This window comes from Pipistrellus kuhlii, unplaced genomic scaffold, assembly GCF_014108245.1.
Source record: "Pipistrellus kuhlii isolate mPipKuh1 unplaced genomic scaffold, mPipKuh1.p scaffold_m20_p_21, whole genome shotgun sequence".
Classification (NCBI taxonomy): domain Eukaryota; kingdom Metazoa; phylum Chordata; class Mammalia; order Chiroptera; family Vespertilionidae; genus Pipistrellus; species Pipistrellus kuhlii.
This window is the reverse complement of record NW_023425520.1, coordinates 6,309,105-6,453,283: the sequence shown is the minus strand read 5'-3', so window position 1 is coordinate 6,453,283 and position 144,179 is coordinate 6,309,105. Positions and strand designations below refer to the sequence as shown.

Genomic DNA, 144,179 nt, shown 5'->3' with positions numbered 1-144,179 from the left:
CCTCTAAGTCTCTCTGACATGGAAGCAGAGAAATAAAGATGGAGAGGAGAGGAATTCGTAGGTGTGTGAGATCTTCTGTTCTTAAAGTCAATCTTCTTTCCTTTCTCCCTCCTTCCCTCTTCTTTCCTTTGCTTCCTAACCTCATGGTCATTTTATTTGGTTTTTCAAGAGAGCATTTCAGGGAATAAAGAGACCCTTCCCAATTCATGCCCTCATCCAGGCAAACATTTAGAGTGTCTGCGAGTGCCAGCGTTTTGTTAGGCACTGTAATTACAATGGCCACCAGCGGGATCCGGGAAATGTTTGCTCACCTTGGTTTGTGAATGGTGGTTCCTCAGGGAACAAAGGAGCTGATGCACACTGTGGTCACCTGCCTCGAGGAGAAGGGCCTGGACCAGGCACCCGGCCTACCTTAAAAGTGGCAGTTGCCGCCGAAACCGGTTTGGCTCAGTGGTAGAGTGTCGGTCTGCGGACTGAAAGGTCCCAGGTTCGATTCCCGTTAAGGGCACATTGGTTGTGGGCACATCCCCAGTAGGGGGTGTGCAAGAGGCAGCTGGTCAATGTTTCTCTCTCATCGACATTTCTAACTATCTCTCTCCCTTCCTCTCTGTAAAAAATCAATAAAATATATTTAAAAAAAAAAAAAAAAAGTGGCAGTTGCCAGAGTGCCCTGTAAGGAAGCCTTCCGGTTAGACATGATCCCCATGGCCTTCAAAGACAGTCTGCAGGTGCCAGCTCTGCATGTGTTGAAGGCATCTGGCCCTCCTGCGTGAGAAAAGCTCCAAAGGGCTTGAGGAATAGCTAGACCAGCCCTGCCCAATAGAACTTTGTGCAATTATGGAAATGTCCTCTATCTGCGCTGTTTCATATGGAGGCCAATGGCAACCTGGCTACTGAGCACTGGAAATGTCACCAGTGCGACTGAGGAACTGTGCTTGTAGTTTTATCCTATGTTAATTATTTAAATTTAAATAGTCACATGGGGCTAGTGGTTACCACACGGGGCAGTGCAGATCGAGTAAACACTACAGATTAAGCAATAGCACTCCTAGGTAGTCTACATCAATTTACATAAGATGGAAGTCAGGTACATGGTATAAGACGATGAGATGTGGAGGGTGATCAAGTCCTGAATCATGAGGGGGAAATGCCAAAACAAGGAAAAGGGAAGGATCTTACTCTTAGTGTTAGATGACCCTGGCTTGTAGTAGCTCTCCAAAACTTCATTGGATGGATGTATGGTTGCTTCTGGCATGGCTAGGCTACTTGTTCATCATGAAGAACAGAGACTCACCCACATTAGCTTAAGCAATGGTGGCAGTAGTTGTGGAGAAGCTGTACTTGTTCTAGACAGGGCTGAGGATCCTTCGGACCTCCAAAACCAACAGCTAAATAGAGCTAAATCTCATTGTGGTTAGATGGATCTGGGATAAATTTAAACAATTGTTTAAAAAATAATATGTCAGATACTAGTACAAACTGCATAAGCACTTTTCTGGATTTTAGCCATAGATACCAAAAATACCAAAGATAAAATTATTAATAAAGGGCTTTTAAAGAGTATATCAAGGGCAAAAAGTCGAAGGTCATCTTCATGCTTGGGGCAGAAGTTGATGTTAATTGATTACAGATAGAAAAAGGACTATTTGGCTCCAGTTATTTTGTTTCCTCTTGTTTTATCTTAAGAAGATCAATTTCCAAAAGATAAAAGATCATGCAAACACTATAAGAGACAATCTAAAGCCATTTATAATACACAAATTTTGTGCATGGGTTGGGGGAGGGGTCCCTCAGCCCAGCCTGCATCCTCTCCAATCCAGGGCCCCGAAGGGCAGTGATTCTCAACCTTTCTAATCCCTCAGCCCCTTTAATACAGTTCCTCATGTTGTGGTGATCCCCAACCATAAAATTATTTTCATTGCTACTTCATAACTGTAATTTTGCTACTGTTAATCATAATGTAAATGTCTGTGTTTTCTGATGGTCTTAGGCAATCCTGCCAGCAGTTCTCAACCTGTAAGTCACGACCCACGGGTTGAGAACCACTACTGTATTGGAAAACACAGATATTTACATTATGATTCATTAACAGTAGCAAAATTACAGCTATGAAATAGCAACAAAAATAATTTTATGGTTGGGGTCACCACAACAAGAGGAACTGTGTTAAAGGGTCGCAGCCTTAGAAAGGTTGAGAACCACTGCCCTAGCTGCTCAACTGCTGGCCTGACCGCCTCCTAACTGTTCCCCTGCTGGTCTAATGGCCCCTAATCACCTCTGTCTCTGCCCCCACCACCATGACTTTGTCCAGAAGAAAGCCAACTATTCGGAAGATGTCTGGTCAACTGGGTCTAATTAGCATATTACCCTTTTATTAGTATAGAGGCTGTTGCTCTCAGCACATTCAAGTCTCCAGGTCTACACAAATTATACCACCAGGGACTTGTAGAAATAATGAAAGCTGAAATGCTATGGATACTCTCTGAACAATTATGGAAAATGAGAGAAGGCCCAGCAGGCTGGAGATGACTAAACATTTTCCCAGTTTTCAAGAAAGGGTATAATAAACATCCTATAAACTAAAGACCAATAGGCTTGATGATAATTTATCAAACAACCAAAGAGGGTTTTAAAGAAAAGGGCTTGTGGACATACTTTGAAAAGAAAGCAGTGATCACCAAGAGTCAGAATGGGTTCACCAAGAATAAATCATGCCAGTCCACCCTTCATCCTGCTTTGGCACAGAGGATGGCAACCTATAAATTACACCACAGCATGGTGTTTAATGGGGCCTCTCGTTAGAGACCATCTTTGTGGACAAGATTTAGTAATTTGAGCCAAATGCTGGTACCATTAGTAAGCATTGGATGGCTTTCCTCAAAGAGCTGTGATTAATAGATTACTGTCAACCTAAAGGGAGGTTTTTATATCGTGCCATAGAACGATTTGTCCTTGGCCTGCTCTGCTAAACATTTACATGACTTAGTTGAGGGCAGTGATGGTATGTTTATTAAATCAGTGGATGACAGGAAACTAGGAGGGATAGATAATAGATTTTAGGTCCCAAATCTTCTCAGTCTGAGACAATAGGCCAATTTTAATAAATTGTCAGTGTGAAGATCTGCCCTCATCCACATTGACAAACACCCCCTTTAGCTCCTTGAGAGACCAGATGGGATGAAGCCAGGAAAGCTTTGCCTGAGTAATTAAAACTCAGCTTCCACCATTCCCATGATCAGATCACTAGAAACAATTTGCCTTCCAGCCTCTTGATCTGTTTTATTTTGTGGTCAATAGAATACGTACAGTATCATATCTCATCCATTAGCTCTTGTTAGGACTGACCTCCAGGATGACTCCTCAGTCTCTTGTCTTGGCGTCCTGCTCCCCAGGAAGAAGTTTCAAGGTTCAGCCCACAGTTACAACCCGCAATGCTTTCTTCTCTTCCTGGTGAGGAAGTCTCAAAACCAATTCTTGCTATTTGCCTTGTGATGGGGCTGAAGAAGGCTTCTGTCCTGCGTGACCATCCTGGGCTTGTGTGGAGTTGCACCATGTTCTGTTCAGCAGGCTCTGCTTGGTCTGTGATGTCATCCAAAAGCCTCAGGCTACAGAGACATAGCAGCATGGAACATACTGATGAATTTCAGAGGCAAGGTGGAGGAGGGGAGTGATTAACCAGGGAATTTATATGCATATATGCATAACTCATGGACACAGACAATAGAGTGGTAAAGGCCTGGGAGGGGCAGGTGTGGGGTGAGGCGGACAATAGGGAGGAAAAACAAAACACAAACAAACAAAGGGGACATCCGTAAGACTTTCAATGATAAAGATAAATTTTTAAAAATATGAAAGATACTCAATGGGTCTGTTTTTCTTAGAAATAAATAATTTTTAAGAAAGAGATGACAGTTGGAATATCTATTGAGGGTAATGACTTCCCCCAAATCACATGCTTACAAGAGCAGTAAAAAATCAAAAGCTTCAGGCAACCCTGCTTTGCCTCTTAACACTTTGGGAGAAGGCCCCTGTGACATGACAGACGATGGAAGTTGGTTCCGTTAAAAAAAAAAAAAAAAAAAAAACAGGAACACAAGCCCTGGGCAGCAGCAGCTTGTGTGCAGTTGATTCTGAACCCAAAAGCCAATGGGATCCTGAGCTCTTCTGTCAGACAGCATGAATCCATCATGAAGTGATTAGGTTGCTCCTCCTTGTGAGGATTACACCATGCTGGAGACCACATGGAGTAACATCAAGTTGACTTGAAGTCAACTAAATAACAGATAAGTTGAAAGCTTGGAATGTTCATCTGGAAAAAAAAAAAGGTAATAGCTGGCCACATATGTTAGGTCTGGCACGTAAAGAAAGATTGGAGTTATTCTACTAGGCAGAGCAAGTATCAATAGGTGAAAACTACAGAAAAATCAAGTTTCTTACAATATCTCTGACATTTAGAACTGTCCAAGTTGGTCCGGGGTTCCCTTTGGATTTTCTGAATCCCATGTTGCTAGAAGAACTCAAAAGAGGCAATGTGTGATCTGTAATATCGCAGTCAGAATGCACAAGCCAGCCTGTAGTCAACTAGAAAGTCTTTAAGGCTCCTTTCACGCTAGGTTTATAATTTTATAACTACGAGTATATGCCGATTTAATGTGGGCTCTTGTTTTCCTAACACTCCTTGTCTACTATTCCAAGAATATATTCTGGAGGAGATATATGGCCTGTCTTTTTAAGTTTTTAAGGCGGCAGAGGAAAATTGGGGAAGCCCAAGATTAATCCTTCTTTGAAGCTACAGCTGGTAAATATCTGCCCGGGTTTCCAACATTTGCATAGCCATTTGTAACAGTTCTTCCCCTTACCCCGACTCCTTTGGGTCTGCTGAGCTATGATTTCAGTCCCGTCCTGTTATCAGACTCTGGACAACACATCAGTTTCCCTCCCAAGCCTTCCTCTTCACAGATGGGATCCACTCCAGGACACTGTAGCCAAGCTTGGTGGAGGGGGCCTTGATTACTCAGTCATTGAAACCCACACAACAACCTGACTGGCTGCTTCTTATTCCAGGATGAGAGGGGAACAGAGAAAGGAGGGAATGATAACAAGGACGATGCTGACTAGGCTCATCCATCTGCGTCAGCCCATGGCCATTCCATTTCTGGGCCTCCTTCCATCCTTGGGCTTGTCTCTCTCGCTATACAGCCCCAAGGTGACTCCCTGCTTCTCTCTCAGGGCTTTGGGTTACCCTTCCCAGAAGAGCATCCTGTTTGCATTATTAGTGATCTCTGTCCAAACCACACATATTTCATCAGTTCAGATAATTGCCTTCAGAGAGGGAAGGTATGATTATTTTAATTGTTCTTGCTTCATTCCTGTTTCCTAAAAACTTACAATGTCAATGCTGGAAGGTACTTCCTGAAACAGATAAGTAATACTGAATAATTTTCTAGTCTCAGAGCATGTTCCAGAGAGAACCTACAATAATGTGGTGTAACCAGGTGACAATAAGGGATCTTTTGAAATCTAAAAATTAAAAGAAAAAAAAAGAAAGTAGAATGGTGGTAGCCAGGGGCTGGAGAAAGGGAGTCATGGGGAGTTCTTTTGTGTTTTTCAATTTTTCATTTTTTTCAATTACAGTTGACATTTAATATTATATTAGTTGCAGGTGGGAAATTATTGTTCAAATTTAGAAGATGAAAGAGTTCTGCAGATAGATGGTGGTGATGGCTGCCCAAGCATGTGAACACACTTACTGCCACTGAACTGTGCACTTAAACATGATTAAGGGAGTAATTTTTTTAAGTTATGTGTATTTTAGCACAATAAAAATTGGGGGAAAAGATCTCAAATTTAGATTTGGACTCTGTGATTTTCAATTAGGACTTCTAATTGAACTTCTAGCTGCTATTTAGACCTACTATGTCATCAGAATGCTTAATAAGCTCACCAGCCTTCGTTAAGGAGACTTCAGCACCCATAGTCCTCAAGTGATGGAAGATGCTTCTTGAGTAATGGATCACCTTTAACTGGACCAGAAATGGGCACCTGCTCCAAGGCTAGTGAATCCCTAGGCTGATCAGTAAGGTGGTCTGGCATGGAACGATCTACCCCACAGGTAATTACCAGGTCAATCTTTCTCTCTCAGAATTTGAAAAGGAAAATATGGAGAAATTCAGCCAGTGTGTTTGAGATATATACCATGTAAGAATACTCTCTGTCCTCAAGGAGCATAAAGAAGAGTGGCTTTGCAGGCAAGAAAATGCTCTTACTGTAACTGCTGTGAACTTGTGTGATATGGGCTGAGATAAGTGAAGAGAGGGTGTGAAGCAGGATTTGAGTCTTGGAAAGGTTGTCAAGGGGACAAGACCTAAGCTGAAACCTAAAATATGAATTGAATGATGAGAAAAGAGGAGAGAAGGCAGAACAACCCATGTGAGGGTTGGACCAACATCAAGAGAGAGCTGTTGAGTCCAATAATGTAAAATTACAATACATCAAATGTGCAGGGGAAATGAGGTCAGAGGGACATGAAAGCTTTATAAACACCATTAAGCAGTCTCATCTTTATACCGAGGGGGAAAGGAACCACTGAAGAAAAGAGATGTAATTAAATCTATTTCTAGAAGGACCATTTAAATTGTAGAATAGAAAACAAATAAGAGAGAAGCAAATATGGAATCAGGAAGCACAGTTTGTGCAGCAATAGGGAAGAGAGATAGTAGTGACTTGAATTAAAGAGATGGCACTGGGCCTGGAAAAAGATTCAATTTTTAAATGGCTGTTTGTCATTTTTTTTTACATTGGGAAAAACAAAATTGTTGGTTAAACTTGCTGTATTAATGCATTTAGCTTTTTTTTAATTAAAATTTAATTTCTGACTCAGTGCACTGCATCAGCACCTAGGCATGTTCTCATTGATCTCATGGTTGGGTAACTGGGGCTCGGTGGCTCCCACTGGATTTAAAACAAGTTATGAAGCCCAGGAGACGTCATCAAGAAATAAAAGTTCCAGACTCAGCAATTAGGTGGGAGGTGATAGCATGCAATGAGGTAAAGACAAGCAGAACACCTAAAAGACTGCCTACCATCACAAACCATGGGGACATGCAAATCAAAAGACAATGAGATAATACCTCACTCTTGTTACAATTGTTATTATCAAGGAGATAAGAAATAACAAGTTTTGCTGAAACTGGTTTGGCTCAGTGAATAGAGCATCGGCCTGCGGACTGAAAGGTTCCAGGTTTGATTCCGGTCAAGGGCATATACCTCAGTTGAGGGCACATACCCAGTGGGAGGTATGCAAGAGGCAGCTGATCGATGATTCTCTCTCATTGATGTTTCTGGCGCTCTATCCTTCTCTCTTTCTCTCTCTAAAAAATCAATTTTTAAAAATTAAAAAAAAACAAACAAGCTTTGACAAGGAAGTGGAAAAAAAGGATCCCTGGTACACTGTTGGTGAGGAAGTAAATCGGTGCAGTCACTATAGAAAACAGTATGGAGATTTCTGGGTATTTATCTGAAAAAAATCCAAAAACACTAACTTGAAAAGATATATGCATCCCCATATTCATTGCAGCATTGTTTACAATAGCCAAGACATGAAAACAACCGATGTGTCCATCGATAGATGAATAAATAAAAATAATGTGATGTGTGTGTATATATGAATATTATCCAATCATAAAAAGAAGGAAGTCCTACCACTTATTACAACATTGATGGATCTGAAGGGCATTATGCTAAGTGAAATGAGACAAAAGCAAATACCATATGATCACACTTATACATGGAATCTTAAAAAGCAAACAAATAACAAAAACAAAAAACTGAACTCATAGATGCAGAAGACAAATAGGTCATTGCCAGAGGCAGAGGTGGGGGTTGGAGGGTTGAGAATTGGTGAAGTGGATGAAGGTGGTCTAAAGGTACCAGCTTCAGTCATAAGTAAATCCTGGGTGTAATATACAGCATGGTGACTATCCTATAAAATAAAACCCTAATATGCAAATTGACCAAATGGCAGAATGATTGGTCACTATGACACACACTGACCACCAGAGGTCAGATGCTCAATGAAGGAGCTGCCCCCTGGTGATCAGTGGGCTCCCACATGGGGAGCACCAATTCGTCAGAAGCCAGATTTATGGTTGGCCAGCAGAGCTGTGGTAGCAGGAGTCTCTCCCACCTCGACTGCAGGTGGGCAGTAAGAAGCGAGGGGTCCCTGACTGCGAGAGCCCTGAACTGCAAGAGGGATGTCTGACTGCCAGCTTAGGCCCAAGGGGGACCAGGCCTAAGTTGTCAGGCAACATCCCCCAAGGGGTTCTGGAATGCCAGAGGGCGCAGGCTGGCTGAGGGACCCCCCCACTCCCCAATGCACGATTTTTGTGCACTGGGCCTCTAGTAGTTAATAATACTGTGTTGTACAATTGAAAGTTGCTAAGAGAATAGATTTTAAAAGTTCTCATCACAATAAAAATATTTGTAACTGTGTGTTAGAAAAATGTTAACTAGACTTATTATGGTGATCATTTTGCAATATATACATATATGGAATTATGTGTACACCAGAAACTAATATAATATCATATGTCAATTAGATTTCAATTAAATTAGGTGGAAGGTGAGACCTTCCCTGACATTCTGTCCAAAGGTTTTAAGTCTCCTGCTTAAAATCTTTCTATAATTCCCTAATGTAAATAGGGGGGGGGGGGGGAAGTCCACACTTACTCCTCTGATCTAAAGGATGCACAAGCCTGGTCAGCCTGGCACAATGTTTGAGTGTTAATCTGTGAACCAGGAGGTCACCTTTCAATTCTCAGTCAGAGCACATGCCCAGGTTGTACGCTTGATCCCCAGTGGGAGTGAGTGCAGGAGGCAGTTGATCCATGATTCTCTCTCATCATGGATGTTTCTATACCTCTCTTCCTCTCTGAAATCAATAAAAATATTTTTTTAAATAAATAAGGGATCTGGTCCTTGCCTGTATCTGATCGTATCCCCTACATCTTTCCCTGCCCTTCCACCCAGGTCTTCTGACAGTTCCTAGGCCTCGTCAGGGCCACCACAGGGCTCCCTTGTCTAGAACATGCTTCCGAACACAACCAGGTGTCTGGCTGCTTGTCACCCAGTGCTGCACAAAACCTTGGAGGAGCCTGAGGAAAATATGTTCCTCTCTCTATGTTTTCTTGTATTTTTAGATGTTTAATATTTTTACAGAACATTAAAGCAGTTGAAGAAATGCTGAAAACTTGTATTTTAGGTTCCTGGTTTCAACAGAAGCAAAGTCAATCAATAACATATTTTAAATCTGCTTCTTTGCTTATCTCATTTTTAGTGGAGAGAATGGTCATATTTGACATCTCTTGAGCAAGTGATAATCTTAAATAATTTTTAATTAGATTCAGCTTATTAATACTTTCTAATTAAAGTTTTGATATTTCGTTCATTTTTTTTTTTTACTTTGCTTTTTAACAATATTGTATTTATTTGGGTTACTGAGATTTTAGTGCCCCCTTAAATTCTGTGCTCAGTTCTGTGCTCATGCCTCACGCAGCCCAGCCCTGCTCAGCTCAAAGGCCTTCTCCTCTAAGAGACCTTCCCTGATGCTCTATCCAAAGCATCCAGGCAGCCTTGTACTTGCCCAGGTACCTTTCCTACTATTCTTCTGAACTCATTTTAGTAGCACAACTATTATTCTACATGATTTTCCTTAACTTTTAGATTTTTTCTTGACTTAGTCTTCAGACCCCAGATAGAACCTCTGTGCTCTTTGCCAATCTTACGCATCGTCCTACCACACCTAGCACAGCAGCGGCACACATTTAAAGGAGTAATACAGCCCTAATAGGTTTGGCTCAGTGGATGGAGCATCAGCCTGCGGACTCAAGGGTCCCAGGTTTGATTTCGGTCAAGGGCATGTACCTTGGTTGCGGGTACATCCCAGTGTGGGGGGAGGGGGGGAAGGCAGCTGATAGATGTTTCTCTCTCATCAATGTTTCTCTCTATCCCTATCCCTTCCTCTCTGGAAAAAAAAAAAAAGAAGAAGAAGAAGTAATACATTTAGGATAGTGAGTTTCTAGATGGTCCTTGAAGCCACAGAGTTAAAGAATGTGTGGTACGAAAAGGAAAGCAGGCCTAGGACAAACTCTGGGAAACAACAACATTGAAGGAGCAAATAAAGAGGAATCTACAATAACTGAAATACAAACGGTGGTGAGAATGTGGAGCTCACAACTAGGAGCCCTCATTCACTGCAGATGGAAATGCAAAATAGAATAGTCACTTGGAAAGAGAGTTTGGAAGTCTCTTACAAAAATATATACTCTCACCATATGACCCAGCAATTGCACTCCTTGGTGTTTACCCAAAGGAGTTAAAACTGTATGTCCACACAAGAATTGCATACAGATATTTGTAGCCAGAACTAGAAGCAATCAAAATGTCCTTGATAAATGAATGGGTAAATAAACTGTGGTACATCCAGACAATAGAATAGTATTCAGTGCTGAAAAGAAATGAGCTATTAAGCTATGAAAATATGTGGAAACTTAACTCATAATACTAGTTAAAGAAGCCAATATGAAAAGACTACATACTGTATTATTCCAGTTAGAGGACATTCTGAAAAATTCAAGAGTGTGGAGTAGTAAAAGGATTAGTGGAGACAGAAAAAGGTTTAGGAGGGATGAATAGGCAGAGCACAAAGGATATTTAGGGCAGAATGAAACTCCTCTGTACAATGTGAATACATTTATCCAAACCCATAGAATGCACAACACTAAAAGTGAACCCTAATATAAATGATGGCCTTTAGATGATAATGATGTGTCAATATAGGTTCATCCGTTGTAACAAATGTACCACTCTGAGGGTATGCTTGTGATGGGGGAGGATGTGTGTGACTGAGAGTAGGAAATATATGGGCACTCCCACTGTACCTTCTGCTTCACTTTGCTGTGCACCTCAAAACTACTGTAAGAAATTAAATCCTATTAAAAAGAAAAAGAGCTGCCCTGGTTGGGTGGCTTAGTTGGTTGCAGTGTTGTTCCATACACCAAAAGGTTGTGGGCACATAACCAGGTTGTGGATTCGATGCCCAATCAGGCATGTACAGGAGGCAACAGATCCATGTTTCTCTTTCTCCATCTCTTCTTTCTTTTTCTAAAATCAGTAAAAATATATCCTCAGGTGAGAATTGTTTTTTTAAAAAAGGCTAACTGATCAAGTACAAAGAAGCAGAGAGAACCTGAAAAGTAGTTCTTGAAAAAAGCAAAGGAAGAGACTTTCACACAGAGGGAGGGTGGGGCAATCATTGCCTAGGGCTGCCAAGAGATCATCTAACAAGGACCACAGAACGCCTCATGAATTTAGCAACAGATGTCATCCTCCACTTCAGCATCAGCAGACTCAGTGAAGAATTGTGGGTGGAAGCCAGATGGCAGGGGGTTGAGAAATGGATGGGTAGTATGGAGGTAGAGATAACAATAATGACTACTCGAGATGTTTGGCAGGGAAGAAGCAACATAAAGAAATGTCTAGAGAAATAAAAGATTCAATAGAATATTGTTGTTTTTAGAGTGGGAGAGACAGTAACATGCTTAAATACTGATAGGAGAAAGCCAAGAAAAAGAGAGAGATAAAGAATGATAATGTGCCCTGGCTAGTTTGGCTCAGTGGATAAAGCATCAGCCTGTGGGCCAAAGGGTCCCGGGTTCAATTCTGGTCAAGGGCACATGCCTGGAATGTGGGCTCAATCCCCAGTAGGGGGCATGCAAGAGGCAGCCAATCCATGAGTCTCTCCTATCATTGATGTTTCTTATCTCTCTCTCTCTGAAAAATATTTTTTTAAAGAATCATAATGTAAGAAAGGGAATAATTTAGCTTTGACATTTCTGAACAGGTGGGAGTGGGTGCAAACCAGAACCCTGGTGGAGGGTTTTACCTTGAACAGGCAGAGAAGACCTAGTCTACTGTGAATAGTAGGAGGGGGGATGGGGTGAAGACAGTAAATAGGTGTGATGGGAAATGGATGGCACCTTCTCTGCTGGTTTTCATCTCTTCTGTGAAATTGGAGGTGAAATCATCTGCTGAGGATGAGCAGTGAAGTGATTGGGCAGAGCATTTTATTTATTCACTTAACAAAGATTTGTTGGGCACCTACTCTGTGCCAGGCACTGCTTTGGGTACTAGAAATCTATTAATGAACAAAACAAGATTCCTGCCATTGTGGAATTAATAATAAACAATGAACATGCTAAATAAATTATACGGTGTGTTAGAAAGTTATATAAGTACTTTGAGAAAAAAGAACAAGGCAAGGAAGATGCAGAGTGTTGTGTAGGGGGAGGCAGAGAGCAGCCTGCAGTGTCTAATAGAGAGATAAAGGAATAACATGTTGCAAATATTTGAACAGGATGAGAGAATCAGATGGATATCTGGGAGAACAGCATTTGAAGAGCAAGGAATAAGCCAGTGCAATAGTTGTAAGGTGGGAGCATATTAGATACTGTATAGGTTTCCTACTGCTGCTGTAACAAGTCACCATAAAACTTACGATTTAAAACAACACCAATGTGCTATCTTACAGTTCTGGAAGCAGAAATTCAAAATCAGTCACAGGGTCAAGGTGTCAGCAGGGCCCATTTCTTCTGGAGTATGTAGGGGCGGATCTATGTCCTTGCCTTCTCTAACTTCTAGAGGCCGCCTGCATTTCTTTCCTTGTGACCTCTTCCATCACTCCAGCCTCTTGTTTCCATCCTCGCACTTCCTACTTCCCCTTCCACAGTCAACTCTCTCAGCCTCTCTCTTATAAGGCTGCTTGTGATGGCAGGTGGTGTCCTCCAGGATAATCCGGAATCATCTCCCTATCTCAGGATCAAGCTCTGGCCAATGACATCTGCAAATCCCTTTTTCTGTAAAAGGTAATAGTCACATATTGCAAGGATTAGGACCTGGATATATTTGGAGTCCATTCTCCAGCTTACCACAGTTCACCCTCTGACCCCCAAAGATTAACATCCATCCAATATGCAAAATACATTCACCTCCAACCCAACATACCTAAAAGCCTCAATCCGTTACAGCATCAATGTAAAGCCACCCAGAGTACCTAAAATAATCTCCCTTAGGCTTTCATCACATCTATAAAACACCTTCATAGCAACATCAAGATTAATAGGGTTTTTTGTTTTGCTTTTTATTCTCACCTAAGGATTTGATTTTTTTAGAGAAAAGGGGGAGGGGGGAGCGGAGAAACACATCAATTGGTTGCCTCCCATATGCACCCCATGCAACCTAAGTGTGTGCCCTGATCAGGAATCAAACCTGTAACCTTTTGGTGTGATTATGTTTCAACCAACTATGTCACCAGGAATGGCCACCTAAATTAATGTTTGATTGACTAACAGGCTACTATAGCTTAGTCAAGCTGACCCATAAACTGACCATCACAGACATGTTCAAGATTCAGCAGGAGGCCATGTGGCTGAACAGATGTGAGTAAGCAAAAAGTAGTAAGAAGTCATGTTAGAGGAAGAATGGAGGGCCTGCAATGTAGGCCATTGAAAAGAACAAAGTTTTGAAACTATTACTTCAGAGAATCAGAGGGCCCAGTTTTAAGGCTGGAAAAACATAATGTAGAGTAGGGGTGTCGAACTCAATCAGAGAAGGGGCCAAAATCTAAAATCCAGCCTAAATCGCGGGCCGAATGGTTTACTGAACAGTCATAAACTGTCATTGTGATGGAAACGCAGCGGAGTGCAGTGATGACAGCGCGGTGCGGGCCACATTGCAAGGCCTGGCGGGACGGATTTGGCCCGCGGGCCTTGTGTTTGACACATGTGATGTAGAGTGTACCAAACTCTATAATAATGTCATTTCCTCTAACAGCCAGCAGTCCAAGTTTAGGCAAGGTGAAGCCAGATACTTGAACTGAACCAGGGATTTAAAAAAAATAGACATAACTGTAAAAGGAAATGGGGGTAAGGAAATTAATTAACAAGAGAAATATGGAAACAACAAGCCATGATATCTAAGCTGGGTTGGAAGTAAGTGAACACTGGATAGGGAGAGGAGTTGGGCTTTGAGGCATCAGAGGACAACAAGGACAATAGTAACAGACCACATGGTCAAGGAGCATTTGGAGTAGGAGTTACTGCATGAGACAGCTGGACACTCAAGAGGCCCTGGCTGACGTCCACACATATCCTTTCAGGACAGAGCAGTGATGGGCTATGACAAGGAGCACCTGTGTTTGTGGACAGGGTGACTGATGAGAAATTGAATAAGTCATGGAGGTGAGCGGGACTTGGAGGGGAAATCTGCAGGATGAGCCTTTTGCCAGTGTCTTCACTGAATGAAGGTGCTTGTCAGGAGATGGGGATATAAGCAGAAGGACCAATCCTAAGGCAGAGGCTGGAAGAAAGTAGAGTTTTTCTTGTATCCTGAGGCATATGTGGAGGGCAAAAGTGAGAACTATCCATTTGAGGGGGAAAAAAAAAAAACAGTACCCTAAGGAGCCAGCCTGGCTACAGTTAAGGCCTGTACGTAGAGGGAATCTCCAGTGAAAAGGTTGAGCATGCAGGGAATTGTTCTCCGTGGGACCTTGGACGGCTGGGAAAGGAGAGCAGTAGGAAGGTAAGCGGGAGAGGGAGCAGAGAACTTTAAAAATGAGAGAAAATTCAAGGATCTTGGACGGTGACCAAGAGTAACAGAGAGAGAAGGCATGATGGATTTACTGGTGGTGAGTTTTCCAAAAGAGTAAGTCCCAGCAGTCTCCTGGTGGCTGAGGAGAGGGACACTTAGACCTTGAGTTATCCTGGCCCTGGATGGATTCCACGAGCAAGGGAGGCCTGCTGCTGGGCAAGTGGATCTGGCCTTACTGCAAGAAGACTGCCATGGGCAGCATTCTACTGTGCTGCCGGGTGGAATTTAAGAAGAGGCGGACCTATCTATATATGACTGATCACTCAAAGGTGAAGGTCAACAGAAAGAAAAGCCCAGCAGACAGTTGGACCATGGGACAAAGAACTGTAGTTATAAATACACACATACATTTTTATACTGCTCTTTCATTGCTATCAATATTAGTGCATAAATGAAAGTTGAAATTGTGGCTATAGAGGAGGAAAAGTGCCATCTAGGGATATCATTGATGATGACAATGATGATGATAATAATCCTATCTAATAAAAGAGTAATATGCAAATTGACCATCACTCCAACATACAAGATGGCCAACCCCATGTGGACAAAAGATGACTAGCAGGGGAGGGCAGTTGGGGATGACCAGGCCTGCAGGGAGGATAATTAGGGGAAACCAGGCTGTCAGGGAAGGGCAGTTAGGGGCAATTGGGCCAGCGGGAGAGCAGTTAGGCATCGATCAGGCTGGCAGGGGAGTGGTTAAGGGGTGATCAGGCTGACAGGCAGAAACAGTTAAGGGCAATTAGGCAGGCAGGCAGGTGAGCAGTTGGGAGCCAACAGTCCTGGATTATGAGAAGGGTCCCAGATTGGAGAGGGTGCAAGCTGGGCTGAGGGATATCCACCTAACCCCGCACCCCCAGGCATGAATTTCATGCACCGGGCCTCTAGTAACTATAACAATAATATTAGCAAACATTTATTGAGCACTTCCCCCACACCAGCCACTACTCTAGCACATGACATGTATTAACTCATTTAATCATCTAAATAACCTTATGAGTGGGTATTAATACTTTTCCTATCCTGCAGATGATGTCACAATACTTACATTAATTACATTAGGATTCAAACTCAGAACCCAAAATCTTAATCCAAATCTTACGAGAGAGAGAGAGAGAGAGAGAGAGAGAGAGAGAGAGAGAGAGAGAACTGAAGACATAAGCCTAGAGAATATCAATAGTTAAGAATGTATTGCAAAGAAAATGGAGAAAGTGTATATGGTTAAGATACTTATGTCATGGATCTTAAATATGATATTAATAGTTGATCTTAAAATAGGTTCTTGGTAATACCTCATTTTCATGCCTTTGACTCTTTTTTTGAATGTGAATATAGAGGGAGAAAATGAATTCAAGTTATTTGGTTTTCAATTAATGAAAGTGTTGTGATATCTGCTTGGTGGCTTAATAAAAGCAACTTTAACACTGAAAATTTTTCCTCCGGCCTTCCTGCATTCCCACAAGAAATTTTTATTTAAAAAATAATAATCACCATCATAATAATAATTTTTCTTGTTTTCCAAAGTGAACGCCTTGGACCCCACTGACTAGAGCAGTTACTGAGGAAGGGTCGGGGTTAATTTCAGTTCTCCTGGGTTATGAACACTGACATGGGACTTAAGAAAAACCTTCATCCAATTTTTTCCAAATTAAATCAAGAGCATTGATAATTAGTTTCTATCAAAGACATCTAGTGGGAAATGAAAGAACTGAAAAAGCCATAAGCTGCCTTTACTTCTTCATTAATATTTGCTCCCAAATGCAGGTCAAATAAACCACACTCGCAATTTGAAATGAGTTGCTTCAAAGTTGATGAATTATTTTTCTCTTTGGATTCATACCACCCGCTGCGGCTAATTATTCCCACTGCATTCCCTTCTCTTGCGTGAGGTTTTAGTCGAACAAAGAAAACAAATCGAGGCTCCCTAGAAATTGAACTCCGTTTTGCCATTTTGCTGTAAAGATTTCTTCCACCTCATAGGCAATCCCACTTTGAAGACCCAGAGAATTGTTCTCACCATCACTCCTCCAGCTCTCACGGATGGTTTGTGAGGTTAGCTGATTTTATGGTTTTCAGAATCCCCTGGGCACAAACAAGATTTGGAACACAGAAGCCTGTAGGAGCTGCAAGTGCCAATCCCACCAGGCCCACCACCGCCACCACTCTAATTTCCCTTGAAGCTTGCTTTCATTCTACTGTATCTATGTTTGCCCATCTGTAAGATGAGGCTAAGAGCAGAGCGATAGACACAGCTGACTGGCCAAGCAGAGCTTCCCCTCCCCTGTACAGTCATTGCTGGGAAGCAATCATTCAGTCAGGAAGTACATTCCCTGCCTCCACTGTATCCAAGTGGAGTACGTGACTGGTTGTCACCAATAGAAAGTCAATGGGCACGGTGTCCCTGGTTCTTAAGAGAGAATCTCCATATCCTTCCTAGTAGATATCCCGAGTAATAGGAGTGTCTTTGTTTTCCATGAGCCTCTTGGAACACACCCGAGTTTGTGCTAAGAGGTGAGATGACGCAGCAAGGAAGCTGTCACCAGAAGAGCAGGAGATAAAGTTCAGTCACGTGGCCAATGGTTCACTCCATCACACCAGGTAATGAACTTCCAGGATAAACTCTGAGGAGCTCAGAGGAGCTTTCCAGCTGATAATACATCAGTATGCCGGGAGGGTGGGTGACAGGAAGTGTCCTGAGTCCATGGGGAGAGGACACTGGAGCCCTGTGTCCAGGGCCCTCCTGGCCCTCATCCCATAAGTGTCTTCACTTGGGTGGTCCTGACTTATATTCTTCATAAAACTGTCTTTATAATTTTTTTAAAAGTTAATGCAGTTGTGTAGGTGGAGGCTTTTAGGAGTGGCATGCACTCCGACTTCTGGCTAAGATAGCGTGCCAGGGAGTAGATTTACCTAAAACACTAGACAATGTATGTAAAGCAATGGCTCTCAAGACGTAAGACATCAGTGTCCCTGAGTGACGGGAAACAAATGAGGTAAGCACCAGTGATTGGCCAAATGTGTTGCCTGAGAAAAGTTTCTTGTCTCTGCACAGGGAGGAGAAGTTGAGGCAGAGCCCTGTAGTGTCCCTGAATTGAGGAGACAGAGCTGAGAGTCAGGGGAAGCAGGCAGGTTGGGTTCACAGGCAAGAGGACAGGTAGGAGAGAGCCAGTACCACACAGAACTCTGAGCTCTGTGGAGGTCTCCATGAAAAATTTAGTTGACTATTACTCAGCACACGTGCGTGAGTAAACGCCCAAGGGCAGCAAAAGAACCACACAAAAGGATTAGAGGGAGCACTGTCCAGAACACACACTGGGCCAGGAACAGTGCCTGCCCAAGTGGCCACCGTGCACAGTCTCAGAGGATATGAGGCATGGGAGCACTAAGGAGTCCTACTTCCCTTCTGGGAAGAGAATGATCTTAGCTTGAACACTGACCTCACCTAAAAAGGCTTAAAAGCAAGATCCAAAAGGATCAAACCACTTTTAAGCAACTTAACTGCATCCCAGTACAAAACTGAAGACTGTTAGTTGGAATACAAACATAACCAGCACCAAATAATGTAAATTCACAATGTCTGGCAAAAATCACCGAGCACATAAAGAAGAAATATACACTTCATGATAAGAAGAAAGTATCAATTGAAACTGACCCAGAAATGACACTGACAATAACATCAGTAGAAAAAAAGCTAACGAGAGGCATAAAAGATACTTAAAAAGAACTGAAACCAAAAAAAAAAAAAAAAAAAGTTGTTAGAACAAATGCAAAACCACTAGCACTAATAAATGCTTTTTGGCAAGGCTACAGGGTGAAAAACTAACATGTAAAAACCAATTGTATATCTATATAGTAGCAAGAAACACTCAGAAAATAAAATTTTAAATGCCATTCATAATAGCAACAGAACATCTGAAATACTTAGGGATTAAGCTAACGAAAGATATAATACTTGCACACTGAAAACAACTCTCAGAGTATGCCCAAAGACCAACCCAATTCACAGAAAACATCTCCCCTGGACAAATTCTCTTTCAACACGCCCATTGCTCCCTGTAGGTCCCACCCCTCCCCATGATCCCGTTCACAAGCCAAAATTGGCTAAAGAGAAGAAGCAACCACCATGAGTTTATATGAAAAAACTTTTGAGCATTCCCAGACCCCAAATCCAATGCATGCATGTCTTTATTTCATTCATGAGAATGAAAATGCCTAATTTTGTACAGTTCCACATTCATTGTAAGACCCTCTTGAGCTCTCTTAGGTCACACATCTTGTTAATGGATGCACAAAGTCAACTGAGATGAAACACAGACGCTCATGGACACCATCCAGAGCTCCGGGACTTGGTGCTGAGATGCTGAGTGTGGTTCCCAGCAAAGGAGCTGGCAGGGCCACTCTCGCTGCCGCTGCCTCTGAAATTGGCTGTTGCCAAACAATGCTGAATGCTGTTTGCCCTTTTCACTTTTTCTTCATAAAGGCTAAATCCTCTTTGGATTTCTTTCTGTTGGCAAAATAGGTGCTTATGTAGGTCTTAATCTTCCCCATGTCCCACCTCTTGTCCCCAGCCTAAAGCCTGCCCTGAGGTCCCACCTCCTTTGGGGTCCTCTCCCACCATCCTACAAAATAAAAATGTAATATGCAATTGGATGTTACACCGTGAAGCATAACGACCGACCATGTAATGACGGGATCACGGATCAGCAGGAGGGTGGGGAAGTGAGCTACCAGCGGGTGGTGGAGAGCTACAGGAGGGGGCAGAGCAGCAAGCTATGAGGGGGGTATAGGGAGGAGAAGGACTGGGGGAGCTCCAGGAGGGTGGGACAGTGGGCAGAGAGCTACTGGAGGGTGGTAGCAAACTACTGCCGAGCTACTGGTGCACAAATTCATGTGCAAGGCTACTAGTTTCCATGAAAAGTCGTGTTTTCAATACCCCAACACCGCCCATTTTCCTTTTCATCCCCTGGGTCTATCCCCATACAGGGTTATTGATATAAGGATTTTCACTTTCAGAGAAAACTCAGCCCCCTGGTTTCAAGGTGATTTATCCTAAATCTCCCATCTGTCAGGGACCAGTAATCTACCACCAGCATACTGCTTGGGGCCATTGTATGTAGCTTGGAAGAACAACCCTGTGTGCCTTCACACATCGAGTTCAAGCCTCAGGTGTAACCTTGCCTCATCTCAGTGGGACCAGGAAGGAATTGTCCCTGCTCTCCTGGCTGAGGAACGGCTTTATCAAGAACCAACAACTATTTTTGGCAAGAGAGCTTGCTAAATCCATATAGAAGGGGAAATTTTCTGAAAAAAATAAAATCTGTGGATTTCAAAGACAACTGTTTACGTTATTCTGCAGAAAAGCTTCTTATTCTTCTTTTCAAAAATGTGTTTATTGATTTCAGAGAAGAAAGGGGAAGAGAGAGAAAAAGAGAGAGAGAAACAGAGAGAGAGAGAGAGAGAGAGAGAGAGAGAGAGAGAGAGAGAGAGAGAGAGAGAGAGAGAGAAACATCAATGGTGAGAATCACTGATTGTCTCCCGCACGCTCTCTACTGGGGATTAAACCTGCAATCAGGCATGTGCCCTGACTGAGAATCAAACCCCGTGACTTCCTGGTTTATAAGTTGACGCTCAACCACTGACCCATAGGTACCAGGCCAGCTTATTCTTCTTAGAGACTCTAGTTTGTTTGAAATCTATCCTTTCCAAAAAGGGAAGTATTTTAAGTTTGCAAAACCAAGGTTCCACTGAGCCGGTCTTTCCGCAACCAATAAGTATTTGTCCTAAAGTTCCTCAAGAACCCATATTTTAAATATATTTTATCCCCCAGATTTCCAAGATCTCGGGACTAACTCTTTGGCAGGGCTCAAGTTCACAGTTGTTGTGCTTGCTTTTGTTCCCAGCTGACACCCCAGCAGTTGATGCAAGAAGAGCATATTTCTAAACCAGCAGCCGGCTGGCCACCCACAGCGGACCCCAGGGACCCCAGGCTGCACTTATTACAGGACACACAGCACACATCTAGTATAATATGATATGCACACATCACAGGTCATATATAACATACCACGACACACGAAGTATCGTGTTTGCTGACCTCCAACAGCCATGCCTACGAATGGCTGCCTCTGCCTGTCTCCTGTCTCTGCAAGCCTTGCCTCCAAGGTCTCTGTTCCCAGCAGTGAGACAGGGTCCTTTTACCCTCTGCCTATACTGGCAGCTACAACGGGAATTTAACAGTTAGAGGGAAGAGGGAACACATGTTGGAATGAAAACGTCTGTGTATCCACCAGCATGCTCATACTAGGGGAGGGCAGTGATTCTCTGCGTCCCACATTGCGAAATAGTTTCTGGAAGAGAACTCGTGCTGTGTTCTACACAAGCAGCCTTTGCCCCTTTATCATGCTTATACATACGACATCATGTAACATCCCCCACAGCATGTTTTCTCTCTGTACTTTTCTGTGAGATAAATAGCAGGCAACTTGCTAGCTCCAGGTTACAGATGGAAGACCTGGAGCCTCGAGAGCACACAAAACCAAACAAATTTGTCTGTGGGCCAGGTCTACTAAGCAAGACTTCTTGCCAGCACAAACCAATCTCCCAGACACATACGTGAAGAAACAGAAAAATAGAGGGAAATAGAAGAGTGAAACTTGCCCAGAAGACAGCATTGTACCACGTTAGCTGAGCGCTGCAGGCCTAGGAGTCTTAGCTTTCAGAAGTCTTCTGCTTTGGCCAATTGCAAACATTCCGTTATTGCACCAAGACAGAGGAATAAAAGAACCCACCGGGACACTTTGACTCTGCTTTGCTTCCATCCATCAGCCAAGAACTTCCTAGGTGGAAATGAAGTATCCACAGCCCTAAATTTTCCTGCCTGGCTCCCAACCCAGCCAGCTCTGAAGGGAGGCCATCGTGTTCTCTAGCCGAGGTCCCTCAGGTGTACTCTCGCTGGCCAGCCTTGAGGTAGAACTCCAAAAGAAAACTGTTACTTTCACTCCGTTCCAGTCCATTCTCTCACAATAATGCATCCCAGGCGTTGCTTTTCGGGCTAGTATTTACGGGCTATACGGGCTATTTCCAGGCCCAGCTATTACCAGCGAACGCGGTGACATTAATATGAGTAAATGCAGGAAAAGGGATGAAATAAAACATATCCTATTGAAGGAAATGAGAGCCCCTTAAGAAAGGAAAACACACATAGGAAAAGACATGGGCATATCGGAATACAAATAGGACACTTGGGAACAGCGGATTCCACAGGCATGAGGTTATTGAAGTATTTGATACTAGAGTAAGCACCTGCAGATATGAATTACATCCTTGTTCAGACCACTAACATCAGAGTACTGACATCTCAGGAAGTGCTTATGTTATATTTCAAATCCCCCTGCCCGCTGCCCACATATCCAATAAATCCATCAGTGATAAAGGACACTGGCTAAACGGCTTAAAATGCTGAACAAGCCACCTCTCCCTCCTCAGAGAGGCCGCCACCCTTAATTTATGGGGGGGCTTCCCTGGTCACTCACACCCCAGCCGTGGGACACAGGGAGAGGGAGATGGGCCTTTAACACCTTCAGTGCTGAAGTGGCGGGGGAGCAATAGGCTGGACGTCTGGGGATGCTGAGGTGGGCTCCTGAGGTGGGCGTCAGCTTGGAGAGGGCAGATAGGATTCTCTAGTATCTCTCCCCATGCCACTCTGTCCCCTTAACTCAGTTGTCACTTCTCTCCTTGGGGCAAGACCTAAGGCTGTGGGCCATGCTCACTTTATTTGGTTATACAGTGCCTTTCAGATATTTGAGGCAGGCTTTCTAATAATAATTTTTGTTGTTGTTGTTAATTCTCACCCGAGGATATTTTTTCCATTGATTTTTAGAGTGGAAGGGAGGGGGAGAGACAAAGAGAGAGAAACATTGATGTGAGAGAGAGACATCATTGATTGCTCCACCAAGGCATGTGCATGCCCTTGACCAGGATAGAGCCCCAGATCTTTCATTTTGAGTGCTGATGCTCCAACCACTGAGTAAGCACAAAAATCAAAGGCATAATGGAAATTGTAGATACTTTCCTAAAACAACATGAAATCTCTAGTTACGTAGAATGGGATTAAAAACTAATCTGTGGTATGTTTTTAAAAAGATTGGGGGAAATGTCAACTCTACTAATGATTATCTTTGGGTGGCAGAATTTGGGGAAGTGTCCTTTTTTCCCCCCTATATTTCCCCAATATTCTGTAAGATTAGTGTGATGGTTAATTTTACGCATCTGTGTGACTGGGCTGCAGAGATGCACCATGGGGTGGCCAGATATTTGGTCAAAAATTATTCTGGGTGTTTCTGTGAAGGTGTTTTGGATGAGACTGGCATTTGAATCAGGAGGCTGAGCATGCCCTCCCCAACGTGGGTGGGCCTTGTTTAATCTCTTGAAAACCTGAGAAGAACAACAAGGCCGGTAAGAGAGAACCGCTCCATAACTGTCCTTGAGCTGGGACATCAGTCTTCTCCAGCCTTCGGACAGAGACTTGGACTGAACTGCACCCTCAGCTCTCCTGGGTCCCGGGCTTGCCAACTACAGATCGTGGGACTTCCCAGCCTCCAGAACTGCATGAGCCAATTCCTTAATATATCTTATTAGTTCTGTTTCTCTGGAGGACACAAAAGCAACTAGTTTTGCATTTATACTTTTACTAGCTTCTACAATATTATTTCTGTAATTAGAAAATAACTTTTAAAATTCATCTATGCAAATTTAGGAAGAACTATATGTACTTATGCAAAGACAGCCTAACGGATTAATCCCACTGGGAGAGCATTTGTGTTTCATTTTTAGGCTTAATTTTAATATTTATTCTTATCACATAAATCTTAAGGCACCCAGAAAGTATTAACTTCAATGTTATTTACATAGGATTACTCAAAGCCTTTACTGGTTTTGAAAGTGTAGTTTTTTCCGTTTAAAATTTTGCATTGGAAGTGAAATCAGTTTATAATTACATGCCAACAATACTCATCTTCAGTGATTTTAAAACCCATAATAGCAAAAGTCTTAGCCTTGTTTTTAAATCAGAGAGCATTATACAATACAATTAACAGTAATGAACATTTTTTTTAATTTACCAAGTGCTGTATTAATTATTTTATTTAGTCATCACAATAATCACATCAGCCACATTTTATAAAGGAGGATATTACAGATGGCAGAGATAGGCAACTCACCAAAGGTCACACGGGCTAACAGGTATCAGGGCTGGGGCTCGAACCCAGGGCCTCTACTTCCCAATCATAGGCTCTTTCCTACGAAGTGTGACCCTGTCCCCAGCTTGAAGAGCTTGCCGTCGGGACCAGACAGATACCCAGGAAACGCCATAAGAGTTTAAGATTAAGCATTAATTCTGAGTGGTGTTTTCGTTGACTTTCATCAATTATAGCAAGTCTTGCTTGACTTGCTCCATTCTAAAAACTGATGTTCAAAGTCGGAAAAGAATTCACCCCCACAGTTAGTGGCAGCTCCAGAAAGAGAAGCCTGGAATGATGGCTTGGGCTCCAAATGAGGCATAAACATGGACCTCGCTGCAGCCCACGAAGCTGTGTTCTGAGGAGGCCGGGCAAAGGCAGCCTTCCTCTCTGTCCAGATGTTCAGAAACAACAGAATGTAATGATTCAGAGGGAGGAAAGCTTTTGTTTGATTGTGGGACTTTTTATTAAGCTTTACAAAATCAGTGATTCTCTTTAGGGTCCTCAAAATCATTGATTTCTTCTCCATGGAATGCCAAGAACCAGATGTCCTTTAATAATTAATGTCTTCCTTCAGAGCATCCAGAATTGGGCTAGGGAGGGCGGTGGTAAGGATGATGTGGGAAGAAAGGGAAAAACAAGAAGGGAGAAAGAAGGAGCAAACAACAAAGGAAAAAGAATACAGAAAAAAAAAATTGTTTTGCCCTATCAAGTTTATTGCTATTATAATTAATCACCATTTTTGAGGATTTTCTAAGAGGTGTTTTGTGTATATTAAGTATCACAAAAACACTTGAAAAGTAGACATTGCCATTATTTTTAGACAATGAATTTGAGATTAATTAATTAGCTCAGGGCCACGCAGCTAAATGGAAAAGCTGGGATCTGAATCCAGGTCAATCGGACTCTACAGTCTGAGCTCTTAACCTAATGAGAGAAACTCTTTCCCATTTCTAAGCTCTATAGGCAGGGATCCCAAATATTCCCAATGCTCTTTCCCAACTTGGCCAAATAATGGCTAACTGGCAGTTCCCAAGCTACTTAGAGTTCTTTATCTATTAAAACCCATGGTCTGTGAATTGAGATTCTTTTCCCATTGAACTTTTAATGCAATTGAGAATCAGGGCTGTTGATTAAAACACAGGATTTTATTTGAAGTGGAATTAATGCTAGTACCAAAAGGGTTCTGCTAGAATTCCTCTGTACTAAAATTTTCCAAAGGCAATGTCAACCCAACAAACAAGGTTGTTTTCCAGGTATAGCCATAAGCAGATCACGCCAGGTCCATCAGCTACAGCCAGCTGGGAAATCCTCAAAGGGAATGGAGTGGGAGGGGGGTGGGGGAGAAAGAAAACAACCAAAGAACTTATATGCATACTAGAGGCCCAGTGCACGAAATTCATGCAGAGGGATGGGGGGGGAGGGGGTGGCCTTCAGCCCAGCCTGCACCCTCTCCAATTTGGGAGCCCTCTAGGGCAGTCGGACATCCCTCTCACAATGCAGGACTGCTGGTTCCCAACTGCTCACCTGCCTGCCTTCCTGATTGCCCCTAACTGCTTCTGCCTGCCAGCCTGATCACCCCCTAAACACTCCCCTGCCAGCCTGGTTGATGTCTAAATGCTCCCCTGCCAGCTCATTTGCCCCCAACTTCCCTCTTCTGCTGGCCTGGTCACCCCTAACTGCCCTCCCCTGCAGGGTTGATTGCCTTCAACTGCCCTCCCTTGCAGGCCTGGTCCCTCTCAACTGCCCTCCCTTGCAGGCCTGGTGCCTCCCAACTACCCTCCCCTACTTGCCTGACCACCTACAACTGCCCTCTTTTGCAGACCTGGTCCATCCCAACTGCCCTCCCCTGCTGGCCATCTTGTGTCCACATAGGGGCAGGATCTTTGCCACCAATATGGGGTAATCATATTATGTGTTGGAATGATGGTCAATCTGCATATTACTCTTTTATTAGATAGGATAGAGGCCTGGTACACAGGTGGGGGTCCTAAAGGGTGTCCTGGATCAGGGTGGGGGTTCCCTTGGGGCATGGGATGGCCTGAGCTAGGGGCCTGTTGTGGTTTGCAGGTCAGCGACCCAAGGAAGCCCCGGTATCTGGGATATATTTACTTTGAACAATTGAAACTTTGTAGCATGGAGCGGAGTCAAACCTCCTGCTCACTCTGTGGAGCTGCCTTTTCTGTTTGGATTTGTTTACCTTCTATAATTGAAACTTTGTAGCCTTGAGTGGAGGCTTAAGCCGGCAAGGGCAGGCAGAAAGTTTGGCTTCCTCCGTTGCCGGGGAAATGCCTCCCTCCTGCTCTCTGTGGCTGTGGCCATTTTGGTTGGATTTATTTGCATACTCTCTCTGATTGGCTTGTGGGCATGGCTTGTGGAGTGGAATGATGGTTAATTTGCATATTACTATTTTATTAGGTAGGACTAGAGGCCCAGTGCATGAAATTTGGGAAGGGGGGGTGTCCCTCAGCCTGACCTGCACCCTCTCCAATCTGGAACCCCATGGTGGATGTCCAATTGCTGGTTTATAGGCCCAATCCTCTCAGACAATAAACCAACAGTCAGACATCCCTCTCACAATCCAGGACTGCTGGCTTCTAACATGCCTGCCTGCCTGATTGTCCCCTAACCACTTCTGCCTGCCAGCCTGATTGCCCTCTAACCACTCCCCTGCCAGCCTGATTGATGCCTAACTGTTCCCTTGACAGCTTGATCACCCCCAACTGCCCTCTTCTGCTGGCCAAATCACCCCTAACTGTTCTCCCCTGCCAGCCCAGTCACCCCTAACTGCCCTCCCCTGCTGGACTGGTCCCCCCCAACTGTCCTCCTCTGCCGTCCATCTTGTGACCACATGGGGATGGCCATCTTGTGACCACATGGGGATGGCCATCTTGTAACCACATGGGAGTGGCCATCTTGTGCAAGGGCATATTACCTCTTTATTATATATTAATAGGATGTGTTTATCAATCTAAAACAAAGAATACCTTTTTGTTGTTAATCCTCACCTGAGGAAAAATTTCTATTGATTTTTAGAAAGAGAAGAAGGGGTAAAGGGAGGGGAAGAGAGAAATATTGATGAAAGACACACCATTGGTTGTCTCCCATATGTGCCCCAACTGAGGCTGAGGATTGAACCCACAACCGTTCATTCAGTGCACAGGCTGATGCTCTAACCACTGAGAACACTAGCTAGAGCCAAAGGATAGCTTTAATTTTTTTTTAATTGATTTCAGAGAGGAAGGGAGATAGCTAGAAACATCAATGATGAGAATCACTGATTGGCTGCCTCCTGCACACCCCCTACTGAGGATCAAGCCCACAACCCAAGCATGAGCTGGCAACCTGGGCATGTGTCCTGACTGGGAATCAATCTGTGGTTCACATATTGACTCTAAACCACTGAGCCACACCAGCCAGGCAAGAACACAATTTTTGTTAAAAGTGTTGTTTTGGAAGAACTGGGATTTGAACCCAAGAAGTAAGGTCCTTTGGGCAACTTACTAACCACCTTGAGTCTTAGTTACCAACCAGGCAATCTACTAACTCCTTGAGTCTTCTTAGTTGCTGTGACCTGCAAAATGTGGTGAGTGATGTCTGCTTGACAATGCTGTTGAGAGAATTCCATGGAATATTTTTTAAGACATCCAGCACATGTCTGGACATAATATGTGCTCAGTAAAAGTTGGTTGGGTCATGGTCTGAAAGTGGGTCAGGAAGAAACAAACTGCAGAACTGCTCCATGTCTGGGCCTGCCATCAACAGTTGTGTGACTTGGGCAAGTTACTCCAACTCCGTGGCTGTCATTTTCTTCATCTGCAAAGCAAAATAGTCCCTCAATTCTTCATCTCTGTCATTTTATGGTTTTAGAAAATTGTTTTTTTGTAGAGTTGGATATCACAAACTCCAAGCACAAAATAATACCTCCTGAAGTTTACAATTGGCATTTTTGATGTCAATGTCCATGGCATAGGGACATGTTACAGGTAAAAAGAGTCCTCATGAAATTAAGATACATTTTTTTAAAAAGATGGATTCCCAATGTCCTTGACAGAAGTTGTTGGAGAAAGTGGGCTAGCTGATCTTCACCTGGAGGCTAACTCCTTTAGATGGCAGCTTCCTTTCTCACCTGTACTGTTGTCTCAATGAGAGCAAGGAGCTGCAGGGACCCTTTAACTTTAATCACCTTCTCAACTTAAACCTAGCCACTAAATGTACACCAGCTCACTGTCTGGTTATTATCATTTAATAAACATTTCTTTTGGCATTTGCTGCCCCAGACCTTCAATACACGACCTCCAGACAGATATGGCAGCAGCTGCCCACAGCTTAGATAGATTTCTTCCTGGGGTTCAAGTGTCCAGCAAAATGGAAGGGTGTCCATGTAACTTGAATCACCCCAGAATCCCCTGATGGAAACCTTGTTCTTTCACCAGTCTCTAGCAAAAAGCTCTGGCAAGCTTGTTTGGTCCTTGGCTAAAATGCACAACTGAACCCACTGGGAAACCAGAGGTGGATGCATTTTGGGTGGTGAAAACATCCATATATTTTATTTCCAGGTCTAGAGCAAGGCTAAGAATTTTGAATAAGTGCATAACATTTTTAGCAAAAGCTAGTGCATTCAATACAGGATTATACAACCAACCACCTTGCTGATTACACATAACCTTCCCACCCCCAGAAAAATTTAATACAGAAAAATCTAAAGTAGGAGTGAGGAGTGCAGTGATTAAGATTTATGTTTCAACTGATTTTCTTTTGTAGAATGTAGCTCTGGGCTAAGAACATGAAAGACTATAAGTGGAAGATGCCTCCAAAATGGAGCAAAGGTGTTGTTGGGCCCGAAATTACAGGGCTGAGGGCAGCAGCTTTTCATCAAGGGCATTTCTGATCATATTGGAAGCCCGGTGCATGAAAATTCATGCACTGGAGCGAGGGGGGAGGGGCGTGGGAAGGGGGGAAGTGCTCTCAGCTCAGTCTGCTACCTCTCACAGTCCAAAAGCCCTCAGGGGTGGGAGGTGACCCTGTGATCAGGGGAAGGCGACACCCCATCACACCTCTGCTGCTGCCACTGCCAGCAGTGCAAGCCTCAGCCAGCCCTGGTTACCTGAGTCTCTGGTGACCCTGGGCAGCTGGGCAGCCACCATTTGAGGCTTGCCTGTGCCTCAAGCTGAGGGAACTTGGGAACTCTGGAGGCAGGCGAGCATAGTGGCTGGGACTGCTTGAGGCGGGCCTAGCCTTGCAGCGTGCCTGCAAGCCCAGTGGGGCTGAAGGGACTGGGCACCATTATCTGGTGGCTGTGGGCACCACCATATTTGAGGGCAGAGCAGTCAATTAGCATATTCCCTTCCTATTGGCTGTGGGTGCTACCATCTTTATTAAATAGGATAGCAAGTCTAGCACAGAAGAAATGCTCATCTTCCCTATATAACTCTCCTCCTCTTTCACAGGCCCGGAATGCTTGCCTCTCTAGTGATAGCATCTTCATCAGACACTTGAGATGTAAACAGACTCCTAATTCCAGCTCCACCACTTGCTAGCTGTGGAATCATGTCATACTAACCTCGTGAAGTCTATTTCCTTATCTGTCAAGCAGGCTTAATAATGAGACCACACGAGAGCACATAGTGATTACACTGTGGAAAAACAACAGGCGGGGAATGGGCTTCTATAACAAGAAGGTGCAGAGTGCTGTGCCGATAAAACCAAGAGGCTCCACATCTGTATTATTTGATTTCCACAGCAGCCTCATAAAATAGGTATCCCTGCGGGGCTGGTTTGGCTCAATGGATAGAGTATCGGCTTGGGGACTGAAGGGTCCCGGGTTTGATTCCGGTCAAGGGCATGTACCTTGGTTGCGGGCATATCCCCAGTGGGGGTGTGCAGGAGGCAGCTGATTGATGACACTCTCTCATCGATGTTTCTGACTCTATCTCTCTCCCTTTCTCACAGTATAAAAATCAATAAAATATATTAAAAAAATAATAATAAAATAAAATAGGTATCCCTAATACCCCCATTTTACAGACAGGGTGACTGAAACGAACAGGCCTTTGTTGTTTTCTAAGCAGTTTCCTTTTTTATTAACGTGTGCATGCTTGTGTGATTTCCTGTGTGTAGCCTCACTAGGGCAATGGCGACAGGAGAGGGAGGCAAAAGCCTACAGGACCTGGCATTGCCAGGCCGTCTCCCGTCCAAGTACTGACTGGACCCGACCTGGCTTAGCTTCTGAGAGCAGACGAGATCGGGCGTGTTCAGGGTGGTATGGAGGTGGACAGCACTTGACTTCTTGAAATTTTCGTTTGAAATAAGTATGGAATCACAGGAAGTTGCAAAAATAGTAGAGAGGTCCCGTGTCCCCTTCGCCCAACCTTCCCCGTGCTTACATCTTACCTAACTGCGGCCCCTCTGGGGCTATGCAGTTTCCTCAGGTGTACACTTCAGAAATGGGGCTGAACCTGAGGCTGCCAGGCGCGGCACCATCGGGACCACCGCGGGGCTTTTATTGGGATAAAGGAATCGATTTCGGTGCCTGGGGACCCTGTGCTAATGTTCAGATAGCAGACTTATGAGGCAAGATGATAATTGAGGTTCACTGGCGGGTTAGAATGCTTCTGCCCCACGGACTCCACTTGCCGATGGTCCTGCCAACTCAGTACATGGTCCTCTAATGTGCTAACTAGGCTCTGGACGCAGCCCGGCCTCCAGCTGGGCATTCGGTGATGAAAGGCCTGCTGTTTTATTACCAGTCCCTCTGGTTCATCTGCTCTTCCCTCCATTCTGTTCACCATTCCAAGTTCACACTATCCCAAGCCAGCAGATGTATGTGGCCAGTTCTACCCGCCCCTTCCCTATCCAACTTGTGAACTTGGGAGAGAAAATCGCTTCCACATTTCTGACCACGGTATTGATTGGAGGGGGGGTATTTCGTCTATCGTTCACTTCCTTCTCAGAGAAGAGGTTCCCAAGAAATGGGAGACTTGGCCTTTTCCTTCGGGTCGGATATTGCTCGCAGGGCCCCACTATCCCGTCAAAGACTCCCCCAAATGCTTGACAACTGTGGCTTCTTTCCTCTTGGCCATGATGCCCGCAGGCCAAAAGCCCTGAAGGAAAATTAAACGTATAAAGCAGCACCCCCACTCCGGCTGTCCCCCTTTCCTCACTGCCCCTGGGGAGACAATGCCCACACACTGGGAGGCCACCTTTTTGTGGCTGCTGCCTCCTAACCTGGTCCACGGCCTAGTGGCACACCCTGGCTCATGAGATGGAGGAAGTCTGGGTGATGGCAAAAACAAAGAATACTTGTGCTCCTTTAAAAAAGCAAAGGAGAAATGTTCTCTCTGACCCCAGGACAACAAAAGGCTTTAGTGAACATAGCACCCTGCTCAGCTGCAAGAAGGTGAAAGGTTAAATGTGGACAGAGCAGTAATGCATATGCAGTTTTTCATTTTCTGCTGGGAATACTTAACAACTTAAGTATGTTTCCCCAGGAGGTAATCTATTATATTTTGTCCAATTTCTTCCTCCAAGAACTGAATCAAGGCATGATGTAATGCCCCGGGGAGAACAATCTTCTGGAAACAGAGTATCTTTCTGGGGACAAGGTTGAGGAAAACATCTCAATACTGCTGGCCTGGTGGTAACAGCTCTTGACTTGCAGAGATGGCAGAGCGAGAGCCAGGAAGGCTGGGAGACGTCAGAGGACACACGCCTCCCGAGTGCTGGGGATGGGCCACAGTGGTTCTCGTCCCTCGGAGAAACGCAGGCGCAAATCCGCTGGGACATTTACCGGCCGGCTGCGGGACACGGGCATGTCCTGCAGGGACCGAGCTGGCCACGCGGCTCGTTCAGGGCCGGCATCTCAGTGCAGATGCAGATTTCTAGTTTAAAGAGTGTTTCTCCTGGCTTCTTTCCTGCCCCCAATCCCCTCTCTCCCGAAAAAGGTAAATCAACACTCATCCTTCACTTAAGGAAAACAGATGCAGCTCTGGTTATTTGTGAGAGGCTCTGGATGGCTTCAAGCCCCACTGTAGCTACCCATTCCGAGGGCTCCTCCAACTAAACTTTTACAAAAACCCAGTGTCCTAAGCGCCCGGGTGCCGGAGGATGGAGGCGGCAGTATAAACAGGAGGCGGCCTCTGATCCATCTCTCCCCAGGCTCTGGCGGCACTTGCTGCCCAGAGAAAATCACTCCCCTTTGGTTCCTCTTCTAAGATGGGAACAGTAGGACGTCTCATTCTGGACTTCCAGAGACACGTTAGAGGATGTTTTGTGTGTTTAACTATACACAATATATGTTGTGTGTGGTTTGCAAAAAAATTAAAAGGTGGAAGGTCGAAGCCTAGATGAGGGGTTCCGAGATGAGCCTAAGTTACCTACTTAAAGGAAAGCTGCATCGTTTCTAAGGGGAAAAGAAACCACAATGAGAATTAAAAGGTTCCAGTTTGGTTGCTAAAGGTATATTACTTCTTTAAAATATATTTTTATTGATTTCTGAGAGGAAAGGAGAGGGAGAAATAGATAGAAACATCGATGACTGTAAGAGATTCATTAATCGGCTGCCCGCCCCCCATGGGAATGGAGCCCTAAACCTGGGCATGTGCCCTGACAGGGAATTAAACCGTGACCTCAGGTTCATAGGTTGAAGCTCAACCACTGAGCCACACCGGCTAGGCTATTACTTTTAATCTAAAACGAATTAAGTTCGTTTATTTGCCAAACAAGGAACCAACCGTCCAGCTCTCACAAGGTTAAAAAAAAAAAAAAAAATAGAACTCAGATACACCAGAGTATCCAATTATTCCCACCCTGCCCCAATGACAGAACCCCATTTTCAATGTGAAGACTGAGAACTGAAAGGAACACTTAAAACAGAAAATAAGAGCCAGCCTTTCACCAAGAAGTTTGTATTCTGCTCCCTTTTCGAATCTTACACCCACACTCACCTCTCACCAGCCTGAGAGCCAGGGACCTCGGTCTGCTCCCCGCCATGCAGGCATGCAGCAAAGGACTACGCACCCCCTCCTTCAATGACTTATGCCGAGAGCAGGCGGGTCAGGCCAGTGATGGGCATCCAGCTGGCCTCTGGAGAAATCTTGGTGTCAATCCGCAGTGTTTCTAACTGCAATGCAAGATGTGGGCACTGCTTAATCTGTAGTGTTCACTGTATGCAAAGTCAACAGCCAATGAAATGATCCAGTGGCTTATTTCCAGCCACACACCAAAACTTGCAATGAAAATTAGAATGTTGTATTTCAAAGGGAGATAAAAAAAAAAAAAAAAAAAAAAAAAAAAAGTCTTTGCTGCCACTTTTAGAGGCTGATTGCTGGCTTAAAAAATGTATGTTTCCAGTGTTTCTTGTTTAAGGCCCCTACTGGCCCATAGGTGGCCACAAATTTCAAGTTATGATTGTGACCAATTTGAAAAATATATTTTCTAGGGACGTGAAGCCCAGTGGCAAATTACAAAATGAGTTATCTTGATTTTGCAGAGTCCTGTCTCCCCACGGATCCAAAGGCTGGGATACTTAACCACCTTTGGGGGTGGCTGGAGCCGGTAACCAGCGTTGGGAATCATGTGGCACTGATGGATTCCCTGGGTCCCTAGCAGGCTACCATCAAGGGGGTTTTATTGCACATTTGCAGGGTCTGATAGTCCTAGAATTCTCAGATTCTTAGTGGTCTTTCTAAATGTTTAAATACTTAAATTCAAGCATTTATTACTCTTCTGGGACCTCTGTAGAATTATTTACATTTGCAGTTGCTATTATCGAAGAGTTCACTTAAAAAATATCAGCGCAAAAAAAAAAAAAAAAAAAAAAGTCAAGTTAAAAGTATTACCACAAATGCAATTTCTTAAGACAAATATCTGTGTTTTTTTTAACGCTACCTGTAAGCTGTAAATATGTGTATTCATTCTCCCCACAGTATTTGCTTTGGCTGTGACCTATCCTAATATGCAGCTGAACAAGGGCTAACAATTGTCAAACCGAATTCTTGTTTGAGAGCTGAGCTCTAACTACTGCCAGTTTGAGAGAAACACATATGCCGGTTTAGGGAATATGTTTTGTTTGTTTTGGCTGCGACACAGGGCAGAACAGTTTCCATCCCATTCGAGTGTATTCAGGAGAGTTTGAAATATTGCACAATAAAAGTCATTCATTATATCTGTCTCCTTCCCCTTCCAAAAACAAAAATGGCCGCCCCGTTCCAAATCCACACAGGGGGCAGGAAGGAGGGAGTCACGGGGTCACTGGAAATCACCCAAGACTAACACCAGGTTTTTCAGGTCTGAGCGAGGGAACACTTCTGAAATCCTCATTCCCAACGTGCACTTAAAACGAGAAAAGGCAGATCACGTTGGATTACAGCTCCATTTTGAACAATTAGAAAATGAACAACGTTCGTGTTCCTATTTTATCACCTCCCGGCGCCTGGCATCTAACTAAACTTACGTGAATTGAAAAATCCTTTTACTCCCTTTCTCTATGAAGATTAAATAGTTTGACACCAGTTTTATACTGGAAAAAAGAATGGACCATGCATTTGGAAGAATCTATTTTTGCCAGCACCTGATGCCACCGAGCAGCTATCGGATGGCTCTGGAGGAAAAACAATGACATTCACTTCGTGTTGACCCAGGGGCACCCTGGATATCAGGACACCGGAAATGCGTGTTGTTTTTAAATGGCAGAAACAGAAATGACACTAACAAAACACCACATTTAACTATTTATAGAGCAAACTTTTAGTGGGTGGGTAAGGCCACTGGAATAGAGCATTGGGTGTAATAAATAAATGCAGCTGTTACTTCTACATTTCAGCACTTTAAAACTCACACATAAATACACTTGTAGGAATCTGAAACCTTAAAAAATGGCATAACTTGAATCTCACGCTTTACGTCTAAATCCAAAATGCCTGCAGTTGGCACCCCTGTAGGCCACTCTTATCATCGAGAACATAAATTAAACCACTGAGTCAGACAAGGTGTGTGTCAGGAACCACCAAGAAAAGGGAAGACTGGAGAAAAGCTGGTCTCCACTAGTCTTTGGGAATTTTGTAAATGCTGACCTACCCCTTAGAAAATGCAAACTTGTATATTTCTTGAATGTGCTTGCTCATTTATTTTTCTTTTCATAGTAAGTGACATAGAAGCAGTTCCAGACAATCCTTGTTTCCCAATATCCTAAAATTCTCTAAAACCTTTCTCATAAATCTTAAAATTAAGGTCACAGCAGGCTAAGGAGAATCTTGGTTGAAGCTGGGGGGGCAGAGTATGGACCAGGAGAATGGCAGTAGTTATTAATCTTCTTGCTAAAGCTATTGTCACTCGTAGTCTGTATCACCATTTCACAAAAAGCAGACACACATCAAAGAATGTATAAGAATGAACACAGCAGCACAATATTAGGCACACTCAAAATTGTTAGACCACAGAACATTAGTTCATTCTAGAGCCAAGTCAAGATATGAAATCATCTTCAAATAAGTTTAAGACAAAAAAAAACCCCACCATTTTTGTATGTGCTATGACTTATTGTAACTTAATTTCACCCAGTACTGCTCATTTGATCTAGGACTCCAAGCCCAGATTCGGCCCTGCAGACACACAAAACCTGGTAGGTAGTACAGCACAGAAGTGCATCAACATTCAAGAGGAGAGATTCGTCCAGATGTGTTCATAGGTTAGAATATAATGGGAAGTTATGAAAAAAACTTAAAAACAAGTGTATGAGATGACTCTAACTTACGCTGCCTGGTCTCAGTAGATGAACTTGAAAGGCTGTTTGGAGTAGAACTTGCCTTTGGATCCCAATTCTTCTAAAACTCGTATCTTTACTCGTAATCAAAAACTTTAAGTATCACTTCATCCCTTCTTCCAGAAAATATAAAAATATAAAACAAGCTGAACTGATCTGAACCAGGGCTGAGGTCCAGGGCATTTCTTTATAATCAGACCCTGTATTATAGTTCTTCCTCTTAGAGCACTGAGCATCCTGAAGGGCAGGATCACACTTAGAAACTGTGCCTGGAACACAGATGTATGAAACCACAATGTGCCTGCCTCGGACGACCTGGGAACATTTTCCCATGTTAAGAAATAATTCTCAAGTGCTCAGGCTACTTCCTGACATTTCTGTGTGCGACAATTTCAATACCAAACCAAACTATAACAAAACCTTAATTTCTGAGAAGAAATGAGCCAGATTTATTAGATTACAATTTTTTAGCAAACAATTTTGAGTCTTATTTTAACTCACTTCATTCTCTTGCTCATAAAATATTGCACAATGTTAAAAAAAAAAAAAGAATGCTTTCTCAATAACTAATCTTTAAGTGACTGGGGGTGATTTTATATTATGAACTTTAGCAAACCAGTTTACCAGAAAATGAGGCTGAATGTATAGGTACCCCAAGGAAGTTGATCTCCTTACCATATTTCTAATAGCACAGTATTTACTGACTTTTTGCCCTAAATGGCAATACAGGTCTGGTACAATTGTAGGCTCCAGATAGAATTGGTTGGTCAAGCTTCTACTATCTTCTTCCCTCACAAAAAGAACTTTAACCGTAGCCCGTTTCGCTCAGTGGAGAGAGCACCGGCCAATAACCCAGGCAAGTGCCATTGACTGGAATCGAACCTGCAGCCCTTTAGTCCTCGGGCCAACACTCTATCCACTGAGCCAAACCAGCTGGGGCTATATTTTTGTTTGTTTGTTTATTTGTTTGTTTTAAAGAACTTTAAACATTTACTATGACCCAGATTCACAGTAAAAAACTTTTAGAATCAAGATGGTGTGATGGGCTGAGACCGGTTTGGCTCAGTGGATAGAGCATCGGCCTGAGGACTGAAAGGTCCCGGGTTTGATTCCGGTCAAGGGCATGTACCTTGGTTGCGGGCACATCCCCAGTAGGGGGTGTGCAAGAGGCAGCTGGTTGATATTTCTCTCTCATCGACGTTTCTAACTCTCTATCCCTCTCAATTTCTCTCTGTGTAAAATCAATAAAATATATATTAAAAAAAAAAAAAAAGATGGTGTGATGGAGGTTACAAACACACACAGATCAATCGAACAGAATAAAAGTCCAGAAATAGACCTACATATATACCAACTGATTGCAATAAAAGTGCCAATGTCATACAATGAGAAATGTATGATCTTTTCAACAAATGATTTCCATTAAAACAAAAACAAAAAAACGACCTTGCCTTACACAATATACAAAAATTAGCTCAACGTAGACTGAACACCTGTATAAGAAAACAAAGGAGAAAAATCTCAGTGCCCTTGCGTTGTGCAAAGATTTCTTGGATAAGACACAAAAGCACAAACCATTAAAGAATAAAATGAATAAATTAGATTATAACAAAATTTATGTCTGCTCTTCAAAAGACACTGCTAAGAAAATAAAAACACTAGCCACTGACTGGGGATAAACATTTGCAGACATATATCTAATAAAGGCCTTGTATCCAAATATGCACAGAACTCTTTCAACTCAATAACAAGACAAAAACAAAAACAAAAAAAGACACAAAAACCATGAGCAGTGGAATTGACACTTCAATAAAGGAAATATAAGGATGGCAAACACAGCAAAAGATGTTTATTCGGAAAATATACATCAAAGCCACAATGAGATACTATTGCACCACATACCTGCTAGAATGCCTATAATGACAAGGACTGCCAGTACCAGGTGCCGGTGAAAATGTGAAGCTACTGGGACAACTTTGCTGCAGGTAAGAATACAAAATGGTGCTGCCCTTCGGGAAAGCTTGGTGGCTTCTTAGCTAAACAGACATAACCCAATGGTATATCTCAGGATTCCCACTCCTAAGCATTTGTCCCAAGATAAATGAAAACACATGTCCATAAAAAATATCCTTATGTGACTGTGTTTAGGAGCTTTATTTGGAACCAAAACACAACAATAAAACAGAAACAACCCAAATAGCCATCAATTGGTGAATAAATAAACAAACTGGTACACCCATAAAATGGGAATACTACTTAGCAATACACAGAAATCAACTACGTATGACTTGCGACATTGATGAATCTCAAAAGCTTTACACTAGATTTAAAAAGGACATATTATACCATATGATCCCATTTATATGATATCCTGGGAAAGGCAAAACTATGACAGCTATCAGTGAGGGAGGGGCTGTGAGGGGCCAGGTAGAGGGAGAGGGGACTGACTGCAAGGAGCTAGGAGAGACCCTTTGAATATGCTCTGTGACTTGGCTACGGTAGTGGTTACAGAACTTGATGAATTTGCCAAAATTCAAAAGGGGTGAACTTTATTGTAGGTTAATTATTCCTCAAGAAATCTGGTGTAAAAAAAGAAAAAGCCCTTTTAATATAAAGCATGAATCAGGTGTTATTAATCATTTTTTCTTCGTAGGCCAAATCTAAATCTGACCCTTAATTCTATGACTTAAGGGCCTGTGGGAGCAGTAGGAGAAAATGGAAGCCAAGTGGCAGGACAATCTGAGAGACAGAAAGAAGGCAAAGATGCCAAATTCTTTATAGAGGGGCTTTGCCAGGTATGATTTATAAAAGAGAACTTAATAACCATTTTCATTTCAGGGAATGTATCTTGTATTTTCACACAAACCCAGTGTGGCTTAATTTTCAATAACAACAACAAAAAAGACAAGTAGCATGCATTGGGGAGGAAATGACTAAATTATAAATACCAAAGTTACGTAATTCTACGAAAAGGGCTCCCCATGTTAAGACTGAGGATACTCAGTACTTTGTTGAGTAAAAAATCAAGTTGCAGAGTGGCACGTACAGTGATCCCATCAGAAAACAAGCCCGTACTCATGTTTATACAGGAAGATCTGGAAGCTGTGCAGGCTGTTAGCAGGGCTTACGTTTAAGAACGCTTGCAGGGTGGGAGAAGACAGTTTTTAATCTTGTAAAATCATCTCCTTTTTCAATAGCCACATGTTACTTTTGTAATAAAAATGAGTCAAAACTAGAGCTAAAGGGAGGTCCCTGCAGCAGCAGCAGCAAGAGGCCCTGGCTCTAGACAGGGGTGCAGGAGAAACTCCAGATGTCATGCTGCCATCTTTTGGAACGAACAAGAATCTACAGAAGCGGGAAAAGATGAGAAGAGGTTGTTGTCTAAGGCCAAATGTCAATGGTTACAGCAGTAAAAAAGGTAAAAAAAAAAAAAAAAAAAAAAGACTTGAGAGCCAAGGTTTTGATTAAACTACAAGCGAAAACCATTAAAAAAAAGAAAGCATGGGAAATACAGAAATCTTGCAAGTTTTACGATTCAAATGAGACGTAAAAGATAAAACTGAACCTAAGTTTTTTTAATTTTTCAGAGCTGAACTTTTTAGGAGAAATGCATTTGTTCTTTAGAAATGGCAACAAAATATTCACATTAAAAACACTGAAACCAACACAACTTGTAAAATGTTTTTGTATTTTTAAATGTAGATGCAAGAAAATGAGAATAACTTTATATTTGAAAATTCAAGTGGAAAAAAAAATCACACCCAAAAATGTTTCCTTCATCCTCATGAACACTTTGGAGGAATAAAACAAAGCATGTGAAATTTTTAAAAGTCAAAGACAACTGACATTATAGATCACCATACAATTAAAAGGGGAGAAAATAACAATCTTTTTTTAACCCTCATGTTAAACAAAGAAGAAATACAAATATTTAACAGAAAACAAAACCCTCTAACATCTTGTATTTCTGAAAGATTTTTTTTTCTTTTTTAATTACCAAAACCAAAAAGCTTCCTAAGAAGTTAGTTTTTCTTTTTCTGTGGTTTGTTTTCAGTGGTATCCATTTGCCAACCACACTAAACTATAAAAGAAGGGGAAAGTCCATAAATAATTTACGTGTGAAGATAAAAGAATTTTTTAAACAATTCACCCTTTAGCAGGAGAAATTGGGGATCACTTGGAGTGTTAATGTAAAATACATTAGTCTTAACCAGCAGGAGTTCCAGACCTGTTGGTGCCAAGAAGGTAACAAATAGTCTCTCTCGGAGGAGGGGAAATGGGCGCTCAGCAGGCGCCTTCTTCCCTGTTGTGTTATTTATAGAGAGCCCTATTTGTTAACAGGTTCCTGCTTTATTGGAGAGGGCGAGTTTAATGATTTAAAGGGTTCCAGAGACAATTGTGCAATGATACAATGATTTATGCACGTCCACAAATTCCAGCTATAGAAGGCTTTAGGTTTTCAAACTACTATTGCCAAAGCAGCAACGGAGACAGGATATAATAGATATACTGCCATATGGCTGAGGCATAACTAGAAAATCCGAGACAAGTGACAGTACTTGACATGGTGAAATAAAGATAGGAAGCCTGGAAAACGCCTTGCTAAAAAAGAAAGTAGCAACCTACTGCCGCTTTGAATAATTTTTTTTTTTTTAATTTCTTTAAGGAGAATTACAAAATAAATCCCAAATTACCTGTGACTAATGTGAGTAATCTGGGAAACGAGTCTTCAACTAAACTGCTATAGCCACCTCTCACCCAACAAAGCATGTAAGAATACTGTTTGAATTACAAAATGCTTTCACATTATTTATAAATTATGTTTTTCATTTTATAACGATAGATTTATCATACAGGTTGGGACAAAAGCAGGTTTACAGTTGTGAGTACATAATACAATTTATTCTTGTATTAATATTTATGAGTTATTGTATCATTTTCTGTACAAACTGTAAACCTACTTTTGCCTCACCTTGTATTCGTGTCATTAAAAGACTTTTCCAAAATTCCATGTTTAAAATTTGATTTTAATATAAGTATTAAAATTTTAATTTGAGACAGATAAAAGTCATTTAAGCTGCTCTTAACTTTAACCCAAAGAAGAAACAAATTTTATAATTCATCTACTCTAATTGTTAAAATTTTTAACCAGTTTTTTTTTTTGCAGTATTTTTAAAATAAAAATACTTTAACACCTTTCCACCTCTAATTTTCATCATTACATTAATTATATCAATTTGGTTTTGGTTTTGCTTTTTCAAAAAAAAACAAAACCCTCTTCTCATTCAGATATGATGAGGCTGTAAATATGTACGAATGTGAAATGAAACTTGAGAGACATATTATCAGCTCTATAAACAATCCTTTTTTGCAAAATATTTTTTTTTTCGGACCATAAGACGCACTTTTTTCCCCCCAGAAGTGGGGGGGAAAAGTCCCTGCGTCTTATGGTCCAAATATAGCCTACACATACACTTTTAAAAAAAAGTTTTTTTACTTGCCCGGCTCTGTGTGGTCTCTGTGTGCTTGCCCGGCTCTAAAATGGTTCTAAATGCTGCTGTTTACTTTACAGGGTTGATTACATGTGTTTATGACTGTGATGTTGGGTTTTAATGCACATAAAATATTTTAGGACACTATTTGTTTCAGAATCTTTTTTTCTTCATTTCCCTTCTCTAAAAACTGGTGCGTCTTATGGTCCAGAGCGTCTTATGGTCCGAAAAATACGGTACTAATAAAGCATTTACCATGTGGGGGGGAGGACAGATTTAATAGAATGTTTTCTTTTTTAACGACAAAGCAATTCACTTGTTTCTACTTAAAAGTAGGTTTAACTCAAGTGATTTTATTTGAAAACACTGAAATCGCACAGATCCCAGGAACCAGGAAGAATCTTTGAAGCACGGACAGTTACCTTCTCTCTGGCCAAAGGTCCCACAGATGCCAGTTACTGCCAGTTCTGTGACATGGCTCATGCTCTGGGTGTCCTCTACAGAGCTTTCTCCCTTCTGGCTGAGAAGGTTCTTCCTGCTTAGCATTTGGACTTAGCATTTTCGGTGTTTGCAAGTGCAGATGTACAAAAGCTCTTCCTCCTCCTCTGAGGGAAAGTGGAAGAATTCACTGCCAAACCCTCGCGGTTTTCTTGATCTGAGGTGGAGTAGAGTGGCTGTCTGGACACAGCTTTTCTCCTGGGGGACACACCTTCCAGTCCTCTGCTGTCAAATGCATGCATTGTCCTCCTTTTGGTTCTTTGGGGAGGGCAGGCAGTGGAAGGAAGTGGAAGTGACATCCATACAAGTCCTTCATTTTCCAAATCTCTCTGTAGCCGTGTGCTACGTCTGACTTTCGTTTCCCGATTTGTTCTCTGAAAGGTTTGCTCTAGGGAGTCAGCTAAGTCTTTATACAGTTCAGAATTTTCCAAACTCGTTTCGACAGAGCTGCCCCCGTGGTGGGAAGGTCTGTGACTTCCATCAGTTTCCAAGTGTGAACTCTGCCCATCAGGGTGACTCACAGAGCGTCGCCTTCTACCTTTCCTCTCACAGCTCCCTCCACCGCTTCGTGCTGGCGACTTTTTCCCCACATCCTGCCTTTTACTCTTCTTTCCTTTCCTACTGTCAACCAAGACATCCGCTGAACGATCACGCTCTTTTGGTGAGCCAGACAGCAAGTGCTTGGTCTGCAGTTCTCCTTCAGTAGCTCCTAAGCAGTCATCCTGCTGTTCACACTTTGTATCACCTGGAACTTTCACGTGAGAGTGGTTTTCCACGCTTGGATCGGCAGCAGACAATTCTTGGGGCGGCGTGAGGAGAGCTGACGGTGGACCGTCTGATGAAACAATGGGTTTCTCAGTCACAGAAGCACCAGAAGCGGGACTGTTCTCATTGTCCACCCCAGTTTTTAGGTCACTTTCGCTTTCCAACTTAGTTTCTGCTTTTGGAATAATTTCACTTGTACAGATTTCTCCAGCATTTAGACTTGAATCGTGATCAACAGTGGAATTAGTAAGCGACAAGGAACTTTTCATGTGAGTGCTGCGGGATTCAGACACACCGTGCTTATTCACCTCTGGATTCAGGTCTGAGTGCCGAGGGGGACAGTGCTTTCTTCCCGGAGGCTTCCTTTCTTCACGTTCACCATGGGAGTTGAAATCACCTATGGGCAGGTAAATAAGTTTGAATCTAGTTAAAAAGTAATCATAAAAATAAACTTTAACAGCCGAAACCGGTTTGGCTCAGTGGTAGAGCGTCGGTCTGCGGACTGAGAGGTCCCAGGTTCGATTCCAGTCAGGGGCATGTACATTGGTTGCGGGCATGTCCCCAGTAGGGGGTGTGCAGGAGGCAGCTGGTGGATGTTTCTCTCTCATCGATGTTTCTAGCTCTCTATCTCTCTCCCTTCCTCTCTGTAAAAAATCAATAAAATATATTTAATAAAAAAAGAACTTTAACAATCAAATGGGTGCCATATTGTAGTCTGTTTTAAACTTCCAAAAAAAGAAGATGTATAAATTATCACATTGTACCTGTCTGTCCTATCTATTATCATCCTTTTTCTTTTAGTTCTTCCCCAACCCACAGGTTAAGAAAACATGTAGTTAATGCCTGAATTAATAAAGCACAAAACCTCAGACCAGGAAAATAAGAACTGTGTCTTAAATTGCTTCCATTCGAATGTACTTGCCACACTACAAGGTCAATTAGCTACACTTTCCATTTCCCTAAAACTGAATTACTGAAAATGGGCAATGGTCTGCTTCTGAAACTTTCCTATCAATGTTTCTCCTGAATAGTTTGCATGTAAAGATTAAATTTTTTTTTAATTTATTTATTTATTTTTTAACAATCTACCTTTTTGCAGAAGAAACAGGACCAATTTGAGGAAAGAAAACTTGGAATTCTGGGGGACTTACTGGCTTCAGTAAAAGGGTACTCCCTGAAGACACTCAGGTCTTTGCCCTGTGCTAAAAAATTAACATAAACTGAACTGTACTCTCAAATGGAGCCATTTTTATTTCAATATTCTAAGAATCTCTTCTGCCTCAAATCGCCAACTAAAATTCCTCCTCCAGGAAACTCGTGCCCTCTGGAGCCTGTCCCGTGTTTTCAGCACACTGTGTGACATCAAAGGGGGGAAAATCAAGGGTGAAAACACCTTGTTATGGTCCTCAAGTTACGTAACACCGTGTAAATGAGTTCACGCCTTATTTGTTCTAAATCTCAATACTATTAAATACCAACTCTCTTGTTATCTCATATAAAGTTTTAATTAATCAGTCAACTGAGTATAAAAATGTTCTAAACAAAATCAAACTGGCAGACATAAATAACAGAAGCTGAACAAAAAAAAAATCTACAAAACAATTTTGTTTGAAAGGCATATATATGCACTAGAAGCCCGGTGCACAAAATTCGTGCACTTGGGGGAGGAGGGTCTCTCAGCCTGGCCTGCGCCCTCTTGCAGACCAGGAGCCCTCGAACAATGTCCAACTGATGGCTTAGGCCCGCTCCCTAAGCGGGGAGCAGGCCCAAATTGGCAGTCAAACATCCTTAGCGCTGCCATGAGGCATGAGAGGCTCCTACCACCACCACTGTGCTCACCAGGCATCAGCCCAGCTTCTGGCTGAGTGACACTTCCCCTTTTAGGAGCACACTGACCACCACAGGGCAGCTCCTGCACTGAGCCTCTGCCCCCTGGTGGTTAGTGTAAGTCACAGAGAATGGTCTTTCTGCTGTTCAATTTGCATATTAGTCTTTTATTATATAGAATGTTTGGAGTATTTCAAATCATGTTCTGTAAAGCTAGATTAACAAAGGGCAGGGTTCACTCAGTGCCATCCAGTAATATGTCTCTTGGAATCTTTATACAACTTCAAAAATGGATACTCATGTATTGTTCATAAAATTAAATACTCAAGAAAAAAAGTAGGCAAGAGGAATGGAGGCAGGCAGAGAGGAAGAGAGAGAATGCGAGAGAAAGGGAGAGAAACGAGAGAAAAAAAGGAAAGGAGGGTGGGAGGGAGGAAGGCGGGAGGGAGGGAACTACTTTAAACCCTTGTAACAGTTGGTTATATATAGATTTTTAAAAATTGCTTCAGGTATTAAAAAAACACAAATTCTCTAACAAGATGCAAGACAGAAAAATAATACTAACATTATTTAAACATCTTGAAAGAAAAACAACAGCTTAGGAACTGGGAGAAGACTTCATTTCTAGTCTCAAGGGGACCGCAATTTGCAGGGAACAGAGGCAGGCAGACCACTATAAACCAGGCGGGAAGGTGTAATGGGAACAGTTTTCCTGGAAAGGCAGCAGGCTTAGCTAAATCATAAGGAGAGCAGCATTTGGCCACCCCTGTCCCAAGACAAACCACCTGAGAGGCTGAGGCAGGAGAGAGCTGCCCGCTGGAGGAGCCTGTGTGTGACTGGATGGGTCCTGCGTTTAAACTTTTGTGCTTTCCCCAAAATAAAAAGGAGGCAGAAGCCTAGAGTTTAAAGTGGCATGTACCATATTCATCCTTGAATCTATTATAAATCCTATATGGTATGTTGCAGAAGGAATGCAGGCTAAAAATCCTGGATAACTAACAAAGGTAGGTATTTAAAAAATGATCCTATACAAAATTAACACAAATGAACACATACTCTTATTATTTGTAGCAAGTTTTGTTAATTTAAAACCCCGGCATTACAAAGCAGATGCAACCTCAAATTTGATCTAGCTAGAATATTTAGTAACTCCGTCTTTGCTTTTAAACAAAGCTTTCAAGGTAATCAAGCTCAATTTACAAATGGCTTTATAGAAGATGCTTAATAGGACCAACTCTACTGAAGTGCAGGGCAAGTATATTTTTTAACTATTGTCCTTAATTCATATTACATGTATTTAGTGTTGAGCCATCACCTCATTCACTTTCAGTGAAGGACTATACCACCAAACAGAATTCATTTAACTGTAATGAAATGCTTTAAAAAGGAAAAGAGCCAAAACCGGTTTGGCTCAGTGGATAGAACATCGGCCTGCAGACTCAAAAGTCCCAGGTTCGATTCTGGTCAGGGGCATGTACCTTGGTTGTGGGCACATCCTCTATGGGGGCTATGCAGGAGGCAGCTGATCGTTGTTTATCTCTCATCGATATTTCTACCTCTCTATTCCTCTCCCTTCCTCTCTGTAAAAAATCAATAAAATAGATTTTTTTAAAAAGGAAAAAGAAACAGGATGAAAAAAGTATTTCTCCTAAAATGTATGTTTCTTTGGGGGGAGGATCCAGAGCTTCCATCAAAGTCTGAAAGGGTCTTGGTGACATAAAAGTTACACATTGCTGCTTCCTTTAACATGCTTGTGGTAAGATGAAAAGTTGGGTTTTTTTATTTACAGTTGACATGGTGAATGAGAAAAAGGGAAAAAATAAAGAGAAATAGCAACAAAGAAGGTGAAGAGAAGAGACCTGAAAACTTCCTGCGGACGCATGGAACTGAAGACGACATCTCATAGACTTCAGGCAGCTCAGGAATAGGACTTAGAAGCGGCTTCTTAGACGCCATTTCTCTTTCCCCATACAGAGTCTTCTCAACGCCTTTCTTTCTTCTTGCTTTCTTTTTTCGGCAACTTTTTAAAGCCTGAGAAAATGTTTTAAAACACAGTAACTGAGAAAGCTACAGCACGATATACAATTTTGACCCTTTAATTTCCATCGAAACACTTAAAGCCATTCATCTCATTTAAATTAAAGAAATCTGATTTGGAGTAGGGAGTGAGGTACTTTAATAAAGTCAAATAAAATATAAAGCAGAACTCAATGAACAAACTAGCAAAAACGTTTTGAACTATCATAAAGCATTGTCAAAATAAACTCAGGGTAAGTAAAAAATAGATTAGAGAGACTGGACAGACTAAAGACACGAGGTATTTGTAACCACACTGTAGTTAGGATGACTCAGCATTAATTTCACAAGTAGATGAGAGGCAAAGGTTGGGAATAATTGATTAAAAAAAACACACACAAAAAACATACGGATTCTATAAAAATAAAAATAAAAACTGCTTAATATCTGCAATGCAGTATTAAATTTAATTCTGACCGCCATTTCAGTAACTGGGAACCAATGTCCTATGTTAAAGTTTCATATGGAAAAGACTTGAAGAAAAGTCAAACACTGTATTGAAATAATATATTATGAGTAAAAAAAAACATACTCAGTGTGATAATATATGAGAGAACCAGATAAGGAACATGTTTTTAACAATGCTTCTTAGAAAATGGAATTCACGCAAACATTTATGGAGATACTGCTATGTGCAGGTAATACCTTCTTACGGATGAGACAAAACACACTGCATGTGGTTATCCTATCTAATAAAAGAGTAATATGCAAATTGAACCTCACTCCAAGACACAAAATGGCTGCCACAAGATGGCCTGCAGGGGAGGGCAATTATGGGAAGTTAAGGGTGACAAGGCCAGCAAAGAATGGCAATTGGAGATGACCAGGACAGCAAAGGAAAGAAGTTGAGGGAGACCAGGCCAACAAGGGAGGGCAGTTGGTGGGAGGCCAGACATGCAAGGAGGAAAGTTAGGGGTGTCCAGCCAGCAGGGGAGGGCAGTTGGGAGGAACTAGGCTTGTAGGAGAGGGCAGTTGGAAGGAACCAGGCCTGCAGGGTAAGGTAGTTGCAGGGGGAGGGGCGGAGACCAGGTCTGCAGGGGAGGGCAGTTGGGGAAGGACCAGGTCCCCAGGGAGGAAAGCCAGGGGAAATTGGGCCAGCTGGGGAGCAGTTAGGCATAGACTGGAAGGAGAGTGGTTAGGAGCAATCAGGCAGAAGCAGGCGAGCAGTTGGGAGCCAGTAGTCCTGGATTGTGAAAGGGATTGGGCCTAAATGGGCGGGTCAGACATCCCTCAAGGGGTCCCAGATTGAAGAGGGTGCAGTCTGGGCTAAAGGATACCCCCCTCCCCATGCATGAATTTCATGCACCGAGCCTCTAGGTGCTAATATGCAAAGTGTCCCCTTGGGAGTTCGACCAGGAGACTGGAGTTTGCTCACTCACTATGACATGCGCTGACCACCAGGGGTGGTGTGGAAGACAGGCAGGCCCTGGCTGGCAGCCAGAAGGCCACAATCATCCCTGATCACCCACCCAGGCCTAGGGACCCTACCTATGCATGAATTTCATGCACTGGGCCTGTGTGTATGAGTGAGTGTGTGTGTGTGTGTGTGTGTGATTTCAGAGAGGAAGGGAGAGGAAGAGAGAGAGAGAATGAGAATCATTGATTGGCTGCCTCCTACAAGCCCCACGCTGGGGATAGAGCCTGCAACCTGTGTATATACCCAGACCAGGAATCAAACTGTGACCTTCTGGTTCACAGGTTAATGCTCAACCAATGAGCCATGCCTGTTGGGCTGGATGTGACTTTTAGGGAGCTCAGGGTCTAATGACAAGTAGTCATAAAACGTACAATCATGACACACTCTGCACAGACCAAGAAGATGGGTACATGGCCTATGGGAGGTGTTTAAGGCAGGCTCCCCAGAAAAGGTAATGTCTAAGTTAAGTCTTAAATGAGAATTGTTTTGGCCAATTATGGGAGCGGTGCAGTAGGGCTTTCCAAAAAGAAGAAAAGGGCACCTGGCTGGCGTGCTCAATGGTTGGGCACTGACCGAGGGTCACGGTTCGATTCCCAGTTGGGGCACATGCCTGGGTTGATCGCTAATGTGGGGTGTGTGGGAGGCTGTTTCTGTTTCTGCCTCTCTCTTCCTCTCCCTTCCTCTCTCTGAAATCAAGAAAAATATATTTTTAAAGATTAAAAAAGAAACAAAGAGAAGAAAAAGACATTCACAAGAGCACCATGTGAGGCAGCACACATGAGGAGCTGCAAGCAGCACTGTATTATGGGTGGGCCCATGTAGAGATGGCAGATGAAGCTAACAAGGTCCCACTGCACGGTGATTCAGGGAGTAAACAACATCTGAAGTTACATTTAAGAAAGATCATATAAATGAATGTTGGGAAATAGTGAATGATTTTCAAGAGTACGTAAGTGGCCCAGAACTGTATGTTCCTTGAGATATCTACTGATAGCCTGTAAAACAAAACATTCCATGGAAAAATACAATAATTATAGAACAGAAGATAAATGTTCCTTTTGGTGATATACAATATACATTTAACATTGAATTCTCTCAGAAATTCCTATTATAAATAACATCTCCACACATTAGGAAAATGCTGGGTTAAATGTTTTCACGACACTTTTTATTTTCAGGGAATTTCTGTTCACTTGGGACAGTTGAGGAAATGATAGCTTAATCAATGGATGTGGGCTCTATAGATGAGCTGCAAGAACAAGTATTTGGCCTCTGATGCCAGAGCCTTCTGTTCAAACCCTAACTCTGTATTATGACCTTAGGCAAGTTACCTCACCTCTCCGTACCTCATTTTGAACTCACCTGCAAAATGGAAATCACAATAGCACTAGTATTAAATAAGTTTACTTAGGTGTGAGGTTGATATGGGGGAATTATTTTTAACATAAAAAATTATGCTCTTGCTCTAGCCAGTTTGGCTCAGTGGATAGAATATCAACCTGCGGACTGAAGGGTCCCAGATTCGATTCCGGTCAAGGGCACATACCTAGATTGCAGGCTGGATTCCTGGCCCTGGTCAGGGTGCATGCAGGAGGCAACCAATCGATGTGTCTCACTCATCACTGATGTTTCTATCTCTCTCCCTCATCCTTCCTTTCTGAAAGCAATAAGAATATATATATATATATAAAATTTTTTTTTAATCATGCTCTTATTATTACTGTGTGACATGATCCCTACATGTTCAGCTAATACACTATGGTCAATATTATAACTTCTAGAATAGTTTCTGATTCATATGGAGAGAAAATCCACTTTTAGCTGAATTTTGAAAACCTTTGTTTCATTCATAAAATTTGCCAAACATGGTGAAAGACGAGTATTCTGCTTTTTCATGGTCACGGCCAATAGACGTATACCAACTAAAAAGTAAAGATGAAAGCCCCTGTGGTCTGCCATGAAAATACATCTATATTATCCTCAAGGAGGTTTCATCTGCAAAGGCGGGAACTTTAACAGAATTTGAATTTAAGACAATACAAAAATGCCTTGCTCATACTGCAAAAAACAAAGAGCCACTTCTCACTGGAATCCTAGAGAAGTCTTATGACCGAGAAGTGGTTCATGACTGGGAGCAAAGGACAACCGGAAGTATTATCCCTAAAGTGACTCCATTTCCTCCAGAATCACCAATATTTCTTCCCATACAGTGAAGGAGGTCACACACCAGAAGTAAGTGCCTATCTTTTATTTGCACCATTAAGACTTGGCAACAAATCAAACTGTACAGGAAAGCTTATGATAAAAGCATACATTTCCCTACCCTTGTTGTTTGCTTACTAGTTCCATTTTTAGTTCTGTAGGTAGCTCCGTCCCTTAACTAAGGGGCTCATATTGCTATATTTTTATAAATGAAAATGTTGAACACACAAAAAAAGTAGAATAGTATACTGAACCCCATGTACCCATCAACTATTGTAATTACTAAGGTATATAAATCAAAATTCATTTATAAACACTCCCCAGCCCCACCCGATTATTTTAAAGGAAATCATTTTATCTGAAAATCCTATATCTCTCTAAGAGGTAAGGGCTCCCTTTTCCCACAATAAAAATGAAACATTTTATTACTTGACATTGTATTCTATTGATTTTTTTGCTTTTTACTATGAAGTTTAATTTTTTCCAGCTTTCTTGAGATATGACATATAACATCATGTAAGTTTAAGTCATACAATGTAATCACTTGTTTTATTTATATATATACACACACATCTTTATATTTATTTATATCTTCATTTATATATCTATATAGATATATTTATACACACACACACACACACACACACACTAGTATATCTCTTTTTTAAAATAACAACACACCCAAAACCTTGGACCAATTTCCAGTGAATTATGCTGAGTGAAAAAAGCCAGTCCCAAAAGGTTACATAATGTGTGATTTCATTTAAATAATCTTCTTAAAATGACAAATAAAAAATATGGATAACAGATTAGTGGTTGCCAAGGGTTGTTGGGCGAGGGGGTAGGAATGGGAAGTGAATATAGCTACAAAAGGACAAGAAGAGAGATTTGCAGCAACAAAATCCCTTTATCTTGACTCTGTTTTGATAATGTACCACTGTGATATGTACAGCAGTTCTGCAAGATGTCCCAGTACCACTGGGAAAAACTAGGTAGAGCATACTTGGGATCTTTCTAATTCTTGCAACAGCCTGAATTTCTAAAATTATCTCAAAATGTAACATTTAACCATACAAAAACCATGACAGCAACTTTCCCTCATATTTTCTGTCAGAGTTCAAAGTACTCCAATTGGCCCATAAACATCTTTTTAGAATTATTCAAAGCGGGACACCAATAAGGTCTCCGCATATTCCATGTGGTTGCTATCTCTTTAAATCTTTGGTTCCTTTAATTTTTTCCTCTTGCCATTAATTTGGTGAGTAAACTGAGGCATCTATCCCCAGCATAAGCCTTTTTTTTTTTTTTTTTAAGTGCATTTCACAGATGACTATATACTTCCTTACTGCACCAGGAGACCACTTTCACTCCTGCTGTGGCATGATGAACCACCAGGGTTCCGGTGTTCAGTCTCATCCATCCACCCTGCTTCCCTATCACCTTCCACCTAACACTCAACAGCTTTCATGAGTATGTCTTTTTTTACTTACTCGTAAAAATGCCTCATCAATTATTTACGTGAAATAGAGCTTTATTTTCTAATTTTTAGAAACATTAGTTGATGTCTGAGACAGCTAAAGTGGCCTTCAAGATTTGTTATATTTTTAATTATTATGAACTTAACTATTTTTTTCATTATTTGATGTTTATGTTTCAATCTATTACAATCACTATTTCTGATGGGCAGACTGCCCCACTTTTGGTCAGTGGTCACCCCTTCTTGCTGGTGTGTGGCCTCTAACAAAGCGCCAGCAGTTTCAGCTTCCTTGCTTGCATACTGGGACAGAGCTGAGCTCATTTCCTGTATCTGCTGTTGTAAGTCTGAAAGCAGTTGTTTCACTCAGGAACGCTGGGAAAATGGTACTTAGAGACAGCAATCAAGGAACCAGAGATGCTCACTCCTAAGCATCATCAGTAGAGAAAGAAGACGGTGCCAACTGGGGTACTGGAAATATCGGGGGAGGACTATGTAAAGTATATGATTATTTAACCAAGCTATTACCTGAAATCAATATATTAAAAAAAAAAAAAAAAAAGAATTTTCTCATAACTTTAAAGGAAAAAAAATATCAGTTATACTGGTATTTCCCTATTTTATCAAGCAAGGTTTTGAAATGTTTTTGTCTCACAGTGAAAGTCTTGATACCTAGTGACAGTTAAAGAGGTGCTTATTTTCTTTGTTCTAGATTTAATTCCCCTGTCAATATGAATGCTTCATACTGTTTAAGCCTTCTTTGCAGTTATTTTTTGTATTTAAGATCTATCCCACAGGATTTGTCAAATTTCTAAATTTAAAAAAATTCTTCGTAAGATTAAGTCACCAACTTGACATATACAATGAATTTGTTTCATTTTGTTTTCAAATTTTAGGCAATGTTCTTTTTCCTCAACATAATTTTGTTTGCTAGAACACTTACATGCCAAAAGGTAAAACATTCAAGGAAGTCTAGCCTTATTTCTTCCTATTCCCCCCCCAGTCACCTCTCCCTATATGTCACCAGTTATTTTTGCCTTAATCTCCAACTTTTTTAATTAAAAGATTTAGTGTGTTCATGTATATACACATACTTATATATTTCTAAATATATTTTTATTGATTTCACAGAGGAAGGGAGAGGGATAGAAACATCAATCATGAAAGAGAACCATTGATTGGCTGCCTCTTACACAACGCCCACTGGGGATTGAGCCCGAAACCCAGTCACGTGTCCTTGGCCAGAATCGAACCTGGGACCCTTCAGTCCGTAGGCCGATGCTCTATCCACTGAGCCAAACCAGCTAGGGCTATATTATTTTTAATGCTCCCTCTTAGATAAAAAGGTAGTATATTAGTTTTCCATATTAAGTGCCATAACAAAATACCAGACAGGGTGGCTTAAACCAGCGTCACCAACGTTTCGGATCTCACGGACCACCAGTAGTTTGCCGACCACTGGTTGGTGACAGCTGGCTTAAACAATATTATTTCTCACAGTTCTGGAAGCTCAAAGTTCAAGATCAAGGTGCCGGTAGGGTTGGTTTCTTCTGAGGCCTCTTATTATTGAACAGACGGTTGCCCTCCTGCTGTCCCATCATATAATCTTCTACCTGCCTGCCTGCTGCCCCTGGTGTCTTTTATTTCTTAAAGGGACACCAGTCAGCATGGATTAGGGACCATACTATGGGGCTTCATTTTTACCTAATTATCCCTTTAAAGACTCTATTTCCAAATAGTCACATTCTGAGATAGTGGGGGTTAGGGCTTCTACCTAAGAATTCTGAGGGACCATAGTTCATTCACCCTTTAACAGGTAGCTTGCGATAAACATCATTTTATTTTATTTTATTTTATTTAAATATATTTTATTGAGCCAAAACTGGTTTGGCTCAGTCGATAGAGCGTCAGCCTGCAGACTGAAAGGTCCCAGGTTCGATTCCGGTCAAGGGCATGTACCTTGGTTGCGGGCACATCCCCAGTAGGGGGTGTGCAAGAAGCAGCTGATCGATGATTCTCTCATCGATGTTTCTAACTCTCTATCCTTCTCTCTTCCTCTCTGTGAAAAATCAATAAGATATATTTAAAAAATAAATAAATAAATTTTATTGATTCTCTACAGAAACATTGACTAACCACCCCCTGCACACCCCTCACTGGGGATGTGCCCACAACCAATGTACATGCCCTTGACTGGAATCTAGCCTGGGAGCCTTCAGTCTGCAGACCAATGCTCCATTCACTGAGCCAAAACGGTTTCGGCAATACACATAATTTTACAACTTATTTCACCAAACAGTAAATAACTCCTGGCATCATTCCATTGTAGTATTTGGAATTTTTCTTCACTACTGTCTATAGCTTACAGAATCCTCACTTTGTGAGCACACCACTGATTACTCACCAGTCTTATATTGACAGACATTTGGTCCGTTTTCAGTCTTTGGCATTACAGAGTACTGCAATAAAAAACTTTGTACAATGCCTATTTGTCACTGGATCTTCGAGATGAATTCCTAGAAATGGGATTACTGGGTCAAATTGAATATTTAATTTGGCTTGATACTGCCAAACTGCCCCAACAGAGATGCATTACCAGAAAAGGTATGAGCATCGCTGCTTACTAACCAACCGTGCCAACAGAGTGTGCTGTCAAACATTGGGATTTCCCCTAATCTTTGGTAAGAAATGTCATCTCAATGGAGTTCTGCTTATGGTGAAAAACTCCAAACGTATTTCTCACATTTAAGGACCATTTTCATTTCAATTTTGTGAACTTTAAAGAGAAAGAAAGAAATAGCACCTAAGGCACCTAGTCTGAGGGCCAGACTGGAAATACAACTAAACGGGAGAACATCCACCGGGAATTAACGTATTAGTCACAGCTGAGGAGACAATTTACAAGGAAGGGCAGAGGACACCTGGAGAGCTTAGGAACAGGGTGTGGGCTTGAGAGGGGTGGCGGGCAGAGAGGGTGAGTTGGAAGCCTTATCCCTTGGCAACAGGCATAATATCCACCTGTGAAAAGGAAAAGCCAAGGAATCTGGACCCAAGACCACAGCCATGAAAGCAGCCTGAGCTAGGAGCAGTGTGGTGCTGGGGGCAGGTGTGTGTGTGGGGGGGAGGGGTGGGGGGTAATCGACCGCGGGGTGGGGGATCAGCCGCCTTTTCTTTATTGTTTTGGTTTGTTTTTATTCTCTAAACCCAGAATGCAGGACTTGTCTATTGCAGTCACTCACCCGAGGCTTTGCAGGGAGGGAGGCACAGACTTGAGGTGCCTGAGGAGAGGTGAGAGGGCAGGAGTCTGCATTGGGACTTCTTAAACTTCCAACCCAAAGGGGCCATTTCTCCCCAGAAGAGCCAGGCCCTCCCAGTCGCCTCAGGGCGGGGACACAGCCTGCCACACCCAGCAGTTTGAGCTTTAGAGGAAACAGAGGCAGAGGCCAGGCTTACGGTGTGAATAGTTCCCAAGAGCCCTCAGTGACTGGATTGGAAGAGGCCGTCCGCCCTGCTATTCTGGGAACCAGAGGGATAAAAAGTCCAGGTTGCCAGCCGACCCCCCTGATCTCCCTACAAGGATCTCTGACCAGCCAAGGGCAAAGTAATACTTTGGGCCCCTTGCCGAGGAATAGCTCTGGGTCAGGGGAAAAACACCCACCTTACACCCTGGAAGCAAAGAGGACCAACCCACCTGAAGCCCTGTCAGAAACAGACCTGAGTGACTGAGACTGGCAGCTGGCAGCCAGGCAGAGGGCAGACGGCCCGCCTGCTTGCTGCAAAGGCCCGCAGAGATAAACCTGAGCAGAGGACTGGTGGATTGCTTAGAGCAGTGGTCTGCAAACCGAGGCTCGACAGCCACATGGGGCTCTTTGGCTCCTTGAGCGTGGCTTGGCATTGAACAGACTCGCCCAGGCCGAAAACCGACTTATGCGCATGGGCCACGAAGTTTCCATCGCACTGTACATGCAGGCCCACATGTGGTAGTTTGTGGTAGAGCCACACTCACGGGGCCAAAGAGCCGCATATGTGGCTCGCGAGCCACGGTTTGCCGACCACTGGCTTAGAGCTTCAAGCAGGATGCTAAAAGCCAAAGGACAGTGCCTGACAGTGGCCAGCACTTAAGCACCTAACAAGGAACCCAGAACTGGAAAACAGAAGAGTGGGGTCCTAAACCAGCTCCCATGGGGCATTACTAATCGGCTGAAGCAAATGACACTTCACTTTTTAATTACTGTTTTAAATTTTTTTATTTACCTTATTTTGCACCCTTTTCTTCACTTTTTTCCTCCCATTTTTCTTTGCCTTTCCATCTCAGTTTTTCTTTTATTTTTCCCCCTTTTCAAAAACGGATCTCTTTATCTGCCATATTAATCTGTTATTTTAGTCGCTGATGGTTTATTCATATATCTAACTTCTTCCCTGTTCTTACTCTACTTCCCATTCTCTTTTCTTTTTTTTCACTACTCATTTTTTTCTCTTTTCTTCTCCTAATATTTTTAAATTGTTTCACTTCCTAAATTTAGGAGTTATCTGCTCTTTCTTCTAATTCCTTTTTCAAAAAATTATTTTTTACTGTCTTCTCATTTTTCTCCCTCCTCTATTCTAAACCATGGTCCTTCACCTATTCATCCAATTCCTTAACCTTATTTTCTCTATTTATGTTCGGCATCTACAAATTCTGCCCATCCTCCCCTTTTCTGTTTTTTGTGTTTTTTTTTGTTTTTTGTTTTTGTGTGTGTGCTATTTGGTTTATTTGTTTGCTTTACTGTGTTTTCTCTCCATTCTTTTTTTTTTCTCCTCGCTATCATTCTTGCGGTCACTTTTATTGGGATTATAGGTGTCTTGTATACATTCGTGTTCTGTTTCTCCTGTCATGTCTTGTCCTGCTGTATTTTGTGCTGTTCAGTCAGCGCCTCCACAATGGCTGGCAACACACAAGCCACATAATCAGACACCCTGAGAGGAGACTCCATCACAAACGGAACAATAAAATTTAAGACCCAGCTACATCAGGAGAAACCAAATATCTCAAGTAGGGGGTGTTCCTAGAACACCCAGCCCAAAGACCTGAGAGATTGCACCGCTGGGTCCTACAAAGCATCTACTACATAAGACCAATTAAAAATATCTGGATTGCAGAACAGTTTGACCTAATACTGTGGTCGGCAAACTCATTAGTCAACAGAGCCAAATATCAACAGTACAACTGAAATTTCTTTTGAGAGTCAAATTTTTTAAACTTAAACTTCTTCTAACACCACTTCTTCAAAACAGACTCAACCAGGCTGTGGTATTTTGTGGAAGAGCCACACTCCACGGGCCAAAGAGCCGCAGTTTGCCGACCACGGGCCTAATACACAGAAATAATTACAAAGAAACAGCAAAAATGGGGAGACAAAGACTATCTCTTCGACATTTTTCTCTAGTTAACTTTTCACTCAATTTAGACGCTTTTTTAATATTAGTGATCTTACTCCTCTATGTTTGATATAAATTGAAGATCATGATTACCTCAAATTAATAAACACATCCATCCCCTCACATAGTTAGCAGTTACCACTTTTATATGTGTGTGTAAGATCTATTCTCTTTGAATACTTCCAGCACACAACATAGTGTAAATCTCCACTAATCTCTCCCATGAAAGATGAGGCTATTTCTCACTTAAATCTTCCTCTTCCTTGTTAGTTTGGTTCTTTTATTGGTTACCTTTGAAATTACATTTGTATTTCTTTACATCTTTTAAAAAAATCTTAAACTCCTCATTTGTAAGATGGTAATTATAACAGCCATAGTGCTTACTATGGCCAGACATTGTTCTGTTTTACATGTACTCATTTACTCTTCACCATCCTATATAATAAAGAGGTAATATGCAAATTGACCCCCATACCCTCACATCACAAGATGGCCGCCCCCATGTTGTCACAAGATGGCCTGCAGGGGAGGGCAGTTGGGGGTGAGCAGGCCTGCAGGGAAAGGCAGTTGGGGGTGATCAGGCTGGCAGGGGAAGGCAGTTGGGGGCGACCATACCAGCAGGGGAGCAATTATGTGTCTATCAGGCTGGCAGGGGAGCAGTTAGGGAGCTAACAGGCTGGCAGGCAGAGTGGATAGGAGCCAGCAGTCCTGGATTGTGAGAGGGATGTCCTAGATTGGAGAGGGTGCAAGCTGGGCTGAGGGACACCCCACACACACAATCACCTCCTCCATCCCACCACACCCCTAGTGCATGAATTTCATAAACCAGGCCTCTAGTAAGCTTATAAAATAAGTAAAACAACTCCACTTAAAAACCAATAGAAGAATCAAGAATCTTGCCCACAGTGCCAGTGCTAGGAAGCAGCAGGATTCAGAACCCAGGTTATCTGGCTCTAGAACATGCACTATTAACCACTACACTGATAGTGTTAATATCCTCATTACCATCCTTTCTACCTACGTCCACCTTCTGCTCTTATCTGTACTTACATCATCTTATACACAATCAAGTTGTTAAAACTTTGCCCTTAGATGAAAACAAACTGCATCTACATTATTACGACTGTATAATATAAACATTTCCCATTGTTCTGTCAAGGACAGAGATCATATTTCTTTCCTCTGGCGCCCCCTGTAGACGATTTCAAGCACTATCAATTATACTTTTCCTCACACATCCTTTATTGAAATCATATTTGCTCTAAAACTTTTGTATACAAACTTTTATTTGAAATGACATAAAACTACCTTTCTTTTTATCATATGGCACACCTTCCATTTTGTCAATCACAGGTCCTTTGTTTTTCCCTCCAGAGACCTACTTCCCAGAGCACCTTTTTCTCCTGCACAAATTTGGACTGGGTTCGCTTAAAGGCCAAATCAGAGATTTTTCTTTCATGGCTCTCCTGTAGTATTAGATCCACAGAGTCCTGAAGTCTCAAGCTTACTTCATTTTGCTAAGTAGCACCTCCAGAAACACCCAAAGAAAAATTTCCGAAGTCCTTGAAATGTCAAATGTATTTTTTTCTTTCACACGTAATTAAATTTGGCTGGGTTTAAAATATTGGGCTGAAATTAAGTTTATTTCACAGCTTTAAATGTCCTGTTGTATTATCTCGCAGAATTCAGAGTGCAGTGAAACTTGGTACCACTCTGATTATTGTTTCCTGGTAGGAAAAATCTACTTTTCTCCTTATTTTTATTGTTCAATTTCACAATGATTTGTCAAAGTTCTGACCTATTTTTTTTTTTTCATTCCTTTCTTCAGTTCAAAGAAATCCTCTTCTTTTATTTTGACAATTTCGTCCAGGCTGCTTTCTTGTTCTGAGATTCCCATGAAGTCTCCTAGACTGGTCTTCCATCTCATTACTCATTACTAGTCTGTCTCTCCTTTGCTCTATCTTCAGGGAGACTATCTTTCATTTTATTCTCTAGTCCAACTACTAAATCTTACATTTTTGCTAATATTTTTTCTTTGCTCCCTTTTGATAGCATCCCCCTTCACAGTTTTATACTTTCTTAAATTTGAGTATATACTTTCTTAAATGTGAGGATATTAGAACAATTGCTTTTAAAATAATATTTCCTTCCATTCTCTGAATAACATTTCTTTCTGGGGTCAGTTTTCAGTTTTTTAATATTCGTCTTTCATGTTCTTGGTTCTATTTAGTTGTCTGATTCTTGCATAGGAAAAGACTGGAAATTGGTATGGGTTTCCTCTGCTTTCCAGCTCAGAATCTTTTCTGCATGGGAATTCCACTAGGAACTCTGCGTGGGACAGGGAGAATGAGGAGTGTCAACTGCAGGCTTTTCCAAATGCCAGAATGAAGGCTTTAACCTAGATGACAACATCTGTTCTGAGCTTCAGAGTGGGAGATGGGGGTGGGGTGCCAACTGGTGCAAATTGTTTCACATAAAGCACTTCAATTAATCTGTTTTTCACTACCACTCCTCTCTCTCACCATCCACTGTACCTGCCAATACTGGGCCCAGTCTCCTGGGATTCCCAGCGCCTCTCTAGCTCCTTGCTAGCACATTCTGGGCTGTAAATCTTTCCACCTTTTATCTGTCAACATGCTCCCATCTGCTTTGTCCTCCAGAAATTCATTGAAGGCTGTCATCTGTTGCTTAATATCCCTCTTCATTTCCTTCCTCTTTTCAGTGCTATTTTAAACCTATCCCTCCTATTACATCAATTATTTGATGCAGTGGAATCCTTGGAACAAAACTTAATGCTCAACCCTTGAATTTTCTGGCTACTGATTTTATTAAAGTAGGTATACATTCTTTGAAACAGTGTTTTTTAAAGAGTATGAGGAATACTAATATCTAATGTAATAAGATGAATGCTATTTTTAAACTTATTTTTAGACTTATGTGTACTGCCCTAGCCAGTTTGGCTCAGTGGATAGAGCGTAGGCTGCAGAACACAAGGGTCTTGGTTCACTTCTGGTCAAGGGCATGAACCTCCGTTACAAGCTCCTCCACGTCTTGGGCCCTAGGCAAACCCACGCAGGAGGCAACCAATCAATGTGTTTCTCTCACATCAATATTTTTCTCTGTCTTTCCCTCTCTATTCCACTCTCTCTAAAAATCAATGGAAAAATATCCTCAGGTGAGGATTAAAAAACAGAACAAAAAAAGTGCGTGTATTTTTTTCAGCAAAGGGGTCTCTCAAAGGAGTCCATGAACTAAAAAAGTGACTGAACCAGCCATGTTTAAACCAAGAAAGGAGGCAGTTTTTGTTTTGTGAATCATAAAAGTTTACTGAATGTTTTAGGTAGCTATGTGTTGAGATAACATTGAAGAGTTTATTAGTTTTGAAATGTTACATTTTTTTAGGTGTTTGTAGAATGGTTTAAGAAGAGATGTCTAGTAGGCAGTGGAACTTAATGTTTATAGAACAGAAAGATTTGGAAGTTATCCACCAACCATGCTGCATATGAAATCACCCAGAAAATACAAAATTTGGAAGGGCAAAGAGTAGAACTCTGGGTAACAGAAACATCTAAGGATAGGTGGAAGAAAATAAACCTTTAACATAGACTGTAAGAATGTCCTCAATGATGCTGAATGTTGCTGAGATGGTGAAAGCAAGACCTCAACGAATGCACTGGAAAAATAAAATGAAGTGGCGAAATGTAGAGAATAAGACCAAACATCAGATAATATGTGGAACTGGACTTACAGAAGCATCTGTTTGTCTATCCAGGAACGATGTTAGATGGGAGAGGGGATTCCGGTTAGATTAGTTCAGAGTGGACATGGACTGAAAGGGATGCAGATCTGAAGTTACTAACAAGAGTGGCTGAAAACAGTTCACATGGTTTAGAATAAATAAGGAAACATGGAAATTTAAGGCACATCTGAAAGGTTAAGAGTAAACAAAGGGGCCAGAAGATTAGTACCAACAGACGGATAACAGTAAGGGAGTCTGAACAAGAATGGATATAAAGCCGGGATTGGAGAGTGAGACATAGAAATGTATATTATTAAAAGTGAGAGGGGCTTGGGTATTAACAAGCGTGGGATATGGCAGAGGAAGATGTAGGTCAATGAAGGGGAGAGGGAAAGTAACTGGGTTAAGGTGCTAGAATCAGATGTACCAGTGGTCAGCAAACTGGGGCTCTAGAGCTACATGTGGCTCTTTGGCCCTTGGAGTTTTTAGCAAAGGCCAGCTTAGGCCAGTTTAAAAAATTTGGCTCTCAAAAAAAATTTCAATTGTTGTAATGTCGATATTTGGCTCTGTTGACTAATGAGTTTGCCAACCACTAGATTATACCATACATAAAAGAGGGTGAAGGCATCTGAGTCAGGCTAGGACTTGACACACTGACTCAGTGCTAGTTCCTAAACTCTTCCTTTATGAGGGGAAGCAATCCAGCCACTGGAAGAAACAAGGTCAAACCAGTGCAGAGGTGCACTCATCCCTGTCCAGAAAATTAAAGGATTCCCCAAATAGCATCAGGTTAGATTAGATTCAGAGATAAGAACTGATTTAACATTTGAGTGCAATGACTCACTGTGCTGGATTTACCCAACACAAGAAAGATGCAAAGAGGCCCTTGGGTAATAAAGAATCCTATATAGTAAAGAGCTAATTTGGAAATTGACCGTTATACCACATACAAGATGGCCACCCCCATGTGGCCACAAGATGGTCACCCTGATGTGGTCAAAAGATGGCCAACATAAGATGGCTACCACAAGATGGCCGGCAGGGGAGGGCAGTTAGCTCTGACCAGGCTGGCAGGGGAGGGCAGTTGGTGGCGACCAAGCCGGCAGGGGAAGGCAGTTGGGGTGACCAGGCCTGCAGGGGAGAGCAGTTGGGGGGATACCAGGCCTGCAGGGGAGGGCAGTTAATGGGGACAAGGCCAGCAGGGGAGGGCAGTTAGGGGTGACCAGACCAGCAGGGGAAGGCAGTTGAGGGTGGCTGGGTCAGCAGGGAGGGCAGTTAGGCATCTATCAGGCTGGCAGGCAGACACGGTTAAGGGCGGGCAGGCAGGCAGGCAGGCAGGTGAGCAGTTGAGAGCCAGCAGTCCCGAATTGTGAGAGGAATGTCCGACTACCAGTTTAGGCCCAATAGATGGGGCCTAAACTGGCAGTTGGACATCCCCTGAGGGGTCCCAGATTGGAGGGTGCAGGCTGGGCTGAGGGACACTCCCCACCAGTACACGAATTTCATGCATCAGGTCTCTTGTTGAGTAAATAATCCCTTATGGCCCTTACTATTCTATGATAAGAGGATTTTAATCTCTCGGTCTAATGTTAACTAAAAAAACAAAAATTTTGTTTCCATATTTTCCCAACCACAGAACAAAGAAATGCACCACTTCTACTCCATAATAAATCTTGGACACACACTCACCTGATTCTTTTTAGGGTGTACTCTGTCTGTGCACTTGCTTTCTTGGGATTTCCTCCTCTTGATTTTCTTTTCTTGGCAGGGCTGAGCTTCTGTATTAAGTAAGTTGCAAACACTGTCTTCTGCAAAACTGATCAATTGCTATAAAGAAAATTTAAAGTAGTAATACCATACAATGCAGTACGTTACATTTTAATACATGTTCTCTTACATTTATTTTCTTTCCCATGCTCTTCTGCTTTCCTCTAAATTCACAAATTCCATCAGATATATTTTAACCAACTTAACCTCACCTGAGGGAAGCAGTAACTACTAATTTCTGATCTACCAAACATGGACCCAGAGGCATATGCACTTTGCCCAATTATCATACAAAAAAAAAAAAAATTTAAATATTAGTTAATTTAGTCATTCACCAAAACATTTATTGAGCATCTACAAGTTAGCATCTAACTGCTTGCAGTTCAGCTATATGAAAAAACAATCATGAATTATTAGATTATCTAAGTTTGAATTCTAGGTATATCATTTAATAATATCAGCCAGAAACCCTATAACATATAACATAGTACATATATTAATGCACTATGATGCTATAGACAAAAATCCAATTTTATATAATTTAATAAAATACAAAAAGATATGCACTCAATGAAAATTAGTCTCATACTGAAAATAATTGAAATGCTATGTTAAAAAAACACACACAAAACAAAGTATAGTTTTAAAAAAAGATCATATTTATGCCATTTTCTAGCTGTGCTTATTATATGCTACTCTTCTCCACTTTGTACCTCAATAAAATCCATAAAACCTCACAGATTTCAAAAAAGGTTTTCAAACATTTTATCTTCCACATTAACACCAACTCTGAAGGCTTCTTGTTTTATTGGATTTTTCTTCTAATAGAATTAATTAAAACCAAAGCAGGAAACATCATTACTGGGTGACATGCTAAGTAGGATACAGTATTAGCTCTTAATAACACCATTCAAGCAAAAATTTTACCCATAATCAATCATGAAAAAAGAAAAAATCTAATGCAAAATAAATAAATAAAACATTGTTCCAAATAGAAACACTTACGCTTCTTCTGTTAGAGGTCCGTGTTCTTCTACCACCTTTATAGGAAGGTATTTTATTGTGGTTATTTGCAGATGTATCTGTACCTGAAGAACAAAACACAAGCAAAATTAGGGTAGTTAGCAAAACAGTTTAAGATCCATCATTTCTAAGGTACTGCATACTCTTCTGTACATACTTTGCTTTTACTATCTTATCATATCTAAACGTAATTATCATTTGGAACTCAAAAATATTAAAACTTTAAGCTTACTGAATACTCAGAAACTTTTGACACTTTCCATGAGAATGTAAAATGTTATCATGTTCAGATAACAGATTAAATCATATTATAAACACTCACATTTTCACTCATTCCATTTATTTCAAGATACATTTTGTACAATGAAATTGTAATAAAGGTCATTATGATGATAATAAAAATATCTTATTTTACAAATTTTAGGAAAATTTTGATTACTTTTAATGATATAAATGAAAGGCAGTATGAAGAGCATATTCTTTTGAACCTGATAGATTAATGCTTCAAATTTTAACTACTTTGATACTGCATGTCTTAGATTCTATGCTAATGAGCTCGGTTCGTGTCCCATAGCAAAAGAAAAGCCATTAAAAGATTTCAACCAGGGGGAAGGTATGAATAATGATTCCCATGACATGCTTGCCAGCCTAGTTCCGTTCTGTCAGGAAAGTGCAACAATATTTGTTGCCTTGTCACCTTGTTACAATCATAAAAAATCAGAGAATTTGGGAAGTACATGTGTCCGACATGCCATGTTACTGCTGATGAAAAATTGTGGATATTTCAGAATGACCCTTACAATCCATGTCATTTCCACTTTGCTAACTGGGAAAAGAAGCTCCCATCTAAGGAAGTTAAAGGTGGATGATTATGAAGTGGGACTTGAAATCGAAATGGATGGGTAGGAGGCTTCTTATAAGCTTTTCTACACTATTTATTTTTTATGCCATGTATGCATTGTTCTAATAAAAATAAAATTTTAAAAAGACAATAAGGAAATTAAGTTCCATATACACAGACATTGCAAATAACAATTATGAATATAAGATAAACAAATGTTATTACCTGAGAGATTCTCAGAGATTGAAGACTTACTAAGAGGGCTCGAAACAGCAAATGATACCTGAAGAGGTTCTATGTTTTCCTAAACAAGGAAAAAAGGTAGAAATTAGACATCCTTAAATTCAGTGGATATGTAAGCAATGGGCCCCCCCTGCCCAAAATGAATTTATTTTGGTAGGTGAAATTATAATCTGAATAAAGTTGGGAGATCAAAAAAAGGTTGAAAAAAAAGTCAAGGCAAAATGAAAGATATTGTATATAAAAATATATTTTATAACATTTACCAATTATCTTGAACAAAACCAATCCACCAAAAAACAAAACAAAACAAAAACCCTTTAAGTGGAAGTGATCATAATGATCCATTCATAAGTTACTTTTTGGCTTATTTAAAATACTATGCCCTAATTCCTTTAAAAGTAAATAAGATAAACACAACCTAACATTACAATATTATTGAGGGGAACTTCAGGTAGAATGGCAATATACTTCTCAAATCTTTTCTTTTCAACGTAATTGCCATTTTAATGGTAAATTTGATTTTTCAGATAAAATTTGTCAGGATGAAAAACATTTATTTTCACTATTTTGCTTAGAGGTCTTATCAGAAATGAACCCTGGATATAGTCAAATGGTTTTTCTACTGAGATGAACATAAGACTTTTCAGTCTTACTGTGTTAAAATGGTGAGTGACCATTGTTTTTAAAATAATAAACCATCTTCGCATCATGGGTTACATCTCATTTAATCACAATGTGTTCTTTTTATATACTCTTACTTTTCTTATGTCTGATTATGGTATCCTATAATGCTGACAATAATGAATTGGGAAGTATTCCCAAGGAATGAGAACCGCTGCTGTAGAGCCTAAGACCATTGGAAAACACAGATATTTATATTACGATTCATTAATAGTAGCAAAATTACAGTTATGAAGTAGGTATATAGAAGAGTGCGTGTAGAATTAGTACTATATTTTCCATATATGTTTGACAGAATTCATTAGTAAAATCATCTGGTCATACAGTTTTCTTTGTGAGGTTTAACTATAACTTAAATGTCTTTAGTTGATATAGTGTTTTTCAAGAAATGTGTCTAGTTTATCTAAGTTGTTGAATTTACTGGCATAACGTTTCCGGGATAGCCATTATCCTTTTAATATGTTAGCACATATAGTTATAATACCTCTCACATTCGTAACTCTGGTAACTTGAGTAATCTCTCTTTTCCCTGAAGAGTCTGATTAGAATTTTACTAACACTATTATTTTAAAGCAGTACCTTTGTAAAAATATATATTTTATTTATTTTTTACGCAGAGGAAGAGAGAGGGGATAGAGAGTTAGAAACATCGATGAGAGAGAATCATCTATCAGCTACCTCTTGTACACCCCTACTGTGGATGTGCCCGCAACCAAGTTACACGTCCGTGACAGGAATCAAACCTGGGACCTTTCAGTCCGCAGGCTGACGCTCTTAGCAACTGAGCCAAACCAGTTTTGGCAAGCACTATCTTTTGATTTCAATCATTTTTCTCTATTGTTTGTATTTTCTATTCCACTGATTTCTACATTTATCTTTATTACTGTATTTTTCGGACCATAAGACGCACTTTTTTCCCCCCAGAAGTGGGGGGGAAAAGTCCCTGCGTCTTATGGTCCAAATATAGCCTACACATATACTTTAAAAAAAAAGTTTTTTTACTTGCCCGGCTCTGTGTGGTCTCTGTGTGCTTGCCCGGCTCTAAAATGGTTCTAAATGCTGCTGTTTACTTTACAGGGTTGATTACATGTGTTTATGACTGTGATGTTGGGTTTTAACGCACATAAAATATTTTAGGACACTATTTGTTTCAAAATCTTTTTTTCTTCATTTCCCTTCTCTAAAAACTGGTGCGTCTTATGGTCCGGAGCGTCTTATGGTCCGAAAAATACGGTACTTCCTTTCTTCTGCTCATTTCGCTTTAATTTTTCTTTTTCTAATTTCTTAAAAGAAGTTAAGATTAGTGAGACAGCTCTTATTTTGAAATAAAAGTTTAATTTTTAAAAATTTCCTCTAAGCACTTCTTTAGCACCATTCCATACATTTGTGCTGTCCTTTTAAAGTGGTTTATGATTTATAGTATGCATCTTTAACTTATACCACTTTGTGCACAGCCTAAGAACTCTTCCCAGTCTTTACACCATGTTATTTTTATTGTATATTTATTTACATAGGTTATAAAGCAAACAATAGACTGTTGTTACTCTTACTCTGAATGATTACCTTTTAGAGATTAAGAGGAGGAAACAGTCTGTTGCCTACATATTTAGCATTTTTAGCGCCCTTCACTGCTTTGCTAAATGCAGATTTCCATCTGGAACCATTTTCCTTTTGACTAAGTAACCTCTTTGAACATTTCTTACAATGCTAAACTGCTGTAGTAATAAATTATTACAGCTTTCACATGTCTGCAAAAGCCTTTAATTTTTTTTTTTTTAATCCTCACCCAAGGATGTTTCTCATTGATCTGAGAGAGGGAGGAGAGAAAGAGAAAGATCGATCGGTTGCCTCATGCCTAATGAGGGATCGAATACCCAAATTGGATATGTGTCTGACTGGGAATTGAACCCACAACCCTTTGGTGCACAGGATGATGCTCTAAGTATTGAGCTCCTGGCCAAGGATAATTCACCTTTGTATTATGAAAGGTAAGTCTCACTGGATATAGAATTCTAGGTGACAGAATTTTTTTTTTCCTGAGTACACACATTGCAATGTCTTCTCTTCTTCTTTATGTCATATGTCTGTTTTCCCATACTGTTTTTTAGGCCATTTATCCTTGATCTTAAACCATGATGTACTTTACTTCAGATTTCACATGCTGAAAATTGACTGAACTTCATAGGATCTATGGGTTTATTATTTTATCACATTGGGAAGTTTCCCAGCCATTATTTTTCAAATATATTTTTTTGTTCCTGCTGGTCTCTCCTCTACTTTGGGGTGTCTAATTTTACAAATATCATACCATCTGAAGTTTTCCCAGCTTGCAGATTGCCTGCTTCTTGTTCAGTCTTTTTTTGTTTGTTTGTTTCATTGTGAATAACTTCTTGCCATATCTTCAATTTCACTAATCTTTTATCATAATGGAGCATCTTGTCCTACATATCTATCGATTTTTAATTAAATGTCAAGACACTGAATTTAATGTCATTTGGTACTGCATAGCATTGTTACTTTGTTTTTTTTAAAATGTTTTAAATTCTTTATTGTTTCAAGTATTACATATAATATTATATATGTCACCTTTTCCCCTCATTGACCACTACCTGGCCACCCCCACCTAAAGCACATGCCCTCACCCCCCCTAGTGTATATGCCCCCAACTCCATCTTCTCAACTCATGAGACAGCCAGATTCCACTGAGGTAAACCCACCCTGTGATGGTGCCTAGAAATTCAGCCCGGGCAGGAGTTGGGCTTCTTATAAGCTCATCTCATTTGTTACTCCCCTTCAAAGATTACTATCCTGGGCTTCCTGATGTTAAATTTCTGAGAACCACTGCTCTGTGTATTGTCTCCAGTCTTTTAGTTGTTTTCCAGAGGAGTAAAATTAGGTCCCTCTAATCCCGTAGAGGTCGAAAGCAAAATATGTTAAAGTATAATAGCAGGAAAAAGAATGAATGATGGTCCCAATATAAAAATGGGTAAGGAAGCCCTGGCTGGTGTGGCTCAGTTGGTTGGAACATCACACCAGGTACTAGAAGACTGCAGGTTTGAACCCTGATCAGACATGAAAAGAAAGCAACGGATCGATGTATCTCTCACATTGATGTTTCTCTCTGTCTCTGTCCCTTCCTTCCTCTCTCTCTAAATCAATAAAATTAAATAAATGTTTTAAATAAAATTTTAAAAATATATAGGTAAGGAAGATTAATGGGCAGTTCTCAAGAGAAGAAATTCAAAGGGCCTATACACATGTGAAAAATGTTCAAATCTCACTAATAAACTAAAAAATTTCAAGTCAACTTTTTCGCCTATTAATCTATTTTAAATAAGTATAATTAATATTCAGGATTTACAAAGGTATGTATTTATCTTGCAGTGAATCCAAATTTGTACATACTTTCTGATGGAAATTTATCAATATTCATCAAAAAGTTCATATACATTCATGTTCTTTTAAAAAAATATTTTTATTGATTGCAGAGAGAAAGGGAGAAAGATAGAAACATCAATGAGAGAGAGAATCATCTATAGGCTGCCTCCTGCACTCCCTACACTGGGGACCAAGCCCTCAGCCTAGGCATGTGCCCTGACTGGGAATCAAACTGTGACCTCCTGGTTCATAGGTTGATGTTCAACCACTGAGCCATGCCAGCTGAGCAAACATTCATATTCTTTAGTTCAGTAATTACACCTGTAAATATTCACTTCAGGAGAACAGTTTATCTCTACAATGCACCAATTCTAAGTCTGCTGCTCTTTCACATTTTAACACCTCTGAAATCTGAGTATAATAGTCCCCCTTGTCCACAGAGGGATTTAAAGACCCCCAGTGGATGCCTGAAACCGCGGGGTAATACTGAACACTACATATACTACGCTAAAGTTTAATTTATAAATTAGGCATAGTGAGAGATTAACAATAATAACTAATAATAATATGACAGTTATAATAAAACACTGCAATACAAGTTATTTAAACGTGGTCTCTCTCAAGAGATCTTACTGTACTGTACTCACCCCTCTCTCTTCCTGTAATGATGTGAGATGATGCAATGCCTATGTGATGAGATGAAATGAGGTACTCAGAATGGCATGCAATTTAAAACTTATGAATTGTTGAATTCTGGAATTTTCCATTTAACATTTCAGACTGTAGTTGCCCATGGGTAATTGAAACCAGTTTGGGGATAGGGGTCCACTGCACATGATACAGATGATGGTGTGTCACAGTTTAACGTTCAGCATTTTTTCTTAATGACACATAAAATATCATATAATCCATAGCACTTAGGTTCTATTAAAAATACAATAAGTCACAGAAGTGCTGCCTTTAATAGGAGAAATCTGGTAATAATCTACCTAGAAAAATATATGAATTTGTACTATGACACATCATTTATTCCATTTCATGATTTCAAAGCATAATCACTGCTCATGCAAAATAGGTGAGGTCTGATGAAAATATAAACAACAACAACAACTTTGTTCCACATTTTTCACACTTACAAGATTCTCCCCCCTGTCATCAAAATTTGGTTGAGGCAACTTCGAGGGAGCTGGTGATTGCTCAAGTGGCAAGGAATTGACGGTATTTAAATCCTTTTTACGAACAGGTGTTTCTCCTTTACGCAATGGAGTATTTGCTGGCAAAGATTCATCAAATACTTCAGGGCTTAGGTCCTCTCCAAAAGTAACTCTCTTCCTCTTCCTCATATTTATAGAGGCGGGTACCTTGTAATTTTCTTGACCTTCTATAAGTAATAAATAGAAATGTATTAAAAAGGCAAGCTCATTTTCTTATCTAAAAGGTGTACCCCTATGAGTTATTCTTTGTATAACAATTTGTAAAGAAAAATTTCAAAATGAAAAAGATAAGTAGTATTTCTAATTAAATTACAGTAATAGATTTTAAAGTAAAATTTGAAGTTTACAAAATTGGAATATCAAGTTTCATCATCAAACAAAAATGGATCGATGAAATGGATGGATCAAGTCTTAGACCATCCAAAGAGGTTCCATTTCTCCCAACTTTCCTTCAGTTCCTTATAATTTTAGAAGCTTCAAGGTGCATTAGCAAGTCATTGAAAATACCATACCTTCTATCAGATTTTTTATAACAAGACAATAATATCCTTGGGCTTCAAAATACATGAATTTCTTACCTGCTTTTTGTTCCTTGCAATAGTTTACAAGAGTTGAGATTAAGTTCGGACGAGTCCCATTATCACAGAGGTTGTTACAATGCTCCTAAACAAAATGAACATCAGTGAATTTTACATAAACATGCACGGTCATTCAAAATAGCAACTGAATTTTCTGTTGCCAGGAGTAGTAACTATAGTATTGCAGACTATCTTTACTTTCAAATTTGTTCTAGCTAAACCATCATAATATTAGCCACAAAGAAAAAACAGGTTGCTTAGATATAACTTTAGTAAATAGTATTTTAGGCCAAAATCTAAGAATGGAAATCCGTAACTTGGGCTAAATTCAGTTTTAATCTGGCAAGCGAAGTTAAGCAAATGGTGAGTGATCAGATTTGACAGTGTACTACAGATGGTGTCAGACGAGGCAGATTATTAATGGCCTGCGGTATAAGAATTGCACTCAAACAGGAAAAGAAGAAATGAAGTGATATACTAGGTTATTCTGTCTTTTAAACATGGGAACCACACCTTCTGTAAGTGCATAAATCTCCCATCTGCATTAGTATCTTCTTGAGTTAGAAATAAAGAAAGAGGACAGTATTTGTTCCTCTGTGCTTTTCCAAAGGAAGATTATGGAGCAGGCAAGAGGGTGAGGATGGAACAGTATGAAAGCTGAAGAACAAGATGGGACAAGACTAACCACAGGGAGGGCCCTGGAGCAGAGCAGGAGAGCCAGAGCTGGGGGCTGGGTAATCGTCATCCAAATCGCCATCTGCTTGTCCAGTCTCACCCAAACCCGACCAGCTCTTGTTCTCTGCAACTAGTCTTTTCCCCAGCACACCCATTCCAACAGCAGCACCAGCTCTAGAATACAATCCTGCCCCAAACAAGCCTCCTTGACCAACTGCCTCCTAAGTCATTTCATTTTCCTACCAGGAAAATGCCCAGATCAATATTTGTGAATTAAGGGACCTCATAAAACAAAGTTCATGTGAACTTTTAGACTGACATAAACTTTTAATTAAAACCAAAAAGTTAGCAAAAAACTTCAACTGTAGAAACCTCCCAATTTTGGGCAGCTTGATGTTTGCTACAATATATAACACTGTTAGCCAATAAAAGTTATACAAACAATTAAGATAGTAAGTCTCTTTGAGGATGAAACAAACAAGATATGAATGAGCAGTGCTGTACAGAGACCTAAATCAGATCTTAACCAGGAAAATTTTAAATTATAATTGGATACCTATCCATGTAGATAGAAGGTAATCTAGTTCATTTTAGCTGTAAAAACAGTTTGTAGATATAACTGTATTTAAAATGCCTACAGGTTGGAAAAACATCACAAAACTGTACCTCTCATTTGCTAGGCACTGGTGCTAATTTTACATTATTACCCCACTTAATGTTCAGTTTACTCTTGTAAGATAGTTTCTAATATTACCCTTTTTAAAGATAAAACACTAGAGTACAAAAAGGCTAAGTAGCCGAAACTGGTTTGGCTCAATGGATAGAGCGTCGGCTTGGGGACTGAAGGGTCCCGGGCTCGATTCCGGTCAAGGGCATGTAACTTGGTTGCGGGCATATCCCCAGTAGGGAGTGTGCAGCTGATGGATGACTCTCTCTCATCGATGTTTCTGACTCTCTATCTCTCTCCCTTCCTCTCTGTACAAAATTAATAAAATATATTAAAAAAAAAAAAAAAAGGCTAAGTAATTTACCCAGCTCTTAAACCCGAGTCTGGATTTGACATGAGACATTTTGACTCCAGACCAATCCTCTCATCCTCTCACAGCATGGACAGTCCATCATGGAAGCCAACATCATGTTTATCTGGGTTCATTGAACCTCGAGCCTCAGTTTATGTAAAATGGGGCTAAAACCTTTCTTAGAGGACTAAGGCTACATGTACATAACACATGCCAGAAGTCTAGAAAATACTCAATAAATGCCAGCTAGGTCCCTTCAACCTACTGGGCTGAGAAAGGTGCATGCCTGTAAAAGAGGTATATCCAAGACCAAATAGTTTGGATGAAAATAATAAACTCATTAATAACATTAAGAACTGTGAAACACTCATAAAATACAATCTACCTATATAAATTCTATATGCTATATTCCGTATGAGTCCTTTTTAAAAAGAACAAAAACAAATAAACTTCACAGTGATACAAGTGATTAAAAGGAAGGGGGAAAGAGGGAAAGACCTTTCCTTTTCATCCAGTATGACATTTAGCATTTCAGAGGATTGCCTTGAACTAAATGACTTCTCATTCCATTTGCTTTAGGAAACGCCGCTCTGCACTTACCTGCAGGCTTTCTACACACAGCTTCACGGGGGGTTTCTTCAGCACAGAACGGAGGGCGGAGGTCTCGGAGGACGGGGTGCCCCTCTTGCACAGGGGAGTAACCAGTGGCCCCACGTCAGGAGCTGAGCCTGTTAACTTGTCAAGTGAAACAGCAGCTCCTGATCCTTTGTCCTCTACTCGGTCAGCAACCTTGATTCCTTCAAAGTAAACATGTAAGCATGAGAGGTGGAAGACGCCCAGATCCTTTTTGTTCTACACCAAAAATATGCATTTTGCATGCAGTGAAAAAATTTAACCCCAATAGGTCCTGCTTAGGGATTAATATTTAGCATTTGGAAACAGAAAAAGACAGAGAAGTGGCACTAGTCACAGCTTTTAATTCCAATCTGACTATTGAGGGTAAAGGTAATAGGAGTTTTGGCTCCCATGGAAATCTAAGCAGGTATCCACAAACCAGCTATTACCTGTTAGTGCCTCTACTCATGACACCTATATCCTGTACCATAAAACTAACCTGAGCTAAACCAGGAATAATAGACCATTTTACTGCTGGAGCCAGAAGGCATTTCAGCATGTAAGGAGGGAGAGGACGGAATGCTGAGGAGAAAGATTATAAAGTAAAAACAACTAACAAACCACATGTGCCCTCAAACAAAGCAAAGCTCCCCACTGCAAATTCTTTCTCATAAGAAAGCACTGCCGTGAGGAGATCTAAGATGGCAGCATAGGTTAACATCTAAAATGCTGCCGTGTACAACAATTTCAAAACTACAACTAAAAGACAAAATGTCTATCACCCAAACCACGGGAAAGATGGCTGAGTGGAAGTTCTACAACTAGATGAAAAGAGAAAAGAGCATTCAGGGCACAAGCGCTGAAAAACTGAAGTATGGGGGCACACGCGCAGCATGGGCAGGCGGCGGATCCCGGCTGGCGGCAGGTGTTGCTTTCTTCAACCTGAAGAGAGACAAGCTCCCAATCTCTCTGAAATCAAGTTTCTGGGGAGAAGCTGGACTGTCTGCCATTGGGTCAGAAAGTGAAGGTGCATTGCTTGCAGAGCTGCACACAAGAATAATTGTTTGCTGCGCTGAGGCACCAAGACATGGGGACGCAGTCAGAGAGGCAGAATGGCTCACTGGCAGCTGTGGCTGTTTACCATGCCCCAGCCTAGTGAGGCCCTGAGACTCCACCCCCCACAATCTACAAACACACTCAAGCTCCAAGCAGTGGCTTTTGCATATGAATGGCCTTCTCTATTGTAGTATAACCTAGCAAACTTGCAACCCTGTGCAAACAGCTCCAAAACTTCCAAGCTTCAAGCAGGGAGGAGAAGACTGTGGTTCTCCCTGTAGCTCCTGCAGGGTGGCCTCAGACAGTAGCTGAACTGCACCCCATTGGAGATCCAGAAGCCAGTGTACCTAGTGGTCAGTGTGAGACACCAGATTTCAACTCCTCATATCCGTATGTGACACATTCAGGAGACAGACTCAGTGAGCACCAAAGCCCCACTGAAACAAGGCCTGCACCCTAACCGTGTCTCCAGCACAGCAGTTCTTCCATTATAGACACAGCGGGTCCTCACAGCCAATTGGCCTGGAGGTCAATTCCTCCCAGTGTACCAACAACAATCAAGGCTTAATTACACCAAGACTTTGCATTCAGCCCACAAAGGGGTATACCAAGAGCAACCACCTCGGGTAATTGGGGAAGCTGAGCTACTGGCCCATATAGGTCACTGACCACACAAAGCCACTCCATCAACACAGGGAGGCAGCCAAAATGCGGAGACACAGAAACATGTCACGAATGGGAGAGATGGAGGAAAGTAAACTACTGGATGACACAGAGTTCAGAACCACATTTATAAGGTTATTCAAAAATCTTCTAAAAACCACTCGGAAACTTAAAGAGACCTCCAAGGAACTTAGTGAGACCTTCAAGAACCTTAATGAGAATGCCAAAAATGATGAACAAAACAAATCCAGAGACAGAAACATGGATCAGACCATCAAATCTCAGAGGGAAGGTAGGGAGGGTAGGTAAGGATAAGGAGGAGAGATCAACCAAAGGACTTGTATGCATGCATATAAGCCTAACCAATGGACACAGACAACAGGAAGGTGAGGGCATGAGTTGGGGGGTTAGGGGTAGTAATGGGGGAAATAAGAACACATATATAACATCTTAATCAATAAATAAATTTAAAAAAATAAAAAATAAAAAAAATGGGCAGAGGACCCGAATAGACATTTCTCCAAAGACATACAAATGGCCAAGCAAAATATGAAAAGATGCTCAAATTCACTAATTAACAGACATGCAAATTAAAACCATGCAGAGCTATCACCTCACACCTGGTCAAAATGGCTATAATAAAAAAAAATCAATAATAACAAATGCTGACATGGAGAAAAAAAAACACTAGTTCACTGCTGGTGGGAATGCAAATGGTGCAGCCACTATGAAAAATAGTACGGAATGTAATGTCCTCAAAAACTTAAAAATGGAACTTCTGTTTGACCCAGAGATTGCATTTCTTGGAATATAACCTAAAAATCCCAAAACACCAATCAGAAAAAAATATATGCACCCCTATGTTCACAGCAGCATTATTTATAATAGCTAAGATTTAGAAACAGCCCAAATGCCCATCAGTAGATAAATGAGTAAACCAGCTGTGGACATTTACACAATGGAATACAATGCAGATATAAAAAAGAAGGCTCTCTTACCCTTTGGGACAGCATGGATGGACATGGAGACTAATACATAAGTAAAATAAGTCCATCTAAGAATGAAATATCACATGTTCTCACTTATTTGTGGAATCCAATGAACTGACCAACAAAATAAGACTCGAGCCTTAACCATTTTGGCTCAGTGGATAGAGCGTCGGCCTGCGGACTGCAGGGTACCAGGTTCGATTCTGGTCAAGGGCATGTATCTTGGTTGCGGGCACATCTCCAGTAGGAGGTGTGCAAGAGGCAGCTGATTGATGTTTCTCTCTGATCGATGTTTCTGGCTCTCTCTCCCTCTCCCTTCCTCTCTTTAAAAAATCAGTAAAATATATTTTTTTAAAAATCAAAATAGAATCAAAGCTGTTTTAGTTTTCCCAAATTTCAGCATGTAGGTACACCAATTATATATGTCTACTGAACAAATACTGCAATGGGTGAAGTGGCACGCATACTAAGGAAAAATTAAATACTTACCAGCTGAAGCCTCTGTGAACTCAGGAAGTGGAACAGATTCTTCAACTAAACATCCAGACTGTGTTATACCCGATTCAAAAAGTTTCTTGGGGGGATAAAAAGTGCACACACAAAAAGTACTAAATCTTATTAATTACAGAATTATGATATATTCTTAAAGGTTTGAGTAAACATTGCAGATTACCTAGAAATATAATGTTAAACCAATCAATCAATCAATGAGGCAATTTTATCATTTAATTATCTGATCTCAAAAATATAGGAAGGAGAATCTAACTAAAAGCAGAATATTCATTCTGAATGTATTCCCTAGGCATTTTTGGTACCTTATCTGAAGTCTAGAAATTATGCTAACTACATTCATTAAAGAAAAAATTCTCCGAAAAACAGAAAATGTCATATAATTACTAGTCAAACAACAAAAGTATCAACAAAGTTTTGATAAGAAACAATTATTATCCGTTCTGTCAGATGATGATTTCATATTAGCTAGAATAAGGTAGAGGGAGTAGAGATTCTAAGCAACTCTGAATGAAACCTATTGGACCCTGAAGAAACTTTAACTGACTATCAAACACTTATACCAGTCTAAATGAAATCATTAGGACATGTACCATATCAATGTGACGGAGAAGGTACAGAAAAAGGTTTCAATTCTAATGGTTAGGTGTCTCTTCTCACTGAAGAAATGGGAACCTGCTGTTCAAACCAAAAGTAACAGTACGAAACAGGAAGTCATGAGAGAACTAGCTCCTTGTTTACATTTGAGTGAAGGTCAATAGTATTATTTAATTCAGGTTGATCTTTTGATAATCTTGACAGACTTAAGTTATCAGCAACAAAAATCCTTAGTTTCTTGAGACAAGTGAGCAGAGCAAAGGAGCAACTGCTAAATAGTATAATAATTATTAAACCAGTCAGAGCGTGTACTCTCCCTGCCAAAAGCATGCCCTGCGCCTTTCTCTTCAGCCTCTTCTTCCCCCACAAGCACTCATTCCTAAACTCTAAGGGACTCCAAGCAACTTGTAACCAGAGAGCAATGGGCAGCATCCAGGACTAGTTCCCTGGCCCTGTGACCAAGGACCCCTTTTCTCTGGCACCTTAGTAGCCAAAGCAGCCCGCATGGGCTCATTTCCCCACCTAGGCCCTCACCTGCTGTTGCTTCTGTCCTAGGCCCTTCCTTGTTTCTCTGTACCCAGCTTTAATAAAGATAGTACTGTGAAATCTTCCCTGCATGAGGTCAAGACCCACACACTACCCACAGGTCCTAGGCAGACCCGCTCAGGGTCAGGTCCCATTTCTGTTAACACCAATATCACCCCAATAAATTCAATTTAAAAATAAATAAAATCATTCCTTGCAAAACAAACACAGAGGCAGCAAGGCAGAAGTGCCAAGACCCACAGACCTGAGGAGTACAGTATAACCTTCGAGTTTACCAGTAATGTGTAAATAAAACACTCATGTCAGCCTCCTCTGGAAGACAAAAAGCTGCTCCAGGACAGGACTGTGACTCTCTATTGCAGCATCAGCATCTATTGCAACAATACCTCACACTGCTTAATCTTTTTATAAAAACTTTTTCAGAAGGCTTTTAATCAAAACTGTCTCTAACAACCAATAAGCCCACTAACAACAAAAGTTAGTAAGTAGGAAATACATACACTCATGTACTGGTAATCTGAAACCAAGCTACAATATAGCAGTACAAGGTACTCTAACTGAAAAAGGGATCTTTAAAACTACCTCACCAGGAAAGTAAAGCTTTATTTTCCTATTTTTCCAATAAGTGAGTTACCACCGAAACCGGTTTGACTCAGTGGATAAAGCGTTGGTCTGCAGACTAAAAGGTCCCAGGTTCAATTCCGGTAAAGGGAATGTACCTTGGTTGTGGGCACATCCCTAGTGGGGAGTGTGCAGGAGGCAGCTGGTCAATGATTCTCTCTCATCGATGTTTCTAGCTCTCTATCCTTTTCCCTTCCTCTCTGTAAAAAAAAAAAAAAAAAAAATCAATAAAAATATATTTTAAAAAATAATAATAAGTGAGTTACCTCAGAAAGATCTACAAGAGAAGTTTGAAAAGCGTATGTTCTCTCTGTACTTGGAGGAGTAGCAACATTAACCATCAGAGGACCAACCACATTAGTTAGATTTCCATCAGAGTTGCTCTGGGAAGATATTCTCCGACGTTTGGATAACTGTGCAAGAAACGGAGACTGCTGACATTCACCAAGACCTTCCTTTCTGGCTGTATACACAAAACAAAATAAAAACAAGATAGGCATGAGTATTTTCTTTTACAATTTTGCACATCATCATTTTAGTATGTTTTAATGCTTAAGTCTAAAGACTTTAGAAATGAATAGGAAAATCTATAAAATTTTTTCATTCAAAAATGAAAATATAATGGAAAGACAAGTGAACATGACTACTAAAAAATAATACAAATTTACTTAGGAAAATGTATTAAATAATAATTAAGTTTTCTCAGACTATAAAATGAAGAAAGATATGCTAAAATACATTTGCACTAGTAATACAGTAACTCATGGTTTTTAAATTTATATTGAAACTTATTCTTTTGAACATTTTAAAGGATGTGGTTATGTTCTAATACTGGTTCTGCTTTGTGTATGAGTTTACGAAAATACAGCCACAATGTGCCCCAGTTCTTAGCTACAAAAAAGAATGTTATTCTTTGCAGAATTATAATAATGTTAATAAAATATTTTAAAACCCAGGTAGAAAATGAAAAATAGGTAAGTTACAAACTACAAATAAAAATGAATGTATGAGAGGGGTCACACACTAACAGGTAGATGAACTAAACCTTGTCTTGAATTGAAGTGCATTGCACCCAAGGAGGTGGTGATATTACTTGAAGATGATTCAAGACACTAAAAATCATGTGGAACCTTACTTAGGGTGCAGAGCAGCAGAGCTATGATTTTGATGATTACAGGTAAGGCGAAGATTCACCTAATTCTGGTATTTGAAATGTTTTGTGATTGGAAAATCAAAGGTGACCAAAAACAAAAACAAAAACAAAAAAAAACCCACAAACAAATAAACAAACAAAAAACTAAATGAATTATAATCTAAAACTTATTATAAAGAATATGGCAGGCTAAAAGTTGTCAGATTGGATAGATCAGTTTATAATATTGGGGATGGGTGTTTGGTATTCATGTAAATGCTTGCCAAACTTGTCACATGGACTGTGATAAAGATGAAATGAGCTAATCAGCTCTGACAGTTTTACACCTAACACTTGAACTGTGACCATGTGGGCGTGGAGGCTCAGAAATGTTGACATCCGTCTTTTCCAAGAGAACCAGAAATCAAGGTTTTTACATGAAATGTCCCACATTTTGAATGTTAGACTCCATTTAAAAATACAACTCTGCACTGTGAACGAAACCTTTTTTATTTCTCAGAGGCTTGTCTGAATCCCACAGAAGTCCAAACTGATTGACTTTTTTCTACTCACTCAAGCCTGTTGTCAGGAATCCCTCTGCCTCTGAGAACTCAGGACAGTCAGTAATTTTTTCCTTTTCCTGTTTGCAGTTAAAAGCAGACTGGAAGGCAGATATGCGCTCTTTTAAAGAATTAACATTTCGATATAATACAGGGCTGCCCTATTAAAATACAGAGACACAAAGGTTATTATAAATCAAGTCAAACACAGATTCTATATTCTTGACCTAAAACTATTGAATCTAAAACTAAATACAAAGGTTTTTGGAAGACCAGAGATAATAAATTAGCAAAACCTCTTCTCCCTTAAGTCACACATTTTTGGTCTGAATATTTAGTGTGCTGCCAACATCTTAGGTTCTGCCTCTGCTCCTCCTCCAGTGTTTAGCTGTGTGATATGAATACTTTCATGTGTAGCTATGGGCTGATCAATAATGACACTAGTAAGTCTATGGACCAGACAAGAAAAGTCTGGAGTAGGTGGAAAACACTTTAAAGAGGCACCCAGATAAAACATACCCCCAATCATTTGAGGGCTAAATAATTCTTTAAAATATCCATAGACAATCATCTGCATGATGCCTTTACCTCATGCAAGTCTCAGGGAACCTGGTTCAAGTTAAGCTAATCTCATTCATCTTCCTTCAGACACACCCTCTCCCTAGGAGGCCAGAACACACAGATGTTCCCTAGTAGCTCAGATACCACTCTCACATTTTTCCTCTTCTTTGGCTTTTCCAGCTAACGTTTCTTCATTTCATGGGACCCTACTTCCTTAGAGCTGAAAGCCAGCCATTCACTTAAAATATGGAGCCAAACAGAAAGATGGTATAAGCACAGGAGCTCCCTGCAAACTCTAACGGGATTTCAGCCAAAGAGGCACAAGTGAAACTAATACAAGCAGGGATAGAAATGCAAGATAAATGCAAGCAATGCACAGTTTGAGTTCTGTTTACCCATAAAACAAACTACTCATCATATTCTCTATCCAGGATCTCCTTCCCTACCCCTTTATTATTTACACTACCAACATATTTCCATTGCTTTGGAGTTTGTGGCATTAACAAAATTACACAAACAGGCAAAATTAAAGTAAAAAATACCTCCCTTTAAGATATTGTATGGAGGAAAATCAGTTAAAATCTTGAAGCCATGTTTGATGGTAAATCTGTTCATGCACTTGATTCTATTCCCAGTTAAATACATTCAGAAAGCAAACTGTTACATAACAACAGAACATTAAAAAATTCCAATATGATTGATGATGTAAACCTTTATGACATAAACAGCAAATAACATTAACTCTAATGAACTGTCAACTCTAATCTATACTAGATATAGAGAAAGAAAGGGGTTATTCCAAAGTCCTAAATTTACCTCGATATTCTTTTTTGGTACTCATATTTGAACATGGCAGAGGTAAGTTCAGTATCCTAGGAATTTGAGCACTTTGAAATGCTGCTTAAAACAACTTTTAGGTTCTCTGAATCAAAACTGTTTTTTTTCTGAGGGGGAATAACAATATACAAAGTAAATGAAACATTCAAAATGTACTGCTTTTTTTTTTTTTTTTTTGATGCTTTTGTCTTATGAATTGTGTCAGTCAACAACATTCTTCCATACGCCAGAAACTGTTCAATGTATTTAGAATGAAGGGAGAAAATTACGTTCTGGAGTGAAATTCTGAAAACACATTACCATAATACAGTTTTAGGTACAAGAGGTGCTATTGAGAAGATGAAAAAGGAATGGTGATTCAGTAACTAAGAGAGCTTACTAGCTTGTATCGAACAATATTCTACCTGAAAAAATTGGCAGTGAAGGGAAGATACTGGGGAAGGGAGCCATTTTACAATAACAAGGTAGAACAAAAGCAAAGGCCCCCATGGAAATGAGATGTAGCAGAAAGAAGGCCAAGAGTGCCCAGGGATGAACAGAGACAGAGAGGTGAGGCTCATGGTAGGAAGGCTCAGATGAGGGAGGTGTGATGTGATGAAAGCTTCCGGAGGTGTTTGGGTTTAAGTCAAGTCATAACAGAAAGCCATGGGAAGGTTTTAAAGTAGCAGAGGAAATGATTTGATTTATATTTTAAATGTATCTTTGATTAGTCTGTGAAATGGTGAACAAATTAAGGAAAGAGGAAAGTAGAAAGATCAGTTAGAGTGAAATTAGCAATTAGGCAAGTAGTTGGTGATCTAGGCAGGACTCACATTATGGTTGTAGCAAGTGAACTGTGAGGACATGAGGAACTAGATAGGTTTTGATATGTAATGATGAGTTGGATGTGGAAGATGAAAAAGAAATACTGATAGATAATTGGGCTGAGCAACTGGATAATGATGGATGTAATGACATGGAGAAGTAGACGGGAAGATCTGATAAAAGAAATCTATAATTTGGTTGGGGCCATGCAATGTTGAATAACAACTGGATATCCAGTTGCTCATGGGGGAAAATTAGACTGCATAAGGAAAGCAAAGAAAAAGGGGCAGAGGAAAACCCTGGAACAATTAGTATTTTTACAGGGAAAAATGAAAAAGAGGTGGAATGAGCAAATTAAGCACAGAAAGAACAACCAGTGACACAGGAAGAAAATCAGGTTAGTGTGGCAGTCCAGAAACCAAGTGAAAAAGCCTTTCAAAGAGGGGTGGTCGAGCATATCAAAAACCGAGTAAAGAAGAAAAAAAAGAAAGGTTGAGTAAGATGCAAATTTGGACTTTATCTTTGTCTTAGCTATTTGGGATGAATGATGACGAGAGTATTCTCAATGGAGTGATCTAAATGGAGTAGCTAGAAGGAGTGGAGAGGACAGGATAGAAGTAAATATTTGAACAGTGATGTAACCAACCTACTGGGAAGTTGTAGATTCTACAATGTAAAGGATAGGAATATCCTATATAATAAAAACTTAATAACCATAACAGCAGATAGACCTCTTGACCAGTCACTATGAGGTGCACTGACCATCTCTCAGTCCCTATCCACAGCCAACAGGCTCTGATCGCTGATGGTGAACAGGGACCCGGGGTGGGTGGTGGGGGATGTGGGCGGCGCCAGGCCAAGGCCCCTGCCCTGCTGGTCGCCCCACACACAGAGGGCAACCTGCGGCGGGGGTGGGACTGGTGAGCAGGCGGGAACAGCCGACCTCTCAATCTCTCCCCCAGCCATCAAGCTCCCATTACTGGATGGCAAACTGGGAACTGGGGTGGATGGTCGCAGAGGGCAGGGCTCGCTGCCCCCCAGGGGAGTAGAGGGTGGCCCTGATCACAGGCTAGGCCTAGGTACCTTAACCGCACACAATTTCATGCATCGGGCCTCTAGTATGTATGATAATAGGTATGAAGAATAAAGAAGGCTAGATTTCCATCATCCGTAGTGGGAAGGATCAATAGCTAAAACACCAACATTGAAAGATTGAGAAGTAGCAATTAAGCAAAAAGAAATAAAAGGCATCCCAATTGGAAAGGAAGAAGTAAAACTGTCACTATTTGTATATTATAGATATAAAAAAACAAAAAACAAAGACTCCACACCAAAAAACTGTTGGAATTAACAGAACTCAGTAAATTTGCAGAATACAAAATTAACATACAAAAATCTGTTGCATTTCTATATATTTATAACAAACTATCTGAAAGAGAAATTAAGAAAACAATTGCGTTTGCATTAAAAAATACCTAGGAACAAATTTAACCAAGGATGTGAAAGATCTGTACATAAAATTTTACGATATTAATGAAAACACAAGTAAGTGGAAAGATATTTTGTGCCCATGGACTGGAAGAATTAATACTACTAAAATGTCCATAGTATCCAAAGCAATCTATAGATTCAATATAATCCCCATAAATATTCTAATTACATTTACTACAGAAACATAGCAATCATAAAATTTATATGAAACTACAAAAGATCCTAAATAGTCAAAGTAATCTTGAGAAAGACCAAAGCTGGAGGCATCATTACTCCCTGACTTCAAATTATATTACAAAGCTATAGTAATTAAAATAGAATTATATTGCCATAAAAAGACAGTAAGATCAATAAAACAAGAATAGAGTCCAGAACCAAACCCACCTATGTATGGTCAATTTATGATAATGAAGCAAAAAATATACAAAGGACATTCAATAAATGATGATGGAAAAAATATGCACCTACATAAAAGAATGAAAATGGACCACTATTTTCCAGCATACACAAAATTTAACTCCAAATGGATTAAAGATTTGAAAGTAAAATCTGAAACCATTAAACTCCTAGAAGAAAATAGACAGTGAGTTCCTTGACATTAGTCTTGGCTGACTTTCTGATTTGGCAACAACATAAAAAATAAACAAGTGGAACTACATCAAACGAAAAAGATTTCACATAGAAAAAAAAAAATCTCAAAAGAACGAAATGAAAAGGCAACCTACCAAATAGAAAATATGTGCAAATTCTATATATAATAAGGGGCTAATATCCAAAATATATAAAGAACTCATATAACTCAACTGCAAAAGAATGAACAATACAATTAAAAATAGGTGGAAAATCTCAACAGATGTTTTCCCAAATAAAATAAACAGATACACAAAAAGTTGCTCAACATCACTCACCTTGAGGGAAATGTAAATCAAAACCACAATGAGATATAATCTCACACCTATCAGTCTATTATCAAAAAGACAGTAAGTGTTGGCAAGGATGTAGAGAAAAGGGAATAATTATTATGTACTGTTGGTAAAAGGGTAAATTAGTATAGCCATTGTGGAAACACTATGGATTTCCTCAAAAAATTAAAAACAGAGCTACCATATGATCCAGCGAGTCTATATTTGGGTTTATTCAAAGAAAACAAAAAGACTTATTCAAAAAGATATATATACCACTATGTTCACTGCAGCATTAACTACAACTAGAAGCCGGGTACACGAATTCGTGCACTGGTGGGATCTGTTCGCCTGGCTTGCAGGGACCAGGCCAAAACTGGCTCTCTGACATGTCCGAGGGTTCCCGGATTGTGAGAGGGTGGGTCTCAGGTGAAGCACCTCGGAATTGTGTTCCCTCTCTCTGTACATCACCCAAGAACCACAGCTGTTAAGTCATCACAGCTCGATAGCCCCTGCATTGAGCATCTACCCCCTGGTGGTCATTGCTTGTCATAGCTACCGGCTGGTCAGACGGTTGGCGGGTCAGCCAGTTGTTTAGGCTTTTATATGTATACTAGAGGCCCAGTGCATGAAATTTGTGCCCTGGGGTGTGGGAAGGTGTCCCTCAGCCTGGCCTGTACCCTCTCACAGTCCGGGAGCCATCAGTTGGACATCCTTAGCATTGTCACAGAGGCAGGAGAGGCTCCCAGCTTCTGGCTGCACAGTGCTCCCCCTGTCGGAGCACATTGACCACCAGGGGGCAGCTCCTGCATTGAGTGTCTGCCTCCTGGTGGTCAGTGCGTGTCATAGTGACCAGCAGTTCTGCTGTCATGCTGAAACCAGCTCTCCAACATCCCCTGAGGAGTTCCAGATTGCAAGAGGGTGCAGGCCAGGCCAAGAGACCCCACCGGTGCACGATCAGGGCCGGGGAGTGATGCAGGAGATTGGCCAGCTGTGGAGGGGACAAGGGAGGACTGCAGGGTGTATCCAGCCCACCTCACTCAGTCCCAATTGACCGGACCCCAGAATCAAGCTAACCTTCTGGTCAGAGCATCTGTCCCCTGGGGGTCAGTACATGTTACAGTAAGCAGTTGAGTGGCCTTAGCATATCATTATCATATTACGCTTTGATTGGTTGAATGGCTAACTGGACGACCAGACACTTAGCATATTAGGCTTTTATTATATAGGATTAGAGGCTAGGTTGCCATCGTCCCTTCCCTCGGCCCACTGGCACCTGCCTTAGCTGGCCTGACACTGCCCACTCACCGTCCCCATCCCCTGCTGACCAGTCATTCTGCCATTTGATTAATTTCCATATTAGGATTTTATTATATAGGATAGCCAAATATGGAAACAGCCCTCCTGCCCCCCCTCCCAACCCCTGCACACACACACACACACACACACACACACAAAGTGGAATGTTACTCAACCATAAGAATAAAACCTTGCCATTTGGGACAACATATTTGGATGGACCTAGGGAATATTATGCTAAACAAAATAAATGGAGAAGAGTAAATACCATATGATTTCACATAAGTGGAATTAAAAAAACCAAAGCAAACAAACAAACAAAGCAAAACAGAAAGACTCATGAAAACAGAGATCAAACTGATGGTTGTCAGATGGGAAGGTGTTTGAGGGAAGGGCAAAAAAGGTGAAGAGTTAAGAGGTCCAAATTTCAATTATAAATCACAGAGATTTAATGTACAGAATAGGGGATATCTTATATAATAAAAGTATAGTATTCAAATTGTCTGTTCGACCAGGAGTTTGTCTGGGAGTTCAACCAAGGGGACAGGGGAAGGGAGGGACCCTACCAGAGCACGAATTCCAAGCAATGGGCTTCTAGTAGTCAATAATAATGCAATAATTTTGTATAGCTATTACATCAGTAGGTAAATAAAAAATGATTAAGTAGGTTGTAAACCTGAAACTAATATAGTACTTTTTAAAAAACTATTTTTAAATTTTGAAAAAAAGCAGGCCACTTAAAGGATAGGAAATAAAAATATGTGTTGATTGAATAAATGAACAGGATTCTTTAGTTCTGTAAGCTAAAATACAATGGAACAATGTCTTCAAAATATTGATGGAAAATATATGTCCAACCTAGATTTCTATTATATTAAGACAACCTATAACACAATATGCTGGTAGAATAAATTTTGTCAGCTATGCAGAAGTTGCAGAAAAATGAGGTAGTAAACCAAGACAAGAGAAAGATATTTGGTCAAGGAAACAGGGAATTCAAATTGGAGAGGAAAAGAGAATTACCACAAATGGTGAAAAAAAGTCACAAAATGACAGCTATCCAACAAAGCTAGTAACAACCAAGCCAACAGGAAAAAGATAGAGGGCAATAGGAAAAAAGAAAAGAATTGATAGACTCTTTAAGATTTCTAAATCTTGTCAAATTTCTGGGATGAGATTATATGATTAAAAGATTAAACAAAAAAAGAGTAATTATTAACCTACAGGAAAAACAAAAGTTGTGCAAGAAAGGACTATGACCATAACATACTATGTGGTAGCTTATAAAAAATGTCTACATGGTTAAATATGCACACAAAACCCTAATTTAAACAAAAAATGTAATGACTGTATTGGAAGAAACGGGAAAGGGGAGAGTGTTGGGAAAACTATGGCTAGAAGATGTGAGAAAGCAAGAAGATGTGAGAAAGCAAAATTTTTATTACTCATCTCCCTCTCTCTCTCTCTCTCTCTCTCTCTCTCTCTCTCTCTCTCTCACACACCCACACACACACACACACACACACACCCACACACACACACTTTCTCTCTTTCTAAAAATGAATAAATTTTTTTTTTAATGCCGGGACCCGTTTGGCTCAGTGGATTGAGCGTCGGCCTGTGGACTGAAAGGTCCCAGGTTCGATTCCGATCAAGGGCATGTACCTTGGTTGCCGGCACATCCCCAGTAGGGGGTGTGCAAGAGGCAGCTGACCGATGATTCTCTCTCATCGATGTTTCTAACTCTCTATCCCTCTCTCTTCCTCTCTGTGAAAAATCAATAAAATATATATTTTTTTAAAAAGAATAGGAAAAAAAATATATTTTTTAAATAATCTATGGGTCTATCTTGCAATTTGAAGGTATATTTTTATGCACTGTAATTTGGAAAATATGACTTCACTCATCTACAGATTTCTAATGTTGACACATTTTACTATGCAATATCAAAACCACTCATTAATAAACCCATTGATCTATCAGAAGACTCTAGCTACTGGGAAGTTATCAAGCTAATGGTGGTGAATTTTTTCTAAGATTCCAATTTTCTCCTAAAAACTTAAATTTTTCATTGGTAAGAAGTATCTCAATTTTTCCTTTCAGTGGTACATACATTTTTGAGAAAATGTCAGCCACATTCCCAATTCTGACTAACCATATGAAAAAAGTGTTTAGTCCAACTCGGAGCTCAAATAATCACACTTAATTTTCCTCAAAACATCCACACTTCTGTATGTTCTTTGGAAGTACTTGATGCATGCTTCCCATTTCATCACACATAACATTCAAGGGCTGAGAATTAATAAAATGTGTAATTTCTATTGCTTCATCAGGATATTAAGTGAAACTGGCATTATTACTATTTCTTGTGAATGCTTGTTGGTGATGAATAAAATGACAACTTGGATCCATGAGTTTTACTCAGCACTGCTTTTGCACCATGGATGTAAATATCAACACAGTGAAAAAGGCAAATAGCCTTTTTCTTTCCAAAAATAGGGACTTTTTTACAACGCCACGGGACGGGGGACAAATTATTAAAAATCTGGTCACCTTAGGCAAATACCATCTTAGGACATTTACAAAAGATAGTTTAGACATCTTGAAGGGAACTCAGGAATCTGCAGATAAACTTCAAGAACTACTGAAATACATACACTCTATGGCCTACGCACAAACACTGTCTAAAAATGAAAAAAAAAAAGTGGACAGTGTACGTACATTTTAAAATACGAAGGCCAATACCACAAGAGGCAAAAGCAGTTGTCCTTCTAGAAGGATAAACTGGGACTGTGTCTTTCATAGCAAGACTTGCACTACTCTTTGACTTTCATTATTCTACTAAAAACCTGGAAAAGTATCTGAATAGTTCCCCATCAGCAGGCAAATAATTTGCTCCCTTCCACAGGTTATCCCAAATACAATTTGTCCTGGGAACTCTTGCCCTATATGCCAACATATAGTAGTCACAAAAAAGTTACACACTTAAGAGATAAGATATCTAAATAAAAAGGTTGGAAATCACTGCTTCACCTCACTACAGAAGAATAGATATTTGCAAAGTAAAAAAGAAAGCTCCTCTAGAAAGCCATTTCTATCCAGAATCTTATAACTTTTAGTACAGGGGCTGGTAAAAGTAGGTTTACAGTTGCAAAATAATTTATTCTTGTATTATTATTTGTTACTATATTATTTTCCACATGAACTACTGTAAACCTATTTACATGCTCAACATCATTTACATTAACTGCACATTTTCTATAAGACAGAGATATACCGTCTCTCCAGATCCAAATCAGGAAGGTAGAAACACTTTACAAAAGCAAAACATTCTCTCTAGAATTCATGACAGAAATTAAAGAAAATCATACCGGAAAATGGAAATCCTGTGTCAAAGGAGACTTCTCTGCATTCTTTAAATTCCGCTGCTGAGCAATGAAGCGAATCAGATTGTTTGTTTCAGGAGAGCCCCGAACACCAACTGAAGAGCGTCGTCTGACTTTTTTAAGGCAGGATGATGACTTTCCTATAATGAAAACGCTTTTATTTATTTTTATTTTTTTATTTTTTAAATATATTTTATTGATTTTTTAGAGAGAGAAAGAGAGATGGATAGAGAGTTAGAAACATCGATGAGAGAGAATCATCGATCAGCTGCCTCCTGCACACCCTCCACTGGGGATATGCCCACAACCAAGATACATGCCCTTGACCGGAATCGAACCTGGGACCTTTCAGTCCGCAGACCAATGCTCTATCCACTGAGCCAAACCGGTTTTGGCTGAAAACTCTTTTAAATTGAGACAAAACAAGGCAATCCTCAGTAATCATGTCCTGAAATCTGTGCTATACCAGTCTGAGAGACAGCATGATAAACACATGGTACAGAAATCTAAATAAAGAATTATAGGCAAAATTGTTCACCAATGATCAATTGGATAAAAAGCTTTGTTTTGTCCATTGATTTATTCCATGTTCCTGGAACAGTGACAGGTACAAAAAGGTATTTATTAAATACTAGTGGCCCAGTGCAGGAAATTCGTGCACATTAAAGCAGATTAATTAGAGGAAATATTTTAATATTGCTATTTGCCCTTTCTCTATAATAGAAGTGTCAGAGATGAAAGAAAGATAGTAAAATATATATGAAAATCTTCCTCCTGTCAGAATCTAGGGCACACCGCCAGACCCAGCATAAAGTCCCCACTCCCACCACCCACCCATCTGTGGCACCTCAAAATAGTGAGAGACCCAGACCCAGTTAGCCCTACCCCCATTGGGCGAGATCCAGACCCTACCAGCGCCACCCTTTTTAAGTCCCGCTGGGCGGGGTGCACAATCTCAGGTCCCCCGTCAAAACCCGTCAGGTGAGGGGGCACAGCCTCAGGGCCCCCATCAAGTCCCACAGGGTGGGGGACACAGCCTCAGGTCACCCGTCAAGCCCCACCAGGCAGGCAACAAAGCCTGAGGACCCCCAAACTGATGCAGGGGTGGGGGATGTGGCCTGAGGTCTCCCAGCCCAGCAACAAGGTGAGGGGAGTGGCTTGAGGTCTCCCATCAAGCCCTGCCAGGTAGGGGATGAGGACTGAGATTGCCCCGTCAAGTCTTATTGGGGGAGAGGGAGGGGGGTGCGTGCGCACAGCCTCAGATCCCCCAGAGCCAGAGTTGGGGGCGCAGCCTAAGGTTTCCCAGTCTGGGGTGAGGAAGTAGCCTGAGGTCCGCAGGTCCAGCACCAGAGTGGGGGGCGAACCTTGAGGCCCCCATCAAGCCACACCGGGCAGGGATCATGGCCCAGCTCCACGCAGGCTTAGGTCCCTGCTGATTGCTCGTTAAGGCTCATTACAGGAACTCGGCCTCTGCTGTTAGTGAAGCCATCTTGTGTTATGGAAACCCAGCCTCCGCTGTGGGCACAGCCATCTATGTCTGGAAACCCGCCTCCATCTCTGTGATGGTATGATGGGTCAATTTGCATGTTCCTCTTTATTAGCTAGGATAGTTGGGTGGAACCTAATCAGTTTGGTTCAGTGGATAGAGCGCCAGCCCATGGACTGAAGTTCCAGATTGGATTCCAGTCGAGGGCACATACCACAGTTGCAGGCTTGATCCTCGGCCCCAGATCTGGGCATGTGCGAAAGACAACCAAACCAGGTCTCTCTCACAGGGATGTTTTTCTCTGTTTCTCCCCCTCCCACTCTCTCTCTAAAAATCAATGGAAAAATATCCTCTGGTGAGGACTTAAAAAAAGAAAAATTATATACCATATTTTCAGGAGTATAAGACAAACCCCTAATTTTACAGTTAAAACATAGGTTTAGGCCTATATCTGCTGTATAAGACTACCCCCCACTTCCGAGGCAACACCGGTTCTTTTTTTAATATACCGCCTCTCTGACTCTGGCCAATCCGAGCAGGCTTTTTACTAGAACACAGTGTAGCTTCGGGTACAGAACGTGTATAATTTGCATGCATAAAAAGCCTGCTTGGATTAGCTGAGTTAGAGAGACGGTCTATTAATCAAGAACTGGTGTTGCCTCGGAAGTGGGGGGTAGTCTTATACAGCGAATATAGGCCTAAACCTATGTTTTAACTGTAAAATTATGGGGTCGTCTTATACGCCCGGTCGTCTTATACACCAGAAAATACGGTATACATACCCTAATATATAAAAACTCAGGGTCTGTAACATCCAAAATTACCAAAGTCTTGACTGAACACCATAAGTCAATCGTGCAGTCAGTGCTGGGTTGCCGTGGTGACTCAGCAATGACTGCCAAGGGGGCTGCAGATCAGGCCTGGAGAGAGGCCCAGAGAGAGGCAGGGTTTGATCCATTGCTCCGTGGCAGCTGTTGATCAGCCGTTGTGTGTGTGTGTGTGTCTGTCTGTCTCTCTGTCTCTGTCTCTGTCTCTGTCTCTGTCTCTGTCTCTGTCTCTCTCTCTCTCTCCCTCCCTCCCTCCCTCCCTCCCTCCCTCCCTCCCTCCCTCTCAGCTTTGCCAGCAGCAGCGCCTTTGTTTCTCTCCAGGCCTCTTCAAGGGCTGATCAGCCCTGCCTCTCTGATCAGGTCCAGAGATAGGCCTGGAGACACTGACTGGCATAGAAACTGACCAATCAGAATCAAATCTAGGTTAACTGTGAGAAGCCAATGGCTGCCTAGGAGGCAGAACTTTTGACGCTGACTGGCATAGAAACCAACCAATCAGAACCAAATTTGTCGAAGGGAGGGCAGTTGGGGAGCGAGATCAGGCCTTCAGGAGAGGGTAGTTGGAAGCATTATTAGGCTGGCAGGGGAGGGCAGTTAGGGGTGATAAGGCAAGCAGAGGCAGTTAGGGGCGAACAGGCTGGCAGGGAAAGGCAGCTGGGGGAGAGATCAGGCCAGTAGGGGAGTGATATCAGGCCAGCAGGGGAGGGCAGTAGGGGAGAGATCAGGCAGGCAGGGAAGGGCAGTTAAGGGCAACCAGGCTGGCAGGGGAGAGTAGCTGGGGGCAAGATTAGGCCAACAGGGGAGGGTCACTGGGGGCAAGATCAGGCCATTAGGGGAGAGCAGTTGGGGGCGACCAGGCTGGCGGAGAGTGCAGTTGGGGGCAAGATCAGGCCAGCAAGGGAGTGCAGTTGGGGGGAGATCAGGCAGGCAGAGGCTGTTGGGAGTGAGATCAGGTCAGCAGGGAAAAGCAGTTGGGGTGAGATCAGGCCAGCAGATGAGGGCAATTAGGGGTGACCAGGCAGGCAGATAGCTGTAGTTAGGAGTGATAAAGCAGGCAGGCAGAGAGGTTAGGGGCGATCAGGCAGGCAGGCAGAGGAGTTAGGGGCAATCAGGCAGGCAGGCTGGTGAGAAATTAAGAGCCAGCAGTCCCAGGTTGCAAAAGGGATGTCTGACCTGTGGTCGGACATCCCACAAGAGGTCCCCAATTGGAGAGGGTTCAGGCTAGGCTGAGGGGAACACCGCCCCACACACACACCGGCACATGAATTTCATGCACCGGGCCAGTGGTATGTATGTATGTGTGTGTGTGTGTGTGTGTGTGTGTGTGTGTGTGTGTATATATATATATAAAGCTTAAGCGACTAAACGACCAAAGGACCAGCCAACAGGTCGCTATGATGCACAGTGAACACCAGGGGCAGATGCTCAATGCAGGAGCTGCCCCCTGGTGGTCAATGCATTCCCACAGCAGGAACACCGCTCAGCTGTCCCACCCGCCCCAGCAGCCCAGCTGCAGCCACTCATTCCCTCAGTACTATCCTGCAGGCCCAATCTCCAGAGAACAGGCCAGGCGCAGCCAGCACAAACCCAGTAGTGCTGCCAGCCTCCTAGAAGTCAGCCTTGGGCACTGCAGACACTTCCCCTCCCTAGACGCTCCGCAAGGAAGAAACAATATAAAAGCAGCCGCCAGGTGGCTCCCGCCAACCGGCGCAAACATCAGCAGGACGGATCCAGATCCCAAGAGGGCAAGGGTGTCTCACTGCCTACCCAGAGGGCAGGTCGCATTCCGAACCCCCAAAACCCCCTTGGGACAGGTGCCAGCAGAAGGACTCATGGCTGGCAAACACCACTGTGGTGGCACAAGCCTCTTCCAATCAGGACTGACTGGGCGCAGGGGGGGTCAGGATGAGTGGGAGCAGCAGGCAGGAGCGGCAGGCAGAGTTGGACTGCCAGTTTGGACTCAATCCCCTCAGGCCACCCTGAGGGACCCCACCCATGCACGAATTTGTGCACTTGAAGGGGGGTCCCCTCAGCCCAACCTGCACCCTTTAGCAGTCCAAGAGCCCTCAGAGGATGTTCCAACTGATGGCATAGGCCTGCTCTCCACAGTCGGACATCCTTAGCTATGCCACAGAGGCGGGCGAGTCTCCTGCCACCGCCAGCCATTAGCCAGGGTTGTGGCTGACCAGCGCTCCCCTGTGGGAGCTCACTGACCACCAAGGGACAGCTCCTTTATTGGGTGTCTGCTCCCTGGTGGTCAGTGCATGTCATAGCAACTGGTCATTCTGCAGTTCAATCTATTTGCATATTAGCCTTTTATTATATAAGACTAGTAGCCCTGTGTACAAATCAGTGTACCAGTAGCTCACTGCCAACCTGCTGTAGCTCTCTGCAGCCAGCCTGTAGCCAGTAGCTCACTGCCGCCTTCCTGTAGCTCTCCGCCCACTGCCCCACCCTCCTGGGGCTCCCCCCAGCCCATAGCTTGCTGCCCTGCACCCTTCAGTGGCTCTCCGCTGCCCACTGGTAGTTTGCTTCTCCCCCCCACCCTCCTTCTGACCCATGATCTGGTCGTTACACTTCACAGCATAACAGATAATTAGCATATTCCTTTATTATACAGGTTACACACACACACACACACACACACACACACACATACACACAGAGTTGTGTGGAATGAATGTATGAATTTATAATTAATAGATCTCACTTTTGTTTCATATTTTAGCACACAGATAATGACTTGCTTTGGACCAAAACTTTCTCTTTTTCTGAATTACAGTCTAATCCCCAAGGACTGAAAGGAGAGATGTCCACCGAGGCACATGCACTTTCCTGCTCTCAAATCTTCAAGGTAAGGTGTTTCTCTCGGCTATCTATCTAGTTTTGGCACATTACCCTGAATTCTGGCTACATGCCTAAGCACAGGAAATAAATGTAGATTTTTACACGTCTAAGAGTGATGTTCTTAGAATGGCGTGCCACTTTAGTCTTGTCTCAAATCAGGTATTAATCTAGTGCCCTTTGACTTTCATCTCCCCCATTACCTTCCATTTCTAAATGTTCTTCTCAATTCTAATCCCTCTCCCATATTTCTCCTTCATCTAAGTCAGACTTCACAGTGGAATTTTCCTTCTGCTTCTTCATGATTTGTTTGAGCCAATTCTCTGTTTTTGATTTCCAAAGAAGCAAACTTCAATCATTCAATGTAATATTTTCTTATTTGCTCTTCAAATTTCTCTTATTTTTGTCATGTGACCATAAAATGTCTTACTACTTATACATACTCCTCTGTCGCATGTGTTGGGTCAAAACGTGGTTTACACACACAATCTTTTCCAGTTTGGGCACGAAGGCAACCCTGACTTAGGAACATAATCACGCTGGGGGCCCAGACCCTGGCCTCCTGCTATGCTGGATGAACGATGCATGTCCACAGAAGTCTCTCTGACCAAACAAGTTTTCAAAGTCAATCAATTTAGATACGAAAAGCAGAAAGGTACACAGGATAAGGAATAAACTGAGTTATATTACAATTGTTTTTAAACTTTAAAAGCACTGAAATACTTCTCTTACCTGCAGAGTTCTTTACAAAGCTTTCCGACGTAATTCCCAATTGCTGTACAGTTACTGTGGAAAAGTCCAAAGGTGATTTAAAACTATCTGGTGTGCCAGGATTAGCAATCACTTCAGCCACAGGCTTCTGGGATGTTACAAGACCCCCATTTTCCAAAGGGAAAGAGGCATTTTCTGAAACAGACAAAGCATTGAGGGGGCTAATGAAGCATCATTACCAAGACAAATACCTAAATTTTTAATTTTCACAAGGAGGCCACGGATCACTACATACCAGCATTAATAGCAGGCTCCATGGTTTCAAAGGGCTCGCTGTCTTTTAAATTGGTGTCCATCTAAAAAAAAAAAAAAAAAAAAGAGAGAGAAGAGAAAAAAGAACCCCATTCCCCAGATTAATGTGATTTAAATGAAGATTCTCATTCGAGACTGAACTCTAATACAATCTATACTGGCATGAAATTAGATGTGGAGTACTTTTGGAATTCAAATTAGAGGGAAAGAGAGGAAACTGTTGTTTGATATTAAAACACACACACACACACACACACACACACACACAACAAAACAAAAAAAACAAACCATACTATAAGCCAGTGTGCTGCAAGAATTTTTAAAAACATGCACTACCTGACAGTGTAGTCGGGGGCCCTGACCTCTTTTACGCTTAGATTGTCAAATTAAAAAAAAAAAAATGACAACAGCCAACACAATAGTCGTCGGGTGTAAAATGAATCCAAATCACACCTATTTTTTTTTTTGTCAGATTGGCAAATATATATATGTATATCAATATATATATATTTGTATGCAACAGAATTTTGTGTGTGCCATGAGATGAATAAAGGGTTGACAATCGCTGCTATGAGCCATGTAGCTTCTCAATCTTAGCGAACATCTGAGTCATCTGGGTACCCCACTGAAGGCCTAGCTAGCTCGGTGGGATCCCGGAAACCCTAGCTCAGGAGGTCGGGCCGGGCCCCAGAAAGCTGAAAAGCACACGGGCTGCAGCAGGAGGAGCAGAAGGCACTTCTGAGAACCAGCACTGCCGCCGCGCAGGACACCTGAAAGCCCAGCCCTACCTGACGCCGCGGCAGGCGCTCCTCTCGCCCGGGATTTAGTTTGGACGCCGCTGCACGGGAGTATCGGGGCGGCCTTGCCTTCTAAACCTCGGCTCTTCCGCTCGAGAGCCAGCAGCCTGGGCGGAGGACTGCCCCGTCCCGGGCCGCCAACCACTCCGACCCGCCGCCCGCTGACCCCGCGCAGCAGCCACGCGCGGCCGCCGCCCGCCGCCCGATTCAAATCGCCCGCCCCGCCCCCTCGCACAGCGACGTTACTCTGGGAACCTCTGCGCCGCCGCCGCCGCCCCCACCAGTCCGCGCGCACCCCGAAACCTCCCAGGCCCCTCCTTCCCCGACCCGGGAACTCGAGTGGCTTCGTGATTTCGGAGAGAAGCGACCGCTGGCTGCGGGGGACTCACGGGGCCGAGGGGACACCTGTTAACCCGCGTCCGTGGGGACTACTTACCGCGAGGGTCTCGCGGAGGAACCTTTACGGTTAGACCTTGGGCCCGCCCCTCCTATCTCTCCATTGGATGCTGCAAACTTCGAAAAGAATCATTGGACCAATCGCGACAGAACGATGGAGCCGGTTCTAACCCAATCAGCGAGCTTTCTCCGACGGTGGCGCCTAGGAGGGGTCACAAACAGCCGCGGGCGCTGATTCCTGTCAGTCACTTTTAGAGCTCCAGTTCCCTCAAGCCCCGCCTCCGTATGCAGATGAGATCTACCCGGTGTTGGGTTGGCGCCTGCTCCGTAGCGCTTCGAGCCGGAGTTCGGCTCTGAGGTCTGCTCTGATTGGCTGGGAACCCTACCCTGCCAGACCGCAGCCGCGCGCTCTTCCCTCCACCGGGTGGGCGGAGTCAGAATGAGCCCACCCAGTTACAGGGTGGTGATTGGCGGAGTTCTGACCGGCGTTGCTGGCTGATTGGTCGAGCTTAGAGTCACTCTGGGGTGGGGGGGAGGGAGTTGGGGGAAGGGCCCCAGGCTGGCTGAAGCGCCCAGAGGCGGGGCGGGCAGGAGGACCGGCCAGCCCGGGGGTGTGGGACGGAGAGTGCGCGTCTGTGTGCGGGTGTCTATGAGAAGGAAGGTGGCGAAGGGGGGAGCGTCCGAGTGGGTGGAGGGAGGGGAAGGGCGGGAGGAGAGAAAGGTGGGACCGGAGCCAGGCGGGAGGGTGGCGACTCACTCGGGACCCGGCGGGGTCGGCGCGATGCGGCGGGTGACCCTGTTCCTGAACGGCAGCCCCCGGAACGGAAAGGTGAGGGGGCCGGAGGCGGCGGGCCGGGCCGGGCCGGGCTGCGGGGGGCCGGGCCCGCGGAGTGCGGAGCGGGCTCGCGGGGCGCCGGGCTGAAGTTGGGGAGAGGGGCTGGGCGGTGGGCGTGAGCGGGATGGCGGGTGTCTGGGAGGTGAGGATGGGGTCCCCGCAGCCTCCTCCCAGCCCCCAGGTTCCTCCCCGGAGCCTGCCCTTGGGCTCCCTCCTCAGCCGCCCGGGGACTGACGCAGGTCAGCGGGCGCTTCACGGTCCCGGCGTCCGGGTGCGGGGCCGGGAGGGCCGCGGTCACCCCGGCGCTGGGTGCGGGTGCTCCTCTCTGCCCGCCGCCTCCCGGAAGACCCCGCTGCCCGCACCCCGGCCCGGGGAAGCGCGCCTTCCCACCTGGATGCTGGCTATGGTCTGCTCCGGAGAGTGCAGGCATGCAGGCTTGATCGTGCATAAATAATAATGATAATGATAATAATAGTAATAGTCATAAAGCTCTATCAGTGAATAAATGAAATGCTCCTGAATCCTAGGTCTAATAGGGGATCGGAAGTTAGGGATCTTTTCCTGGCGGTGCCTTCTCTCCCCAGTGCCCCCCAAGTCCCGCCGCCGCCGCCGCCAAACTTGTGCTCTCTTTATCTCGCCTTATATTTCACTTAGGGGCCTGGGACCCTAGGCCAGAAGGGATTGGTTTGACAGGTCTCCTCTCCGTGCTAGGCCTCTGTTGAGGGCGTGGTGCTAAATATTTTTCCACCCGCTGGAGCAATCCAAAAGGAATCCCTTTCCTTCTCAGCTCTCACCCCACCCCATGAAAAGTTGTCCGCCTGCTTTGGAAAATGTGACTGTTCCAGGCTGACTTTGTGGTGCGGCCAAGTGACATTCAGACTAACTGAGCCTGAGAGTCTCAACAAGGTAAAAGCACACTGGCCTCGCTGTGTTTACCTGCCAGAATGCTGTGTCTCCTGCATGATTTGGAAACATAACATGGTCCATTTCTGAATAGTGTAATGGCGCCATGGTATAAGAAATGATTTTTCCAACTTGCTCTGCGGTTTTAAACATGCTCTAAAAGTGTGAACCACATTGTAGTTTGTTGACTACGATTTTGTGTTCTGGTCTTAGAGAGTTAATACCCATATAAAATAGAACTGGCGTAAATTCAAGTGTTTGAATGTTCATAAATGCTGCCTTAAAGGATGCTTCCCAAGATTTACATTTACATTATTACTTCGCAAGATTTACATTTATATTATTACTTCGCAAGATTTACATTAACAACAAGATTTACATTTATCTGTTGTTAACTACATTCACAATCTAAAATTTAGGTTGTTATTGGAAGAAAGCTTTAGTATTTCCAAAGTTACAATTGTAATATGTCTTCAGAACGGCCTCTGCTGCACCTTTTCATCCAATCTCTCTGCTGTTATTCCATGAAAGACAAGATGTTTAGACCAGGCACAGTATTTATACAGTAAATTTCTCCTGTGTTAGTTTTGCCAGATTATCTTTAATACATTTTTTAAGCTGTCCAGATTTGACTCCGTTAGATTTTGGGATTTAAATTTTATTTGCTTTAAAAATATTTAGCTAGAGAATCCCAGGAGATTGGAAAAACACATCTCAAATAACTAAAGGTCAGTGTTTTTATTAAAAATCATAAAAACCCAAATTGAAAAATACTAGTATGAGTCAATATTAAAAATGTCATGCCATAATCCTTACTACTCAACTGGGAAACATTCTGTGCCAGAGTTGTCAGTGTTTCCTCCCCTCTCCCTTCGGCTGATTAAAAATAAATGTATTAGAATTATTTTACTTGACAAAAGAGAGCAGAATAATACATAACAGACTGCATTTTTACATATATAAAGTGACTGTATTTAGCCAGGATGGTATAATAATGACATGATGTTCATGAAGAACAGGCTGGGGGGGGGGGGGGGGGGGGGGGGGGGGGGGAATTACTACAAAACAGAGTTTGATTTTCCCATCCAACAGTTGGAACATCTGTGTCACTTCCATTATCTTCTTATTTGTAGCTTGTGTATTTGTTTCCTGCTCATCAGAATGTCAGTTTTTGTTTTGTTTTCTTTCAAATAAGTTATTGTCCTCTAAAGCTTATTTATCGGTTACCAGACAAGGCTATGAAGCTGGGGTAGGAAGGTATAGAGTCACATCAGGGGACAAAATATGGTCATCATGACGCTTCTATGTAATCTATAATTATTATAGCATAATATGCTAATTAGACAGGACAGCCAAGTGACCTTCCGGACATCCTTCAGAAGGAAGCTGTGGCTGTGGGGGCTGAGCCCCTTGCACAAATTTCGTGTATGGGACCTCTAGTTAGTGAATAAACAACGTGTAACTAGTGAATGTTTCAATGTGGAAGGGAGGACTGTGTATTCTTTCAAACTGTGCTTTCCGCAGTGAGATGCTGCACAAGAGGATCCAGTGCAGTTTAAGATTTATGGTTTTTTCTTAAAAACATAAAATAATGTTACAACTTCTTTTTGTTCCATTCTGGAAAGACACGGATGCTTTCCGCCACCCAATGTGTCTGCTGGTTCCAGGTCTGAGAGCAGGGAGTGTGTTCAGTGGGCAGCTTCTTCACGGCTTGGTTCACTTTGGCAGGTTGTGATGTCTGGAAGCTACCAAGTACCAGGTTAAGAGTCTTACTATCCTTTTTTTTTTTCCACTAAATTAACCCTCACCACAATGCCAAGTGACATTGAAAGATTTCTTCAAAGAATTGGTGGGTGGGTTGAAGACACTATAATCCTGCAAGAACAAATAATGAAAACGGCACCGCTGCCCCTTCTCCTAATATAAACTATGAGATTTTTTTTAATGGTGGATCCCTTTGGATCTGAGAAGTCGGGAAGTGCCAGAGTTTAAAGAAGTCTGTGTGAACTCTTATGTAATAACTGCTATTGACAATAAGTGCTTCCTTAATTTGTACTATTTTTCTTCGAAATATTAGCCAGTGATAGAATGAGATCATCCCAATTGGCAAGACATTTAAAAAGATTTTCCAGCACATGAAAATAAATCATTTCAGAATTTTTTTCTTTAACTTCTTTTTTTTTTCATATTTAAAGTCAATTTGGTATTTGGCAAAATTTCACTAAATTTATGGATAAACATTTAGGACATATTTACTGCAGTCAATAAAAGTCCTCATGTTGTTTAGAAAATCATATTCTTTGAGTTTGAATTTTTTTAAAATTGCCTTTCATCCTTTCTCCATATGCTCAGAATTCCCATTGTTCTCTTTTTATTATTCCATCTAATAGCTGGCGTTAAAATTGAAATGAGGACTCGGGATATCTGAGTATAGCAAGTGGCTTCTGAGCAACCTGATGTCAGTTCAGAGTTTTTGTATCTCTTGAACATAAGTTGTGCAAAGCATAGGTCTCTTGGGTACCTTATTCATTCAGCCAACACTAATAGAGTGCTGTCTTTGTATGGAGGCACCTTGCCAGGCTGCAGGCTTAGTGGGATGTGAAATAGATCTTAATTCTCTACTGATGTTTATAGTCTTGGTCCAGGAAGAAACTGTTTTCTTCTGGCTTTGCTATTAGGTCAGAAATATGTTGATATTATATATATCCAGATTTGAGCCCATTATATTGTTAGAGTTGAAGACAGTTGAAAATCTATGTGAACTTTTGCTTATTGAAATCTAAATATTAATTATTAATAAGAACCTTGTGAGGGCTTGCTCTTCATGCTAAACGGTTTTAAAATATATTTGATACAGCCGAGACCGGTTTGGCTCAGTGGATAGAGCGTCGGCCTGCAGACTGAAAGGTCCCAGGTTTGATTCTGGTCAAGGGCATGTACCTTGGTTGCGGGCACATCCCCAGTAGGGGGTGTGTAGGAGGCAGCTGATCCATGTTTCTCTCTCATCAATGTTTCTAAAATCTCTATCCCTCTCCCTTCCTCTCTGTAAAAATCAAAAAAATATATTTTAAAAATATATATATTTGATACATATAAAAGAAAATATTAAAGAATAACAAATTTCAGTAAGCTTGCCACACAATCCAAGAAATACTTTATTACCAATAACTTAATGTATTCATCCACTTTCCTTTCTCCCTGCCTATTCCATTTTCATAATTTGTATTCCTTTTTGGCATGCTTTTTTAATAGTAGTCTTGTCACTTATGTATGTATAACTATACTATATATTTTTTGTTTGTCACTTTTGTGAAATATATCCTAATTTGGTATCTCATTGCATGTAGTCTTTTAGGAGTTGGCTATTAATATAGTGTATCTAAGATTCCATCCATAGTGTTCCACATAGTAGTACATTATTCATTTTTACATATATATATTTTTTTTTTTATATATATATATATTTTTTTTTTTTTACAGAGAGGAAGAGAGAGGGACAGAGAGCCAGAAACATCCATGAGAGAGAAACATCGACCAGCTGCCTCCTGCACAACCCCCTGCCTCCTGCACAACCCCCACAACCAAGGCACATGCCCTTGACGGAATCGAACCTGGGACCTTTCATTCCACAGACTGACGCTCTAGCCACTGAGCCAAACCGTTTAGGCTCTACTTTTTTATATGAATATAAATATGTAAATATACTACCACAGTTTATCCATTATCCTATCAATGGACATTTGAATTGTTTATTTTCTTTATAGTTTGCTATTAAATTAACAGTGCTCCATGGAGATATATATATATACACACATATATCCAGGTTTATGTGTATGTTTGTACATATGCATATAAATATGTATGCATCTTGATACACATGCAATCATTTTTTTAGGGCCATGGTTCACAGACTTTAGCATGCATTGGAATTACCTGTAGGAATTGAGAAAACACATTGCTGGACCCCACCCCCGAAGTTTTAGTGTTAGCAGGTCTGGGGTGAGCCTAGGATTTGAGTTTCTAACATATTCCCATAGTTCCAGCTGCCTGTGTAGGGACTACACATTTGAGAACTACGGTTTCTATATATTTAAGTTGTAATTATTGAGTGTTAGGATGTCTGAGTGTTTTAATTTTACAAAATAGTGCCAAATTGTTTTTTCAATGCCATTGCATTAATTTATGACCTACATTCTCTTCAACACTTGGTGTTTTCAGACTTTTTAATTTTTTAATTTTTCCTTTGCCTTTTTGGTCTAGAGTTAAATGTCATTTTTTTTTAATAAAATCATTTTAAAATTTTAGATGTATTCAACTGAAAATGTAAGTAGAATAAGTTGAGTTCTACATTAAGTTAGTAATTGTAATTAATTATTGCATTAATTTAAATTGGCCTGCATAAATTAAACAAGTATTTATCAATTGTGTATTATGTAATAGATACTGTCAGGAATATAAAAAATCTTTTAAATACATATGCAGGTTTTTGTTTTGTTTTTTAATACCTTGATTTTTTTACAGAGAGGAAGAGAGAGAGATAGTTAAAAACATCGATGAGAGAGAAACATTGAGCAACCAACACACATGCCCCTGACCGGAATCGAACCTGGGACCTTTCAGTCCACAGGCCAATGCTCTATCCACTGAGCCAAACCGGTTTTGGCTACATGTGCAGATTTTAACTTTTGAATTTTACTAAGATAGGGTATAATTTGAAAATGGTATTTAAAGGCAAATTTAAAACTTACATTAAACTGAAAAAGTCCTGCTATGTATAAAACACATTTACCTCACACATACCTCAGATGTGAAAAGTGATGTGAAAAGTGATAGGAAATGTGAGGGACACGTTTTATTCAAGTTTTCTTTTATGGTGGTGTCTGCTTTGTGCAAGTGCTTTGGATTATTATTTTTTATTGTGGAAAAATAGAATATGAACGTTAACATTTTAGCCATTTTTAAGTGTACAATTCCTTAGTATTATGTACATTCACAATATATATAACCTCACCACTCTATATTTCCAAATCTTTTTCATCATCCCAAACAGAAACTCTGTATTGATTAAGCAGTGACTCTCCATTTCCCACTCTGCCCTGATAAGCTTTATTCTACTTGGTCTCAATGAATTTGCCTGTTCTAATTACCTCATATAAGTGGAATCATACAATGTTTGTCCTTTTATTGTCTGGTTTATTACACTTAGCATGTTTTCCAGATTCACTCATGTTGTAGTATTATTATTTTTATGGCTGAATAATATCCCACTTTATGTATATACCACATGCTATTTATCCATTTATCTGTTTATGGACACTTGGGTTGTGCATTATTTTAATAATTCACTTAGTCCCCTTTAAATTGTGCTTGCCTACAACCCTCCTCCCAAATGCCCCAGCTTGGAACAATTATCTGTTTGTTTGTTTTTCTTATGATACAAGAGGAAATAGTTGGAAACTGAGTACTCTGCTATTGAAAGATTGCATGCTGCTAGATTAGCAAACAACTCCCTTCATATACAGCTATTAATTTATTTAACTAAAAGTCAGTGTCTTCTATACTCCATTCACTGGCGAGCAAAGGACCTCATTTCATATGGCACATTTATCCAATATCCTGTGGGAAGTCAATTGGCTATAATGCTTCATATTCAGCTCCTCACCTACTTTTTATTCATAACATTCAGAAATCCTAACTGATAAGTACAGCTGTACAATTCAGCTGCTGGGAACCCATAGTTACAATCAGGACTGGAGCAAGAAATTCACTTCATGTAGAGATTTTCAACCCCCTACCTAAGCAATTGCATATACCTCACACATACCTCAGGCTACCTGATTGAAGGCAGGACAGATCAGTTCCGCTGGGCAGATCAAACCCAGCTGCTTCCTGTGTTTAGAATGTTCGCTAAAGTCTGGCTTTTATAAAATAAGTAGTTATTGAGGAATTAAATGAGGTGGGAAGTTGTTACTTTTTTATGGTAGTTGATCTAATACATGTTATAATAAACAGCAGTAAATCATTCCTGTCTATAATAATAAAAGGGTAATATGCGAATTACCTGGACAGCCGAACGACTTTCCAAATGGCATTCCCGATGACTTTCCCAACAAAGCCAAGGCTGTGGGGGCCGAGATGGCAGCCGAACCCTTGCATGAATGTTGTGCTTTGGGCCTCTATTTTTTTTAATAAACAATTCCTATAGCAAAAGAATAATGTAAAAACATAAAGGTTTAATAGGTCTCAGGCACTTTGCTAAGCTCTTTACTGCATTATTTCATTTCATTCTCATGACAACCTTCTGATGTAGGTGTGACATTTTTTTCATTTCCAGGTAAAGCAACAGAAGCATAAAGAGCTTAAATTGTCTCAAGTCAACAGGCAGCATAACTGGAGCACTATTTAACATACTTTAAGATTGCAGTTTGCTTCTAGTCAGACAATTTCTGATTCTCTAGTTTTAGATTTCAGCATATTAAGCACTCAGCAAATATTTGTCATAGAAAAAAAAAGGAACATTCAAAAACCTCTCAAAATCTCCTTTTATATGATAATCTCATTTTAATCCAGTTTATGGTGTGGTAATTTATGATTATGAGTGATGAAATTCATTATGCAAATTGTTCAAATTACAGGTGGTCGCTGTATATGGAACTTTATCTGACTTACTATCTCTGGCCAGCAGTAAACTTGGCATAAAAGCCACTAGTGTGTATAATGGGAAAGGCGGACTGATTGATGATATTGCTTTGATCAGGTAAGTTTGGCTTTTTATAAACTTTCTACTCTGAGCTCTTCGCTTCTCGGTGCTATGCTAGTTGCCTGACGCAATGGTTTAATCACTGTTAAAGAGTTTAGGATTTTGGCAAGTAATTGTCTACTATTTGCTCTTTTGAAGTTAAATCATTTGAGCTTAGGGTATATTGATCAGATAGAAAATCCTCAGTACATTCCAATATATTAATAGTCGCTCTGCATAATTCATATATGGTTATGAGGAATTTCTTTATGGCACTAGAAATTAATCCAATAAGATGCATTTTTAAAATATATGTGTATATATATATATGTGTGTGTGTGTGTGTGTGTGTGTGTGTGTGTGTGTGTGTGTATATATATATATATATATATATATTTTATTGATTTTCCACAGAGAGGAAGGGAGAGGGATAGAGAGCTAGAAACTTCGATGAGAGAAAAACATCGACCAGCTGCCTCCTGCACAACCCCTACCTGGGATGTGCCCGAAACCAATGTACATGCCCTTGACTGGAATCAAACCTGGGACCTTTCAGTCCGCAGGCCAACGCTCTATCCACTGAGCCAAACCGGTTTTGGCAAGACATGCATTTTTTAATGTTAGAAATCTGCCCTAGCTGGTTTGGCTCAGTGGAAAGAGCATCAGCCTGTCTTCTGAAAGGCCCAGGGTTCCTTCTGGTCAAGGCCACATGCCTGGGTTGCAAGCTTCATCCCCAGTAGGGGGCATGCAGGAGGCAGTCAAACAATTATTTTCATCATTGATGTTTCTATTTCTATCTCTTCCTCTCCCTCTCTGTAATCAATAAAAAATATATATATTAAAGTAAAAAGAAATCTAATTGATCTCTTTAATTTTATGTGCCTCTGCTTATTGTTCATTTGGTTTCCTAAGAATGCTTTGAATTTTATAAATATCACAAACATTTATAAACTAGAGACCCCATGTACGAATTTGTGCACAGTAGAGTCCCCTGGCCTGCTAGAATGGGCCTTTACCAGCTCTCCCAACATCCCCTGAGGGGTCCCGGATTGTGAGAGGGTGCAGGTCAGGCCGAGGGACCCCAGCAGTGCACAATAGGGGCCGGGAGAGGGGTGCAGGAGGTTGGCCAGCTGGGGAGATACCATGGAAGGGCTCCAGGGTGTGTCTAGCCCGTCTTGCTCAGTCCCGATTGGCCAGACCCCAGCAGCAAGCTAACCTACCCGTTGGAGCGTTTGCCCCTTGGTGGTCTGTGCACGTCATAGCTTCCAGTCAGCTGGTCGACTGTCTGCCCCCTCATGGTCAATGCACGTCATAGCGAGCAGTTGAGTGGCCTTAGCATATCATTAGCATATTACACTTTGAAATATCCCAGGCAGAATTACCTCTTTAAAAAATATCTAGTTTACCTCATCTCATCCTTATGGAATCCTTATGGGATCATAGAATTTTGAGGCTTAACAAATATGGAAAGGGAACACAAATTACTGACAATGTGCCAGTTAGTATTTGCTTTGCCCACATTATCTCATTTCACTGGCAAAGCATGGAATTAAAAAAAAAAATATTGATGGAGTGAGCCCCAGCCAGTGTGGAGCATTGTCCCATACACTAAAAGGTTGTGGGTTCAATTCCTGGTCTGGGCATATACCTAGGTTTTGGGTTTAATCCCCAACTGGGGCACATATAGAAGGCACCCAATTGATGTTCTCTGTCACATTGATGTTTCTCTCTCTCCCTCTCTCCACCCCCCTCTCTTTCTTTCTCTCTCTCTCTTCCTCCCTCCCTCCTTCCCTTCCTCCCCCTCCCTTCTCTAAAGTCAATAAGCATACCCTCATATCCTCAGGTAAAGATTAAAAGAAAATTGATGGAGTGAAAAGAATATGCTCTACATTATAATAGTATACAAAGCTTAATTTTCATTTAAATGTAGGTCATAATGATATACTTCAATATAATATTCTGCCTTTGAAGTTAATAACTTCTAGTCCCTTCATTTTATAAATTAAAAAACTAAACATCTGAGAAAATAACTACCCAGGCCATAAAGTTACTAGCTGATTTTTGTTAGAGAAGAAAACAAATTTTCATACTAGTCCTAAAAAGTTAACTGGCATTGTGAGCACGTAGAAAAGTTTATAAGTTTAAAAGATACATATTTAAAAATCCAAATAAAATAGGAGAATTTCTTATTTTTTCAATATCTATCTTCCAGATTTTTTCCGTTTTTATGCATAAACGAGTTACACTGTTGAATGATTTCTTAAAAAGACTTCATTATAAGAAAAATTCAGTGTGTTCCTGTGATGTTTTATAGGAAATAAAAATTTCTCCAACATAGAGGGTCATAAGCCTTCCAAACTATAAAATATATACCTGTTTAGTAATTTGTGGGTCACAGAACAATCTGGTACCTTATTTGTAGTACTGGTGGGATGGGTTGGGGCCGAGAGGAGGATGTCACTGATAATCCAGGACTTCGGATTATGTGAGTCATTTACATTGGGGGGTGAGGGGTTGAGTATATTAGATGAGTGTTTAAGCAGTTACTTTCATATATTCTTCCTAAATTTAGTACATAAATTTATTTTCCTTTCCAAAGCACAAAGCAGCTGATGATGTGGGAGAAAACCCCAGTAATTTATTTAGGATTACAGAATTAAAATAAAAAAAGAATTGGCTAGGCTTTAATCATATCCTTTGAACATAACAGTACATTCTTCAATAGATAAGAAAGCTTAATTTTAATCATCTGTATACCGGGTATTGTTTTGTTGACTTGTTTTCCATTTCAAAAGTACTTTCATGTGCTGAATCTTACTTGAATTTAAATCAAGGATAGTTAAGTGTATATGTAGTGGGTGTTTAGCAAAGAAAGTACTGGAAATTTACGTAGTCCATTTTGCAAACCTGTCTTCTACATAATTCTAAGGAGAAGTTCCTGTATTAAACAGATAATTCATGTGATTTCTAGATTTTGATGGTACCTTTTTAAATTTTTATTTCCCTCAGGGATGATGATGTTTTGTTTGTGTGTGAAGGAGAGCCATTCATTGGTAAGTGACTTCCTTAAAAGCCAATTTTGTCTGCCAAAATAAAAAAAATAAATTACATGTTTTACATGGCTTAATGCTAAAAAATATTTTGTGGTAGGATTCAAATCTTCATACCTGTTTTGATTCTGCATTGGGTGTGTGTGTTAAGTTAATGTTTAATTTGAATTGTATGATCACATTTAGTATAGGTACCTTATCTATTACATGCCTTTAACATGTTCTGGATGTGAACACATTCATTAAATATGACATTATACGGTACTTTTGATTTTAGAAATTATAATTGTTTTGAAATTTTCTCTTTCATATTCTGACAATTTCTATAAGTATTATATTACATATTTTTAAGCATTTATTGCTGCATAAGTAATGTTTGACAATCCTTCATAGTGGTCAAATCAGATTAGTCAAAATTATTCGGGGTCAAACACACACACTTGCACACATACACACTGCCCTTTGATTCAGAAGAAAGTGTCTACAGTTGTATTAGGCTTAAATACAGTAAATATTCTTAGCATGTAGTTGATATATTTAGTTCCACTCAATCAAACTCTGAAAATTTAAGAATGTTTTTTAAGCCATCACAGTAACTGTACTTGGTGAGCGGAGGTAGATCTCAAGATCATCGCACTGGTAGTTGTCCACTTAGAAGTAAGTGCATACTCTTCTCCATCTCCACTTGGCAGCAAAATTTTTTTTTTTTATCTTCTATTATCCATTAGCCTAACAGAGTGATTGGCAGGCAGTGGTCATATAATTGGTTCATTGCTTACAAACAAAATAAAAAAGTGATCAATTAGTATTTATTGTTATTTCATCCTCTGCATTAATTGATATCTGGATTATCCTACTTTGGGCCAGTGGAAACCTCTTCAAATCTTTTAATGCAACCTCATTAATTTTTTATAGCTTCCTTACTATCTGGAATAACAAGGTGTTCATCTTATACTTCTCCTGTCCTAGATCCTGATCAATATTTTTTCTAAGAAGCCTTGATTTCTTTTCTTTTCTTTTTAATACTAGAGGCCTGGTGCCTGAAATTTGTGCACAGGTAGGGTTCCTAAGATTGGCCCACGATTAGGGCCAATCAAGTTCCCTGCCTCCCTGTCTCCTCCTTTCCTTGCCTCCTGTGCACTGCCACCACATGGTCCTTTCCCCACCCTTCACCTGCTTCCTTCTTCCCTCACTTCCTCAGTGCCCTACTCCCACCACTGGTCACCTGCCATGTTCCGTGCCACACCCTGGTGGTCAGTGCACATCATAGCGAGTGATCGAACTCCCAAGAAGGCACTTTGCATATTAGCCTTTTATATAGATAGATAGATAGATAGATAGACAGACAGACAGACAGACAGACAGACAGATAGATAGATAGATAGATAGATAGATATTTATATTGATTTCAGAGCAGAGGGGGAGAGAGATAGAAACATCAATGAGAGGAAATCATTGACCAACTGCCTCTTGCATGCTCCTTAATGGGGATGGAGCCTACAACCTGGCATGCACCCTTGACCAGAATCAAACCAGGGACCCTTCAGTCCACAGGCCAGCACTCTATCCACCAAGCCAAACCAGCTAGGGCCTTGATTTCTTTCAGTGAGAAATATCTCAAGACACAGTCTGGGTGGTAGGGAGGCTCATTGTTATTGGGTTTGCCTTTGTTACTAGGGTTTTTGGTAGACAGAGTTGGAAATACATAGCTAGCCAGAGATAAAATTTATATGTAATATAAAGTACCTTTATAGAGAGGTTATCTCATGGATTCTTGCTAATACTTACAGTTTATAATCAGGAAAATAAGATTTTTATTTAACTTCTATCTTATTTCTCCTTTCTATCATATCAATAATCTTGATTTTTCAAGGACATTGGAAATGATAGAATAATAATGTCACATAATTACTCATTTACTTCATCCCACATAAAACACAAATGTGTCAGTAAAAATCTCAATACTTTCATTACCAGTATGAATGCTAAAGACAGTTAAACATTTTTTGCATATCTTCATTCCTTTCTCCTCTAACTTAAAAAATAATTGTATTTTTTCTACATTGTCAAAATATATATCTACTATATACCATATGCTCTCCTTTCAAACCATCTCTTAGTTTTACTCCTCAAGTGTATTTAATTTTTACCTCCATTCCTTATGTTCATACCTCCAAAGATTGTCTGAAACTTGTTCTCCAATAAATTCCTTACAAACAAGTTGTGAGAACAATGTTCTATGACATCTTGCATGATAATAAGTATTTTGGTTTTTACACTTTCAAGTCAGATGGGCCCTGGCCAGTAACTCAGTTGGTTATAGTGTCATCCTGATACACCAAGGTTGCAGATTCAATCCCCTGTCAGGTGCATACAAGAATCAACCAATAGCCAAAACCGGTTTGGCTCAGTGGTAGAGCATCGGTCTGCCGACTGAAAGGTCCCAGGTTCAATTCCGGTCAGGGGCATGTGCGTTGGTTGCGGGCACATCCCTGATAAGGGGTGCAAGAGGCAGCTGGTCGATGTTTCTCTCTCATCGACGTTTCTAGCTCTCTCTCTCTCTTCCTCTCTGTAAAAAAATCAAAATATATTTTTTTTAAAAAAGAATCAACCAATGAATGCATAAATAAGTGGTACAACAAATTAATGTTTTTGTTTCTCTCTCCCCCTTTTTATTTCTCTCTAAAAGTCAATAAATAAATAAAATGTTTAAAGTTAATTTGACTGAATATAATATCATATGTCAAAACTTAAATTGTAAATTTTAATAATGTGTAGTTTATTGTATATCAATTATGACTCAGTGAAGCAGTTAAAAATACTTGGTCCACATATTTTCTTACTTTAAATATCTGAAATATGTTACTCCACTTTATTCTGGCTTAAAATATTTGTGTCAAAAAATATCTGGTCTTTCATAAGTGATTATTTTTCCTAAGTCACTTGAATGTTTAGTCTCTTCCTTTAAAATACAGTGATTATAGTAAACTTTTTGTGGATGTTCTGGGTTGTTCTGAATTGTTTCTTTCAGATACATGGTGAGCCCTTTTAATATGTAATTTCAAATCTTTTTCATTTCATAAAAGTTTTCTTGAAGTTTATATTACATATTTATTTTGTTCCCTGCCTAATCTTCTAGGAATCCTATTGTATGTACGTTGGATCTTTTACCTAATATATTTGAAATTTTCTATTAAATCCTTTTCATTTATTTCTAAAGCTTTTCTCTTTTGCATCTTTTATTTCCCATAAGACATTGTCTTTTGTGTTTATTGACTCCTGTGTTTGTTCTGGTTTAATCTTCCTTTCCAAATTTTTTTTTTTATTTCCAATTATCTTCTGAGTTCTCTTACTTCATTTCTGAATTTTATTATTCTGGTTTATGTTATTCTTTTATATTTTCTATTCACTTCTTTAGCATGTTTTGGAATATTAGGTTATAGTTTTTAATCTATTTTGTAGGCATTTCTTTCTGGCACTTGCTTATTCTCTTAAAAATTTTATATGGCATTTTTATCTCAGTCCTTTTTTGTTGCTCAATTTTATGTGAAGTTGGTTTTCTTTAACTTGTGAAGGGAGGGCTGACTTAGGAAATTGTTTCTCATTTCATGGCTCTAAAGTTCCCTTTTCTGTATTTTTTTGTGAAGTGTTTAAAAAAATGAAACTCACCTTCTGATATGTTCTGGTTCTTTAGAATGTAGAACCTTTATCACTTTTATCTGTAATACGTTTTGGGTTTTGTTTGTTTGTTTGTTAGTTTGTTTTCCCCTTTGATCTCTGTTCCATTCTACTTGGATTCTTTTCCCAACATCTTATCTGCAGTTTGAGACTTTGTCCTGAAAGGAAGTTTTGGCCAGTGGGTTCTGAGAGTTCATTTCCAGCCTCTTCAGATCTTTCTGCAAACTACTTAAATCACTGATGGCAGAAGTAGGCATACCCCTCCCAGTTTCAGTCTGTATTTCTCAAATGGACTTGCTGAGCTTTGAAGTGAATATTTGCGGATTCCTTTGGATTCTTAGGTTCATCGGGTACTCTGTTGTTTCTCTCAGCTTCTTCCTGCACGGATGCAAATGCCATGCTGCTCTCTTCCTGTCCGTGCTGATGGGAATACCTTATCATCTAGTTTGGTTTAGATGTTGTCTATGAGTATGGGTTTTGTTGTCCTGGTAACTCTGGTACACTTTTATGTGTGTTTTTGGTTTTAAAAATCATGCTATTGCCATCTCCCCAAAAACCAATTAAATTTATTATTTTCTACTTGTTCTCTCTAGATCCTCAGACAGATCCTAAACTGCCTGAAGGGTTGTCAGGATCTCACACAGACTGGCTTACATTAAATGTTGGAGGGCGGTACTTCACAACCACACGGTAGGTGCGTGTGCATGTGTGTAGCTGTGTGTCGGGGGTCCTATGTATCATTTGTTCTTCAATTTACTGATTTCTTTAGAAGATATTGAAATGCTGCTTAAATATACTGCAAACTATTTTTTAGAAAGTTTATTTTAAAGAAAAGAAAAGAAAAATGATTCAGAGATCATTTCTGAGAAAGCATGAGTTAGTATTATGGAACATGCTTTTTAGATATTCAGTAATACTTATGCAATGCAAGTAAAAATTAACAATATTAAAATTCATAGAGACTACAACTGCTTATATTAAAGGTATAGGAAAAATAAGTTTAGGTCAAGAATATTGTGATATAATAGCTTGCAAGACAGATAGAATCGTGTGTGTTTTTTTATAAAATGGGAACTAAAGCAAAGGAAGTGCCAGAGTAGAAGAGATTTTGATAAATGGCAACTTACCGCACGTTTTTGTTCCCCAGCATCGCTCCTACCAGGTGATAGCATGCATCTTTTTGAGAGAACAGCTGGGATCGAGTGTACTCTTGACTTAAATATGTTTGTTTATAAAGACAAATGGAGAAATCAATTTTTTTCCCTGAATTCTTAGGAGCACTTTAGTGAACAAAGAACCCGACAGTATGCTGGCCCACATGTTTAAGGACAAAGGTGAGTGCAACATAGGATTTTTCCATTTTGTGTGATCTCTTTGTATTGACTGTATATCTTTTGTCCTTTATTTTTTAATGATAGCATTATTTTTACACAAGAAAAAAACTTACTGTTATGTTCCACAATTTTTCTTCCACAAATTTCTAACTTTTTTTTCATTATGGGGGACTTCATTTTAATGGTGACACAGGTGTCTGGGGTAATAAGCAAGATCGTAGAGGAGCTTTCTTAATTGACCGAAGTCCTGAGTATTTTGAACCTATTTTGAACTACTTGCGTCATGGACAACTCATTGTAAATGATGGCATTAATTTACTGGGTGAGTTTTTATTATAATGCTTCATGCTTTTGTAAGTTTATAATCTTTATTGTTTTCACTTGCTTAGTAAGTTAGTGTATTTTCAGCCGAGACCATTTTGGCTCAGTGGATAGAGCGTCGGCTTGGGGACTAAAGGGTCCTGGGTTTGATTCCGGTCAAGGACATGTAACTTGGATGTGGGCACATCCCCAGTAGGGGGTGTGCAAGAGGCAGCTGATCGATGATTCTCTCTCATCGATGTTTCTAACTCTCTATCCCTCTCTCTTCCACTCTGTGAAAAATCAATAAAATATATATAAAAAAAAGTATATTTTCATAAAGTTGAAGGTATTATATATCTAAATGTTTTACTTGTACAGTTGACCCTTAAATAACACGCGTTTGAACCACCCAGTCCTCTTACACATGGATTTTTTTTTTTAATAAATAGCATACAGTTGACCCTCCCTGTCTGCAGGTTTTACATCAACATTTTTTTTCTAAACCTCACCTGAGGATATTTTTCCAATTGCTTTTAGATAGAATTGGAGGGAGAGAGTGGAAAGGGAGAGAAGAAAAGAAAGAGAGAGAAAAACATCAATGTGAGAGAAACATCAGTTGGTTTCCTCTAGTCCACACCTCAAATGGACTGGGGAATGAACCCACAATCCAGGTACATGCCCTTGATTGGGAATCAAACCCATCACCGTTTGGTGTGCTGGCCGATGCTCTAACCATTGAGCACACTGGCCAGGGCATCAATAATATTTTCAATGTACAGTTGAGAATACCCAGATGCAGAGGGCCAACTGGATGTATCGTTCTATACCATTTTTTATAAGGGACTTGAGCATCAATGGATTTGGGTATTTGTTGGAGTCCTAAAACCAGTTTCCCACAGATATCAAAAACAACTGAACTATTGGGGGATTAAAAAATTATATGCATATTTTTGAGTGTGTGGGAGTTTTTACCCTTAATCCCCATTGTTCAAAGGTCAGTTGTATTGTATATGAGTGTATATAGCAGCGATTTTCAACCTTTTCATCTCATGATACACATAAACTACTAAAATTCTGCAGCTCACCAAATAAAATATTTTTTGTCAATCTAAAAAAAAGTAGGTATAATTTTTATTTATTCACACCTGTTGGCTATTGTTGTGTTGGCTGATGTCATTTTTTATTTTTTTTATTTGACAGTCTGAGAGAAAAGAAGTCAGGCAGTGCATGTTTTAAAATTCTAGCAGCATACCAGTGTGCCTCTTGTGGGACATCTGTATGAGGCAGCACACGGGTTGAAAATCGCTGATATATTGGCATAGAAATAGTTATAGGCACAAGTAGATAGTCTTGTGGAAAGTCTGAGTCCCCTTTGAGTGTTAAAAATAACACTGATTGAAACTTCCAGTCAAGATGGAGAAGTCTCTGGCACCCTAGGCCCACACAGGGCAATAATTGGGCAGATACACTCCGGATCCCCACATTCCCCACCACTCCTTAAGCCCTACCAAAGTCAGTCACTTGGAGGCCTATGCACTTTGACTCTGCAACCACAGCTGTGTGGGGGCGGGCTGGAAAAAGGACAAGGGCATCTGCCAACATTCTTTCCCTGACTTAAATAATCTTTTCTATACTTTTTTAGCTAAATCTCACCTCGATTCAATTAGTCCACTAATTTGAGAACTATTCTAGTATTTCAATACCTATTTCCCTGAAGCTAACATGAATTTTCTGAAACCTAGTTTGATATAGGAAAAAAAATTATAAAACCTGTAACTTAATAATAATTTAAAATATATAATTTAATATTAATGATTTATGGAGGACCTGCCACGTAGGTGCCAAGTATTATACCAGATAACAAATACACATTATTTCTGACAACTTTGTTTTCATGATAATAATACATTTCATAAATGTCGAGGCGTTGGTTAAGAGAAAGAGTGTAGCTTCTTCAAGTCAAAATCCGAGCTGGGATCAAATCCAGATCTTACTGGTGCTAACAGAAAATGCACTAAATATCACATTCTTTACTAAACTGTCCCTCAGGGACAGTTGTATTTATAAGGCTTTCCTGGAAGTTTTTAAGGTTTAGTTTTGAGCCTAGAATTGGACAAACATTCTTACCACCCTCCCTGGGAGGTTCTGATTTACTCATAAAAACTTGGCAAACTGAGAGTGAGGCCCTTAGAGTCTCATTTTGCTGGGTTTCTACCAGGGACAGATACTGAAGTATGACTGTCCTTCCTGAGGAATCCAGAGAGGAAGCCACTCCGGGGTGGACAGAAGATGTTGTCCCAGAGCAGCTCCCTGAGTGGTGTGCTAGTCCTTAAATGGCCTTTGTTTTGCAGCTGGAATATTGGAGGTGGCATTGGGTTTATCCAAAAAGATTGTAATGTTTTTCCCAGATAACTGCTGTAGTTTTCTTTATCTAATTGTAGTTACTCTTATCTTGGAAACATTTGAAGGGAGAGATTACACCTCTTACTAACTTTGTAATTCTTCAGTCCTTTTAAAAAAAAGTAAACTCAGGCTATTGAAGTATTCATTTTAAAGAAAATAGACCTCGATTTATTTCTACACTAGAGACTGGATACACGAAATTCGTGTCAGAGTAGGCCTTTGCAGCTGCGGTGGCTGCCTCAATCCCTCCATCACAGCTGCCTCCATCCCTTGCAGCTGTGGCAGCGACCTCTGCTTTGTCCAGAAGGTCATCTGGAAGGTCGTCTGGACTGCCATTTGATTTGCATATTACACTTTTATTATTATAGACTAGAGGCCTGGTGCACGAAATTCGTACACTCAAGGCGGGGTCCCTCAGCCTGTATTGTGAGAGGACGCTGGCCAGGCTGAGGGACCCCACCCTTGCACCATCGGGGCCAGGGAGGGACGAGGGAGGTTGGCCAGCCAGGGAGGGGCTACAGGAGGGCTCCAGGGCATGTCCAACCCATCTTGCTCAGTCCTGATTGGCCGGACCCCAGCAGCAAGCTAACCTACCGGTTAAAGTGTCTGCCTGCTGGTGGTCAGTGCACATTATAGTGAGCAGTTGAGCAGCCTTAGCATATCATTAGCATATTACACTTTGATTGGTTGAATGGACAACCAGACACTTAGCATATTAGGCTTTTATTATATAGGATACTCTGATGAAAAGTTTTATTGACAGATGAGAAAGTATATGTAATAAGTCACCAGGACAATCCACAGATTTTCTTTACCAAACTAAGAAAAGTAAATGATAGATTAAAATCCCTTTTATCTTTTAGAAGTCTTTTTTTAAATTGATTCTTTTATTAAAAAAAAAAAAAAAAAAAAAAAAGGTTTCACCACAACCCATTTGGCTCAGTGGATAGAGTGTTGGCCTGTGGACTGAAGGGTCTCAGGTTCAATTCCGGTCAAGGGCATGTACCTTGGTTGCAGGCACATACCCACTAGGGAGTGTGCAGGAGGCAGCTGATTGATGTTTCTCTATTATAGATGCTTGTAACTCTCTATCCCTCTCCCTTCATCTCTGTAAAAAAATCAATAAAATATATAAATATATATATATATATATATATACACACACACACACACACATAAAAGTTTTCTAAATTATACTTTTGACTTCTGCTTTGAAATTTACTTTTATTCATTTCTATAATTTCCTAATTCAGTAAGTCTTAAGATATTTGGGACATACTGATTTAGATCTGTTCCACTGGAAAGGTCAGTGAAAAGTTAAGGTTAGGTAAACTATTTTTTATTGGATTCACAATCAAACCACTATATCAATTATTTGAGGAATATGTGGTGTTAGGATTTTTGGCTTATGGCTTCTTTATAGTAATTTTTAGAAATAATTTTGAAATATGGAAGACTTTTATTCTATTTCATTTGTTTTTCATATTTTTTCTTTTGATAAATGTAAACTACCTACTTTTTTTACAAATATTTTAAAATATCCTATTATGTTCTAAACAAGAGTTATTTTTCTTCAATATTGATTGATAATCTGCTTGTTGAATTTCACTTCTTTTGTGATAATTTAACATAAAGAATTATATAAATATTAAAACGAAGTTTTCTGTAACAGTCACATCCTTTTTATTATGATAGGGGTGTTGGAAGAAGCCAGATTTTTTGGTATTGACTCACTGATTGAACACCTAGAAGTGGCAATAAAGGTAAGCTTCTTTCTACACTAGCCAATATTACATTTGTTGTAGCTATCTCCCAAAATGCTCCACTAATTTCTTAATATCTCTTTTCAAGAATTCTCAACCACCAGAGGATCATTCACCAATATCTCGAAAGGAATTTGTCCGATTTCTCCTAGCCACTCCAACCAAATCAGAATTGCGTTGCCAGGTAATTAAAACAGACATTTAAATGAGTTATGTCAGCAAATCTGTGAGTAATGTTTTATGTTCTTGTAGGATTTTTTTATTTCTGCTTCATTTTCTTTTTTAATGCAAGATATAATCTAATTATGGGCCGTAGCACTGATGTAATCCCAAAATGGTTAGCAAAAAAAGAGCTATGTAATAGCTTTTTTTATTGTCCAATTATTCAAGTTATATCTCACATAGAAGTCTTTGAGTAGTGCACTGAAATCAGCAATTAAAATAAAACATCAATTGTTTGTACAGTCGTGCATGACTAGTCAGTGGCAGATACTTTTTAAAAAAACATATTTTATTGATTTTTTATACAGAGGAAGAGAGAGGGATAGAGAGTTAGAAACATTGATGAGAGAATCATCGATCAGCTGCCTCTTGCACACCCCCTACTGGGGATGTGCCCACAACCAAGGTACATGCCCTTGACCAGAATCGAACCTGGGACCTTTCAGTCCACAAGCTGACGCTCTATCCACTGAGCCAAACCGGTTTTGGCAGTGGCAGATACTTTTATGTTTATGTTTATAGCATTAAAGTTTTTAAAAACCACAATATTTGCTTTTTAAAAAGAAACTATCTTGAATTGTTTAATTAAAAAATTACTCATATATAAAACCCTAAGCGACCTTTGACGCTAAGCGCAGGAGCTACCCTCTGGAGGTGATGGGCTCCCACAGTGGGAGCAATGCTTAATTGACTGACAGGCACCAGACACTGGGCTCATGGCTGGCAAGCACTGCTGCAATGGTGTGAGCCTCTCCCCGCTCCACGGCAGCACTACCAAACGGGCAGCCGGAACAGCGGGCCAGGATGAGTGGGAGTGGTACAGCCCCAGCCCAGGCTCAGGCTATCCCCGCCACCTGCCGCTTCACGCACTACTACATCTCTTAGGGGATGTCAGACTGCCTGGTTTGCCCGATCCCTGCAGGCCAGGCAGAAACCAACTGTCCAACATCCCCCAAAGGGTCCCAGGTTGCTAGAGAGAGCAGGCCAGGTTGAGGGATCTCACCAGTGCATGAGTCCGTGCACCAGGCCTCTAGTGTAAATATAATTAGGTTTAACAAAAAACAATAGTAGGTTGCGGAGAAAAAGGAACCCTCGTGCACTGCTGGTGGGAATGCAGACTGGTGCAACCACTGTGGAGAACAGTGTGGAGTTTCCTCAAAAAACTGAAAATGGAACTCCCATTTGACCCAGTAATCCCACTTCTAGGAATATATCCCAAGAAACTAGAAACACCAATCAGAAAGGATATAAGCACCCCTATGTTCTTAGCAGCACAATCTACAATAGCCAGAATTTGGAAACAGCCTAGGTGCCCGTCAGCAGATGATTGGATCCAAAAACAATGGTACATCTACACAATGGAATACTATGCTGCCATAAAAAAGAAGGAATTCTCATCATTTGCAGCAACCTGGATGGAATTGGAGAACATCATGCTGAGTGAAATAAGCCAATCAATGAAAGAGAAACACCACATGACCCCACTCATTTGTGGATAATGAAGATCATTATAAACTGATGAACCAAAAGATAGATATAGAGACAGTAAAGCAACAAGCAGATTGTCAAATTACAGCGGGGAGGGGAGGAGGATCTGGGGGAGATAATAGATCAACCGAAGGACTTTTATAAATGCATATAAGTACAACCAATGGACATAAAACTCTGGGGAGGGAGGGGATATGTGGGAGGGAGGGAGGGGGGCAAAAAAAAATCATTAAAATATGTAAAAAAATAAATCAATTAATTAAAAAAATAAATAAAATGAATGCTCTACACTTACCATATTAAAAAAAAAACAAAAACAAAAAAAAAACAATAGTAGTCAGCAGGTATGTGTCTAACAGAGATCTCTCTATAGAAAATTCTTCCCATAAATGTGGTATTGCCAGGCTGCACTCTAATGTTAATTGCAAATAGTTTCTTTTACTAGAACCCAGTCAGGACACTGAATTTGTACATCTAAGTTCCATCTGATCGTGTTTTGTAATAAATTCCAAATTACTGAACCACCAATTGCTTCTAAAAAACTTGGTGGTTAGGTAGAATAATTAAATTTAATGTAACAAATAGGTGAAATATGGTGACAATTTGTGTTTTTAATTTCAGGGTTTAAACTTTAGTGGTGCTGATCTTTCTCGTTTGGACCTTCGATACATTAACTTCAAGATGGCCAATTTAAGCCGCTGCAATCTTGCACATGCCAATCTCTGCTGTGCAAATCTTGAACGAGCTGATCTCTCTGGATCAGTGCTTGACGTAAGAATCATTTTTGGTTACAAGAGAAAATTAAATTGTTAGTCTATTGAGCATTCTCAAAGAGCAGAAATTACATCTTTCTCTTACTGAAGCATTTACTTAAACACTGATAAAACTGAAGGTTTTGAAAGTAAAATGGGTTGGTTTTCTAACTTTGGCTCTCTCTTACTCTTCACATATATGTGTTTACATGTATTAGGTACACGTAGATTTGTGTGTGCACATATGTATATGCATGTATGTATAGAAAAAATATCTGTGTTAATTTGAGATTAGATGATACATGTAGAACCAACAGTGAAATTTACTAACTTCTAGCTTTGTTTGTCTGCATATCTATATATGTCTTTTGAATTAACAGCACCTAATATAGTACTTGCTTTTAGTAGTCATTGAATAAATGTTTCTCAAATTTTATAATTTTGGAAGTAGACTCAAAAGCATGATGTTAATTTTCCAACCCATGAACCACAGTATAGTCTCCCTCTTGTTTATATCTTCCTCTATCTCTTTTTTTAATGTCCTGTAGTTTTCTGAGTTCAAGTCTTTTACCTCCTTGTTTAAGTTTATTCCTATGTATCTTAAATTTTTTGTTGTTGTTGCTATGGTAAATAGGATTTTTTGTGTAGTTTCTCTTTTAGAGAACTCATTATTGGTATACAAAAAAATGCCATAGATTTCTGGGTATTAATTTTGTAATCTGCTACATTGCCGAATTCATATGTTAAATCTAGTAGTGTTTTGGTGTGAAGTCCTTAGGGTTTTCTATGTACAATATCATGTCATCTGCGAATAAGGGGAGCTTTATTTCCTCATTTCCAATTTGAATACCTTTTATTTTTCCTCATGTCTGATCACTGTGACTAAATTTCCAGTACTATGTTGAACATGAGTTGTGAAAGGGGACCTCCCTGTATTGTTCCTGATATTAAAGGAAGCGCTTTTAGTTTTTTGCCATTGAGTCTGATTTTAGCTGTAGATTTGTCATAGATGGCCTTTCTTACTTTGAGGTATGATCCCTCTCTTCCCACCTTGTTGACAGTTTTTGTCATATACGGGTACTGAATTTTATTTAATGCATTTTCTGCATTTATTAATATAATTATGTGATTTTTATCATTCATTTTGTTTGTTATGTATCACATTTATTGATTTGTGAATATTGTACCAACCTTTTTATTCCAGAATAAAACCCTCCTGGTCATGGTATGTGATCTTTATAATGTATTGCTGAATTTGATTTGCTAATATTTTGTTGAGGATCTTTGCTTATCAGGGATATTGGCCTATAATTTTCTTTCTTTGTAGTGTCTTTATCTGGCTTTGGAATTATAGTAATGCTGGCCTCATGAAGAGTTTGGAAGTTTTCCCTTCGCTTGAATTTTTTAGAATAGCTTGAGAAGGGTAGGTGTTGGTTTTTCTTTGAATGTTGGGTAAAATTTGCCTGTGAAGCCATCTGGTTCAGGGCTTTTATTTGCTGGGAGTTTTTTAAATTACGACTTCGATTTTATTAATTGTTACCAGCTTATACAGTGTTTTTTGATTCTTCCTGATTGAGTTTTGGAAGATTATATGTTTCTGGGAATTTGTCTATTTCATCCAGGTTATCCAATTTGTTCACATATAGTTGTTCATGATATTTTCTTCCTATCCTTTGTATTTCTGTGATGTCAGTTGTTACTTCTCCTTTTTCTGTCTTCTTTATTCCTTCTCCGTTCCATGAGTCTGGCTAAAGGTTCATCAATCTTTTTCTTTTTTTAATCCTCACCCAAAGATATTTTTCCATTGATTTCTTAGAGAGAGTGGAAGAGAAAGGAAAAAGACAAAGAGAAATATCGATGTGAGAGAAATACATTGGTTGCCTCTTGCACATACCCTGACCAGGGCCCAGGCCAGAGAGTATCCTGCAACTAATCAAACCCAGGACCCTTTGGTCCCAGGTTGGCACTCTATGCACTAAGCCAACTGGCTAGGGCAGGTTTATCAATCTTGTTTATCTTTTCAAAAAACTAGCTCTTGGTTTCATTGATCTTTCATTCTTTCTGTTTGTTTGTTTGTTTGTCTCTATGTCATTTATTTCTGCTTTGATCTTGATTATTTTCTTCTATTTACTCTAGGCTTGGTTATTCTTTTTCTAGTTATTTTAGGTGGAGGATTAAATAGTTTGAGATTTTTCTTGCTTCTTGAGGTAGGCCTGTAATGCTGTGAACATCCTTCTCAGGACTGCTTTTACTGCGTCCCATAGATTTGGGGTTGTTATGTGCTCATTTTCATTTGTTTCTAGGAAGTTTTTTTGTTTGTTTGTTTCTTTCTTTCTTTCTTGATCTCATTGGTACCCATTCTTTGTTTAATAACATGCTATTTAGCCTCCATGTGTTTGAATATTTTTGAGTGTTTATATTGTAGTTGATTTCTAGTTTCATACCATTGTGATCTGATAAAATGCTTGATGTGATTTCAATCTTCTTGAATTTATTAAGACTCATTTTGTGTCCTAATATGTGATCTATCTTTGATAATGTTCCATGAGCACTTGAGAAGAATGTATATTCTACAGCTTTGGGATGAAATGTCCTACATGATCTAGTATATCATTTCCGGTCGCTATTTCCTTGTTTATTTTTTGTTTGGATGATGTATTCAATGTTGACAGCGGGCTGTTCGGTTCCCCTACTATGACTGCATTACCTTCATTCTCTTCCTCATAATACACCATCAGGTATTGTTGTTTTTTTATATTTACTAATAGGTGTTCCTATATTGGGTGCATCTATTTTTACCAGTGTTATGTCCTCCTGATGGATCAGTCTCTTTAGTATTATGTAGTGACCTTTGTTTCTTTTATAACCTTTGTCTTGAAATCTATTTTGTCAGATATAATATTGTTAACCCAGTTTTTTTGTTTGTTTGTTTCCACCTGCATGGGATATTTTTGTCCATCTCTTCACTGTCAGTCTGTGTGAATCTTTTGTTTTGAGGTGGGTCTCTTTTGGACAACATTTATATATAATGTTTTTTTTATCCATTTAGCTGTCCTATGTCTTTTGATGAGAGCATTTAATCCATTTACATTTAAGGTTATTTTTATTTTTAAAAATCTTTATTGTTGAGAGTATTACAGATGTCCCTCTTTTCCACCCATTGATTAATTGCTACTGTAATAAAGAAATAGAAAAATCCATACCCCTAACAAGTTTATCCTTTCCTTATCCACATTTCTACTGTCGTTTGTCATTCCCAGAGCTGTTTATAAAAATAGAAACAAATGTATCAGAGTTCTTACTCCCCAACTTCATCTAAACTGTTAATTATTTTTTAACACAGTTCTAAGTTTGTATTAATTTCAATTAGAAAAGTCTTTGTTGTGAGCAGAAAATAATTGTTAGTATATGGAAGTGAGCTTTACTTCCCATTTTTCTATTTTTTTTTTCTTTTACGGTGACAAGATATAAATTCTGAAACTTTCTAAATTAAAATCATAATAGCTGGAGAGTGAGAGAAAGAGAGCAGTTAGCCTGTTGATAGCTATCAATAGCTCTGGTGAAAGACTGTTTACATTCCTGTATATCTGTTAGAATTTAGAATTAATTTCCAGCTGCTATTTCTGAGATTTTCCAAAAGAGAATAGCCAGGCACCACAAGGCCTCCCCTGTTTATTTACACATTGGTGTTTGTCTGGGTTGGGTTTTTTTTCCTCTCTCTTCCTCTCTCTAAATCTATAAAAATTATAATAATAAAATAGACTTTTTCAGCCATGGAAGTTAAACATTTTTTGTTGCCGAAACAGGTTTGGCTCAGTGGATAGAGCATCGGCCTGTGGACTGAGGGGTCCCAGGCTCGATTCCAGTCAAGGGCATGTACCTTGGTTGCCGGCACATTCCCAGTAAATGGTGTGCAGGAGGCAGCTGATCGATGATTCTCTCTCATAGATGTTTCTAACTCTCTATCTCTCTCCCTTCTTCTCTGTAAAAAATCAATAAAATATATTAAAAAACAAAAACAAAACATTTTTTGTTTAACAACTGTTTGAGCCAATTTTTTCTTTTCCAAACAATATTCTGAATCTTAATCTTTTCTTTGCCAGTTTGCAAATCTCCAGGGAGTCAAGATGCTCTGTTCTAATGCAGAAGGCGCATCCTTGAAACAGTGTAATTTTGAAGATCCTTCTGGTATTAAAGCCAATTTAGAAGGTGAGATTCTGTCTATAATTACCTTTTCTATGGGGAAAACACACCATTAAATAAAAAGCCCAGCAAAGTAATAGTTACAGGTAAATCATGACCATAGCTGGGTAGATTTCCTCTGTCACCATGCTTGGAGAATTTGCACAAAAGTCAGTCATATCTTGGTCTGAGTCATAGGCTAACCAACATTGAGAACTCGGAGAGATCCAGACTCTGACATTTAATGAGGCCTCAATCAGAGAATTAAATGTCAACATCTTAAACTTCCAAACACAGCACATATTCTTATGCTGACCAAAATTAAGAATTTCAGTTTGCACAAAGCCAGACAGTTTTTGTCATTTTTAAATGTAATGTTTTTTTTATGAATTTCTTATTGCTCTCTTGTATAATATCTGTGCACACTGGTCACTTTGTTTACTTGTGTATTTCGAAGGTATAGTACTTTTCTCCCTTGTCAAACTTATGGAGGCATGTTATAAAAGTGCTAATTATCCTAAGACCGAATTGAATTACTCCCTCAAAAATATAGACTAAAACATTCTTAAGTCTGAGCTAACACATCATTATCAGTGAACTCTAGATGAAAGTAGATTGAGACACTGAGATTTTTGGTTCAGAATCCTTTTCAAAAGTTAGAGGGCCCTGTCATCATTCTTCTCCATTTAAGTCTTAAAGTGGTTTTGTTGAAGGTAGGTGACAATACATATTTTCAAGTTCAACTAATCCCCAAATATGTTCACTCAAGGTGCTAATCTAAAAGGTGTGGATATGGAAGGAAGTCAAATGACGGGCATCAACCTGAGAGTCGCCACCTTAAAAAATGCAAAGTTGAAGAATTGTAACCTCAGAGGAGCAACTCTGGCAGGAACTGATTTGGAGGTGAGTCACCAGTTCTTAAAGTTTCTGTTGGCATTGGCCACATGGCTCAGTTACCTGGAGCTTCCTCCCATACACTAAAAGGTTGCAGATTCTATTCCCAGTTCTGGTACATGCCACATTCCTAGGCTGTTGGTTCCATTCCTAATCAGACGCTTAAGGGAGACAACCATCGATATTCCTCTCATGCTGATGTTTCTCTTTCTGTTTCCCCCTTTCTCTCTCTCTAAAAATCAGTAAGAATATCCTCAGGTGAGGATTGGGGGAAAAAGTTTTTGTTAATCTAAAATCACTGAGTACTTCATACAAAATTTATTGAAATCATAAAATAGTTGTATGGCCCTGGTGGGATACCTTAGTTGGTAAGAGCAGTAGTCAGCATACTCATTAGTCAACAGCCAAATATCAACAGTACAACGATTGAAATTTCTTTTGAGTGTCAAATTTTTTAAACTTAAGCTTCTTCTAACGCCACTTCTTCAAAATAGACTCACCCAGGCCGTGATATTTTGTGGAAGAGCCACACTCAACTGGCCAAAAAGCCACATGTGGCTCCCAAGCCGCAGTTTGCTGACCACGGGGTTAGAGTATCCGATACACCAAGATTGCAGGTTTGAGTTCCAGGGCACATACAAGAATCAACCAATGAATGCATGAATAAGTGGGACAACAAATCAATCTCTCTCTCTCTCTCTCCCTCCCTCTCTCTCTCCCCCCTCTTCCATTCCTCCTTCCTCTCTCTCTCTAACATCAATCAGTCTATAAATTAACTGGCTCATAAGAACTTCCGGATGACATGCCAGAACAGCTGGAGGGATGTTTTCCTTTCAAGTGCTTGTTAAGCCTGAATTCCAGAGCAGGATCATTTCCTAAGTCAAGAGATGCCAGTTTCAGATGGGAAAATTCATTTGACATTCTAAGTTCATTTTATTTCTCACTTTTCCTTGAGTTTTTCTCATGTAGATAAGTTTGATAGATGCTTTATTGAACTAATTTATCATTTTTCTTCAGTTTCAATTTCAAACAGTTAATGGGGCCAGATTATTTCGTGAACTATTTGAGAAATTTAACTGGTATCCAGGTTTAAAATCAGATTGAGGAAAGCCTATTCTAAATTGGCATCATATTCTTTTTAATTCTCAAGGTGAAATTTTAATTCGGCTTTCTCATCAGCTCTGTATTCTATGCTTTGTCTTGATTTGCCAATTTTGCCAGCTGGCTCAGTAGCTATGGATAGGCCTGCCTTGGCACTGGCCAGTAGCATTTCCTGTAGTGCTGGGCATGCTCCGTGTCTGTTCAGCACAGTAGCCATCAGCCCACATGGCTTTTGAGCACTGCAAATGTGGGTAGTGTAGGTGGGAAATGAATTTTTAAGTTTATTTAATTTTAATGCATTTAAATGTAAAGGGGCACATTTGGCTAGTGCTATCATATTAAACAGCACAGCCTTATACAATAAAATATGGCATAGACTGGATTGTAGAGAACAAAACAAAATTTGCTGTTCATTTTTTAAAAAATGTTTTGCCCTGTTCTCTTAATAGCTCAAAGCAGCAGAATAGCAGTTCCTATTAAACTTAAAGGCAAGCCCTAAGCTGGTTTGGCTCAGTGGATGGAGTGTCGGCCTGTGGACTCAAAGGATCCCAGGTTTGATTCCAGTCAAGGGCATGCACCTTGGTTGCAGGCACGTCCCCAGCAGGGGGTGTGCAAGAGGCAGCTGGTCGATATTTCTCTCTCATAAATCAATGAAATATATTTTTTAAAAACAAACTTAAGGGCAAAAGTGGCAGCCTACAGCTGAAGATATAAATTAGTTAAGCACCATTACTTAATTTGTTATTATTTGTTGCCATCACCTAAGATGATGACTTTTTTCCCTTGATTTTAGATGCCACGTAGTCAATGGTTAAACAGCAAAAGCCTCCCTCTGTCCGAGTGATTGTAAAGATTAATGAGGTTGACTCTTGGGGGGCAGCAGCTGACATTCTGCCCTAAAAGGCTATGTGCTGTCACCCTTCTCTAGCTATGGTCCCCACCATCCCCAGGGACTTACTCAGAATCTCGTCTCATCTGTCACACTACAATCTCAAGAGAAATTTAAAAGCAGTTTGCAATGATGGTGGTAGTTATGCTGTTATATAGGTTCATTAAAACGAATTGAGCCAAAACCGGTTTGGCTCAGTGGATAGAGAGACCTTGCGGACTGAAAGGTCTCAGGTTCGATTCCGATCAAGGGCGTGTACCTGGGTTGCACACCCAGTAAAGGGTGTACAGGAGGCAGCTGGTCGATGTTTCTCTCCCATCGATGTTTCTAACTTTCTATCCCTCTCCCTTCCTCTCTATAAAAAAATCAATAAAAAATATATTTTAAAGAAAAAACACGAATTGAATTGTGCACATAATTTGGAGGTTAAAAAAAGGTGGTTCGTTGCTATAAAAATGTTAGGGTTGAGGAATGGAATTTAATTATTAAGTAAAATCTGTTTCTCTCAGGTTTTTCAAATAGTGTCTCAATTCTCCCCCCACTGCTTTCATTGTTGTCGTTCTTGGATTGTGGTTAAATTATTTAGATAATATTTACTACATTTGAGTCCACTCTGAATTTTAAATGACTGATTATAAAATACATGATTACAAGGGACATGTTTCCTTGTTAACATCTGTGTGTGTGTGTGTGTGTGTGTGTGTGTGTGTGTGTGTGTGTTGGGAGGGTGGGGAGGGAGTCAGCCAGAGCATCAACTAGAGAGAAGAAAATGGAAATATAAAAAATCTGACTTGTAAAACCGAAATTTTTCAGAAATATCCAAGTTTTATTATATAGCAACCTTTTCCTAACATGCCTAGGAATCGTTTTTGAGAAGGAACAGATAAACTGTAAATCTCCGTATTAGTTACATGTTATTGTTTTTGTCTTCAGAACTGCGACCTGTCCGGGTGTGACCTGCAGGAAGCCAACCTGAGAGGCTCCAACGTGAAGGGAGCCATATTTGAGGAGATGCTGACCCCGCTCCACATGTCACAGAGCGTCAGATGAGAATTCAGGGCTGGAGGAACATGCTCAAGATGAAAATGTTTTCCTTATCACTTTTATTTCTCCACTCGGTTGTCTAGAAGAAGTAACACAGTAAGGAAATGAAAAAGACAGAACCATTTAGAGGATTATGCTTGTCCTCAGTGGTGCACAAGGGGAAGAGTGGCTTTTTCCCACAGTCCGGTTTTCACAGAGAAGCACTCGTCTACCAGCTGTAGGGAAGTAGATTAGATTGCTGCCTTTAGAGTAGAGTCAGGGTTCACCTGGCTTTATAACCAGGAATGGTATCTATCGTATTTGCTTTCAATAGGCATGATGTGGAATTACCATCTTGGTTTGAAATGCATTTGAGGATTTTCATTTATGAGAAGCACAACATATGAAATTGTATTTATTGAGTCTCTGGATGCTTATGGATATTTAAATTGTTAAACTTAGATGAAAATTTCAAGAGGGCGATCGGGTTATAAAAAGCTTTAGGGCCTCTCTTTCTTTGTCACACCATGAATATGGTGAGATCAGACTCCCAAAGGCTCTCTTTTCAAGTTCATTTTAATAATGGTTATTTTTTTAGATCGAAATAGTAGCTGAATTAAAGAAATCCTCTAGTCTTACTGGTTGAGGCAAGAGTTGAAGGAAAGACATCATTGTACATCATTGTCAGCTGAAGTTACAGTGGAACTCTAGCAACAACCTGTAGCAACAGCTTTTAAAGGAGCACTCTTCATAATTTCATTCTAAGAAAGTTCCACTCAGTGCAGACCAGGCAATTTTTTATTTACACTACCAGCCTAGTTTCCTCCTGTACAGTCAAAATAAGCATAGGAAGATACTTCAAAACCAAAAAAACCAAGGTGTGTTACCAATATTTAATTCAATGGCCAAATAGTTTAATCAGGGCCAGCTTAGAACTAGATACTAAGTCTCAAGCCACTGTAATCAACGCTGTAAAATATGAATGGGTATTGCAAAGTCATCTTTTAGAGAGCTACACAATAGAAGTGTAGCTGAAACCCTACAGTGGAGAATGAGGGATTTTAAACTGACTGTTCAATTATAGCCACCAAAAAAACTTAACTACTAAAAATAAATACATTTGGCTGGTCCAAAATGTAATACCAGTCAGTCAGCACCTGTGGTTCTTTAACTTATATTTTCTGGTTTGGTTTTGTTTTAATAATTTTAGCCTCATTTTCCTGAGTCATCATCTCTCTGCAGTAAACGGTGTCCTTACATCTGCCCCCAAAGCAGGAATAGCACTGTATCCAAAGGGATTCCGAATTCTCCAGACTCATCAGTTGAGGCAATGAATTATTAAAACCCACTTTGTATCCTTTGGGAGGATGTCATGTCTTGAATATTTACATAGCTTATTCTTTTATATATACACATGCAAAGCTTTCCTTACAGTGAAGGATATATGCATAGCGGGAGGAGATCAGGCCTTTACAGGTAAAGGAAAGCAACTTCAGAAATGAATTATTTTCTTTGCTTTATTATTTTTACCAAGACAGAGAATTATTGTATTGAGAGATATCTATTTTCATAATCAATATGTGCCTGAATTATATTTAAACCATTTCACTCTGTAGTATATTTTCAACAATTATAGAAGGTGTGGTTCATCACTTAAGGGCACCTCTGTAGACAGAACCTAAAAGTGCAGAAGAATCTGAACAATGAAACATGATAGTCTTAGACACTGCAGAGTTCGGGTCTAATGTATACTGCATTAATAAACAATGTGAAATGCTGAAAAGGAGTTTGTCTGGTTTTTGAAAAGCAATACTTTCTAATTTTTGCTTATATTTCAGTATGCATTGATGACTAGCCCTGAGGGTCTGGGTGGAAAAAGAAATACAGCATAACACTTACTATGATTAGGTTTTTTAAATTAATTTATTTAATTTTTTTAAGTTGATTTGAGAAAGAGAAACATCTATTTGTTCCACTTATTTATGCATTCACTGTTTATTCTTCTTGTATGTGCCCTGAGGGCATCAAACCTCCAACATTGAGTTATTGGGATGACACTCTAACCAATAGATGAGAAGCACAACCAGGTAGCTTATTAACTTATTGGCCCTGGCTGGTTAGAGCATAGGCCAATCTATGTGGCTCTCTCACATCAATGTTTCTCTCTCCTCGCACCCTCCCCTCCCCACCTGCCTCCACGCTCTCCAAAAATCAATGGAAAATATCCTCCAGTGAAAATTAACAAAAGAAGTAGAAGGGCCATTAAAGTAAATTTGTTAGTTTAAAGTAAATTTGCATGTTTAAACATTATTTTATGATCCCCTTAAAATCCACCAACAGGAAGAAATTTCAAAAAAGAAAAGACTGCCCCCCCAAATTCATTTAATTTGTGTCACTTTTGGCTGATGAACATTACCAATTGGCTCTATTAGGTTGTTTAAATACATTGCCCGCCCCCGTCCAAAACATTCTTGCCTGACCACTTGAGAGAATTTTAAGGAGGAAGGAAAGTTTCAAAATAGTAAAACTTCCATTAGGCCTAGTGATGAAACATGTCCATACACAGGGGCAAAAATATAGTTATTGTTGGGAAGGAGGAACAGAAAAATGTTTTATAGCTAAATTATCTACATGGATAAAATTTAATACTCTACTGTGTAATTGTTTAGAGCACATGTGTCAAACACAAGGCCCGCGGGCCAAATCCGTCCCGCCAGGCCTTGCAATGTGGCCCGCACCGTGCTGTCATCACTGCACTCTGCTGCGTTTCCATCACAATGACAGTTTATGACTGTTCAGTAAACCATTCGGCCCGCGATTTAGGCTGGATTTTAGATTTTGGCCCCTTCTCTGATTGAGTTCGACACCCCTAGTTTAGAGCATTGTTTTATGTTATGCTGTAATTTAGCCCACCCACTTCTACACTCTAAAAATCAATGGAAAACTATAGATTCAAAGAAATTTTAGTAGGAAATAATGTAAATTTATTTTCTTAAGATTACCATCACAAATCAATATTTGAAGGTTTTCTCCAGTTGTTCATTTGTGAATTGGCTATTTAATACTATAAATCTACCCTCAAGTCAACTTTAAATCATCTTTTTAAAAAAATTATCACCCGAGGATTATGTTTCTATTAATTTTAGAGAGGAAGAGAGAGAGAGAGAGAGAAACATCCTGCAAACCAGGTATGTGCCCTGACCAGGACTTGAACCTTCCAACTTTTGGTGCAAAGTACAATGCTCCAACCATTTGAGCCACCCAGCCCGGACTGAAACATCTTTAATTTTTGAAAAGCCCTAGAATGTTATTAAATCTCCAAGGAAGTATTATTTTCTTTAAATATATTTTATTGATTTTTTACAGAGAGGAAGAGAGAGGGATAGAGAGTTAGAAACATCGATGAGAAAGAATCACCAATCAGCCGCCTCTTGCACACCCCCTACTGAGGATGTGCCTGCAACCAAGGTATATGCCCTTGACCGGAATCGAACCTGGGACCTTCCAGTACGAAGGCTGACGCTTTATCCACTGAGCCAAACTGGTTTCGGCCAAGTAAGTATTATTTTTAACTGTTTAAAATTAAAAGGTACACCTCTACAAAGAAAAACAGTTACTTTATTTTCCATACCAAGCACCTAGTCAAGGATTAATCTTCTGAAGCCCTTTCACAACCTTAGATATGTCAGCAGGTGTTCAGGAGTTCTTCCTGCTGAGATTTCACATTAGGACAAAAAAAGAGGTTTGCATCTGTCAGTCAACAAGATTACTAAATCTCTATTGTTGCATATTAATAATTTAAAGTGTTTCTTTTAATGCAGATAATGAAGCCATTTTCCCTCTAAAAGCCACACTTTAACAGGAAATTTCTAAATTTAGGGGGAAAAAATGGTAACTCTAAAATCCAATTATTTTAACCCAATTGACTAAATTTAGCTTCGTGGTAAATTGTTCTGTTTTTGGAACTACATAAAGGTTCAAAGTTTATCACTAAACATCAAGATTTTGTTAATTGAATATTTGATGCTATAGAAGAGTTAACAAATCTGACCTTTGCCCTTGGTATCTGTGACCTACAATAATACTAATGCAGACTAAGAGTGCATAAAACATACTGAATGAATTCATAGGGTATGTGGCTATCTTCATCTAAAAATTTCAAAGCATTATTCAGGAATGTAATTTCAGCCGAAACAGGTTTGGCTCAGTGGATAGAGCGTCAGCCTACAGACTGAAAGGTCCCAGGTTCAATTCGGGCCAAGGGCATGTACCTTGGTTGCAGGCACATCCCCAGTAGGGGGTGTGCAAGAGGCAGCTGATGGATGTTTCTCTCTCATCGATGTTTCTAACTCTCTATCCCTCTCTTTTCCTCTCTGTAAAAAAATCAATAAAATATATTTTTAAAAAATGTAATTTCAGCTGATAGAAATAAGAAATCCAGTGATGCTTAACCAGAGCTAAAGTGGTCAATCTGACAGTAAGAGTCAGCAGTCCTTACTCCCTTCTCTTCAGTGCTAACCAAAGACCACATCTGATTCTGCAACTCTATTAGAAGAAGCACATCTCTTTCAGCAAAGAGGAAATCAACTGCTCACTTTTCAAACATAATGAACTTTCATTGAAAGTAGCTTCTCATCACCTTTCTATTATGGTGAGATGATAGTCCACTCCTTCCTGTCAGAATGGCCCTTAAATTATTCAGAGTATAAAAAATAATTTAATCACATTTTATTTTTAGAGTTTCCATTTGCAACTATACTTTTAAGATGTATCCCCTTCTATAACTTGTCCTGAGGATCTGACAGCCTCCAGAGATGGATGAGCAAAGCAGAGGAGTTTATTTGGGCAGGACACCATTGCTCTTTTCTCTGAAATCCTTGCAAATGTAATTGTTCCAGAGGACAGTGGGCAACAACTGATTGATTACCATTCTACCCAAGGAGAAGCTGCCAATCCTGGCTCTATAATGACCAAATATTCAGTTATTTTGAACCATTTTACTTTCCTATATAATATTGACTAATATGCAAATTGACCAAATGATGGAACAACTGGTTGCTATGACATGCAATGACCACCAGAGGGCAGACACTCAATACAGAAGCTGCCCCCCATGGTCAGTGTGCTCCCACAGGGGGAGCACCACTCAGCCAGAAGCCGGGCTCACAGCTGGTGAGCACTGCGGTGGTGGCGGGAGCTGGCCCACGCAGCAGCGCTAAGGATGTCCAACTGACGGCTTAGGCCCTCTCCCCTAAACCAGCAGTCGGACATCCTCCGAGGACTCCCGGACTGCAAGAGGGCATAGGCTGGGCTGAGAACCCCTCCTCCCCACAGTGCATGAATGTCATGCACCAGGCCTCTAAGTGTATCATAACAGTCCCTACATTCAATCGTGCAAGAAAATTTAATTCTATGTCAGATTAAACATATCTTTGTTGCAGAAATAGAGGAAGCATTGGGCATAATCTGGTTAAAGACCTTTGCCTTTCATTCATTTATTCATACTAACTAGAGGTCCCATACACAAAATTCATGCACAGTGGGGGTGCGGCCCTCAGCCAAGCCTGTACCCTCTCCAATCCGGGACATCCCCCTCGCAAACTGGGACCGCTGGCTACTAACCAGTTGCCTGCCTAACAGCTTGATCACCACCTAACTACTCTCCTCCCAGCCTGATGGCCCCCAACTGCCCTCCCCTGCCAGCCTAATCACCCCTAACTGCCTCTGCTTCAGCCCCCATCACTGTGTATTTGTCTGGAAGGAAGTCGGATAGTAGGAAGATGTTTGGTCTCCCAACCTAATTAGCATATTACCCTTTTATTAGTATAGATATTTATTGGATGCTAACTATGAATTTATTAACAGATGTTTAAGATGAGATCCTTGACTATCATGAGTCACAGCCCACTGGTAAATTAGAGAAAGACAATTATGTACTCAAATAATGTAATAAAGATCAATGGTTTTCTGTCTTTTAAATAATTGTACTGTGTAAACATATCCAAGGGTTCACTGCTAGGTTGAAGCATCTATCTATAAAATTTGGATAATAGTATCCACTTTGCAGGACTATTAATAATGAGAGAGTTTGACCTTATAGCAGAAAACTATTATTTCTCATCTTTGTGCTCCCACTGCTTTTAGTACAGTGATTTGCATATTTTAACTGGGTATGTAAGCATTTATTGGAATGAGGTGAACTGTTGAGCTAAGTCTTCTCTAGATGGTCTCGCGCTTAATGTATTCTAACTGCAATATTCCTGCTTACGTTTTTTATGCTATAGAAGGCTTTCAAGTCAAGGAGGAAGCCTGTTGTGTGGGAGACTGGGGGATTTTCCAACCCATACAATATACTTTAGGGTTCTACATGGGCTTGGTGTAGTGCCTACAGTTATTATTATTTATAAATCAATTCCTTTACAGATCTAAGTGCTGAGACCAGCGCCCAGGCACCTTCATGTCAACTTCTTTCTATAATTATTACATGGCCTCCTTTGTGTGTATTCAACATCACTTACTCTAAGACAGCTGTTGTCCTTGAACTTTTGATAGGTCTGTCAATTTCTTCAAGGAAAGCCTTCCTGGCTAGGTTTTAATCTCTTTGAATTGTGGCCTTAGCTATGAAAGTCTTTGCTGAGGTTTTAATGGGCAAGATTTAAGTAAATTTAACAGATATACCAGTGGGTGTTCCAATTACACACTCCATTAAAGGGCTTTCTGTGAGGATTAAAAAAAACGTACTATTAATAAATAGTCCAAGTGCAGTACAATTTACCAGCAGGAGAGATTTCAGGGTCCTGGAAAAGTTTCGTATAAAAATGAAGCTAGGAAAAATGAAAAGGCACAGCATTCAACACACTCCAGAGGAAGCGTGACATTCTTTGGCTCTTTGCTCTCAAACAGGTAAAATGCTTGGTATTTCTAGCACTTTGTAAAGACTGCATGCTATCGTTTGTCCATGGGGCTTTTACACCGTACAGGCTAAGTCCAGGTGTGACCCGATGGTGTCTAAAGAAACTTTGGCTTTAATGGCCATTGTCACCCCGACCACAGAGATCTAGCCTTTGGGGAGTTGTAATAACCATTCGTTGACCAGAATTTGATTTCGTCTTTAGCCTCTTCCCATCAAATGAAAATTAATTTGAAGATTCTTTGCGAAAATTCCACATATCGTTAGATCATTTGAGACCACCTTAGCCAGGGAGACCTCTGGCCAGGGGCCTCAGTGCATTGAAAGGTGCTGAGTGAGTCCTCTCTCACAGATAGTCCAGCCACACCAATGCATGGAGACTAGAGGACAGATAGTCAGCAAGATGTAATTAGTACCTGCTGAAACCGGTTTGGCTCAGTGGATAGAGCGTCAGCCTGCAGACTGAAAGGTCCCAGGTTCGATTCTGGTCAAGGGCATGTACCTTGGTTGCCGGCACATCCCCAGTATGGGGTGTGCAAGAGGCAGCTGATTGATGATTCTTTCTCATCGATGTTTCTAATTCTCTATCCCTCTCTCTTCCTCTCTGTAAAAAAATCAATAAAAAATATATATTTAAGATGTGATTAGTACCTAATGTAGCCATTTAATGTCAAAAAACATACTTTTTAGCCAAAAATTTTCAGTAGGTGCTACTTATCAGAGTAGATGGCCTAATTTCCTTTCCCCTGGAAATGACACAGTTGAAAATCAATGACAAAAGGGGAGAAGGTTAAGACAAAAAGGTGAACTTCGTAAGGGAGAAATCATGAGTTTGGGTAACAAAATAATAAAAATAGAATGTTTTAGCTTAAAGAACTGCATTTGTCCCCAATGGTTAGGAAACTCAAGACACGCAAGGGGGTATGTGCCTGTGTGTGAAAATTGTAGACAACTCCTACCCCCACCTTCCATGGGGATAGTGACACAACTGTTAGGCTTTCCCCCAAAGAGGTCTTTAGCTTTTCTTCAACCCAGTCGGGCTCTATTCTGATTGTTGCACTGATGTTTATTAGAATGGAGCCAATTCCAAAACTTCTAGCTGGACTTATTCTGTTGACACTGTGTGTGGTGAGCTGCACCAGCCAGCACTGGTCCTATGGATTGCGCCCTGGAGGAAAAAGAAATGCAGGAAATTTGATTGACTTATTTCAAGAGGTAAGTCTCTCTCACCTTCCAAAGGAGACGTGGCTTATTTGGCTCAATAATCAAATATAGTAACTATACTCATATTGTGGGTGTGTCCACAATACTACCATAGACTCCGTCCTAGGTATCTGGGGGTGATAAGATACATACACAGTAAAGTCTATCCCTGCTTTCAATTCAGATGAGGACTAACAAGGCAAAGAAAAGGAACAACCTCAAGAGAATACAGCAGCAACTGCTCATTCTGCTCAGAGCACACAGAATGGCCAAAGGAATTGGAAACAACAGATGGAGCCAGGGTCTCTAGGGCAAGATAATCCTTGAGAGTTTGAAAGAAAATCTTAGAACTTCTGCTTATGTTTTTTTTTCTTTTCTTATCTTTTTAAAATACCTACAATTTATGTCAGCAGCACATTTTTATAACTTATAAATACATATCCTTATCAATGGTGCATGCTCTATACTTGCTTTTTACTAATATGGGTATTTAAGCATAGAAGCCAGAGTCTGCTAGAGCAGAGGAGTAAGCAAGCTCAAGGAGACAAAACATATACTGGAAAATAGGCTGGCTTTCATTTCATATAAATTAGATTTCAGTACTGACAGGGACTTGGTTTGCTTGGTTTCCTTAATTTATAAAATGCAACTTCTTGGGATGTGAGGATTCCATGAGAGGGACCGTAATATGTAGCTGGTTAACCCAAAAAAATGTCATGGATCTATAAAAAACAGTTCTTGCCATTATTTGTTTTTTAATTAATGGGAAATAAACTTGGCCCTAAAGGATGTTGATTCGAGGCTGGGACACTTAATATAAGCTGAAAATGGGAAGCTTAACTCGAGGAACTTAAAATCACTGGAAAGAAATCTTTTTGGAGAATAATAATAATTTAGTATGAAATATAGAAGCCCCAGAATTTGAAGTTTCCTTTACACAGATTGTATGTGAAGCAACTCTCATTTAACTATATGACATACTTACTAAAAATTAGAAAGTAAAAATCAACCCTCTTCATAACTATAACTCTGGCATATTTTGTATACTGTCTTCTCCTGAGTTAGAAGTACTTCATCCTCAGCATCTCCAGAGAGGAAGTCTCTCTGCTGCCTTCCCCAGCACCTCCACAGCCTGGCAGACGTGTGTTCCTCAAGTCCCCATCCTAATCCCGCACCTTTCTCAGTCCCGCATCCACCTTGACCCCATTTTCTACAGATGATTTTTAGTGGAAAGGGGAAATCCTGTTTCATGTCTCTATCTCCATCTCCAAGAATCACATTCTTTTACTTCAGAGAGCCAAAGAGGTTGATCAACTAGCAGAACCTCAACACTTGGAATGCACCCTTCACCAGCCACCTTCTGCCCTCAGGGAGCTGAAAGGAGCGCTGGTAAGTGACAGTAAAAATAACGTGCGGCACCCCCCCCCCCCCTTCGTTTGGCTCAGTGGACAGAGCTTCAGCCTGTGGACTGAAGGGTCCCCAGTTCGATTCCGGTCAAGGGCACATGGCCAGGTTGTGGGATCTGTCCCCAATGGAGGGCAATGCAGGAGGCAGCCAATCAATGATTCTCTCTCATCTTTGATGTTTCTATCTCTCCTTCTCCCTCTCCATCTCCTCTCCTCTGTTAAGTCAATAATATATATATTTTAAAAAATAAAAAGGTAACATGGAGCTTTAGAAATGTACTGGCCCTTGAGTACCACGTTGTCAGTTGTCCACTTAGGGCAACCGCTTTTCAGCCACTTCGCAACTTCCCTTCCTAACTGCCTCACTATCTCATGACACCCCCTTTCGGTGGTTAGAGTACAATGGCTGGGACTTTTCTTTCTTTCTTTCTTTTTTTATTTCATAAATTGAGTTGAAATCACCCTATAACTGTTATCTACTAATGTTGGCTTTAGCCTTTAGGATGATGGACAAAACAAATCTCTGCCCACTGCTCCGTGTCAGACCTTCAGTATGTCCACATATTCCTCAAATATACACCCCAGACTCTTCTCTAGGTAACCATCCTTCTCACCAATTTTTCAGTTGTCCTGGTATGGCGTTGTGGTCCCTGCAAAATGCAAAAATAAAAAATGGTGTCCTCGCCCAGATGGTGTGGCTCAGCTGGTTGAACATCATTCGATGTACCAGGAGGTTACTGGTTCAATTCCTACTCAGGCAACATACCTAGGTTGTGGGTTCCATCCCTGGCTGGGTTGGGGCACATCTGGAGGGCAACCAATCTATGTTCTCTTTCACATGGATGTTCTCTCTCTCTCTCTCTCTCTCTCTCTCTCTCTCTCTCTCTCTCTCTCTCTCTCTCTCTCTCTCTCTCTCTCTCTCTCTCTCTCTCTCTCTCTCTCTCTCTTTCTCTCTCTCTTTCTCTCTCTCTCTCTCTCTTTCTCCTTTGCCCCCACCCCTTCTCTTTCTCTCTAAAACCACTAGGCATATTCTTGGCCTTTAAAAAATGGAAATATAGTAACCCAATGTAGACTTGATTTTTTTAAAAAAATACAAAGTGAATTGAATATAGAACAGAATCTTGAGGTCCGTGTGGGTGTTCTCTGAGCCCAGGTCCACTTGTTTGTACAGTTAAGAGGCATGGCAGGTAATGATGTTGTGCTCAGGAGCAGGGAAAGACTGAGTAGATCATATGTGAAGTTAAACTATAGTTTTGGTTTTCTCCATTGACTTGAACTTCCACACCCATAGGAAAAAGAAAAATGCAAGCAGGCATCTTTATTTCCTGCATGACAAAATATTATAGCAAGCACTAAAATTTCCCAAACATGACATTAGGAGAAGGAATTGAAGCAAAGGTTTGGTTAATAGCAAACTGATAGTTCAGACCCTTCTTTTGCTGTTTTCCTTATGTCCTATCCTTAAATTATTGATGTAGATTTTATTATAAACAATTTTAAAAAACATGATTGTATATCTATTTAGCATTTTTAGTGCACAAAACAAATGAATCTTTTATTTCTATTTTAATTATTTAGAAATAATGTATCAAAGCATGCATAAAAAAATTTAGCCAGTAAAAGCAACCCTAATATATTTGTTATTCACATATCTTTCAGGAAAGTCTGATTGAAGAGGAAACTGGACAGAAGAAGATTTAAATCCACTGGTCCAAAAGGAATGACAACACAAGCATCATTCTGACTTGGAAATCTGTGACCCATTGGATATCTGTAGATTGTGTGAATTGTGTGAATCTGTAGATTGCCAAGATGCATGTATTTTATAATGAAGTAGTGTGAATAAAGTGGCATAAATGTTAACTAAGTCTTTCTCTAACTCAAACCTGTGGTGGGGAGGGACATTGTAAGCCACAAAGGGGAGTCCTCCAGATGTGTCTGCAGAAGCAAATGAGAGGAGAAAGAATACAGTCAACACTACTGTTGGCCAGGAATCTTAGGCTCTCCTCCATCGCCACCCTGTCCCCACAGGGCATCAGCCCCATGTTGGGCTGGGCCAAAAAAGCTGATTCAGCTACAGTGTTCTATGGGCTTGTAGTTTTGGTTTTGACCATACTCTATAGAAGTTAGATGGGGTCCGATTGTCTCTAATTCCTTTGACAGTCAATTAGAACCTGAGAGAGGCCTAGGGAGGCCTCTCTGGGCTCCTAGTTCGTTGCTTCTTCTGCCCCCAGGTGGTCTCTCCAGGTTCATCTAAGCAAGTGGAACACTCTGAGTTTTGGAACCACAACCTAAACACAATAGTGTTCACCTGCCCAATCTTCTTGTTATTTTCCCCTGCACTATGGAGTGTAGAGTCAGTTGAAGACAGGTGTTCCCATATCCCTTGGTCAAATAGCATTGCCACCATACATTCTCTACAAAGAGAGCCAGATTTTGTGCTAGATACATGCATATTTTCATTACCCCTCATAATGACCAGGGGGAGAGGTATTATGGACTTCCCTTTGAAATGGTGAAACTGGGGCTCTAATAGTTTGAGACAGGCCCATTCCACTCTGTCGGGTCCCATGGTCAGTGATTCTGTATTGCACTATTATGAGGAGCCAATGGACTTGGACCTGGGAGCTCAGTTATTTTGTTAATTGGAGCTGAGAAAGGATACTGAGGCTCCTGTGTCAACTTAGTTTTACTGGTAACCATTTCGCTATGAGGTCCCAGACCTGTAACACTAACATTCTCATTTATCTCTATAATGCCAACAGACTCAGAGACCAGGTGGAAAACTCAAATTTCAGATAACTGGTTTGGTGTGACAGCAGCCAATTGTGCCTGTATTCACGTGGCAAAGACCTAGGCCTTTTTTCCTCTTTTAATTAAAGAGATGAAGCCTTCCTCCTCCCTTCCCTGGCCCTATGTCTCTAAAAAAGGGCAAGAAAGACCTATATTAAGGAATTTAAATATGGGTCAGAAACATTCTATGGGGAGAAAACCTCCCCTGTACAGTAATAAATATCACCATTTGCAAAATCTCTAAAACTGAATCAAAGACTTCTTCACTCCCGCTTTATAAAATTAGGCAGTCATGTGGTTTATACTCTACTTTATGACACATCACCCTCAGTAGGGTGTGTGCAGAAGGCAGCCAATCAATGATTCTCTCATCATTTTTTTTTCTCTCTCTCTCCCTTCCTCTTCTTCTATGAAATCAATAAAAATATATTTTAAAAAGTTTTATAAAAGCAACATATTTTATACATTCTGTTTGGAGTCCCAGGTTTCCTTTGCCAAAGCTATGATGTGCACTGACCATTAGGAGGAATATGCTCTGACCAGTAGGTGAGTTTGCTGCTGGGGTCCGACCAATTGAAACTGAGAGAGATGGGCTGGACATGCCCTGGAGCCCTCCTGTGGTCTGTCTCTGGCTGGCCAACTTCTTGAGTCTCTCCAGGGACCTGATCATGCACTGGTGCAGTCCCTCGACATGGCCTGTGCCCTTTCGCAATCCAGCACCCCTCAAGGGATGTCAGAGAGCTGATTTAAGCCCGATCCCACAGGTCAGGCCCAGGGACTCCTTTGGTGCATGAATTTGTGCACTGAGCCTGTAGTCCTATATAATAAAAAGCTAATATGCAGATTGTCCCCTCCACCAGAGTTCGACCAGGAGTTCAACCAGGGTGTGGGGCCAGCCCGCCAATTGCTTGCAGCCCCTCCACTCAGTTGGCAGGGCAAAATTGGCCTCGATCCGGTGTGCCAGGTGGACCCCACCCATGCATGAATTCATGCACCAGCCTCTAGTATATATATGTTTTTATTGACTTCAGAGAGAGGGAGAGGGACAGAAACATCAATGAGAAACATCAACATCAATCACTGCCTCCCACATACCCCCTACTAGAGATGGAATCCACAGCCTGGGCATGTGCCCTGACTGAGAACCCAAGTGACCTCTATTCACGGATCAACACTCAACCACTGAGCCACATCAGCTGGGCTAAAAGTAGTATTGTTCAATGTGGACCTAAATCCCAAATGATTTCCCAGGTCTATTGATTTAAATCTGATTTTTAAACAAGCATCTGATGAGTCTTATGTACACAGACATTGGAGCATTTTTGCTCTAAGAAACAATAGATTGCAAATGTTTGATAGAGCTGAAACATTAAAAAATTCTTATGCATAAAGCCAGGACTTAAACCAGGGCATTTAAGAGGAACACCTTGAACACCAATTTCCTAAAGCTGTCATTTCATCCAAGGTAGTTAGTGGTTCTCACTCTTGCCCAAATATTGGAATAACCTGAGGAGATTTAAAAAAAAAATAGTGATGTCCAGGTCCCACTCCCTGCCCTCAGAAATTCAGATTTCATTCGTCTGGGGTATATCACCTCTTCCCAAGTGATACTGTTGTCCAGTCTAGTTTGAGAATTGGTCCCCATCCTGTCCATCTAAGTTATTAGATACTCCTTTTAACCTCTTTTTTCCTCCCCCTTTTACTTCTGCCTAATTATTTGTGATGAATGAGTAAAGAAATAGAATGTATTGTATTGAATGAGCTGGTCAGCTCAGATGCCAAAGGGATGGAGAGGTGGAGGGAAGAGAAAGAACCAAATAATTTGCAGTTTTTAATGCTTTGAGGCAAAGATAGTCATCCCCCCAGTACAAGTTTAAATTAATAGACTAGCACTGAAAAGAGGTCAGAAGGGACTCTGGTTGAGATGTGTCATAATGGAAGCTTCAATAAAAAGTTCGGAAGTGATTTAATTTCATTAACATACTAGAGGTCTGGTGCATGAATTCGTGCACAGAGGAGGTCCTACCAGCCCACCCTGATGGGAGCTGATCAGGCTCAGGTCAGTGGGGAGGAGGGGACGCAGGAAGTTGGCCAGCCAGCCCCACCCCCAATCAGGGTTGGGGTGCCAATCGGGGCCTCCATGTGTGTCATAGCAACCAGTCATTCCACCATTCTGGTTGCTTGGCTTTTATATACATAGATAATAAACTGAGCATACAATGAACTTTAAAATGCACTTCCATTTTTAATTTAAAAAATAAATAACAGCAAATCTGAATACAATTTTTTTTACTTCAATGCACATTTTCCTAACTGTCCATGTTTGAATCCCAAGTAGTTTACAAAAATCATGGCAACAGGGCTTTTGACAAAGTTGAAATGAATAACTCAAGACACGGCTAATGGATGAGTTTGAGCAGGAATACTGGAGAACAACTTTGGCTGAGTTATTAAGAATCAGCTTGAAATCATCAATGGGGAAGGAAAACTTTTTCTTTTTGTAGATTAGAAGTGGCACTCCACTCTCAACCCACCCAAAGAGGAACTTACCTTTTCCAACTTAATTTTAAAATCCCACTTGGTCATGGTGTAGAGACTTAAAAGCCTATAGAAACTTCGCTTCTTTCCAATTCACCATTCACTTAGAATAAAAGAAAGTTGGTGCTGAAAGGATTCTAAAAATTATGTAACCTCAGTGTGTGTGTGTGTGTGTGTGTGTGTGTGTGTGTGTGTATATATATATATATATATATATATATATATATATATATATATATAATTAAAAAAATTTTTTTTACATGAGGAAACTGAAGCCCAATATGACTGGACAACATATTGACTTGCCAAAAAGTATGCTATTGTTTTGTATTGTTTTTCTTTTCATTATACCTAAGAGTAAGAGGAAAAAAGGAGCAAATTTGAAGTTCATTAGGTCTGGATCCCAGAGGTGGTGACGTGAGTGTATACCAGCTAAACATCATCCATCTGTACACAAAGATTTGAGCACCTAACTGCATAAAAGTTATGCCTCGATTTTAAAATAAGGAATGGCCCCATGATCTGGATAGAGTAGCAACAGGGGAAGGATTCTGGCAGCTTGGAAAGCGAACAATGGCTGCTTTAGTTCTTGTTTTTCCTTAAAGATTTGCAGGGACAGGAAGTTTTGAAGGGTGTCCCTGGCAGGAGAAAATGCCTGCAATTCTGGAGTCAGGTGTGGAGGTGGAGGGGTGGGCAGCATGGCCCAGGAGCCTCACTTATTTAGGGGTTCACTTTCCTTTAATCCCACTCACTTCCTATCCCACAGCACACAACCATCTTTGTACCCTGGGGCTGGTCCCACTGAAGACATTGAACTGCCACATCCAGGGAGTCTAGTACAGGGTCTGGCATTTAACAGAAGCCTAATATATCTTGGGGGGGGGGGGGGGGGGGGGGGGGGGATCAAAGAAAGAAAAGTCACCAGGACAGAGAAAGAAAAGATTAAAAAATACCCCATAAACCAATATTCTCTAGGGTTGTGACAATTTGGGGCTAATTTCAATGTTTTTTCAATAATACTCCAGAGTTCATCTCAGGGAACATAAGAACCAGTTCTTTCTCTTTTTGTTCCTGCCCCTCATCTCTCCTACACTTAACAATCAAGGCATATCTTGCAGCCTTCCTCTGTGACTTCAGAACACAGATGATTTATTCATGACCTTTTGTCAAGGATCACTCTTCCCTCTCCAATCCAATGGCTTCCCAAAGAGATGAACCTTCCAATGTCCTGTAATCTACGATTCATGATATTACCTAGAATCCCTTCTGTTTAGAAGGAGAGACCCTGTTTCCTTTAATGTGGGAAAGGAACCACATGGGGAATGTTATTATCAAAAAGAGAAGGCGCCCGGTACATGTGCACCAGAGTCCCCAGCCCAGACTAGGCCAACAGCAGGACTCGCTGCCACCACACTGTAGGAACACATTTGAGTTTTTTCTTGTCCCCAGTTTACATCGTTCTATCTTAATGGCATGAAAAGTGGGCGAGGCATTCGGGTCCCCTCCAGGCACTGTCCCCTCAGAAGTGGCTCCAAGCTCTGCCCAAGCCTGGCATGGCCTTTCTATTCCCTTCCTTTACTTGGGTCCTTTCCATTTATGAATACAATCCACCTCGGTTCTTATGATCCCTGTCTCTCCAGTCATAAGTAATTACATAAAAGGCTCCAAAAGATGAGAGGGACTGGATGTACACTAACTGGCACTCACATTCCAAATGATCTTAAAAAAAAAAAAAAAATACAGAATATCAATAATACTCCCAGAGAGGCCCGGACCTTATTCTGGTCGAGCAGAGAAAAGAAAG

The 144,179-nt window shown here is 40.6% G+C and overlaps 3 protein-coding genes and 1 long non-coding RNA gene across 10 annotated transcripts; 3 read left to right on the top strand and 1 right to left on the bottom strand.

Moving 5' to 3' along the window:
- Positions 1-41,522: 41,522 nt before the first annotated feature.
- CDCA2 (cell division cycle associated 2) lies at positions 41,523-96,521 on the bottom strand. 4 transcript variants are annotated; one of them, XM_036450445.2, is made up of 16 exons: positions 96,007-96,521; positions 94,757-94,817; positions 94,483-94,656; positions 88,579-88,733; positions 79,327-79,474; positions 77,888-78,084; positions 75,837-75,921; positions 72,625-72,821; positions 70,331-70,415; positions 69,675-69,919; positions 69,186-69,224; positions 64,462-64,540; positions 63,378-63,460; positions 62,295-62,432; positions 46,139-46,310; positions 41,523-42,849 (listed from the first exon to the last, which is right to left on the bottom strand). In XM_036450445.2, exons 2-16 carry the CDS (start codon positions 94,815-94,817, stop codon positions 41,729-41,731), a joined length of 2,979 nt encoding a protein of 992 aa, XP_036306338.1. In that variant the 5' UTR covers positions 96,007-96,521; the 3' UTR covers positions 41,523-41,728. The 4 variants fall into 4 exon arrangements, with proteins under 4 accessions (XP_036306338.1, XP_045441869.1, XP_045441868.1 ...); XM_045585913.1 differs by lacking the exon at positions 96,007-96,521 and adding an exon at positions 95,562-95,777 and having other exon boundaries at positions 62,316-62,432; XM_045585912.1 differs by lacking the exon at positions 96,007-96,521 and adding an exon at positions 95,562-95,775.
- A 119-nt stretch (positions 96,522-96,640) lies between these two features.
- KCTD9 (potassium channel tetramerization domain containing 9) lies at positions 96,641-129,308 on the top strand. Its single transcript, XM_036450438.2, has 12 exons — positions 96,641-96,795; positions 104,340-104,461; positions 107,453-107,496; positions 111,765-111,861; positions 112,447-112,505; positions 112,699-112,827; positions 116,907-116,974; positions 117,063-117,158; positions 119,306-119,455; positions 123,540-123,645; positions 124,388-124,521; positions 127,436-129,308. Exons 1-12 carry the CDS (start codon positions 96,748-96,750, stop codon positions 127,550-127,552), a joined length of 1,170 nt encoding a protein of 389 aa, XP_036306331.1. The 5' UTR covers positions 96,641-96,747; the 3' UTR covers positions 127,553-129,308.
- On the top strand, positions 101,894-102,498 carry LOC123652885. The gene is made up of 2 exons (XR_006742436.1): positions 101,894-102,186; positions 102,380-102,498. It is a non-coding gene; the product is annotated as an uncharacterized LOC123652885 (long non-coding RNA).
- A 1,774-nt stretch (positions 129,309-131,082) lies between the features above and the next one.
- Positions 131,083-138,907, top strand: GNRH1 (gonadotropin releasing hormone 1). Of its 4 annotated transcripts, XM_036450443.2 has the most exons (5): positions 131,083-131,722; positions 131,945-132,176; positions 135,509-135,650; positions 136,911-137,027; positions 138,704-138,907. In XM_036450443.2, exons 3-5 carry the CDS (start codon positions 135,510-135,512, stop codon positions 138,743-138,745), a joined length of 300 nt encoding a protein of 99 aa, XP_036306336.1. In that variant the 5' UTR covers positions 131,083-131,722; positions 131,945-132,176; position 135,509; the 3' UTR covers positions 138,746-138,907. The 4 variants fall into 4 exon arrangements, with proteins under 4 accessions (XP_036306336.1, XP_036306335.1, XP_036306337.1 ...); XM_036450442.1 differs by lacking the exons at positions 131,083-131,722; positions 131,945-132,176 and adding an exon at positions 133,386-134,428; XM_036450444.1 differs by lacking the exons at positions 131,083-131,722; positions 131,945-132,176 and having other exon boundaries at positions 135,498-135,650; positions 136,932-137,027.
- Positions 138,908-144,179: the final 5,272 nt, after the last annotated feature.

Excerpts from the sequence above, each read along its gene's own strand:
- GNRH1 (XM_036450441.1), top strand. The coding sequence starts at position 135,498 with ATGTTTATTAGAATGGAGCCAATTCCAAAACTTCTAGCTGGACTTATT. Across the intron at positions 135,651-136,910 it reads TGATTGACTTATTTCAAGAG|AATCACATTCTTTTACTTCA; the intron begins GTAAGTCTCTCT and ends TCCATCTCCAAG. Across the intron at positions 137,028-138,703 it reads GGGAGCTGAAAGGAGCGCTG|GAAAGTCTGATTGAAGAGGA; the intron begins GTAAGTGACAGT and ends CATATCTTTCAG.
- KCTD9 (XM_036450438.2), top strand. The coding sequence starts at position 96,748 with ATGCGGCGGGTGACCCTGTTCCTGAACGGCAGCCCCCGGAACGGAAAG. Across the intron at positions 117,159-119,305 it reads AATCAGAATTGCGTTGCCAG|GGTTTAAACTTTAGTGGTGC; the intron begins GTAATTAAAACA and ends TTTTAATTTCAG. Across the intron at positions 123,646-124,387 it reads TATTAAAGCCAATTTAGAAG|GTGCTAATCTAAAAGGTGTG; the intron begins GTGAGATTCTGT and ends TGTTCACTCAAG.
- CDCA2 (XM_036450445.2), bottom strand. The coding sequence starts at position 94,817 with ATGGACACCAATTTAAAAGACAGCGAGCCCTTTGAAACCATGGAGCCT. Across the intron at positions 70,416-72,624 it reads TGTGTGTAGAAAGCCTGCAG|GAGCATTGTAACAACCTCTG; the intron begins GTAAGTGCAGAG and ends CATTTTGTTTAG. Across the intron at positions 63,461-64,461 it reads AATCTCTGAGAATCTCTCAG|GTACAGATACATCTGCAAAT; the intron begins GTAATAACATTT and ends TTTGTTCTTCAG.